The sequence below is a fragment of the Phocoena sinus genome, chromosome 3 (assembly GCF_008692025.1).
Source record: "Phocoena sinus isolate mPhoSin1 chromosome 3, mPhoSin1.pri, whole genome shotgun sequence".
In the NCBI taxonomy this organism is placed as follows: domain Eukaryota; kingdom Metazoa; phylum Chordata; class Mammalia; order Artiodactyla; family Phocoenidae; genus Phocoena; species Phocoena sinus.
In genome coordinates this window covers 102,649,953-102,794,131 of record NC_045765.1, presented here as the reverse complement: position 1 = coordinate 102,794,131, position 144,179 = coordinate 102,649,953, and the positions used below count along the sequence as shown (strand labels likewise).

The following is a 144,179-nucleotide window of genomic DNA, read 5'->3' as shown; positions in this document are numbered from 1 at the left end:
GACACGCAGAAAGTGCAGAGAAATCCTGTGATCCAGTCAACTGGCTCTGCCCCGTCTATTAAGAAAGATGAAAACTCCTTTCTCTTCCATCTCCTTCATGGGAGACCACTTTTCATTTCAGACTATCACAGCAATAAATATTCCTCAAGGAATAAAAAAGGCACTTCGCCAAAAGATAAGAGAATATATATGAAACGGGTGGATTATAGAGACAGACAATTCATGTAGGCAGGGGAATAGGCACACGTATGTAAATATGCACATAATCACCCTCAGAACACAAAACATGGAGGGGGGCAGAGACATACAGGAGAGAACACACATCACTCACAAGGTGCTCACAGGTTGTACACACTCTCCCATACACCCACTGACCAGCACACCACACACACACACACACACACACACACACACACACAGACACGGACCTCAGAAAAGGCATCCAAGTGAATTCACATGCAGTGGAAAGACTGCCGACAAAATATGAGAATTTAAATGGCTCATCCCCTCCCCCTCCAAAAAATACTCAAGCGGAATGATTCCATTTGCATAATACTAATATACACAGGACGCAGACACAGGCAACAACAAAAAAAGGCTCCATTTGAGGCACACACCAGAGAATGCGTGTACACACGCGCGCGCGCACACGCACACGCCCGCGCAACTGTGGGCGGGACACACCCACAGCCTGTGTCCTCCGCCCACGGGCACAAGCAGAAGACAGATGCCATCAACAGCGCTCAGTACAGTTTTCCAGAAAACACTAACGCGAGAAAAACGTAAGAAACCCACCCTGCTCAGCCACAGAAGCACCATTAGTGAACCCAGGTTTTCTAAATACACACACACACATACACGCTTGTCAGACGAGAGTTGGGTTCAAAGAAATAGTGGATGCACAATAGATAACAGAGCTAGAGCATGTCATCAGGTTAAACAATACTTTGAAATTACTTCAGCCTGAGATGGCTTTCTGGGATGCTCCTGAAAAATCATACCTAAGAAAAATCAAACATTTTCATTTATTCTGCTTTTCCTTTATTCTCCTTTCCTTCTTATTTTTAAGACAGAATAGGAGAATCCCCTTTCCGCAAAGGAGGATAGCCCCTGTTTTTGTTTTGCGAGCTCCTGAGCTCTGCCGTTGATTTCCCTGGGAGGAGAGTGCTAGGGAGCTGTCCTCTCCGCAGCCTCCCAGCCAGACAGCACCACAAAAGGCATTATTACACATTCCAAATAACAAGAGCTGTCTATATATTTACAAATCTGTTCAAATATTTAACCTCTTAACTTGCTAAATATCCCCTCTTCTCCCTTTCTCTCTTGCGCTCTCCCCTCTCTCTCTCTTCCTTTTCCTTTCTCTTTCTAAACAGGCTGGAGACGGGGAAGTGCCCTTCTGGGGTCCAAAATGTGGCCAGGGGTGCTGGGCTTTACCTGACCCTCTATGAATGCCAATTTTGTTTCCAGGAAATTGCTCCTTTGCCTGCCAAAATATCGGGTTCGAACCACCAGAGCTACCCTTTCTAAAGGACAAGTTTTGATGTTGCCTCTCAGTTTTTAAACTGCCGCCAAAAGACAACTCCTAAATAGGAGGGATTTTCCTGACCCTTTAGAGTTGCCAGTGCCTCCAATCTGGGAAGTTTTCCTCTACACTGTACCTCAAACCCATCGAGGAACTGGTTAGTAGAGGGGCAACTTGTATAATCCAGAACCTTCTAAAGACAGCCAGGGAATTTCAACAGTGTTTGGTGACCCAACCAAGGCCAGGGTTTAGGCACATGCCTCTTGCAGGAACCAAACGGGAATGCCACCGTTGAGAATTTCTTACTGCCCAAATCTTTCTTCATGGGGCTGATAAACTCACTCTGAGGGCCAATGTAGAATGTAAAGTTGTATAGTAGTGGGCCTTTAATGCAGCATAAACCTTAGATTAAACCAAAATCCAGGTGTTCTCACTTTGATGCATAAAGGGAAAAGAAAAGTTGTGTGTGAGCTCAGCGGGAAAGGAGCAGGCAACCCGCTGGGGCAGGGACGCTGCTCACGCCCTACCCTCCAGGCAGGTGACCTGGGTAGACTTGCCTTTGAAGGACCCACAAGTACCCTTACTCTGGAGTGTTCCGGCTTCATCCAGGACCCTGCTGTGACACAATTTAAAGTGCCCTAAGGGAGCTTCTCCGCGCCATTCTGGGGTTTTCTTTTCGTAAAAACAAAGAATTGCAAGGAAAATCCGGTGCCTTTAAAGTTGACAGCGAAAGGACTACTTCCTCTGGGCACATTTCCTCTGGCCTCAAATAACTTTTTTATGTATTTTGTTTGTTTGTATGGGGGTAATGCAAAAAGTGAAAGTGCAGCTTGGCGAGATAATGAGATGTATGTCTCCATGTCAGATTTGTCCGGTTGACCATATTTCAACTTCACCATCTCCAGACGTCTGTTCACCTCTGAGGCGCCCTACCCACCAGTGGCCAGAGAGCACCTTAGACAAACCAGGCTTCACCTCAGACCCTAAGCCCTCAGCGGACTCAAGTTGGGGATACACCTCTGAGTGGTCCAAGAATTCCTTGCCCTGGGTATCTGCCAGTCGCTGACTCTCCCAAAAAGCTGAAAGCGCCCGCCTGCGCAGTAATGACCTTTGCTCGCTGCTGTCGCGGCTGGCACGCCGAGCCAGGGGCACTCAGGGCCGCCCAGGGCTTTGGCAAGGGGAAGGCGGAGGGAGGGAGAAACTAAGGTGTACTTTTGTTTTAAAGAAGTTTGCTGAAAATTTTTACAAATGCTAAATAAGAGGAGAAGGTTGAGTTTTGTTCTTTTTATTTTGTTTTGTTTTGTTTCTGAAAAGTATGCTTACTCTTTGTGCCACGCCAAACCCGGAGGAAAACGTTGGCACTGCATTATTATGCTGTGTATTCTGTAAAATGCCATCTATTTGCATGATCATGAGACGGTCAGGACATTTCTCCCCTATTGCACAAACCCCTTAGGAAAACTGTGGGCAGTTTAAGATTTTTCTAGTTTTATCCTGATTGGAAAAGATATTCATCCAGAGACATTATCTAAATCTGCGAAAGAATGAGGGCTGCTTGTTATGCGTCCTTCGTCTCCAGTAACGTGTGCCACCCAATTAGAAGCAATTTAAGCAATCAAGGCCGTTATGAGAGAAAGGGGTGTTAAAAATAGGTTTTCTATAGCCTCAGCACTCTAATTCGTAAGAAAATCTAAAATTACATATGTATCATTTCTTTACATGAAATAAATATATAATTCCAGTGTCTCCTGTTCGCTCTTTTTTCCTCCATGGTCCCTCCCCCATCGCCTGCCTTCCTTTTGGAAATTCATAACAGAAGCGAAATGTAAAGCTCCGATGAAGAAAAGGGACTAGGGTTCCTAAAAAGTCTTTCTGAGACCAAAAGAGAGGATCTGCTTGGGTCTTGGCCCAGACTTTCCCCGGGCTCCTCGCTGTTGTAGCGCCCTTGGTAGTGGTTGCTCTCTGACTTCCAATCCGTGGTGAGCGGAAAAATCCCAGAAGTAATGCCCAGAGCGGAGGGACCCCACTCCTGGAATCGAGCTATATGACCCCAGGGCTCCCGGGGGTCAAGGGCTGGCCGACGGAGACGGTGCGCTCTGGTCACTCGAGGCAAATCAGGATAGATGCTGACACACGCGTACATCTTGGGCGTTAGGGGTGCAGAAAAAGGGCAAAGAGGGTGTGTTGGGATAAAGAAGGTAAATAAAACAGGTACATGTTTCCAAACAGAACGGGAAAAGTAGAAATCAAAAAAGTAAATCAAAACAATAGACCGCAAAGCAATGTCCTCTAGCAGACACAAGAATGCAGAACTAGGGTGTGCCACTTCCCACGCATTTCCCGCGTTCCCACCGGGCCTGCGCGGGAGGAGGGGGTCCCGGATCAGGGGCAGGTGCGGGAGTGGCTGACTCTCGCGCTTCTTCCCCACCCCCGCCGAACCTGGCCCTCCCAGAACTTCGATTTGAGAGGCAGTTTTATCCTCCCCAGCTCTCCCCAGAGAGCTTTAGAGAGCCAGAGAGAGCGGGTCAGGAAACGGACCGAAGCGAAGCTGTCAGAACTTCCAGGAAGCGAAGGGCCAGTCCCCGTGCTTCCTGCAGGCAACGGGTCCGGAGTTTTTTATACCTTTGGCCACGCGGGCCCTAGTTCTCTGCAGCGAGTTGTGCTCAAAGCCAAACGTCTAGGACCTGAACCCTGAAAGCCCTGGCAGGGTGTGGGGGGCGGAGAGGAGTAGCACCCTGAGCCTAACTCTGGGCCCAGAGTGGCAGGAGGTCGCCCCTGCACTCACGAGCCTACAACAGCTGTCTCCAGAGGGCTGAAGGCCTCCAGAGTGGGAATTAATCACGTGGTAGTAACACCCTTCAGAACCCAGTCTTCTGGAAGGAGCTTAAGGTCAAAACAACATTCCCTTTCCAAAACTTCTAAGGGTAGAACATGAGTGAAATGCGGACGGTTCTTGTCTTAGAGGTGCCACTGTTTTCCAAAACAATAGAAGTTCCAGAGGAGGCAGCGATGCCTCAACAGGACAAGCTGAGGATCAATGTCTGGGTTTGTCAGAGTGTGAGCCACAGACCAACTTACCACAAAAGCAGAGGCAGACGCCAGGGCCCCTCTCCACCCGCGGGCGATTCTTCACAGAAGGTTCTCATACACAGCTATGAAACTACTGCAATATTAAAATCCTTCATAATAGCACCTAATTTATTTCCTATTTGTTCTGCTTGTTGGTATCTGTTTCATGAACTGAAACCATTTGATTTTTAGCAAATTGATCAATTTAATAATTCAGAAATTATTTCTATTTTCAAATAATCTTCTCTGGAAAGTAATGATGAAATTTTTTTCTTGAATTTAAAGCTTCATGAAAATTTCTTTGAAAAAATAAATATACTCTATTTCTACATAATTGAATTAGAAATAGGTGACATTTTAAAATATACAGATATTAAGAATATTTATGCTAATGAGGTTTTCTGATTTGATAAATATAGTTACAAGCATTTCTTCATTTAATTCTTCCTTTTGCTACCTAATGCCCTAATATGTTAGGGTAGAAATCAGAATAGATATTATTGACAAGTAATGGTACCCTTTAAAAAGTTAAATTTGTCCTTTAAATCTACTCTTTTCATATACCACTTTGAAAGTTTAGTACACACATACACTTATATGCATAAAATATAATATAGCATTTTCTCTGCTATAAACTAGCTGGGTGAACTTAATGAAGTCTTTTGTCCTTACTGGGTCTTGGCTTTGTTAATTTTGGGAGATTGAACTAAATAATCTACAGTTCAAAAACTGTAGAGTTTATGAAATATTTTACTTCAATATATTTTGCAGTTATATAAAATTATAGGACAATATTAATATCAAAATAAATATTTTCCTATTTTATACAAATAGTCTATATTTAAACTGCTACTCTATGTAACACTCTATGTTTTAACTGTCTAAGAGAACTTTTAACCTGATCCATCACCCCTAACAGTCTAAGGGTCCATGAATGTACAGGAAGGATCATAAAGAATTTTGTATCTTTATGCATATATCTACACTTCTGTAAATGAGGTATAACTTTCACTAAATTCCCAAAGTGATTCATGATTCTAAAAAGTTTAAGAACAAGTGATCTACACTGGAAGCATTTATGAACAAAAACACAACAACCACCCCAGCAATCCTTGCATATGCCTTCCTTTGCATGTACGAAAGGGTTGGTTCTTAAAGTAATTTAAGGGCACCAAATGTTATGTGAACTTCTACAATAGCACCTGATCTAGTTGTGGAAATGAAGAAGTCAGGAATGGTGTTATCTATAAGAACTGTATGCCCCTAAAAAGAGCTTAAATTTTTCCTCCAGCTATTGAAGTTAGTGAATTAATACCTTTGATAATTTTACAACTTTCTCTGGAAGACAGCTAGTTTATTTCAGCAATTATGAGAATCAGAAACTATGCAGAGAAACTATGCAGACAGTCTCTGAGACTGTCCTTGAAATTTCTTTTTGTCCAACAATAAAGAATTTTTTCTCAGCTCTTTTCCTCCTCTCCCCCCATCCCTCCTCTATTCCCAATATCCAGTCCACATTTAGGACCATTTTTCCAGACTGACATGAGCTTATTTAGTCTGAGCAACATTTTCAGGGCTCATCAGCAGCAAATTACACCAACAAATTTTTTTTTTTTTCAGTTTGGCCCCAAGTCTATGAAATTAATTTCTATGTCAACCATTACAACACTTCCCTTGGAAATATCAGTGACTGCACAAGCCACAGACAGATCAAGTGTAGGTGCTCCATCATCTGAATGGGGTTGGGTTATGTTTTCAATTGGAACAAGGTATTAAGTGATTAAACTGTGCCAGCAGACATAGCACTTTTATCAAGCCCTTTTCTTTCCAAGCAGGCACAGGGATAGTCAATCTCTGGCCCTGAAAGTCTCCAAGGAAAACTTGGAATGCTTCAGGAAATCATGTTTGCAATTAAAGCACGGGCATTTTTCTCCTCATCACAGAATAAAAGCTGAATACCATTTTTGAAACTTTACCTTTTTTTTTTTTTTTTTTTTAAATTTCAATAAGCTGCTTAAGATCCTCCTATTCATTGACAGGATTTTTGGCACCATTCTGCTGCACTAGTTCACAACCATTTAATTGCTAAATGTTAACAGATTACAAGTGACTTAACAGAGGCACATTCAGAATTCCAGACATCATTATCTTAATTCCTACCACAGCCATATTCACACAAGACAGAAGATTAAATACCAATTGGGCACCATATTTTGCTTGCCCTTTTGTTGACAGAGGTAGAACGCTGGTATGTCTTCACCTTATTTCCATCAGCATACCTGGCACAAGGCTCAGAGAATAAGTGAATCAGTAAATGAATGAATGAATATGCAGGCTACGGACTTCCCTGGTGGCACAGTGGTTAAGAATCTGCCTGCCATTGCAGGGGACATGGGTTTCAGCCCTGGTCAGGGAAAATCCCTCATGCTGCAGAGCAACTAAGCCCATGTGCCACAACTACTGAGCCCATGTGCCACAACTACTGAAGCCAGCAAGCCCAGAGCCCATGCTCTGCAACAAGAGAAGCCACCGCAATGAGAAGCCCACGCACCACAACAGAGAGTAGCCCCCGCTGGCTGCAACTAGAGAAAGCCCGTGTGCAGCAACAAAGACCCAACGCAGCCAAAAAAAAAAAAAAAATACAGGATACCTAATATCTATTTGACTACTTGGAACCATAGGAGAAGTGGCAGTTTTTTAGTGATTCCTATAATGGGTCCTTTATTATAAGTGCTCTTACATGAAAAATACAAAACAAACACAACAAGATACTAAATACGTATCATAAATCTGAAATAAAATTGTTAAGCTCTTCATTATCATAAAATTCTTTTTAAGTCTTCCAACTGATGGAAATGGGGTAAGTAAAATCTAAACTTCCTTGGGAAGATCAGGAGGTTATAGTGTCAGGCACTGTTCTTAGCGCTTTGTGTGGATTATCTCATTCCATCTCCCAGGAAAACCTCTGAGATATGGACTATTATGACCATTTTACAGGTGAGGAAATTGAAGCCCAGAGCGGGGAACTTACTGCTCAGCATCGTATGATGCTGACGACTGGTCTATGCTGGAGCCAAGATTCAAATAGAGGCAGTTTGATTACAGAGACAGAGCTCTTAACCATTAGATGGTACCTAACACAAAACAGTGTTAAATTGATGCTCATATAATTTGTTGAAAGAAATATACAAACAAGAGAACTAAATAAATACTCAGAAAAAGAGCAGGTACTTGCTTCCAAGAATCCAAAGATTACACTTATATTGCTAATGGCAAATAGGTAGATAGGTAGGTAGGTAGGTAGGTAGGTAGGTAGGTAGGTAGACAGGCAGCATAGCATGGACTGGAGAGTCAGGTGAGCTGGGTTCACATCCTATACCCCCCATCCTCCCCACAGCATGTGGGATCTTAGTTACCCCCAGTGACTGAACCCATGCCCCCTGCAGTGGAAGTTCAGAGTCCTAACCATTGGACCACCAGGGAATACCCTGGATTCACATCCTTAACTCTCCATTTTTTGACTGTGAGACCTTGGGCTCAGTTATCTCTGAGGCTCACTTCTTCAACTGTAAATTGGCATTAAAAATACTAAGCCCATGGAATTGTAATGAATAAACATAATGGATACAAAATACTTGATATGAGTATATAATAAATGTCAGTTATTATTATGTAGACATAAAGACTGAATTGTATCCTAATTGCAGCTCTATTTTGAAAATTGAAATGACAATATTCAGTTAGGTTAGGCTCCCCTAGCTACTTCTACAATATCCCATGTTTTTTAACATTCTGATATTTTCATAGAATGTTACACTTAATATCTTCTGTTACACTTAACATGAAACCAAACAGTTATGTTCTTTGTATGTCAGAGATAAATTTGCAAACAATCTCCCTGCCTCCTACTAAAAGTATTATCTTGGAAGTGTTAAGAATATCTCATCTGGAAGAGGCCTGAAATATAAGGAAGATTTGTGCAAGGGCATGAAGGAGCTTGAAAGGAAAGTAGACAGTCTTCTTAATCTGGTCATTAATTTTCCTGCAAGAAGAGCTCTCTCTGCGCCTTATTTATTTTTTTATTATATTTATTTAATTATACAATACTTACTTATTTTATTTTTTATTTATTTTTTTGCCATATGGCAGGGCTCGTGGGATCTTAGTTCCCTGACCAGGGATTGAACCCGGGCCCTTGGCAGTGAAAGTGCCGAGTCCTCACCACTGGACCACCAGGGAATTCCCATAATATTTTAAATTTTTAATCAAAGTAAAGCATATGCATGGTTTTAAAAAATAGTATAGAATGACTTAAAATGAAAAGCCACAGTCTCCTCCACTAACTTTCTCTACTTCCATTATAGCCCCTCATAAAGAATAACTTTAAATATTTTAAGCTCTTTCTGGTTGTTCTTTTGCCAGTGATTACCACCATATTGTTAAATGTTTATACATCTACCATTGGGAAATGCAAATATAGGTTACTATCCCACACCTTTTCCCAATATAGTTTCATCACTATTTTTTAGTTTCTACATTGCTTGCCTTTTAAATTCTAAATAATACATTTTCACCTGTATTTCTTGATACAACCTCAGACAATATCCTTTGATTTCACAATTTAGCTCTCCTCCCATCTTTCACCACCCAATTAGCATTCTTCGTATTTACCTTAACAAAATTGATGACATTACATTCTGCTTTTTTAATTCATAAAATTAAGTTTATGAACATTCTTTTTTTTTTTTTTTTTTTTGCGGTACGCGGGCCTCTCATTGTTGTGGCCTCTCCCATTGCGGAGCACAGGCTCCGGACGTGCAGGCCCAGCGGCCATGGCTCACGGGCCCAGCCGCTCCACGGCCTGTGGGATCTTCCCGGACCGGGGCACGAACCCGTGTCCCCTGCATCGGCAGGCGGACTCTCAACCGCTGCGCCACCAGGGAAGCCCTAATTGTCTTTTTCTGTTTCTGAAATTCCTATTTGTTGGGAGTTGGTTTTTGAGATTAATTCTTTCTCCCTCACATTTTCATTATTTTTTCCATTTATTTTTCTACTTGTTTTACTTTCTTTTAAATTAAATTTACTTAATTTTATTATTCAACCAATTGATTTTTTTTTAGTCTGATAATCACATTTTTAGAATTTTTAAAAATTTTTATTATTATTTATTTTATGTATTTATTTTTGGCTGCGTTGGGTCTTCGTTGCTGTGCGTGGGCTTTCTCTAGTTGCAGTGCACGGGCTTCTCATTGCAGTGGTTTCTCTTGTTGCAGAGCACGGGCTCTAGGCGCCGGGCTTCAGGAGTTGTGGCTCGCGGGCTCTGGAGCACAGGCTCAGTAGTTGTGGCTCACGGGCTTAGTTGCTCTGTGGCATGTGGGATCTTCCCTGACCAGGGCTTGAACCCGTGTCCCCTGCATTGGCAGGTGGATTCTTAACCACTGCGCCACCAGGGAAGCCTTGATAATCACATTTTTAAATAGCAAGAACACTAACTTGATCTATAATTTCTTTTTCATAGCATCCTATTCTTTTATGGATGCATTACGTTTTCTAATCTTTCCGTGGTATGAATTAGAATTTTTAAGGGTTTTTTTGTGGCTGTTCTTCCTGAATTATCTGTTTCCTTCAGAATGTTGCCATCTCCCTGCCTGTTTCTCTTTTTTTTTAATGACTGGTTTTCTTGGCCTTTGTCACTTATATTGCTGGCTTTTCTCAAATGATTAGATACTTGTTTCTGTTTATTACTAGGAAATAGTAAAATGGCTCACTGGTAGCTCTCTGAACACTGGTAGAATCCTTTTTACTAGCAGTTCAATAAATGAAATGTGACTGGGCAGCTGGCCATTTTATTGAAGAACACACTCTTGCCATAATTCAAAGGCCTTGTTCTGGGGTGTCACTGCCTGCACTCTGACAATTTCTCTTGTGGAGGCTCTTCATTGTATTTGCATGAGAAAGGTATAATTTCCTGTACTCTATACACTGGGGTGGGGGCTTTGATGGTATATATAATCAATTAAATGCCTGTTTTTAGTCACACATCTCACCTCCATCCCCCCTCACACCTGCAGTTTCTGAGTTCTGAGCCTTCCAGGGTTCCACAGGGCAGACTGGCCCCGTTTTTGCCTGATTCACTTCAGCATATATTCTAGCTAGTGGATGCTTCTTTCCTGGTACATCAGTTGCCACTCCTGCATCTGTTTTTCAGATTCTAGAACGTTTCAAAATCTCTCTTTTGCTATTAGACTCTTATGTCCTTTAGTTTATACTTTTAAAGATGATTTTCTATAATTTATTAATGTTTTAGGAGGGTCAAACTGCCATACTGAGTCAGAAGCTTATGTTTAAAAATTTAAAAGCTTTTTTATATTGCTTATACTTATTTCATACTACACCTGATTTATTGCTTTTTATTGGCAGTTTCTATTTAATCATGAACCCGAGTTTAATTTACAGTATAAATTGGAAAGAAAGTTAGTTCTAAGACACAATCTCTGATGATTTAAATGACCAAACATAACTCTTTCTTTTTCAAATTTATGCTTCATAATATAAAATGGATATGAAGTGTTTATTTCTAGGGGGTCCTATGTTAGTGTTAAGAGCCTAGAAAAGACAATGTTGGATTTATTGAAATTTAATTATACCACACATATTTCAAAAGCTACTTAAAGAAACTAGAAAATCCTACTTGTAGCAAAAGCATACACACCAACAGTTGGCATTCCATTACTAGACAGATGTAAGTTTGCTTATCAACAAACAGAGAATACTGGATCCTTCCTCAAAAGTAACTCCAGTACCATGACAATGGTCACAGCAGTTTACTTGATACTACAAATGACACACATTCTTTGACCCTCATTCACTTATTCACTTTACAGATCAGCTCCACAGGGATTGTGGTCACATCTATTTTTCACTTGTGCATCTCCAGTGCCTAGCATAGCTCTTGCACATTGTGGTCAACTGATAAACATGCATCAAGTAAACGCTGAATGAACTATGTGTCCAGATGAGATCCTAAAACTGACAATCCGTTTTGGGAAATTAGATGTATTACGATGTATTAGGAATAAGAGTCTGCAGTGTGTGATATATGTTATAGGGGTCACCTGAGCAAGTGCAATAATAGGCATTCAAAGAAGGGAAAGATTGCTTTAAGCCAGGATGATTGCAATATCAAGCAGAAAATGAGGGATAGGATTTTGATAGGTAGAAATAAGAAGGGAAGAGCTTTACATGGAATAAAGGGTTTAAGTCAAAATAATATCTAGCTTATAAAATGTTTGTAGTCATTCAATATATTTAACTTAAAAAACAAAAGCCTGACTTACAGAATTCAAAAGTAATAGTTTCATAAAGAAGCACTGAATACAGATCAGATTTTCTTTCTTAGATCAAAGTTACTGAATCGACATTTAGACATAATCATCTTGGTATATAAAACCACATTCTTGAGGCAAGGTTAAAGAGCTTCATATCACATCTGCTTGGCTTTGGGGCTGAATTAAAATATACTACTAATTCAATATGCAAATGTCCCTTATAGTTTTTTGTCTGCTTTTGAAAGAAGGACAAAATCTCTCATTCCTGATTATTTTACTAAGTTTTGGCAGTTTCAATTTGTAGCTCTTAAATTTTCTTAATGAAAACAGAATGCCTGGATATTTTAATATTTGTTTACAAATATCCAGGTGCTTGCACGTTAATCATATAAAACAGAGTGGATCAGGCAGAACTAAATGAATCTGGCTGAAATTCCTCAACCAAGCACTGCCCACAACAGACTATGACGTTCAGCTGGGTGGGTGCGCACACTTGCAACGGTATTTATTATCTGGGGCCCATCTGGAGCAGAGTTGGGAGTCACCATCAATTTTGATTTTCTGATAAGAGAAAGCACATCTCAAAAAAGCTATATTCTAACATGTTAAGTCCTCTCCTAAAAGGGGTACATTATGCTTTTAAATAAAATGAATGATCAACAGTGTGGTGGTAAAAAGCATACTGGTGAGATAAGTCTTGAAAATGTGGACTCTCACCTCAGCTCTGGCAAGAATCACCTATGTGAGGTAACCAAGATTTTTCAAGCACTCTTAATGTTACCGACTACTCACATACTAGAGAGCTACTAAAGGCCACCCTCCCCCCATCCCACTGCTGAACTGGTTATGCCTTGGAACTGACTTCTCTGCATTTAGTTTTGTCCCGATTTAAGATTACCTTCTCCTTAATGAACTAGCTGAGTTCTATCAATACAACTCTAGCTCTAAAGAAATTAAATGTTGTCCCATTTACAGCCATCACATGGAGAAGTCATGTACTTTTCAGGACATCTCAGCTGTGTAAATCCATTTTAAAAGGCAGAATTATACACGTGCTTTAGCGGAACCCCACATTACAAGTCAACATCTAAAGCACCTGGTCATTTTAAATTTCAAAGATTATGCCTATTTTTCCTACTTTACATAAGCAGGGCTTACTGTTGCTCTAAGCATGTAAATCAAAGTCCAGCAAAATAGTGTAAGCTAATGGCAAAGCAGAAAAGTATCATTAAAACCTGCTATTACAAAGTTACTCTCTCAAAAGTACCAACTATTTAAACATTAGTCTCCATGCGTCTCAAAGGGACTAAAAGGGTCATCTTCTCATCTTTCAGTGTCTCAGCCACCTTGCCCACTCTTATCTCACTTATTTTCCACTCCACATATACCTACACCCATTCAGACACTAGTATTCCAGTAGATTTTTAGACCAACAGTTTATAATTCTGGCAAAGCCATAAAACAACAGAAGGCTGCTCTGGAGTTTGCAGCACTGCCAAAATGACACCCATGTGTGAGCTCTTCTTTTGTGGCATGCAAGTCTCCAGAACAGAGGCTCTGCTACTGTTAGCAATGCAGTATCTCTGGGGGGAACACTCAGAGCCCCCAAGTGTAAAGGAGCTACACCTGGGAAGATTATGAGAGCATCTGGAGGCTGTGCATAGTACTAAAAGCTCTGCCGAATTGTTCCACTGCAGCTGCAGCCAGCAACAAATTGAAGCACTTTATAAAATTTGTAGCTCTTCAATAATTTTGAATCACTTTAAAGTGCTCATGCTCCAAACCATAAAGTCTTTCTTAACCATTGCAAGCTTATGAAAGGCACATCATCAAAATGACAGTAATCAACTCCTTCAATTTTAGGTGTGAAATTGTTCTATGTTTTTTCTCCTTGTTTTCGTTGTTCACCAAGTGCCAAAAGAAAAAAAAAATGGTCATAAGGACACAATGTAAAAAATCTCCATTTTTCAACAGCACCAAGTAATCAAAATTCTAAGAAGTTCTCAGATTAAGAAATATTCAATTTTAGGTAAGATCCCTAAGGGGGGAGAAAGAGAGACAGAGAGAGAATTATATCTGTCCAGGATCCTAAATGAACAGAAAGAGGCAATTCACAGGTACAAAGAAGACTGTTGATGCAAGTTTTGGGGAATGCCCTTGAAATAACATGCTCCATTTGTCAGGGAAAGTAAGAGGTGGGATGACAAAGGAAATGGATTACGCACTTTATAGTGTATGAGTTTCTTTTTGAGTTAAAATAAATTTCCTATGGCTTAAACCACCAACTGAAGAACACTAAAACTCACGTTGACGCAATTTTCTAGTTTGCTTTTGTCTTTAAATTATTGAATTGATCCCATTCAGATTACGTCCTTCTAGATAATGGATTATATCAGCCCTGGTTCAAACTTGTTCACTACCAAACCAAGTAAATCCACACATTACTTTCTAAGTGAAGGTGTTGCACCAGACTAGTGTAATGTCTTCCATTTCCTGGGACAGCTAGAAATTATCTTAGAAACATTCTATGTCCAGTTTCAGCACAACTCAAATTTAGTTCACTTGAAAGCATGCATTAAAATGAACATATCCTTACAAATATGAGGTTGTAGTGACACATCACTTCTGCTCACTACTCTAGCTCACCCTAGTTGGCAGAACTAGTCACATGGCCCTGCCTAACTGCCAGAGAGAGCTGGGAAGTATGGGAGAGCACTTACATATTTGAGAAGCAGTAAATATCTCTGCCACGGGTTCTACCCAAAACAGAGCAGATGTACCCAACTAATTTTTTAAATCATACCAAGTTTTTATACAGAGCTTACTCTCAAGTCTAAGATGACCTTTTTTTTTTTTTCCAAACATAACATTTGTTGAACCTTATTTTTCCTTCCTTTATTTATATAGTTGGTGGAACTAGGAGCAGATTTTTTCTCATCTAAACAAGAGCTCAAATTCATAAGGGCAAAACACAAGCAAGCTTTTATTCTTTTGAGTCCTGGTGTGCAATGGACTATGTTCTTCCCCAATTTTATGTAGAAATCCTAACTCCCAATGTGATAGGAGGTGGGGCTTTCGGGAGGTGGTGATTAGGTCCTGAGAGTGGAACCCTCATGAATGGGATTAGTGCTCTTATAAAAAAGATCCCAGAGATCTCTCTTGTCCCTTTCCTCCCAAGTGTGCGCTAGGACACAACTCAAAGACAGCTGTTTGCAACACAATGTGGGCATTCTGATCTCAGACTACCAGCCTCCAGAACCATGAGAAATAAATTTCTGTTGTTTATATATGGCCACCCAGTCTATGGCATTCTGTTATAGCAGCCCAAACTAAGACACACTGGGAAAGAAACAGATCTCTAGATGAAGGGTCTGGCTTCTTCCCACTGCAGGTCAGCTGGTGTTCACACCACTGGTAAGAAAGGGGGATGAACTTGTTCCACAGCCTGTGGAGCCTGAGAGAACATGACCCTTCCTTGTCTAATCAGGGAAAGAGTACTGCCTTCAGCACATCAGCAGGTATGACAGGCTTGGGCCACCAAGGAAAGAGGGCCCTCAAACCTTCTCTATTTACAAGCCTGCTGAGTATAGCTCTGGCTCTTAACTAGAAGTTGATTTGCCCAAACCCAAGTAATCTACCACTGCTATGAAAATATATAGCTAACAAGCCAATAACACATATTATATATACAGTATTGGGGCCTTAATTTAAACTAATAACCCAGTTGCTTCAGACAGCTTTGTATTTATGACTTGACATATTTCAATTAATTTAAGAGACATTTCAACAACAGAAGAAAACCTTTTCAAAGCAGCGTTTGGATTTGGGCCTCCGAACCCCCCAAAAAATCAACAGCCAACATTTACCAACCCAAAAGCATGTAATTTTTTTGGATCAAAAAATAACATTGATTTGACAAGGCTAACACACTTGAGTAGAACAGACTGATGTAGTAAAACTGTTCCATGTATAAGTGAGTTTTCATGTGAATTAGTGTGAACCTAAGAATGTAGTGGGAAACAGCTACTATACAAGTTGCAAAGAGCTCCAGGGGTTCTCAACTACGGGTAGGGTGCCTTCCTAGGAGGCAGCTAGAAACGTATAGGAGTTCTTTGTTTTTTGCTCTTCAGTTATCCCAAGTTTTTCTTTTTAGCAGGGGACCTTCAGTGGCAATAGTGAGTGGGGAGTCAGGGATACCAAATATCTTGCAGTGTGTGGACAATCCTACAATAAAGCATTTCCTGCCAAAGGTACTGAGCTAAACAAATGCAAAAACTTAGGATAAAAGAAATCAAGCATGGACTCTTATATTCTTCTTCCAATGAAGCAGAACTCTATCACATACCCAGAGAAATGCAGATTAGTCTCGAAAAAGATAAAATGCATCAAGAGATTGGAGAAATGTGAGAAAAAAGTTAATAACATCTTAAGTTAGTTTTTATTCAGACATTTAAAAAGTAATCTTTGATCCCCTCCTCTTCTCGAATGCGAAGCATTAGGTGGGCTGAGCAAGACAGACATCCATGCTGGGAAGAGGGGGCTCTGCCATTGTCAGTATATATCAAAAATAAATGAAAATAAATATAATTGCATTTGTGTATATGTACGTTTTCGTGTCTGTCTGTGTGCACGCACTCATACTCCTATATTCCATAGCTCTATCCATTGTCCACTGAGAGGGCTTGGGAATGACGACAATCCAAAAGCAATAAACACAACTAAATGCTCATCTCATGGTTTCTAAATACCATTCCCCACCAAAATAAACCAGGATTTCTTAGAGAAATGATTGATACCAGAGTAGGGAAAGTATGAGTCTGGTATATCTTGCTGTGCCAGAGTGTAAGGGAGCTCAAAGAATGATGGGGACGTGTCAAAGGTCAGAGAAGCCAGCTTGAAGAAACTTTCACTGGCAACATCTGGAACAATGAGTATCAAAATATGTAACAGAGGGCTTCCCTGGTGGCGCAGTGGTTGAGAGTCCGCCTGCCGATGCAGGGGACGCGGGTTTGTGCCCCGGTCCGGGAAGATCCCATATGCCATGGAGCGGCTGGGCCCGTGAGCCATGGCCGCTGAGCCTGCGCATCCGGAGCCTGTGCTCCACAACGGGAGAGGCCACAACAGTGAGAGGCCCGTGCACCGCAAAAAAAAAAAAAAAAGTAACAGATAATGAGTGGCTCACTTAATAAACATGAGTCCATATGATTTAAATAATTAACGAATTATAAGTTTGGTGAGGACCAGGATATTTACAATGTTTCAAGGTACCTCTCCACAAAATACTTATTAATTACAAAAGGATAAAAACATCTTTACAGTGGCAGATATCACCTTAAGGGATTACAGAGAAAGTCATCAGGAACTATGTGTCAGCTGATAGGCAAGGCTCCACTTTTCTCATAATCCTGCCAAAGTTGAATAACCTGAATTTACTCATAAGGAAACATCAGACAAATCCAAACTGAAGGTCCTTATATAACCTAACTGGCAAATGATCTTCAAAATGGTTAAGGCCATGAAAGCTCAGAAAAGATTAAGGAGCTATTTCAGACTAAAGGGCATGACAACTAAACTCAGTGGATGATTCTGCACTGGATTACATACAGGACATCATTGGGACAAGGGGCAAAACTGACTGTGGTCTAAAGTTTAGATAGAAGTCACATATCAATATCAAATTCCTGATTTTGATGGTTGTATTATTATACAGGAGAATGTCTTTGGCAAAGAAACACTGAAGTATTAGTGAGTGAGGGGGCATTTTATGAGCAATTTACTACGAAATAGTTCAGCAAATTAAAAACAAAACAAAACAAAACATGCCCTTTGTTCTGTACTCAAAACTGTGATGTAAATTTAAGAGTCTCAAAATAACTAACAGTAATAATAATCTTTCTTTTTTGAAGGGTTTGTTATAAATCAGGCTATTTGCTAAGTCCTAGGAATAATACAGGAGCAGGAAAAAAACCCTCAGTTCCCGCCACTTAGTGCTTATAGTCTGGCAGGGAAAGCAAGAGTTCAACAAGTAATTATAAGTGCAAGAGAGGAAGCTGTTCAACTGTAGAGACTGAAGGAAGGTCCCCCCTAAGAAGGTGATCTTTATGCTAAGAATATAATGATGTACAGGATTAGCTGGGTGATGGGTGAAATGTGTACTGTGGGGCATGAAAATTTTGGACTTTGGCAACAGGTATCACTGGTATGATATAGCTGTGTAAAAATCACCAGACATGCAGTGAAACTGATTATTTACAATGTTCACCATCAATACCAAAGGACTTTAAAGTGTAGAAACCAATAATTTAAGCTCTTCAATAAATGATTAAAATGAATTTGAGATATGATTATTGTTTAACAATAATAATGTGTAAAGAGTAGATTAAATTTTAAAAGAAAAATATGCTATAACATCTTGATTTTAAATAGCTCCTGCCCTCAAAGGAATTCAACATATTTTCACTTATTAGTCAAATTTTAAGCATTATTGTTAGGGAGTGGTTTATCTATACTATTTTATACTTGGGGAAACTGAGGCAAATGACTTTCTCAAATTCATATCATTTATCAGTTGTAGGGCCAGGACTATGTCCTTAATTTTTAAACTCCCACTCTAATGCTCTTTTAAATTACTTGCATTGAAAATATATCAGCCATGTTATCATGGCATGAAAAAGAAGAAAATATTTTATACTCTTTTCATCATAGAACCAAATATATTTACAAACTAAGAATAGTGCTGAGTACTCAGTACAAATATAGAATTACTTTAATCAATGTCAATTTGATTATTTTCTCCACTATAAGCCTCACTCTCTTCTGTCCCAGCTCTTTTCTTTTTGATGACTATTCTAGAGAATTTCAGACTTTTCCCTTTGCAACTCATTCTCAAACAGAAATGAGCTCCTTCTGTCAAATGAGAATTTGACAAAAGTTATGAACTACTTTCTCCTCAAAATGTTCACACACAGAAACATTTGCATGAAATTTTAAGGAGTTTGCTGAGCACTCTCCCTTCTCAAGGTCATTCATGTACCTCAGATCATGTGTCAGTCACTGATTATTTCAACTTTATTTTCGTGACAACCCTGCATGGAAGGTATTGTTATCTTCATAATACAGAAGAGGAAACTGGGCCATATGAAGCGGTATAGCTGGAACTGGAATCAATGTGTCTTTCCTTCCCTAGGTCCTTTCACCTACATATTCTTACCTACAAAATAGGCCTCAAAACTCACCCAACTAAATCTAAAGTCTTACATTCAGCCTTCACCCATCCAATGAGCTTCCTCCACATGCCAAATATTTTAACCATTCTGCCACTCATCTGAGAAAAATCAAGTCTAGGAAAGCTGCCAAACCTCTCAAGAGGCTTACCAGAATTATTATTTTAGTGGTTATCCTCATGCCACGTGGTCTCTGGAGGCTGCTTCCTAAAAACCAGTCTAACTTCTAGGGTCCCGGGAAGCTAGTTTTAAAAGCTGCCCAGTGAGGAAGGTTCCTTTGTCCACAGCTTCCATTTATAACTACCACGCTGACGATAACTAGGGATATGGCTTGGCTTGGCTTTCTAAGTACTCAGTCTCCTCCTTCTGACCTGTTAATCTCCTTGGTGACAAAGTGCCCTCATCTCTAGAACCATTCCTGCACCTCTCATCCTCTCTCAGTATTAAACAAAGAAGGAACTATATGGCAGTCAGGCAGCATTTTGGAATAATTGGCTACACATAACTGAAACTCAAGTAGGTAAAAACACTACTTCAACCAGGCAGTTACTTTTTAAAAATTTGTATGTGTAAATGTGAAATAAAAATGTTACCTTCTTGTACTTCTGTGCTTTAACAGGCAGAGAGACAAATTATTGTTGTTTGATTGATTGACTACTAGAACAGAAGAGTGAATGAGCTGAAGTCCCATAGATGAATTTAACATGGGTAGATTCAGGTTTTGTGGATCCTGAAGCATAAACAATTTGGGGGACTTTAAGAAAAATACATAATTATGTATAAAAAATTAGGTTAAAAAGTGAAGTTACTGGGAATGAAAAATCACATCAAATCACAATTATTACAACCTTGAAAATAACATAAATGTCAAAAAATCCAGAAAAATCACATAATAATTTTATTAGGTGACATACCTCTGGCCCATCTCATGACATGATGCTGGATGAGTCAGCATAGTGGGAGTTAGGCATATTCTAGAAGTCAGCCCTATACTTTGATGGCCAGCAATAATTATACATGGAAGTGACAGAAAGCCACATAAACATACCCCACTAAACCTGAAGGACACGTATCTGTAATTCAGCTCCCCCTTTAATGGATGTCCCAGACACTCCAACACCATCCAACCTCAGGAACAGTGTAACAAGGGGAAGTCTGAGTTTGAGCCAACCATCTTAAACAACTGCATATTTTGCAGAGAATGTTAACTTTGGAAGAAATACAGGAAAACAAGCTGCTACAACTTGCATTTTGTCTATTAGAAAATAATTGTCTTCATTTCAGACCATCACATGACCTTTGCCTTGGCAATGAATGTAGAAAGACACTCTGCTGTTAGATTGCTCCTCTCTCCTCTGCAGGACAGAAGTCATCCCTTTCCCTACTGTCCCTAATCTGAATCCCAAACCTAGGCTCCATTATCTTTGTCTCTGGACAAATGTGTGCCCTATACATTTAGTGTTTTCTGCTTTCTCATTAGCAACTACAAAGATAAAGAGATTTATTGACTTTTCTCATGGAAATAGAACCAAAAATCCTAAAATTTATATGGAACCACAGGACTCCTTTTCTTTCCCTTTTTTTTTTTTTTCTTTTTGGCTACATGGCACAGCATGCGGGGGAATCTTACTTCCCCGACCTGGGATGGAACCTGCGCCCCCTGCAGTGGAAGTGTGGAGTCTTAACCACTGGGACCACTAGGGAAGTCCCTGAAAGACCCCTTTTCTGAGAAAAAAAAAAAAAGAACAAAGCTGGAGGTATCATACTCCTTGATTTCAACAAAACAGCATGGTATTGGCAGAAAGATGGACACACAGATCAATGGAACAAAATCGAGAGCCCAGAAATAAACCCACATATATACAGTCCATTAATTTAGGGCAAAGGAGCAAAGAAGATACAATGGAGAAAGGAGAGTCTCTTCAATAAATGGTAATGGAAAAACTGGACAGCCACATAAAAAAGAATGAAACTAAACCACTATCTTACACAACACACTAAAATTAACTCAAAATGGTCTAAGACCTGAAACCATAAAAATACTAGACTAAAACGTAGGCAGTACGCTCTTTGATATCAGTCTCAGCAATATCTATTTGGATATGTCTCCTCAGACAAGGGAAACAAAAGCAAAAATAAACATATGGGACTACATCAAATTAAAAAGGTTCGGCACAGCAAAGGAAACCATGAACAAAGTGAAAAACAACCTACTGAATGACAAGATATTTGCAAATCATGTATCTGATAAGAGCTTAATATCCAAAATATATACAGAACTGATACAACTCAACAACAAGAAACAAACAACCCAATTAAAAAATGGCCAGAGGATCTGAAGAGACATTTTTCCAGAGAAGACATACAAATGGCCAAACACATACATGAAAAGATGTTCATCATCATCAGAGAAATGAAAATCAAAACCACAAGGAGATATACCACCTCACACCAGTTAGAATGACTATTATCAAAAAGGCAAGAAATAACAAGTGTTGGAGAGGATGTGGAGAAGAGGAAACCAACATACACTGTTGGTGGGAATGCAAATTGGTGCAGCTACTATGGAAAACAGTATGGAGATTCCTCAAGAAATTAAGACTATAACTACCGTATAATACAGCTATTCCACTTCTGGGTTTTTAACCAAAGAATACAAAAACACTAATTTGAAAGATATATACACCCCTATGATCATCACAGTGTTATTAACAACAGCCAAGATATGGACAAGCCTAAGTGCCCATTGATGGGTGAATAAAGAAGATGTGGTATATAAATATGGGGTACTACTCAACCATAAGAAAAGATGAAATCTTGCCATTCGTGACAACATGCCTGAAACTTGAGGGTATTGTGCTAAGTAAAACAAGTCAGACAGAGTAAGACAAACACTGTATTAATTCACTCATATGTGGACTAATAATAAAAAATAAACAAACCAAAAAAACCAAAAATAAACACAGATACAGAGAACAGAGTAGTGATTACCAGCAGGGAAAGGGTGTCAGGGGAGAGTGAAATGGTTAAAGGGGGTCCACTGTATGGTGGCAGATGGAAACTAAACTTTCAGTGATGAGCATGCTGTAGTATATACAGAAGTTGAAATAAAATGTTGTATAAATGAAACTTACATAATGTTATAAGCCAATGTTACCTCAATTTAAAAATAAAATAAATAAAATTGATAAATTAGGGGAAAAAAGGAGTTTTAGGAGAGGGATTCTGAGATAGACCATCTCTTCTTTCCTCTTCATTTATAAGCATTTCTGCTCAAAGCAAATTGATAATTCATATTCCCAGACTTCTAAAATAGTTTAAACAGTATTTCATATTGTTATCCCCATCTGTGATTCTAGAATATATCTTTTCCTTTCAATATTATGCCAACTGCTAAGTTTGAGGCTTCTGCCTTGATTGCTCTTAACATTAAGAGTATTGATAATTCTTAACATCTTGATTTTCTTAATATTTAGCAATTTAGCCACACAAACTCCAACTTTCAAAGCAGCTTTTGTCCTTCATGAAGTTTTCCCTAAAAACCAAACTTACATTAATCCTTAACAAAGCACTTACCATCCTATATGGCAATCATGTCTCTCAACTAGATTAGGAGCCACTTCAAGGCAAAGAGTGTCTTGTTCACATTTACCTGCACATCACACATTACAGTGGCAAACAGTAACCACTAAATGTTTGCTGGGTAAACTAATGCACATCTGACTGAAGGATACACATCACTAAAGCATACACTTAGTTTATAGAGGTATGACTATCAATGAGAACACCTGAAATCTTTCCTTGCTTTTTTAATTTGCTATTGCCACACAAGGTAATAGCAGTTGTAGTAGTTGATGGAGGTTTAAATTATTTTCAGATAACCTCAAAATATTAGTCAGTGGAACTTCCAACTCTTGTAATCTAAGAAGGAAAAAACCCCAGCTCACTCCTAAAACCCAGACTAAAAACCCATGATTAACATTTTTGGGGTTTCATTATGGAGAGTTTTCTACCACTCACCTTCTGAATCCATTGCCCCGAGATGCCACACTCTCTAGGGCCTTCATTTCCTACCTCACTGATGAGTTGATAAGAGCTCTTTTCTTGGATTCTGAACTTTGGAAGATCCTGGCATTTCCTTTCACCGCTGGATGCCAGATGAGGTTGCAGGAACTCTTTGCTTTTATTTGGTTCTTCTGCTTTTATTTCCTTTGCTCAAGAGCACCAGAAAGTATCAGAAACCTATATAGACTCTTAAAAATATGTAGGGGTAGATGTAAGATAAACACCGTAAAGCAATAGTATTTTGGCTGCTCTACTCAGGAGGAGGAGCAAACTTCTGTAAGAGTTTTCAGGAACTGAACTGGTAAAGTCTATGGCTCTCAGACTCTTACTTCAGGGACTAATAAACTTTTTATTGTGGTAGTATAATAGTAGACCAAATCTGCTATCAGTATCATTTCAAAGCAAAAGATATTTTAACATCTCAAACTCTAGAAACAATCTTAAGATAAATAATAGTCCTTTAAATTGTATCAACTTAGCTTCATGAAAAACAGATTACATCGTCCATTACATTCAGAAACCCAACTACGAGCTCTGTGCTTACCCACTTGGCATTACTGGAGTCTAATATTTACGTATTTTAAAACATTTAAATTTTAGAGCAATTTTAGATTTACAGAAACATTTCAAAGATAGTACAGAGAGCTCTACATACCTTATAACCAGTTGCTCCTATTATTAACAACTTACATTAGTATGGTACATTTCTCACAATTAATGAATCAGTACCATACAGTGTTATTACCTAAAGTCTAGACTTTGTTCAGATTTTCTTAGTTTTTACCTAACGTCCTTTTTCTTTTCCAGGATACCAACTAGGATACCACATTTCATTTATTCGTTATGTCTCTTTAGTCTTCTCTTGGCTCTAACAGTTTCTCAAAATTTCCTTGGTTTTGATATTCTTGAAAGTTCTGAGACATAATGGTTAGGTATTTTGCAGAAGAATCCTCATTTGGGATTTTTGTGATGGTCTTCTCATGATTAGACTAATGTTAGGGATTTTAGGAAGAAATGCCAAGAGGTATACATGCCATTCTCATCACATTAAGGATACATACTACTAACTTATTGTTGATGCTAACCTTGATCACTAGGCTAAGGTGATGTTTATCTGGTTTCTCCACTGACAAGTTAGCTTTTTTCCCCTTTCCATACAGTAGTCTTTGTAAGGAAATCACTTTGCATGTATTACTACTCATTACTCTGCTGAGTAGTATTGCATTTTACAAATATACCAATGTGTTTATCTATTCTACTATTGATGGATACCTGGGCTGTTTCTAGTTGGGGCTATTATGATTAAAGCTGCTATGAATTTTCTTATCAAGTTTTTTTGTGAGTGTGTTTTTATTTCTCTTGGGTAAACACTTAAGTGTAGAATTGCTGGGCTGCTGGGTAGCTGTGTTTTTAGTTTTATAAAACGCTGCCAGAACTTTTTATAAAGTGGTTGTATCATTTCCAATGTGGCTGCACCACAAAGTATCAAAATGAAAGTTCCAGTTGCTTCATATTCTTGTGACCATTTAGTGGTGTCAGAGTTTTAAATTTTAATCATTTCAGTGGATACATTCTGGTATCTCGTGGTTTTTTAATTAGCATTTCCCTAATGACAAGTGATGTTAAGTGACACATCTTTTAAAATAATATATGAATGGAAGGCTGTCTCTGAACAGACTTTTGGTGGGGTAGAAAAAGTCCCCAGTAAAAGACTAAAACTTAGAAGCTGGGGCTTTTCACTTCCAGCCAAGGTGAAGTTAATAGAGAGCAGATGCACTTTTTAATTTTACAGAACTAAAAAACTGAACAAAATACATGAAACAACAGTTTTCAGATACTGAACAGGGAGCACAGGACAGTGATTCCTGAGGGAAAAAAAAATTATGAGGTGAATTCTGCTCCAGCTTACTGACTGAAGCGTTCAAGCCACAGCTCTGGGGGGCAAAAACCCCCAAAAAACCCCCAAAAAACAAAACCTTAAACTGAGCCCAGTTGTCTCCCTGAGTTGTGAGAACCCGGTGAGGCAACTAGAAATCATAGAAGAGTATCAGAAAGGAGAGCTGTAAAGAGAGTGAGCTCTAGAGATTGGCAGAGTTCCTTTACATCTTCAGCTGCGTTCTGATCAATAGATGCATTTGAGGAAATCACGCAATGTTGGGGGAAGAATCACCAGAAAGGAACAGGCACAAAAATCCTTAGGACTCAAAGAGGGGTAGGGATAGTTCCTGTTCCCACCAGCCAAAGTGAGAAAACTTTGCAACACACGGGGCATTGGTGGAATACTCAGAAGAGTATTTCCTCAGTAACGGGTAAAAATTAACACTAAATTAAAAGCTGCTCTCATTTTAAAAGCAAGCCTCAAAGAGTCAAAACTGTCTCCTAGGTTTCCAAGTAACTTAGCCACATACCAGAACAAAGCTCAGAAATATTTAAAGAAATACAAAAATATCCAGTACCCAACAAGGCAAATTTCAGTGTCTGGCTTCTAGTCCAAGATTTTCAGGAATGCAAACAAGCAAGAAAATATGAACCACAATGAGAAGAAAAATCAATCAACAGGCACAAGTTCCAAAGTGATACAGAAGATGACATTAGTAGACACAGACACTGAGTTAACTGTTATAAATATATTCTATATGTTCAAGAAAGTACAGTATAAACATGTTAAGGAGAGACATGGAGAAAATAAAAATGACCCAAATTGAACCTCTAGAGATAAAAAATACACTGGATGAGTTAAATACCATATTAGACACTGAAAAAAAAAAAGAAAAAAAAAAGTAGTGAACTTCAAGACATAGCAATAAAAACTATCCAAAATGAAACAGAGGGGGGGAAAAAGAACTAGAAAAAAACGAACAGGGTATCAATGAGTTGTGGGACAAATTCAACTTTTTTTAAATAACAGACAAAAAAATTTTTATTGTTCTGCAAGCCAGTTAAGTAAGTACAAACACCATACTTCCAAATTCTCAAGTAAAGTGACAAGACCAGAGAGTGGTCTTCCATTAAAATGCTAAAACTGAAATCTACTACTTCTGCCAAGAACTTTAATATTCTCAAGCAGGATCAATACTTTAAAAGGCAAAGAAAACTATTATCAAATTTACTGCATATGTCTGATCATATAATTGAAAAGCCTTTTGTGGCTGACCCAGGTAGTACTATTAATATTTTATGTAACCATCCAAACTTTTAAAGATCTAACACTCTTTTCTTTCAACACTTTCTTCTGCAGAAAAAGCTATCAAAAAAATTATTGTAAAATCCAACAGTGCATCGCAACTGTGTTTCTACTTCTTTCCTCAGGATGGAAAACTTAGTCAGTCTTTAACTTGACCTGAGATAAAAACCTAGTGATCTAAGAACCTCAATGAACTCAGTGCAAACTGTAATAAGGACTATCATATTAAAATTGCTAGAGATTAAGCACTTTCCATGTGCTTTTTTGTTAACTGTGAAGTATCTATATTTCTTGCCCATCCTTTGTTTTGTTTTTTTTAGTCGTTCTTCATTTACCTTGAACATTAGTCCATTGTCTCACATTTTGCAAATATTTTATCAAACTATGACATGTTTATTTTCTTAACAGGTTTTCTGATGAGCAGAAACTTTTAATTTCTTTGAAATTTTATTTGGGCTGGCCAAAAATTTGTTTCGGTTTTTCCATTAACATCTTACAGAAAACCCGAACAAACTTTTTGGCCAGCCCCAACAGCATTAAAATAAACTTTCTGGTTAAAACTGTTTGTGTCCTAAGAAACTTTTGCCTACCCCTAGAATTATCAAACTATTCTCTTATGACTTCCTCTAAAAACTTCCTTATAAAACTTCATAGTTTTAGCTTTTACAATGAAAAATATGGTCCCTCTTGAATTAATTTTTGTGTGTAGTATGAGATAGGGATTGAGGTTCATTTTTCTAAATGTGGATACCCAATTACTCTAGTGCCAATAGTTGAAATGACTGTTTTCCCCACTGTTGCAATGTTGCTCTTTTAAGATTTTACTATTAAATTTTAAAAATTGTTATTAAAATTTTTTAAATAAAATTTTTTTTCTATAATTCAATTCTTTCTCTGATGTAGCTATTCCGTTTCAACAGACAATTAAGTTGACAGACTATCAAGTTGACAGACTATCAACTTTAGACATCAGCCACTTATCCAAAACAGGTACACAGACCATCGACTATAATGATGGAAATTTAAATACGTGGAAAAAAATTACATTTCACGCTCTAAGGAATTGTTAAAAATAGAAAAGACAGAATGAGCTTACACATATAGGGTAAACAAAACACTATTACAATAATTTCTATATCTTATCATTGCTACTTATTCAAAGTAGCCCTACTAACATAGTTTCAGTTGTTTATTAGTCTTTTGGAATTTCCTATTCATAAGTACAAATTGTTTCACTGTAGAATTACAGAAAGAAAATACATTCCAAACAAACTAAATAGATTTTAAAGCTAATTTTTGTATAGAGCACTATTTTAGAAATATATATCTCCCTCATATTTAATACTTCAGCAATGGGTACTTAATATATTCAAACTGTGCACTATATATATTTAAATTTTTGATAAGATGTTATTAATCCAAATTCATCCTCAGCTATGCTACTCTTTGCATAATTACATTTGTGTAACAGATTATCTGACAGATAAAGAACTATGGGTAAAATCTGTCCGCCATATACATATCATATTGTCTGCCAAATGGACATATCTTCAACTCTTTTGCAACCCTTTGAGTCTTTAAAAGTTCTACTGAAATAAAATGTAAAAATGTCCAAATTAAGTTAAAAAGCACTCGACAGAAAAACTATAAAAAGGAGACGCAAGAGATTATACTTATTGCATATTTTAGTTCATTAGTAAACAAGCAGCATTTAATTCAATGGCTATAATCCTTCCTATACAATGCACCAACTGAAAAGGGGAATATACAATATTGTCCATTTCTTAAAACATTTCTTTAGTGACCTCACACTTAGCAAAGTCCAAGTAATCAGGGTGTTTTGCTGACCAACGAACCACAGTGATATAAGAAGAAACCCTATGATGGTACTCATTTTCTTCAAAACATTATTCAGAAATCATCTTCTCAGTGAGGCTTTCCCTCAATGCTCCATTTAAAATTTTATCCCTACCCTCCAACTTCATTTTCCCCCTTCCCTGATGCCCCCCCATCCCCTGCCTATTAGATCTTATCACTATCTAACCTATCCCACATGTGATTCATATTCATCATTGTTTAGTGCCTGCATTTGCCCACTAGACCCTAAGCTCCTGGAGAGCAGGGATTTTGATATGTTGTTTACTGCTGTATGTAGGGCAGTTTCTGGAATATTATAGGCACTCAATACATATTTATTAAACAAATAATTGAGTACAAACCAAAATACTCCCGGAGGAAATGTTCTTTGTAAAGTCATTCTCAACTAACAATAAATAAATGTCCTCTAACTAACATGATCTGTAACCATTCCAGAAGCCAAAAACAGCTATTCATTTTTCTCATGCTAACATAAACAGAAATAAATATCAGATTTGGAAATGTATAGCCGTACATTTAATGTAAACTATTTATTTTATTTTACATGTGATAAACCTGAGGTCAATAGTGATGGTAATTCAGTTTTGTTTAATTAGTATCAGTTAACGCCTAGTAAGTGCAAAAAAACAGCTAATTGCAGGAAGAAATGGGATGAGAAGAAATGCTTCCTGATTCTTAGATCAACGTTCTTGCCAGAAACTTGTGCTGCTATTTCATTTATAAAATGGGTAGCCTTTTGCCAAATGGGAAAAAGGAGGGGAGTAGCTACGTACAGGGAGTTATAAGGAAAAGGAAAAAAGAAAAAAACAAAGAAAACAACAATAGGATAGAAAAATACAAACTCTCTGAATCATTAAAGATAGGCCCTTCCAATGTAATCTTCTGTAGCTAAAAAGGAGTTCAATGGTAACAAAATAGGATCATATGAACAGGCTATATCTGGTTTTCCTTTTTCTTAGGTACAAAATAAGTAAAGTGTTTACCACTTTAAAGAAGGGAAAGGTTACTAACACAACATTGTAAATCAACTATACTCCAATGAAAATTTTAAAAAAGAAGGGAAAGGTTGACATTAGCTCTTTGATCATCCTTAATGCCCATGTCAGAGTTTTCAGGGCGTATAACCAGCTCATCTATAAACTCAGGGTATAGACATAACGCGACAAATGGGAATTAAAAGATGAGATTGTATGACTATTTGAGACACTGAGTTCAAGCTCTAGGATCATAATCTGATTCTTTAAGCCACCTAAAGCTCTGTGAAGACAAAGGATGATCCACATTCAAAAATCACTTAGTTTTATTTTGCTGAATAGAGCCATATACCACGACAGACCATTTTCAATTATGTGATGGCTCAGAAAGTGTGTATGAATTCAGAGAATGTTGAGACCCCATGCTTTACAATACTGAGAAGTTAATCTTCCATTTGAAAGAATAAATCTATCCAGTGAAGTTCCAATTACAGATTTCATAATGAATTCTACTTATTGCTTCCTGGACCTATCAATTCCATTAATAGATGAATATCTCTTCTGAATCAAAACTCAAGAAGAAATGTCACTATTTTACCAATGATATTTATATTAGAAACAGTAAGACAATGAGCCCACACTGCATGGATGCACTGGTCATTTATGCATAACAACTGAAATTCTGGGGAAAATACCAAAGATCATCAAAATGCATGTGGTATTAAGATAAAATTATATGCTTTTCATTTCAGACAAATCAATGGGAGTAGGAAGGAGAATAAGCTCTAATTTTTATAGTGCAATGGGCGGGGGTGGGGAGGGCTGGAACCAACAAGCTGTCAAGCAATATTCTACAGATCATAGTAAAAGCAAGATTCTACAGGTTCCTAGTTGACTTGGCAAAAATATAAAGTAAAAATAACTGACTTCTGAAGCATTTATACTGACTAAAGCCCAATATAAAAAACAAAAGATTTCTACTGGCCTAATTTGGGGTATTCAAAAATATTATTTGCAATCATTTTGCAACATATACATGTATCAAAAATCATTATGTTGTACACCTAAAACTAATACAACATTATATATCAATTATATCTCAGTTTAAAAAATATTACTTGGTTTACATAAAGTACAAACCCTTTTGCACTTAACACAATTCTTGGTACAAACATAACATGCTTAAATAAACCAGTTAGTAGTTGTAACTATCATTCTCTCAAAATTTGCTTTAAAAGGCTAAAAAAACCTAAACCAACTCATCACTTCAGTTAACAAGCAGTTTGTGTACGTTCATAATATACTTAGGGAGAATTCAAGTTTAAAGAGTCAATCAACAGTATTTCAAAAATACGTTATTCCATCCAATAATGAATTCTATTCCTTTCCCTCCATATTACTCCACTATACAATCACTGAAAATCAAAATAATAACTTTAATTATAACTTTCACAGTATAGCTTTTTAATAAGAATGGTAATAAATACCAGGTGAGATTTTTTGCAACTCCAACATGTAAGAACTTTCATAAACAAAATAAATGTCATACTTCACTGTAATCTTGTTATAAGATACTTATTTTAGTGATGCTGATATCTCAAGATACATTTGGAATGCTGCTTTTGGAAATACACATGGACTATCATTCTATATTATATTCACAATTCATTTCAACCAAAGAGTTTTATCCAACTTAAGCATTTACTTTATCACTCAGTCTTATTTAAAATATCATCTATTTTCAAAATATTTAACCTACACCAAAAGACAGGAACTTGCTGTACTGAGATTATTCAAATGAATATGAACCACAAGTCTTCAAAGTAATTCCAAAAGAAGAGTTTCAAAATTGCTTTCAATAGTGACAATAGCACTGAAACATAATACATAGCCTCTCAAGACAGTTATATGAAAGAATATTTACCAGTAAATTCTATTCATTTGGAAAAAAAACCCAACAAAACAAAACTGTTTATCTCTTATATTCATTCCCTATGGAAAAAAGCATCCCCAAAATTTACTTTTTTCCCCCATTTCATTTGAATTTTTCATTCGAATTACTTTAATTTCTGCCCTATAAAGTAAAAACACTACAAATAAAATAAATAAAAAATAAAATACAAACACTACAAATTAAAACAAGTCCTATTTAACATAGGTTTAAATAATACTGGTAAATCTGTCAAAAGGTTCTAATTATTTTTAAATGACAGAAAAAGAATTTTAATTTGGCAGCAACCACCTAAGTATTTATAAAATCGGAAGTATTCTCACACATAGGCAATACAAATAAATCACTTGCTCAGATGAATTTTCAAAATGTATTTTAATCTCGTTCCAGAAAGAAAATTTCTAGATACAAATACATCTCATTCAATCACATTTTAAAATACATTCAGCAACTTAAAATATTATAAGAACCCAACATTTTCATCTTTTATAATCTCAATATATTATATATTTAATATATAATATATATGTACAATACATACAGGTAGTCAGCAGGATTACAAAGTAATTTTTTAAAAGTTTGATCAATATTGATAAATATCTTTAGACTATTAAAAAGAACTATATTTAGGATCATAGAATAAAATAAAATATGGGCAGTCCAAACCTAATAGCAAGACTGCAAATGTTCATGTAGCCAATTATTTTAAAAGATCCCTCAAGTTGGCTAGAATGCATTTTAAAACAATATTCTTGCTACTCTCAAGCAGCAGTACTTGTAGATATTAAGCATGTACAACTCCATTAAATTTAAAATTACTATGCAGCTTTCTTTACTGTAATATACAGTAGCTATTCTTTTCTGTTGGATTTTGCTGTTGTTGCTGTTTGAAGAGTGACTCACATAGTACCAACAGAAGTGACTTTAGCTCCTTTCCCTCCTCTAAAGCATGGCTCAGTTTGAAGATTGTTCTATAGGCAGCCATTATGAATATTAACAGTACCTTAATACCATTACGAGCAACCAATCAATAACTGGAGTCATATGAGAAGTTTCAAAGACTGATGGAGGTTTCTGTAAACCAAGGTCATCAGAAGTATTACACTTGTAGATAGCTCTCTCACATCCATTAATACAAGGAGTTAAAGTTCCAACGCCACAGTATAGCAGTTAACAATCTATTCTATAATTTTAAATATTAATACCATTAATCCACCCTGAGAATACAGAGGAAGTATTTGAAACAAGATATTCTGATATGGTTTTCCTTCCTTTGTATTTGCTTTCTTCTGGTTTTTGTCAGACCTTCAAGGTACGAGTATCTGAATTCAGAGTGACTTCGATATCCTTTTTTGTTAACTGAGATTCACGCCACAGTGAGATACTGGTGATAGAAAAGCCCAAAAAGGCTTGTAGAAAAGAGACAAGCAGCAATCCACCAGGTCAGAAAAGACAGAAGTCCTCGAAAAAGCAGAGGAGTGAAAATGTTTTTTAAGCTGCTCAGTGCCACTGTTATTTGTGTAACAGTTACCTTCATCTTCCCATCAGCAGATGGTAATTCAGAGTAAACAGAATTGGAGGGTGGACTATTATCCACTGGCAAGGTAGTGATAGATTCTGGATAAATCCCCCAGGAATGATTACCTAGAAAATTCAAGACGCAAATAAAATGTGAAAAGTAATTCCAAAGCTCCTTATTTAGAAAAAATAAATAAATTATTTAACTTATATTTGAAATTAAGAACAAAAAGTTTAGTGGCACAACAAATTATTCAATGTTGAAAATAAAGTAAAATAATAATCTTTCTACACACCTTGGGAAAATTCACTTAACTTGACCAGATTATAATCTAACCTTATCAGTAAAGGTGCACATAAAAGCTAAAATCTAATTTACTTTTAATTAACTGCACTAAAATCTGGTAAAATAACAAAAACAGTTTTTTTTCTTGTATAATCCATGAATCAACTACCTCTAATGGAGTGACAGGGACAGACTCTGTAACTTCTGAGAATCTTTTCTACCTCTAGAATATCAGAATAAATTCTTTCTCAGAAACTCTCTCTGATGTCAATGTGAGAGATTATTAATAGCTTCCAGAAATATTTTTATCATATACTTTCCTATTTTGGATAGAATATGAGTCACATAATTTACAACTGAGCTACTCTTTTATGTTCCATAGATTCCTGAAGGACATTTACATCTATCACAGTTCTACTAAAGCATCTATAAGCCCACCCAATAATGCTTTTAGTTCCTTTGGCTTCTAAAACCCCAACACTGGCAGACTGCCTGACCTAAGCAAAGAAATGATCAATCAACAATAGATTCTTGAGTAACACCACAGATGGGCTGGATTGCTTAGTGAACAGACTTACAGAAGAACTTTGTTCTGCCACTGAGAAATCTTTTACTCTATCATCGTAAGTTATCTGAAGCAGAACTCACCAAAGCATTCTGTAATTCATAAATTTACAAGCACCTTGTAATAATTTAAATGTTATGCACTAACAAAATCTTAAATCACTCTCTTACAACATAAAATATTAAGATGAAAAGTGCTCACTCCAGTTACTCAGAATTAACCTTTAGCAAACAATTCTTTTAACATTATAAGACGATATGGGCCTGAATTTTCAAAATCAAGATGATCAATCAATGAATCAAATTCCACAGATTAAAATTTCGTATGTTTCCTCTTAAAATTTTTAAAGAGAAGAACAATTTTAAGAGGATTATTTCTTTGTAGGTAACAAAAAGCATTATTAACTATAGGTAGAAAGTAAAGCAACAAGTTTCCCAGTTGTCAGGGTATGCCTACCTAGAGTTTTCAAAAGCAGGGTTGTGTGAAGCAGCATGACCAGAGGAGCCACATACTGCAGTGCAATGACACAAAGGTAATAAAAGACTCGAGCGACCTGCAACCAACAACATTCTTAAGTTTCTAACACGGTTGACATGTTATGAATGAATTAAACTTTCATGTAATTGTCAAACTGAATTGCTTAAGAGATGAATAATCCTTTCATGGGAAGAAAGCTAAATGGTAATAAATTTGTACTTCATTATAAATGCCACCAGACTGACTTCAGAAAGGCTCAGTTCGAAGGTTCTTTAAAATGTGAAAATATTAAAATAAATTCCTTAAAAATATTTCTTAAGTGATTAATACAAACTGGAGAAACAAAACCACTAAAATTCAAATTGCTTATATTCACTTACTATTTCACATACAAAACAAAATGCTAAAATCTCTAAAGACAGACACCTAAAATATCAAACTAAATAACAATAACAGTCATATATGAGCATAAATAAAAACATTAATCCCCATTTATATTCGACTGAGGTAAAACTACAAAGTATGAAAATACATGAAAGGTAAGACATAAAAAAAGTTGTTTGAATCTTGATAGACACTTCTTACAATGAAATTTCGAGATTAAAAAACAGAGGACCCAACACCACATTTCTTCAAAAAGACACCATCAGGGCTTCCCTGGTGGCGCAGTGGTTGAGAGTCCGCCTGCCGATGCAGGGGACACGGGTTCGTGCCCCGGCCGGGAAGATCCCACGTGCCGCGGAGCGGCTGGGCCCGTGAGCCATGGCCGCTGAGCCTGCGCGTCCGAAGCACAGGCTCCGTAACGGGAGAGGCCACAACAGTGAGAGGCCCGTGTACCATAAAAAAAAAAAAAAAAAAAAAAAAAAAAAAAAGACACCATCAGGTTATAGGTCCAGTCCATTATAATGGTGGATGGATTCCTAGCACCTTCCTTCTCTGGAATCCCCAATAAGTTAAATTTTATGCTTCAGGTTCAAGTACTTGGAATAATGTTAAAAGGAATACATTTAGTCACTAAAACCAATATTTCCTACTCTTTAAGTCATAAAGGCTATACAATATACTGTGATGTCTTTCAAATCAATTAGGGGAGTCCCATTTACCAAAAGTAGATATACCACAGCTTTGCAACCCAAACTGTATGATACTTAATGTATTTAAGGCAAGAAGGGGAATTGAGATCCTTTCTTCACCTAGCACCAAAATCAGATCAAAGTCTCTGACATGTCAGTTTAAGATTATCCCATCTATTTATAGTCATTTACAACTCAGTATTTGCTATTTTTCATTTTGACTGCAGTATAAAACTTACCATTTTCTGAAGCTCAACCGTGCTTATTCGCCCTGCTTCTTTCTTCATCTGATCCACACATTTCTGGGCTAAGTTTAAGTAAGCTTGCAGGTGACTACGCATCATGGCCAACCGCAAAGCACACAGCAGGATTATTAACCAGAGTCGCAGAGTATCGAATGTAGCTTCTGTCATTCTACAGATCAAAAAGTTGATATGGTGCTCTCAAAGACCAAAATATGCTAGCATGCTAGTTATATGTGTTAATGTTCATCATTTAAGATATAGGGAAATCTAGACTTAGCTACAGATGGAGATATAAAAAGTATCCCACTCTACCACAGACTTACCTGCATGATACTTTCACTTGCTTAACAGATAAATGTATCATGAAATAAAACAGTACGAATTAATCTAGCAGAAAAAAGTAGAGCAACACTTGGGATTCTTTTCTCTAACTACGCTCCTCCATGGGGGGAAAAACGGCTATAAAACGAAAAGGGAAGTTGGGTGCTCTTAAACTGGAGACTATGAGAAAGAAGGAAGGAAACCAGAGGAGCTTGCCTGTGGAACTATCAAGTTATCAACCCATCTATTTCTGGCTAGAGTTTTGTTTGGTTATATAAATACCTGAGTAGGATCTTTCACTCTGCTGAATTCCTGATTGGGATCAAGAATTCTGATATACTGACAAAATCAGATGTTCCCTAAAGGACTTTAGAAAGAAGAGGTAAATTCTGATGTCCTTTTGGGGTCCACAGTTTCTGCTTTGATAAAAGATAATACTGTAATTTGAAAATAATGCCTACCCCATGCCTGACTCTATTCAAAGCTCTAGCACACATCAGGCGCTTAATATGTGACTGTTGAAATGTGTGGAGTGATCTGCCAGACAGGATCTGGAATTTATAGGCGTCTCCCCCAAATTCTTAAGACCATGAGGGTAGTATGGATGGCTATAAAGAAGACCAAGTGGAAAAAGATAAAAAACCTTACAACACTTTGCTCCAAAATAGGCTCCATTATCACCCCTTCCTTCTGTCCAGTGTAAGCACCTAGGAAAGGGACTAAAACTACAATATAGAAGTTGCCTGTGGAAATAAAGTTGAAGAACAGTACAGGAAACAGAAAAGGCAGAGAAGATGTGAAAGTGTATAGTTTGGTTTGAACTATTTATGAAGTGGAGGGAAAATAGGGATGGAACAAAGGCTTTATTATGTATGTTCTCCTTTGGTTTCCTTTTTACAAGGTCATGAGTGAACATGGACATAAAGCTCCAATAGAGATGTACTGTTGGTTAGGAAGCATAAAGGCATAACTTTTTTTTTTTTTTTTTTTTTTTTTGCGGTACGCGGGCCTCTCACTGTTGTGGCCTCTCCTGTTGCGGAGCACAGGCTCCGGACGCGCAGGCTCAGTGGCCATGCTCACGGGCCCAGCCGCTCCGTGGCATGTGGGATCTTCCCAGACCGGGGCACGAACCCGTGTCCCCTGCATCGGCAGGTGGACTCTCAACCACTGCGCCACCAGGGAAGCCCAAGGCATAACTTTTTATCAATACATTTACACTGTAATGAACAATGAGGTTAAGATATCAGTCATGTGAGACTGACAGTACACAAAAGTCAAGACCATTCACAGCCTTGAACCTTTCCAGGGGCTTACAGACAATACTGTGCTCCCTGGTGTGGTACAACCAGGAGGCTTGACTGGCAGTATTCTGAAGACAGCTATTACGCATGCTTTGAGGGAGACAGATAACAGAAATGAAGCAAATGGTATAAGGCAGTGAATCAAAACATATCTGCTCTGTTTATGAGGAGTTCAGGATTTAGATAACAGTCCCTAATTAAATAGTACTGCTAACTCAGATTATTTAACCAACTTCATAAGGATTTGGTAAGTTGAAATGATGGGGTATCTCAAGAAAGAGTCTGAGCTGGGACAAAATATACAGGTAAAGAACAGGCAGAAGAATTTCTCCAAATTCCTGAAGCCATTCTAGGGTTCACCATATATGTTCTCTTCTGGTTTTCTTCTCACAAGGTTACACACATATGGACTCTGCTTGCTCACATTTTATTTTTTTGATGCCCAAGCAGGGTGGATGAGTTTAAATATATTTCCAGATTGAAACTGCATTCTATCCATTTTTGCTTCTGACTACAAATAAAGGCCTTTGACAAACCATTTAATCCACATGACAGACGAAGAACCTGGGATGACGGGCAGCCATTTTTTCTCAATCTAACATGGACTTTGGAGTTTAAACAAAAATTAAAAATCACCTGTCTAATCACTTAATGTAATGATCTGACAAATAAAAAAAGAATAAAATGGAGCAGAGATATGACTGTAATTCTGTTTCATTTATGAAGGTCAGGAAAGGGAATGGGACAAAGGAAATAAAGCTATAGGAAGAGGACTCTAGGTCTTCATGTGCAACAAAATTTTTCCTGTAATTTAACATACCAAGGGGAAAATTCCTTCTTCCTACTTCCTTTAAGCATAGTATTCACTACTAATCTGTACATAGTTTTGTAGGCTACAAGTGGGGAAATGAATATTGGTATAACTACTAAATGCTTTACATACACCAGATCTGGCTGAATAACCTTAGCCAAATTGTTTAACCTCTGAGTCTGTTATTTCATCTATAAAATGGAATGAGAACAGAGATCATAAATAGAGAATTACTATAAGAATGAATGAGATAAAATATGTAAAATATCAATACCCAGCATAATAACTGGTGTATGTCACAAATGCTAGTTTCCTTGTTTTCGTAATTAAACTAAGGCAAATATAAAATCAGAAACCATAATTACAGAAGTATAAAATCCAACTTCTATGATCAAACTTCAAGGAAGGACTAGGAATGCTTTCAGCATCAAAGATGTGGGTTAAAAGTTTATCTAAGATTTGGTCTGGAACCCTACAATCCTTTGGATTACTTTTAAATACTCAGTGAACCTGTCAAGTTAAAATTACCATTAAAGCTTACTTGTGTGGGGGAAAAAATGTTATGACTTCAATGTATACTTTCTTAGTTCAATAAGATTAGGTGTTAAAAAAAAAAAATCATGGTCATCACCGATTCTACACTTCAAGACAAATTTGTACCAGGATCTAAAAGAAATACATAATATAAAATGCATACTGTGGAATCATTGACTAGTCAAGATTTTCTATTTTAATTCTGATGAGGCAAAGCAGTGGAAGGAACATTTATTAACCACTTACTTCCAGCTGGTTGCATTACATGTGTTCTTTCATTTAATTCCAATGATAACCTTGTGAGGTGGATACTATTATCTTCATTTTCCAGACGGGGAAACAGAGGTTCAGTGAAGTAAAATAATCTCCCTCAAGTGACAGTTTTAGTGAGGATCAGAACTGGGGTTTGAACCAGCTCTGCCTGAATCTTTTTATTACTCTAACATAGTTCCATAAGGCTAATGAGTTAACATATCAAGTATAGTTATTAATGCCTTTTAATAAATTGTTTCTATGTTACCTTCTTCTGTTAAAATACAGTTGTCTAATTGGGGAAATACGACCTAATATTTGATAACAATGTTAAGGTTTTATTTTTAATTTTAATAGCTATGATGATAATACTGTCATGTAGAAAAATATCCTTATTTTTTAGAGATGCATACTAAAGTTCTTAGGGGTAAAAATGTTATGCCTCTAATTTACTTGAAAAACTACTTCATCCAAAAACAAAGCAAAAAACAGTGAAGCAAATATGGAAAATGTTAACAACTCTTAAGGGGCTAAATATATGAATTTCCATTTATACTACTCATTTTTTCCTCCATAATTTTCACAATTAAGAAAAAAGTAAGAGAAATGTAGTGTCTTAAAAAAAGCAGAAAAACTTACAACTGTACAAGATAATATTAGTGCAGAGTAACAATCATCCAAAACCATTAATGAAGATCACAAAAGGTAAAATGATGACCTATAGTTTCTATTTTATAATATATTTAAACATTTCTATTAATGTTTTAAAAATAGTGTCCTAATGTTATCATTAAAAAATGTGAACACAGTAAATAACATTTTAGAAAAGTTTTGATTATATAATGAAATAAAAATTAGCCCCCAAATACCCATACTTACAAAGGGACACTTTCTTTACCCAATGGTGGGTTCATAATGTAGTCTTTGGTGATTGGTTTTACCCAGAGCAGAACCATAAATAAAGGTGCCAAGAAGTTGATATGAAGTAATGTTCTGAAAGTATGTAAGAAATAAACATAAAAATCCAGAAACAAAATACACTAATAAACTACAGAACCTTGGGACTTAAAAAATGAAGGTAGGAACTTATTTTCAGTATTCTATATTAAGGTACTATTGTCACCATTATTTTATATTTATCACTACTACTTAACACTGATTTGAGCCCTTGTAAAAATACCTCATTATTTTAATTGTTCAGAAGAGAACATTCAGATTGAGGAAAGTTAAATGACTTGCTCATGGCAATATTACAGGTTAGAAGGAGATCTAGCACTAAAATCTAAATCTGTTCACTCCTATTCTAGTGTTCTTTAACAATCTCCTACTGTATCCCTGATTTAATACACTGGTACTTAAATGATTCTCTAACTTTGCACAATCAATGAATCCAATGGATTTTCAGCATAGGAGTCATCTTTTGATACTTTTCAGTCCAGCTAAAACAAAGTGCATTCTCATTATTTACAAGTAAGAGACAGTGATTAGCAAGGTCCATAATACTAGAAGGCATATGGAAGATGGAAGCTACTGCAGCAACTTACTTATAAATGAGGAAACTTTCAATATGTAATGAACATGTAAAAGGTCTTAATTACATTGTTAAAATCATAAATGACTCACATTTTTATTTCTTCCTGAAGCATTATGAACATACCTGAAATTAATTTCCCTATCCTATAAAAACCAAGGAAATTTATATTTCTCCTACAAGGCAAAATACCCAATACAGCAAAAGGTTTCAGGTGTGAGATGTAATGTCATTGTTAATTGTTGTCCCAAGTTTGTATCCTACAGAGATAGATGACTGGTAAAGACTGTCCTTATTTCAGAAAGACAAAATTCTTCAGACTATTTTATTACCATATACTGCTTTTATTACCAACCATGCTGGGGGAGCTAAACTGGAGGGTTTAAAATACACACACACACACATACACACACACACTTTAAAATACCACTACAGTGCAAGTGATAGTGATTTCTGTGAGCAAATGGCCAGATCAGGAAACCATGAACACCTGACAGGGAGAGGTGGCACTCTGGTTCTAAGCTCTGGCACTAAAACAAGTACCACTGCCTGGCCATGAGGGTAAAGAGAATGCTGCTCTTTGTGCCAGTCATGCTGCTCTCACAACAAAACTAGCTTCCCACACCCTGTATCCGGGCAGGTGTGTGTGTGTGTGTGTGTGTGTGTGTGTGTGTGTGTGTGTGTGTGTGTGTGGTGGGGGGGCGTGGGGTTGGGGAGTTTGCAATACACTGCATCCGGGCACGTGTGTGTGTGTGTGTGTGTGTGTGTGTGTGTGTGTGTGTGGCGGGGCGTGGGGTTGGGGAGTTTGCAATACACTGAAAATAAAACTCCAAATTCCCAAAGGGAAAAATCTTAAGAAGCCACATTTTACTGAGAAGGAAACTAAAATGTGCCCCCATCCCCAACCCCAAACCACCACTAAATGCTTTAAATGTTTTTATAAAGTGATTCTTTCATCCCACAGCCTGGGTAAACCATCGGGTGCAGGGGAAGAAAGCAGCAGTATTAGGTATGCAGTGTTGCTAGGGAACACTCTAGTATCAAGGAGCAGCCCACAGCGGTTTCAGTAGCTGGTGAAGGGCTCCCCTCCACCCACTCTTTCAGCTTATTTAAATCATAACACTGGGGTTAGTGGACTGAAGTGTGTGTGGAGAGAGGAGGGGGAGAATCAGGTTTTGTTTTAAAAGGAGCCATTAGAGAGACGGATGGTGGGAGAAAGGCAGGATGTAGCCAACAGCATGCTGAGTAAAAGGAGTGGAAAAAAGGGATGAAGGAGTGTGTACTGGGAGGTGAGAATAAATAAATACACACACAAAGCAAATAAAGAAAAATGGAGGTAAGGAAAAACACAAAAAAACTTTCAAAATTAAAATAAAGGAAAATGACATAGGTAAGACATAAGAATGTGAAAAGACTAGAGAATCAGCATCATTAAATATCGGCTTTTAAAGAGCAGAAATGTTAGGAAATATGATTACTCAGAGAAACTTAATGACTATAAATACATATATCGAAATGGAGTATTCTCAACTTAGGCTTCTACTGCAAAACAAAAAGAGGACTTGGAAATTTGGATCTGGATATGAAATGAAGATAAAAATCTGTCACTCTGCCAAGGTGTCCACACCAACAACAACAAAAAATCTGTGACAACCACAAATAAGATAGTAAATGGGCTCTGAACAATATGCAGAGATTAGAATACGATTTCTCCATTTGAAAGCTAAAATAGTAATCTATGATATTTAACACTGTACGGTATTAGCCATCCCGAACTAAAATAATCTTGCAAACAGATCAATAATATAAGGAAAACAAACATTCCTTATGTATACAGATTTACTTTCAAAACATTTTTAAATAAAATACTTTAAATAAAAATATTAAATTATTTAAATAAAATTATTTATATGAAATTTAAATAAGTATTTTTAACTTAAAAATTCTGATTTAAAGAAATTTCCATAGATCCTTAGATCAGTGGCAGAGATTACAATATCATAAACATTCATCTCTGAGTTCAAAAGAACTAACATAAATACTGATATTTCCATTTTAACAGATAAAAGAGAAATTTAATAATTTAGTGGGGTTTTTTTACATAGGACTTAAAATTTAGAAGTGAATGAAAGAAGCTTGCTTATAGTAGAAAGAGGAAGAAGTGTGACATCAAATGATTATTAATTTTCAATACAATAATTTATGATTTCATTACAATAATATACCTTCATTAAGATGAAAAACATATATTTATCTGCATGTGCTTATGTACATTTTCCGCTTACTGTGTAATTTTTTCTGTTGCCAAATTCAGGGCATCCAGATGCATTTGAGCCAGCCGTAATCCAGGAAATGTCAAAAAAGCCCCAATGAGCGAACAGAAAATAGCCAGGAAAAATTTGAAAGTAAGTTTTGAAACAGGACCCCTAAAAATAAAATTTTTAAAAAAGCTGATAAACTTTTGAAGTTAACTTTCTAGAAATTTCCATTCTTCTAATCAATTACTTTACAAACCACAATAATAACAGTAATACAAACAAAGTAAACTCCTACAAAAAGACTGCTCTTATTCAATCATCCATAAAGGATTTTGATGAAGTATAAAGTAAATCAGACATCTCTTAAGGCAGTTTTAACAATCTAACCTACATGTTCAACGTAGAAAATAACATGTGATTCATAAATTTCATTTAATCTCTAGTAGAAGAGGAATTAAGTTAAATAAGAGCAAATTCAAATTCTATAAAAGATACTTTATACAAATGTAAAAAACATGAGTAAGAATATTGCTTAAAAAGAGACAGTCCTACTTAAAAAAGAACTCCTTTCACTGATTAAAAACAAAGAACCACTTATAGTAAATGCTATTTTACCAAAAATGGAAAAAATTAAATCCAAATAATAATTAAAAACTTACTGAGATTCTAAACCTTGCTTTTCGAGAAACTGCATCGCACTGTCTGAAAAATTTGTAAACCCTGTAGGGGGAAATAATTTACTCTTATCATAGGGGTAAAACACAGAATCTTTGGAAATAAAATGCTAGAAAACAGAACATCTTAAATTTTGAAATGAGCATAGCTCTTTCATGTGCTAATTAGTATGTCATAATGCAATAAAACTTAGTTATTAGGAGAAATAGTCTTTGAAAACATCCCTTTGATATTTGTACATTCCATGAGTATGCATAAAATTTGCATTAAAATTTGCATTTTTATCTGTGTGCATCTTTATCTAACATTAGTATTGGTGAAACTTATTTAACTTTAAGGAAAAAATGGGGAGGGAACAGCACTTTTGGAAAAAGGTAGCAAAAGCTTAGCTAAAAAAAAAAACAAAAAAAAGATCTTAAGAATAATAAAGGTTAATTATTTAGAACATTACAGAACATACGCCTCAAACCTAATTTTAAAAACTTAACAGATATGAAATTCTTACCTGTTTCAAGTCCAAATTCCAGATAGTTTTCTGTTACAATCAAGACTGCCATTGCTTTCACAAAGAAAAAAAATCCAAAGGTAACACAGACTGATCTTTCACCACCATCTTCTACTTTAAAATAGTGTGTAGTTAATGAAAATAGAACTTTGCTGCAGAAGGAAAAGTTCAGGAAAAACCACAAATAACTTCGTGGAACTTAAACACAACCATCTTTACAGGGCCTGAACTCCAATAAAATTTGACTACAATATTCATTTTGATGCTATAACATGCTTAACTACAAAGTGCCGTTTGGAAGTAAGTGAAAAACTAATGAAAATCTGAATAGTCTTCCAGAAAATAAGACATAAAAACAAAGCAAATCTAAGTGAAGTTTATAACATTTTTAAATTAATAAAAAGTGTACATACACATACTAAGCTGTAATTAGGGAAAGAATGTATTTCTACTTTATCTAACTCAAATTTACTTGGAGGTTATTACAATAATTTTATGAAATAGGTTCTCAGTGAAACTATTATGAAATAGTTCTCAGAAAAGCCAAGGTACCAGTTATCTTAGGGAACTACCTTTTATTGTGTATATCTGTCAAGTAGCTTTATATTTAGAATTAAACACACATCATAGGAATCATCTGTAAATCATCCACTAATTCAAAATTTGAGAATTACTAATAGCCAATGTGTAAGCTGTGGCACAAAAACTAAATAAGCATCTGGGATCAGCATTTCACAGTATGATAAAACAAAATACTTTAAACAAGTTCCTGCTGAGTACTCAAAAACAACCAAAGGCTCAACATGCTCACCTATTTTTAAATATTTAAATTTTATATGAAAGTACTAAAGAGACTATTTTATCTGAGCCTTTCCCCCCTTAGTAATTAATCAAATCAAGAGCAAATCAGTGGATGATCCATAGCTATAATCCAGATTTCCATTATACCAAATTGTTCTCCTTGAAAGCATAAACCCACCAAACAAAATAAGGTGCTTGGCCAAAAAAATCTAGAAAAGCAACTTATACATTGATTATATATCAAGCATAGGAAATAATAGCAGCTGTCATTTAGTACTTGCCAAGTGCTAAGCATTACCAATTAACTCATTTCATCCTTACATTAGCCAACTATTATCATTACTCTGCCAGATTTAAAAAAACTATGGCACAGATAGGTTAAATAGCTTGCTCAAGATCACACAGCTAGATCAGAGGCAGTTGGGATTTAAATCTAGGCAGTCTGGATCCAGAGTATGTTCAGCTAACAACTTAGTATACTGCCTCTAAGATACTGTATACAGCACCTAAGCTATGTGGTAGTTAGCAGCAACACATGAAATCATTTTCAAAATAGAGCTGCCTTGACAGAAGTAAATCGTTCATTCAAACATCCTCACAATCAGAAGTATTCTTTTCTTTTTGCGGTACGCGGGCCTCTCACTGTTGTGGCCTCTCCCGTTGCGGAGCAACAGGCTCCGGACGCGCAGGCTCAGCGGCCATGGCTCACGGGTGCAGCCGCTCCGCGGCATGTGGGATCTTCCCGGACCGGGGCACGAACCCGTGTCCCCTGCATCGGCAGGTGGACTCTCAACCACTGCGCCACCAGGGAAGCCCAGAAGTATTCTTATTAAGGAATGGATGGGCAAGGATAAGGACGCTCGTCCTTGCTCTTTAAAAGGAAGATGTCCTTTGCTGCCTATTTAAAATATGCTAATACAGTTATTACCCAGTCTCTATTAAGATCCCACCTAGGATACTGGATATTAATGTAGAGTCCCAGCTGCTCTAAAGCTTACGGGCACCTACCCTAAGTAAGCCAACATGAAGGTAATACAGACAGATGACTTTCTTGCATCTTTCAAATGCAACTTGAAATAAATCTCTACTAGAATGTAAACTCCGTATCAAGGATTCTTGTCTCTTGCGCACTGCTTAGAGCACCAAAAGAAGTGCCTGGCACATAGTAGGTACTCAAACAATCAGTGAACAAATTTTGCCATAGAAATAATGTTTTACATGGTAGTTTAGGTAACCTGAAACTATTAATTCTATGCTTTAACAGTAAATAGACCTTTTGAAGAATGAGATAAAAACAATTCTTTCTCTGGGATAAGATACTCAAAGTAAAAAACTAATATAGAAAAAGTTTTAATCTAAGATCTGTTTTTATCAGTGGTAATAACAAAAATACAAATTATTTACCACTCAGGGTTATAAATTTAAAGAGTGTTCTAAGTTTTATAACGGCTTAGGCTTTGTTTTCTTAAGGCTTATTTAGAAGATAGTTCCCTCTTTTAAATGTCAAAAAATAAAATGAAGTATAAGAATAGCTCATTTTTATCCACCTATTCCTGGGGCAACAAGGCCCTCAGAAGTGTGTGATGGGAAGTGTCTTTATTAACCTCCTTTAGTCAAGCACCTCATTTTTCAATGAGTATCATCCCCCTTCCTGACTTTCACTGTTCTCACCTCAATTAATCCCACTCTAGCTAATCTCCCTTTCATACAAACCTCTCTGCTCTTTCTCAAATTCCATGATTCAAGATAAATACTTGCTAAAATTTATTTTCCTAATTACTTACTAGCAATAGAATTATTTTCTTTGGAAAAAATGTGGTCTTGTGTGCTAATTATAGATCAAATGAACTTTCATGGGCTAATCCGAAAGGAGATGCCATTTATAGCATTATTTCTCTAAAAAGATTATTTTATTTCCAAGCATTTCAGAATACAATCTACATGCAAGGTGAAGGTACAATCTAAAAATTGCTGTATTAGGAATTTATTTCAACTTCTTAATATATTTCTTTACAGACTACTATAATATTACTTATAATGCTACATTCTATAAATTAAGTACCTGATTTCCTTTTAAGACAAACAAAACCAGATCATGAAAAGCTAGATGATACCCTATTAACTTTTTGATTAAAAAGACCTCTGCATAAAAAAAAAAAAAAAAGACCTCTGCATGTTTTCATATTTGCTATAACAAATACATGCTTTAGGATCCATATAACCAGAAATACTATAGAACTTAGGCATACACCTGAAGACATTTACCAGGCATGTTACTTTCATTCTAAACGTCTTCTTAAATCAACTATACTCCAATGAAAATTTTTTAAAAATCAATACCTTTGTTATTACATTTAGAGAGAACTATCTTTTTTAAGAGATTTGGAAATTAAAAATCCATATAGTTGGGGCTTCCCTGGTGACACAGTGGTTAAGAATCCACCTGCCAATGCAGGGGACACGGGTTCGAGCCCTGGCCCGGGAAGATCCCACATGCCATGGAGCAACTAAGCCCATGCGCCACAACTACTGAGCCTGTGCTCTAGAGCCCACAAGCCACAACTACTGAGCCCACGAGCCTAGAGCCCATCCTCCTCAACAAGAGAAGCCACCACGATGAGAAGCCTGCGCACCACAACGAAGAGTAGCCCCCGCTCGCTGCAACCAGAGAAAGCCCGCGCACAGCAACGAAGACCCAACACAGCCAAAAATAAATTAAATTAAAAAAAAATCCATATAGTTGAAAAAAATAAAAATGAATGTCTTCTTATATTCACCATAACTCAGGTTACATAGTCAAGTATTTGAACAAATTACTTCTTTTTTAATTAAGTTTTTTATTGGAGTATAGTTGATTTACAATGTGTGACTTTCAGGTGTACAGCAAAGTGAGTTATACATATACATATATCCACTCTTTTTTAGATTCTATTCCCATATAGGTCATTACAGAGTACTGAATAGAGTTCCCTGTGCTATGCAGTAGGTTCTTATTAACAAATTACTGCTCTAATGTAAAAATTAAAACTAATAAACATGGAAATGCCACTGGTTTACATTATCTCCTCCACCAAATATTCAGCACCCTGACACAAGGTTATCTTGCTCAATTTAACTCTGCAGCACTCTGGTTATAGAGTACTGCAATACACAGATATCTGAAACTCTACTGAAGTAAAAGAGCTAATCCACATAATAATAGATGTCAGTTTTTCTATGATATTGAACATCAGGGGAAAAGGGAAGCTAAATTATTTTACAACAAGGGAAATAAATCCTCAATTCTTATATATCTGTAAAACCAACAATCTTTGCAAATTATAGTAAGAATCTAAAGAGTGATATTTACACTCCAGTTCTTACTTTGTAATGAAGAATTTTGTGGTATTTCCATGTCTTATTCCTTCGAAATTCTTTCTAAAATCACCTAACATTATTGTTCAAGTTTTCCCTAAACATAGTTGTCAATCCTCTTCCTATTTTGGCTAACAACTACTAAATCATTTATAAGCAATAAGACTATACTACATCACTGCAGAAGTTGGCATGATTTTGTTATATTAAGCTTAAGTAGGGCTGTCAAATTGATAGGATGTCAATTTCAATTAAAATGATTGATGGGGGTTTAACAAAGCACATTTAGTTTCCATGTCATTTTAAGATGTGATGTGAATTTTTTAAACTTTTCTATAACTTAATCATTGCATATATCCTACCACTATTTTCTCCTCCTTCTCTGTAAGAATATCATTTATTTCAGACTTTTTGCATTTATGCTCTCACATCAAAGACACTGGTAGTCTACAGTTGATTAAAGTAAAAAGACTTTACAGGGAAAAAAAACTGGGAAGACTATGTATCCAGGTCAGAACTCTGACAGTAATCAACAGGCTCCAGCTAGGGGAGATAAAGGCAGGACCTGCCCCACCATCAGCGCACACCCATCCCATTAACCTGGGTGAAGATATATTGTTTGTAATGAAAGATGCCTCTGAGAGGAGTCAGCTGTGTGTGCAGGTAGAAAAAAAAAAAAAAAAAAAGGTTACAAAGCATAACTCTAAACCATCTTGCATAAACTAAGCTCTTGGAAGAGTTTTCTAATTAACCAAAGTAATAAACACATTGGAGTTTAAATTTACATTACGAATGATTTTTTTAGTAGTTCAATTAATAAAGAAAAACTACAAAGTTAAGACTTCCCTGGTTAATCTTCTGAACTCCTTATAGGAGAGAACAGAATTATAAGAGTCTATAATACAATTATTTTTAAAATTATGTAATTTTAAAAGCATAACCTAATTATATTTATGATTAATAAGTGATATTAATCACTTCAGTAAGAGTTAAGCCAGGTTAAGTGTAAACAATACAAAAGCAAATAACAAAGAAAAAAATCTGATTTTTAAATAAAGAGGACTACTGGAGCTTTTCCCCATGCAAATAGTAGCTTTTCTTATAATGAAGTAGAGTACCAAGTTTTCTAAGACAGCAAGTTAAGAACAATTTTACAAGTCTTAAAAGAAACTTCATCTAACTTTCAACACTCAAGATGCAGTTTTATGAAACACAAAACACTGTTTTAAGAGTGGTGATGAGATTCTAGAATACAGATGCTCAAACTTTTCTCTCCAGGATATTCTGAATCCCATGCTCCTTACTCATCTCTCTCTTCTCTGAAACTTAAAAATAAAAGAAACAAAGCTAGTGGTTCATTTTACTACTATCAAACACTACAGGTCCATCTCTTTCTTGGCATTCTAACGAAGAGCTTACATATTAGGAGATAACAAGGAAAAAGGAAAAAGATTTAAAAACAAAACATAAAAACTCCAAAACCACAAATGAAATGCTTTTGAGATTTAGCTATGATCTCTCTCATTGCCTGAGGGCCCCAAGCCCAGGTTGGAAAAACACTGCTTCATTTTTACTGAAAATGGATACTAGCGTCTATAAAGATACAATTTCCAACTCCTTCACTTACACTAAAAAGCAAAATAACACCTTTAGCCAAAAGTGATATCAAATGACCAAAATGAAATTTCTCAAAGATTATACCTACTGCCAAATTTTGTTACCACAGATTTATTAAATAAATTACAAAATATGTCAATACTAAAGGAAAAAAAAAACCAAAATTAGATGCAACCAAACCCAGGTTATAATGCCTACATCTTGAATTCATACTGAAGAGTAGATAAATCTTAAAACCAACTACTTATTGAGCTCTATGTTAGAACAAAACCTTCCCATAACCCACAGTGTAAACACACAAACAATATTCTGATATGTAATACTATGATCTAGCTACGCTCATATGTTCAAGCTTTCATTCAATAGTCCCCAAACCTCCACTTAAATCAGAACAGTGTATTTACCGTTGCCTAAATGTAACAGTTATACTGTCTTGGATTATAACTATTACCTGAACTACCCTCTTCCCTTCCCTCTAGCTAATCAAAGGCTCAGCTCAAGCTCCACATCCTTCACGAAGCTTACCATTTACCTCTTCTGCCCAGACCATTCCCTTCCTCTTTTGAACTCGCAGCACTTACTACTATAACTCACTTGCCAAGTATACAAGCTACCTTGAACTATAGAGTGACACAGATATAAGAAAGCAGAAAGAGTGATGAAATGATCAATCCAGGAGGCACAGTATCCGACTAACAAAAGTGAGAGGGAGAAACAGAACAGGGGATGGCAGGATTACAGAAGGGAAAAAACTATCAGAGACATAGTACAAGATAATTTCCAAACTTGAAGTTTCCAAATTAAAAGAGCCTACCAAAAGCCCAGCACAAAGAATGAAAAAAGATTCTCAAAAAGGCACATGATCATAAACCTTCAAAAACCAGACAAATAAAGACTGTAAAATCCTTCTGAAAAGAAAAATAAAAGCAAAACAAGTCATATGCAAAAGATTAAACATCATGACACTGTACTTCTTAACAGCAACTTTTGACACTGAGGACAATGGAGCAATGTCTGCAAAATTACGAAGAAAAATACTGACAACCCAGAATTCACTATTCAACCAAAATATCAATTAAATAAATGAGAGTAGAGAATTAAGACACTTTCAAAACTGCAAAGTCTAAAACTGGTTACCTCACATGCGCAAAAAGCTCCACCAAAACATTTGAACAAACCAAGGAAGAGAAAAACCCTGATTCCTAGAAATGGCAAATTAAACTTGGGAGAAAGGCAAAGGGAATTCCTAGGATGACAACAAAAATAAGTCCCAGGATGACAGTTGTGTAGCAAGCCAAAAGTTCAACCAGTTCAGATAAAAGCCAGAGAACAGAGGTCTTTAGGAAGGGTTTCTCTATGGGGGTGGGGGGTGGGACAGAAGAGGAACTAATACAAATTATAAGTGACGTTGTGAAATAACTATATTGAAAAGCTAGTGGAATAATAAACACACAGAAAAGTAAGTAAATTTAAAAAATTATTAATTAATGAAAAACACTGCAAAAGAAGATATAATACTTTATAATGCTCACATATGAACAATATTTATATAGGTATAATAATCAGAAGGCTTCCCTGGTGGCGCAGTGGTTAAGAATCCGCCTGCCAATGCAGGGGACATGGGTTCGAGCCCTGGCCCGGAAAGATCCCACATGGCGCGGAGCAACTAAGCCCGTGCGCCACAACTACTGAGCCTGTGCTCTAGAGCCTGCGCTCTAGAGCCTGTGCGCCACAATTACTGAAGCCCGAGCACCTAGAGCCCGTGCTCCGCGATAAGAGAAGCCACTGCAATGAGAAGCCCGTGCACCGCAACAGAGTAGCCCCCACTCGCCGCAACTAGAGAAAGAAACAGCAACGAAGACCCAATGCAGCCAAGATAAATAAATAAAATAAATACATTTTTAAAAATCACTGATTTCAGCAAAAATTGTAAAGTAACTATATTAAGAACATAAAAAAGAGAAAACACAGAGGATGACAGTTTAAGAAAAATCCTCAACTATTACAAGTGATGAATTAAGTGTCAGTAGTATAAGCATTATACTTAGAAATATGAAAAAAAAATTAAAGCCTGAATAAACAGCTAAAACAGGACCAGAAGAAGTGGCAAGAAGGTAAGGGACTCTTGGTTTTTTTTGTTGTTGTTGTTGGTACGCGGGCCTCTCACTGCTGTGGCCTCTCCCGTTGCGGAGCACAGGCTCCGGACGTGCAGTCACGGCTCACGGGCCTAGCCGCTCTGCGGCATGTGGGATCTTCCCGGACCGGGGCACGAACCCGTGTCCCCTGCCATCGGCAGGAGGACTCTCAACCACTGCGCCACCAGGGAAGCCCTGGACTCTTGGTTTTTAATACAACACTTTTAGAACTTTTTGTCTATATAAACAATGTATATATAGTATTTAATAAAAGTTAACATTTTAGAAGATTCAATCTAGATTTTAATAAAATCTTGATCTACAATGTACCCCCACTCTGGAAGAAAGTACATTATGTCCTAGAGTTTAACAGAACCTAAACTACACACAAATTCACAGTGTAAAACACATATGCACTGAGATTATTTCCATGTCCTATGAATTAAAATAGTAAAATGTTAATGATGATTAACATTAACCAACTGTTAGAAAAGCTTCCCATGCTTGTTAAACACTATGATCATAAAAACCTTAAGATTTCAATACAGTCTAAGTCTTTCACTGGCAAAGATGTGACATACATACACCCAGGACAGAACACAACAAGTATTTGATCTGTTTTATAGAGAAGTAAATAGGCAGCTTTTCTAACAGCTATACATTCCCTACAAAATAAGAAAAAAATCTGAGTATTTTCCAGCAACAACCCTTAACAGTTCATTCCTGGTCAAGAAGAAACTGGCCAAGAGTTACACAAAGATTTGCTGAACCAACTGAAGTCTATTCTCGGATTTTATTTTGTAGATGTTTCATTATGTTTCAATTCAAAACTCAACTGCTTATCCTACCAAATTTTTAGAGCAATGTGTATTTTATTCAATTAATATATAACAGACCCAAACAGTAGTACATGGTAGTAGACTAAACAAAAATCTCCTAAAAAGAAGACAGACTTTTGTTAGCATTAGACATATCAGAATATAAATCTGGCTTTTTTTTTTAAAGAGACAGGAGAAATAACTACATTATGGTGCCACATTTAGTTCCTCACTAACAACTGTGGTAACTTTCTTTTGAGATCACTTATAGAGACTTTCTGTACTAGCTAAGAGACTAACAAAGTTTCTGGTTGAGATACTTATCAAATTTCTCGAATACTTATATAACAGATTGTTTCTAAATAAGGAAGAAACATCCTTTTATTCTCTAATCCCAGGAGTATGCTTATTAACAATAAGTTATTCATACAGAAAAATAAATAATAAACTACACATGAAATACTATAGAAATGGCTTTCAAAATAAAATTTCTCTAAGAGCTATTTCCTTTGATCTGATCTTTCTTCACTAATTGTCCACAATTTCCAAGCAAATTAGATATAGTTATTTTTAACCCTTTTGTACACAAATACAACTCAATAATGTAAATAACATTATAATACCAAAATTAGGCTTCTATCAGTACATGTATAACAAAAAACACGTACTAGGTAAAAATATAACATTTATTTACTTATGACAATGGAAATAATGGCCAAGTACCTTCACTTGAGTAAATGCTTCTCCTTACCTTTATCTTGCTATTATTACTTTCATAGATCATCCTGTACATTAGACTTTCATAAAGAATATATTAGTAAATATTCAAAACTATAAATGCAAAACCATTGATGCAAATAGTCATTTTCTTTTCCTTTAATAATTTTCCCCCTTGTTAATTAACCCCTCAGTCCTAGCTAAACGGGCCACCTGCTTTGGTGCTAGCTTATTTTGCTTTATATTATAAAATCTCAACCCCTGAAATAAAGAGAATGTTAGGGAGGGAATATATTTTTTTCTGCCATGTGGCTGATATTTTTAATGTTCTAATTTAATGTCAATGTATTTCACAACTGGAATTAGCCCAAAATTTATAGATACAAAAATTACAACAGAAAATAAAAATCAAGGACAGGTAGGAAGATTTACACGGTAGGAAGTATTTTAAATATATTTATCTTTGAGCTGGAGATAAGAGCTTTGAAATAGTGAGCAGGCTTAATTTTTAGTTCTAAAAATGGCAAATTTCCCTCAACTAGGATAACAACTTTAATAACATATACGTGTCAAAGCACTACGATGTTTTAACATAATTTATACTTACATTGCTTTAAAGACCCAATTCTCATATTAAGAAAATGTCTTCTACACTGTAACATCTTGAAATTCAAAGATATTTTATAAATACTCTTTTGAGAAGGAAATACAAAGAAATCGTATTCTGATAAGAAATGTTGCCAAATTTTTTGCCAATATACATATCTAGTGTATAGTAACCTAAGGAATAAACACAGAGGTTTCACAGACGTTTTTCAAAAATTTTTCACAAAATGTACAATTACCTTTTTAAAATAGATCACGTTTCCACTCAACTAAGCAATTTCCATGTAAACTGCAAGTTTTCTAATATGTGAAAAATTATATTGTTTTTGTGACCACTAACAAAAAAAATAAAACCCTAACTTTTTTCCTATTCAAATGATTAAACCTAACACATCTAGTTTTCCATAAGAAAAGGCAAATGAAATACTCAAAACATTAAACTTGGCATTCTTAAACTTTGCTGAAGAGAAACCTAGAAACTATACCAAGAATCTGCTACAGAATGGACATTAAAAACAATAAAGTAATTCTTATGAGTTACCAAATAAAATCCTTGTCAAAATAATCTGATCTGTCGTCAAATGTTAAAAAAACAAAACAAAATTTGGGTAATTTTTAACTAAAACATTTTTTCATGTTTTCTTGGAGGTGAAGGTTCGATTACTTTTAGTTAAAATCCTCCCAGATATAAGCCAAAAACTACTATGCAACTTTAAAATCCATCCCACACAACAGCTTACAGCCAGCCTCAACCTAACCAGATTATGGAAAGAAATGATGGCCAAAGATTTTTGAAAGCATAAAAACAAAGGCTTTATTAAAAAATAAAAGCAAACAAACAAAAAACTATTAATTAATCTTCTGATTAAAATAGAGCAAAACAATCAAACTTACACTTACATTTTTAGATTCAGAAGGAAAATTATCATTTCCTAGCTAAAAGAAAAAAAAAGTCATACTTAACTATATATTAATAAACAGAAAAAGTCCTATCTCCCATGTAAGTTCTCTATGTAACGCTAGGTTTCTGACCTGAAAGGTGAATAATCTGACAGCACTAATGTCACAGAAGATCTCCAAAAGTTTGTTAAAGAATCAAGTTTTGACACAACACGCTATGTACAAATTTTCAAGACAAAAAAAGTACCTTTGCTCAAATTCAATAGCTTTGACTCTGTTCCTTTCTCACTAGGAAACATGATATCTTATGCAGTTCACTTCAGGGTTTAGTGTTTCGTTTTTCTTATTAATCTAAAGCAGAACATTTTTGTAAAGAATACAGTAATTTAGAATCGTTTAAGGAATTCAGAAGAGGTGACTAAGTTGCACTACTTTGCTGTAGTTGTCTATTTCTTAGAGCAAACAAATACAGCATTTAATTTGTAGACCTTTAATTTACAAATCTACATATAGAACTGAATATTTAACACAGAAAACCTTAGAATTTATTTCAATTTAAACCATTCACAACTTTTTGCTTTGTATAAAATTTGCATGTCTGGCAACCAAGACAAATTAAAATTTTAAAACATAGCCTTAAAAACATACATAATAGGGTTTTGTACCTTAAACCATCCACATTGTAAAATACAAGCACTGTGGAAATGTGACTAATGATCCAGTCCTTTAACCAAATATAATAGGACTACTGAGAAGCTTTATCACTCTTTGTAGAATAGCTTTCTTCTCACTCAAATTCACGTAATTGACTCAATATTACTCTACGATACAGCTTATTCATAAGAAAAGGTTCTTTTTTAAAAGAAATCCATCAATTGTAGAATATTTTAATTTTTAAAAGTTTTACTTCCACCAAAGGATCGCTGGATTTTTTGCAAGCACCATTTTTACCTTTTTACTTTTCTTTATTCATAAATGAAAATTACATGCTTCACATTAGGAAATCAGTAGACATTTCTCCAATGACTCTAAGACGTTATGGGCCATCATACAGGAAAGACAATTACTACAACCTCTCCATCCTCATTATAAGGCTTTCTTTACCCCTTACCTTCTACATACCATGTAACTTGGCATAAGTGGAACCGGAACACACAGACTTAGACAAATAGGTGGTTAGAATTACAAATGGGCAAGAGAGTAGAGCTGAGAATTTGTATGGGTTTAGGAGTAAGACTGGAAGCAGGAATCATAGCTTAGATGCATGTACAACTCAGTTGAAGCAGAAAGCAGAGCTGATGACAAGGGATGATGGGTCAGTTTTAGGTTCCAGGGTTCAAGATTTTAGTGTCACGTTTTAAAAAATCATTCTTGTGCTTTTAAAACTTTCAAGATTATGTAAAAATTATAACTGTTGTCCGACACAAGAATGTCAAATAAAACTGATGGGGGGAAAAAATGACCACAAAAATAAAACCATTTTCTTCCTCACTTTGAAGTGAACCAATTATTTACGTTATATGTGTCTAATTTGGGGACCACTTTAACAAAGGACATTTCATCAGTAACAACTGCAGAGAATTTCTGAGTCAACTGATGTATGTGTGACTCTGGAATTAAGTGGAGCCATTGTCCTATGTAATCAATGGAGACATGTGTTTGACTAATAAGTAGGCACATACAATAAGAAAATAAAGAGAAGCCAGACAGAGGTCACTGCACCTAGACTGTTCATAGGGTGTGAAAGGCATACCAGATATGTTATAACTAAGATAAAAGATAGGCTATTAACAGACTCTTCCTTGGTGTTCATCTGGATATCTGGCATTTAATTCTGGTTTCCTGCACGCCATTGAAGGCAGCAGGTCATTTTCTCACATGCTACAAGTTCGAAAGAAAATCATACACACAATTCTACTTTCCTTCTTCTTCTCTACCCCCTTTGTGGAGGGTCAAAGTTGGCAGAAAATAGCTTGGATTATAAAGCCCTTCACCAGTTTCTGTCTTCTCTGGGATGGAGAGACAGCCAGCTACTAGATTCCCGCAGGGATGCTATTGTTTGGTGCCTTTCACGAGTGTGCTACTTAAAACTAAGCAGAGCCAGTTCAGTGCTGAAGACTGTTTGGGACCTCTGCTCTCATATTATTAGGCATTACTGAGTGAAATGAAAGATAAAAATTTATTCACATAAACAATAATTTGAGTAGTTATTAAGAAGTACGTTTTTCTAATTTCTCTGGTAAGTAGGTATTAAGGGCTGTATCACATTAAATAAAACTGGGTATCAAGATACACGTTTCTACACAAATACATCATAGCTACAAACCATGAAGAGAATGAAGCAAAAACGAGAATATTCCATAATAAACAATATTTCAGAGAACATAAATACTCAAAGTATGAAAAAAGTAGCAAGACATACATTCAGCTAGTGCTAATTATCAAGTTAAAATATTTTTAGTGTGTTTCATATGACGATGTCTAGGGATGGTCTTTATTCTGACTGATATTTTCATATATTTAATACTATAGAACTAAATAGTAATATTTTAAATACTTGAATTTAATCTGCTCTTTAATCTGCTCTTGAATAAGTACAACACTGAATATCTGGGGATATTTCTCAACTGACACGCATGATCAGTATTTCTACCCAGTACAATATAAACCTTGTGAAGACATCAACTCTTAAGGCTTTGTTCTGGCTCTTCTACTCTAAATTATACCTAAATCAATCCAAAAGTCAGTAGAGAGATAGCACAGTGGTGTCGAATGTCAAATCATATCATGTATTTTAAATGGTATCCACTAACAGCTTTTTTTTTTTTTTTTTTTTTTTGCGGTATGCGGGCCTCTCACTGTTGTGGCCTCTCCTGTTGCGGAGCACAGGCTCCGGACGCGCAGGCTCAGCGGCCATGGCTCACGGGCCCAGCCGCTCCGCGGCATGTGGGATCTTCCCGGACCGGGGCACGAACCCGTGTCCCCTGCATCGGCAGGTGGACTCTCAACCACTGCGCCACCAGGGAAGCCCCACTAACAGCTTTAAAAGACTGTTCAGCAGTCTCTGGTTGAAAATAAAAGATATAAGATATGTATTAATTCTGCTTACTCCCAAAATCTGACTAAATAAACTACACAGGAAGGAAAGTAAAACTCCTCCAAACAAAGAATAGGAAAAGAGATGACAGTAGAAAAAAATTTTCAACAAATTTTGGAAGACATGAAATAGATGGACAAGCAGTAACTGATTTAGGTTTCAGTTTTCTCTACTATGCTGGATCTACAGGGTGAGGAACCCAGTGAGAAGAAAGCCAATTAATTCATAACACATGATACAAACAAAAGTCAGGAATTGGGAGACAGCAGGTACCTCTGAAGGTAGGGTTGCAAAATGTATGAAAACAAGATGATTGGCTGAATGTCTGTATTAGTGTGATTAGACTTCCCAGATCTTCTGTCTTGCCTAATTATAGAGATTTGATGATGACTTTTCCCCAATTCTGGCAAAACCCAGAAGAATTAATTTTTAAAGATATTAAACCAGAGAAGATTGGGCTTGGGGGTATTATGTAAAACTCAGGGTGACAATGAAGAGCTGAAAACAAATGGTAGGGGGAGGACTCAGACATGCAGTTAAATTAACGCCTGCACAATGAATGTTGAGTCTCAGAGCCTTCTTCCCCAATCAGCTCTCTTAACACTGGTTGTCAGACTTAGATCCCACAGATGGGAGAATGGACAATTCTTCTCTGGAGAAAACGATAGGCCCAACAACCAGCAGACACTGATATTTAGAGGTTCCCGAAGAATACTTCCAGGTCTCTATTCAATCATCCACTAAAAAGTCTACCAATCAACAAGCTCCAGCCACGTGCACAAAACTTCCAGTTTTTAACCCCTCCTTCTTGAATATAAACAGGTACTCAAAGACCACAAGACATTCAAGAACAATCTTTAACACAGTAGAGATTGAAACAAAAAAGGGGGAGGGGCTTCCCTGGTGGTGCAGTGGTTGAGAGTCAGTGACCAAACCAAAGAAACTAAATCAACTCAGAGCAAAAAGATACTTGGTGGAAGGAAAACTTTTACAAAATCTATCAATATCTCAAATATACATGAGAAGATAATGTAATCTTAAAACAAGTATGGGACTTCCCTGATGGTGCAGTGGTTAAGAATCCGCCTGCCAATGCAGGGGACACGGGTTAAAGCCCTGGTCCAGGAACATTCCACATGCCGCGGAGCAACGAAGCCCATGTGCCACAACTACTGAGCCTGAACTCTAGAGCCCGTGAGCCAGAACTACTGAGCCCACATGCCACAACTACTGAAGCCCGCATGCCTAGAGCCTGTGCTCTGCAACAAGAGAAGCCACTGCAATGAGAAGTCCGTGCACCACAACGAAGAGTAGCCCCTGTTCGCTGCAACTAGAGAAAGCCCGCACGCAGCAATGAAGACCCAACACAACCAAAAATAAATAAGTAAATATATATATATATATTTTTTAAAAAGTATGACCCCGTGAGGGGTGGGGGATAGAAACAGAAGAAAAAGAAGACTTGAAAATTAAAAATTATAGCAGAAATTAAAAACAAAAATTTAATTAAAGGGTTGGAAAAAACTCCTAGAAAATTAAAATATAAAAATATAAACATTTTTTGAGAGACAGAAGATAAGCACCTTAGAGAACCAGTCTAGGAAATCTAATATCTGAACAATAAGCATTCAGAAACACAGAAAATGAAGAAAAGGAAATCACAAATAAAATAATTCAAGAAAAATTTCTAGAAGTCAAGAATATGAGTTTCCAGATTGGTGAAGTCCCAGCACAATGGATGAAAACAGATCCTCAACAGAAGGCATATCTTCATAAAATTTCAACATACCAGGTAGCCAAAGAAAAAACAGTAAAGATTCCATAGAGGGGGAAAATATTGGACATATGAAAAATCAGAAATCAGAAAGGCAACTGGAATCCTTGAAGAGCAAGAATGGAACTTCAAAGACAGAAAAATAATGCCTTCAAAACTATAAAGAGAATGATGTAAAACCTGGAATTGCATTCTCAATCAAAGGATCGATTAATTTTCAGGCAGGGTAAAAATATTTGCAGGTGCGTGAAGTCACAAAAAATGCATTTCCCACACAACCTTTCTGAAGATAATACTGAAGGATACGCTCCACCAAAATGAGAAAGTAAACCAAGTAAGAGGCAGACATGGAATATAAGAAAAAGAGTCCCAGTCTGAGACATGTAAAGAGAATCCCTAAGAAGATAATAACTGGTGCTTCCAGGGGAATAGCTGTGCATCAGTTGGGAAACTTAACCAATCCAGAACAGGGCCTATCTGAGGGCTCCCAAAGAACTCTCTCCAGGAAGATGAAACTGACATACCACCTGATGCTTCTGAACATACTGAGCTTGCAGTTGAATTAACAATATGTACAAAGAAAACAATGCAAATGAAAAGGCAAGTATTTATCTGTGAATAGCATTTACATGATCATAACATAAATAATGAATATTTCCTTAAAATATGACATTACTATAGTCAGAAGATAAGATGAATGGGAAATGATCAATGGTAGGTGACAACCCAGGCAGATGTGCTAAGTCCTCCTTTCCAGAGTGAAATGACAATATTTAAAGCCTAAAATTAAAATCAGGCAGTGGCCTTGTATGCATATGGAAATATGGATATAAACATCAAACAGAAAGGAGCTAGAAAAAGTTGCCTCCGGACAGGTGGAAATTTAAGAGAGAATATTTAATTTCAATAAAAAATTTTTTAAAATATAACAAAAATATTGCCCAGTATTAAAGGAAATGAGTTTCCAGCTGAAAAAGCTAAACCTAGAACTTAACACAATTAATGATGAAGTTTCAGAATACCGTAAGGATTCCGGTGAAAGAGAAAAAGCTTCTGGAGAGTGAATGTGAGTGGGGGGAGGGGAGGCATATGCCAAGAGCAAGACGGCATCCAATTGCTCAAGAGCCTTCAAAACTCTGAGGGAAAACTATTTCTTTCTTAGAATTTGTACTGAGCCAAAATATAAACTGAATATGGGGGAAAAAAAATAAAGATAACTCAGGCATGCAAGATTTCCAAAAATAAAAAATATACCACACTTTCTAAAGACACTATAGGAGAATGCACTCTGCCAAAACAAGAGAGTAAACCAAAGAAGAGGAGATGATGTTATCCAAAAAGGGGCACAGGGAATTCTTGGGAAGACAGTGAAGGAAATCCCAGGATAACAGATACACAGGAAGCTGAGAGAACTGAGGGCTCTAGGATATTTCCAAGGAAAAACAGAATAGAAATGATGCTATCTGGCAGCCACTATGGAAAACAGTATGGAGGTTCCTCAAAAAACTAGAGCTACCATATGAACCAGTAATTCCACTCCTGGATATACATCCAGAAAAAACAAAGACACTAATTCAAAAAGATAAGTACATCCCACTGTTCATAGCAGCACTATCTACAGTAGCCGAGATATGGAAGCAATCCAAATGCCTATCAACAGACAAATGGATAAAGAAGATGTAGTATACATATATACATACATATACATATACACACACACAAAATGGAGCATTACTTGGTCAAAAAAAGAATGAAACTCTGACATTTGCAGCACTGTGGACGGACCTAAAGAATATTATGCTTAGTGAAATGAGTTAGACAGAGAAAGACAAATACTGTATGACATCACGTATATGTGGAATCTAAAAAATAATACAAAAAGGGAATTCCCTGGCGGTCCAGTGGTTAGGACTCCGAGTTTCCACTGCAGGGGGCGTGGGTTCGATCCCTTGTCGGGGAACTAAGATCCTGCATGTCGAGCAGCATGACCAAAAAAAAACAAAAACAAAAACAAAAACCAATGAATGTATTATGTAAAACAGAAACAGACTCACACATATAGAAAACTAGTGGTTACCAAAGGGGAGAAGGAAGGGAGGAGGAGCAAATTACAGGTATGGGATTAAGAAATACAAACTACTATGTATAAAATAGATAAGCAATAAGGATACACTGTATAGCACAGGAATGGAGTATAACCTGTAAAAAATGCTGTACATCTGAAACTAATAGAATACTGTAGATCTACTATACCTCAATTTAAAAAAAAAAGAAATGATGTATCTGAACTACTGAGGTTTAGAATTCTGTAGGAGAGTTTAGCTTCGATACAAGAAGAATAGAAAATTGTTCAAGGAGGGTAATGATACTACAGTGCTTAACTATCAATAATATTTTCATAGGTATAACTAAAACCAACTACTGATTTAAGTAAAAAGCTGTCTCCTTAGTATTTGGAAAGAAAAGAAGGAAAGGAAGGGGGAGAAAGATGCAATAATACCTAAAATTAAAGAAATACCATTATCACGTAAGATTTAAACATATGGAAGGAAATCTCAAAAGAAATACCTAAAAGAGGTAAAAGTGGCTCCTCTGTGACATGAGTCAGACAGGAAAGGGAAGGCAAAGAACTGGTATCTTTCCTTGTATTTCACTTTTGAAACTATTTACCTCTATTTTGAACATTTTCTTCAACTAAATAAAGAGGATTTCAACAAAGAAAAATTCTCTAATGATCTAAAATCCTTTTTAAGTCACAGACGAGATCTAATGGTGTTAGCTGTAAAAGGAAAACAAATTCATAAATTAATATTAATGATGTTTTGAAGGATACATTGCAAAAGACAAAACAAGCAGGCACCAGACTAAGCTGATATTCATTTCCTGTGTGGGCTTCATAAAATTGTAGTAGACTTCAGTTACTAGATACACAACTGTAGCAGCCACTGTGAAATCCACCAGCCACTGATATTCTGGAAAGTAATGCAATGCTGAAAAATAAAGGTGTAAGAAAGAAAGCTTTACTTAACCTTTCATAAACAGCTTAGGAGGATTTATCTATAATTAACTTCAAACATGTTAGATTTTATTCTGTTTGATGATTTGCAATGTAAGGTTTGCAAATATGAGAATCTAAAAATGCAGGAAATAGATCAAGAATGTTGGCAACCAAAACTAAATTTTAATACCTCATAAGTTAAATAATTAAAATAAACCTGAAATGATTACCAAAAATTATTTAAATTAAAATAAATGATTGAAAAATGAGTTGGTATTTTTTAACTACTCAGCTTCTACAGAAATTATAAATCACGATTTTTAAAAATAAATGATTGAAAAATGAGTTGGTATTTTTTAACTACTCAGCTTCTACAGAAATTATAAATCACGATTTTTTTAAAAGAATCTGAGCTATAATATTTTAGCTTTAGAATACAACTTGATGTAGAATACTACAGGTTTATTTATATTCATTTCTGTGAAGCAAGAGAGTTGAACATTATGTCACATTTATTAACCATACTAACGGAGGATTAGTAATTTTGTGAGTTACTGCAGATTAAAATAATAAATTAAATAAATGTACTTTTTATTCTCTCTTCTACTCCTACAAGAAAAGCTGATGAAATGCCTGTCAATTTTCCATATAGCCATACTACTTCAACAAACTATTCACTGACATTAAAATTAACATTGTCTGAAAGTAAGTATAATTCCATCCCCTTTTCTTCTCAAATATGCTGGTTTACTTCTGCCAGGGGGCAGTCTAAAATATCAACATCATTTTGTAGAAGGCCTCCTAAAACTGTGGAAATATATCACATACTAAAATAGCATTTCCTACATTCTCACTGGCACATAATAAAATGATCTACATTGCTTTGGAAAAATTTTAGTTGTAAAATGTAACACCTGAGGATATTTTGAAATCAGAATTTACAGAAAAAATGTTTTAAAAATAAAATACCACTCAAAATAAGACTTATTTAAAATATCAAAACAAACTAACCAAACTTACATTTCTATGAGGTGACAGCAAAAATTCCAAATCCTTTTATAATTGGGTAAATTATTTGTTTGCTTCAACTTAATTTAACAACACTTAATTTGCCTTCAAGTTATTTTAACTGCTTTAGCTTTTTTGCTGTATTACACCTAATAGCTTCTGAACATCACTCTGAAAGATACACCCTACAGTGGTTGCAAATTCCTACTCTGTAGATCTCCCTCCTCCCCTCTAAAGTCACTCAGTGGAGCTTTTTAAATAACTTTCTGGAAGGATAGCAGAGAAATGGATGGAACAGACAGACAAATATCTGTTTAACTAAAAGTTTTCAGTTTTTATTAACAAAAGTTAAAGTAAATGTTCCAATTCTCCATGCCTGCCCGCACTCACACAGGCTTCCCTCAGGGAACTCATTCACAGCAAACAGCCAAGTGACATTCAAATGTTCTTACATTCTTTAAGAGGTTCTTGCAATAGAGAGCTAATACAAATTGAGAGACTATAAGATAGTTATTGGGATATCAATAATATATACATTCAACAAAAGAACAAATTATATATTCTTGGCTATACATTTAACTCAAGTATTATATTCTTCTTTCTGTATTCAATAATGTAATTATATACATGCTTCTCATAGAATATTGGAATACAAAAAAACTGAGAGTTCATCAATCCCAGTGGTTTGCACTAACCTTCTGAGAGTCCCTAAAGTTCAGGCAGAAAACCTTCTACTTTTACCTAAACACAGACACAGAGCATGCAATCATGGATGATTACATAAATATAAATAAAAATCTCTCTGTTATTCTGATTAACTACAATGATCTTAATGTTATGTGACCAGTTGTTTAACTAGTACCATTTGCAGTTAGTTCTCAAAACTGTAAAAGTAAAACAAAATACTGAATAAGCTGAAACCACATTACCCCTAACTTCAATTTTTTAAGTTTATTTAAATAGCCTAATTCTCACTAAATGGCTCTACCACATTCAGTGTGTAACCCTGGTCAAGTTATTTAACTCCTCTATCTAATGAGCTAAAAAAAAAAAAGTCAATAACAGTTACATACCTCATAGAACTGTGAGGGCAAGTTTATACAAATAAAGTACTTATAACAATGTCTGATAAGTACTCAATTTAAACTATTATTAAGGTTAATTAGCTGATAACTATTCAATAAACATTAATTAGTAAAAATAACAAAAAATTGTCTTAGAAATCAGGAAACGTGTATAAGTATTCTTGTACAAGTAAGCACACATATAGGATTAATAAAACAAATGGGACAACTAATCAGAAAGTTCAAGTGCTTTTACATGTTTTAAATTTTGCATGAAAAATATTTAAAAAGAAAAAAGAGGATGACATAACCAGTCTCAACAGTCTGAATGACACCAGACAACTGATTATATTGTTCCTCACTGACATTTTCTAGGACACCCTTTCCATATATATACATACAATCTTTGTAAATGTAGAATCGATTTTCAAATGTATTGAAGCCACCTTGTATCACAAAATAATTCTTTATGAGATGCTTAAATGAATCTATTAAGGTTTTTCTGAGGTGGTATCATTTAACCCAAGAAGGACCAAATTACATAATGATACATTACACAACATTACCAAAATTACTTTTTTAAATGTGTTATTTTAATTCCTCACTTATCATGTAAACCATTAGTTCTCAAACCTAGTCAAAAAAAATCAGAACCACGTGGAACATTTTAAAAAATACAAATTCCCAGAAGCCAGTCTAGATTTACTGAATCTCCAAGGGTAGGTATGGGGGTATCTTTATTTTTAAAGAACTGCTTAGGTGATTCTGACATTCAGCCAGGTTTGAAAACTAGTGTTCTAAACAATATCACCTTAGATGCCTTTCTCTTCTAGGATCTGGATAATTTCATATAAATTTCATTTTAAATTTAAAGTCATTATAGTTATTATACAATTATAAACGCTGATATACAGGGAAAAAATTGAATGACTTATTCAGAGATATCCAATGGGTAAAAATAAATCTTGAATAAAGTTTTCTATTCCTAATTCCTAATCTAGTTCATCATACTAAAACCACTTTCCTTTCCACTAAGTGCAGCATAAAGTTGAACTGTTGTAAATACAGGTAGTTTAATACAAACATACAAATGCATTTCTGCAAGCAACACTATAAAACAAGTAAACTGGTATAGATGACAATTTAGAATAAAATTTGAGATACTGAAAACTGACTGTAATCTCAACATAAACAAAAACTGTGTAACAAACTTGTGTAAGACAGCCTCTTCTAAAAAATGGGAAAAATAAGGCTTACTACAAGTTAGGTGGATAGAAAGACAAATTCAATTCAGATGAAGTCATTCTGAGCTTCTAAAGCTCTGAGAAAGATTTCAATCTATATAATGGACTTAATGATTAGGAAAACAAACAAAAAAATCTAACAACAGTAGATAAAGTACTTTCACTAGCATAATATAAAACTGAGATTTACAGAACACTTTACCCAGATTTCCCTTACCTAAAGTATCCACTTCTGTAACTGACTTTGTTTCTAGATGGAGATCAATATCCTTTGGAATGGTTAGTGGCTTACTTTCAATGTGACCATTATATTTCCTATAAAAATCAGACAAGTGACACAGAAAACAAGTTACCCTCACTGTTATTCAAGTGTTTGTATCAAACTAACTACAAATGAGGTTATAAACTTCACAGCGAAAAAGAAGAACTTCTAATATTTCATCAAAAAGGACGTAAGGCACTCAAAAGTAGTTTTTAAAAGGGGAACTACAAAATATGGATGTAAATTATTATGAGAATATACAGATTACCAATGAAAGAGTTACCTAAACTAGTGACAGAAGCAAAACCTTGACTGCTAGCTTAGCACTGCACCCCATTTTTTCTGCTCTCTCTTCTGTAGCTTTAAAGACAGCCCTAACATCTCTTTCCTTAGGCACAAGAGTAAAAGGAAATGAAGACAAAATGCATTTCACTTTGAAATTATACACGTACACACACACATACACATAAACAGACCTGTAGATATAAACAAGTCAGAGCTGAAAAAATATATTAAGACTTATGTGCATGAGAAATCCTGAAATGTGAAAGGCTAGCTCAGAGTTGCTTTTACTAAGAATCATGGATGGAGGAAAACAACAGAATTCTTCAGGTGCATGTGTATTATTTCCAAATTTAATTTTTAAACACAATCAAACATAAATCAAAAGCAATAGACTTTCAGTAACAATAATTATAGTAACAAGAAACAATTTCGCATTTGTTCTTGATTAAATATAAACTGGGAAAACCTCAGTAAAAATTTTAATTCATGTCAATAAATCAAATAATAATTATTGCTACTAAAACAGAATAGTGTTGTTAGTGCATCTTTCTGTAAACATAAAGCATTTTCAACATATAAAAATTATTGTAAAAATAACAAAATTATTGACAAGGCATATAATAAGAATTTAAGTGTTTATAGAATAAATACTGTACTACATAACTAAGTTTTACAAATGTTGACTATGGTAGCTGTGAAAAGGCAAATGTGGAATAGTTAAAAAGAAACACAGAAACTAAAAACTGACCTGGATTAAAATCCTGATTCCTAATAGTTAAGTGAACTTGAACAACTCATTTAACTTCTTTGATCAACAGCTTCCTCATTAGTAAAACATAAATTAAATTACAGTGACTATTTAGGGTTACTGTGTGGATTAAATAAGACTGTGTAAAAGTGTTTTGAAAATTATAATATTAGGCAGAAATATTTTATTAAAAAACATAACCACTGGAATACAGAGAAGGAGGATTTGCACTTAATATTCCAATGAGCTTCAAGGTATATTTGTAATGATAAGTGAAAAAGAAAATGGTAGCAAGATCAGAAAAGACAGTCTTTTCAAACTTCCAATTTCATGTCAAATGATCATTAATCTTCAAAGCATTTTTTTTAGCATCCATAAATCCATTAGCCCACATTAATAGAATTTTTATGATATACATGAGGAATTTGGTGACAACATGTTGTCACTGACATTTTATAATATATTAGGATCACAGAATCAGAACCTAAGAAGTCCTCCCCAGCTAAGGAAACTAAGGCCCATTTAGAGAGGCTAACTAACATGCACTTTCCTTGAAAATTCAATATAAATAGGGATACAAAATTTTAAAGCTGGAAGAATCTTTCACAGCTGCTATGTTTGGTCCTTCTACTTCACAGATTAGGCTGCTGTGGTCTATTCAGTGAGGTTTGTTAGCAGGCAGTTTTCTTCAGAAACTTTAAGTATAATATTCAAGAGCCTAATGGGACCTAAGAAGTTAATACTGTCCACCCCTTTTATTTAAAAAATGAGAAAACAGAGGTAAAAAGCAAATGAATTTGCCCAGTATCTGAGTGGTAACAAAATCTGGAAAAGAACCCAGACCAACTGGTATCTTTAAATGAGTTGTAAAGACATGGGTTACAGGTCTCCCCTATTCAATCCCCCACTAACAATTCTTAAGTAAAATAGTCACTTTTGTGCTTATATATTAGATTAATACACACTGGGTGCTCTTAAAGGGTGATTCAATATTATTTTAGATCATGAATTTTGATCTCAGATTTACCAACTGTTTATAGCATAATCTGTAAATGTTCCTTTAACCAAAGTATCAAAATATATTTACATAAATTCTATTAAATATTTGACACCTTACAAGCTTGACAGTATAACTTACCTATCTTTTCTGCTTTTCCCTTTTTGCTGCTTTCCTGCAAGAATTCTTAATTCTTCTTCTGTAGGATGTTGATACCATCGCAAACTAAGAAAAAAGTAATTCTTTTAAATAAAGAATTAGGATCACCAGAATTATTCACTTATTCTACAAATATTTGAGTTTCCTAATTGTGAAGACACTGCAGGGAAATATCAGGTGAAAAACTCTAATCTGAATCAGATACTACTGCTTAAGTCTTAAAAGGTTTAATTCAAATCCAGCAACCACTTACCAGCACTTACTAGATGCCAGACCCTGCAATGTTGTTTGTAGGTATTTTTCTTACAACTGACAGTGTATTAATATATATTAAGATCAAATTGGCTTACTTTAACAAACCCTGCAGGCAAGCTGACAGAAGCACATTAGAATTCTCCACCCATTACACAGAAGGAATTGTTACTTGTCTTAAAAAGAGAGTCCTTTGAATGACCTCAGAACTACAAAGTAGTCTTTGCTTTCCTTTTCTTTCTTTCCTCCCTTTAATTTAGTTGGAGAATTCGCGAACTTTATGTGTATAAGGATTCAAGTGAATTGCTGTATTTACAAAGCCCTTTACTCTTGGCTATAGCTAATCCTCTTCAGTTAGGGCTCCAAAAACAACTGACTGTATTTATTACCCCCACCAGCCAGTCAAAACAGCCAAACAAGTCATTGTTATTCCTTCCCAAGCCCCCACCTGGTCATTCTCAATTTCCTGTCTCACGTGAACTTTCTGCCGGCCACCTAAATTTGATATTTGGGTTTTACCTTCAATATGCCCTTTCCACATATTATCATTAATTTGGTTCTTTAACTCTTAAAATTCTAAACTTGCCTACTTCCCTGAAAGGACCTTAGTTCAGCGTATCTTCCTCTCTAGCTCTGACTATGGCAAACCTCCCCTTCCTTTCCCCTGGACTAAAGGCATTCTGATCCCACCTTTATTTTTTCGTAATGCAAATCCTATCAAGGTATATATGCCTGTGTAAATCCTTTCCAAGACTCCTCAGAGTAAAGCAGTGAGTAAGGCAGTTAGGCAAGGATTCTGACCAAGGTCCTGCTGTTATTAAAAAGAAACAAGACACCTAGTATTGATAGATCTTTCAAGTTTTCAACCACAAAAATCTAGATTTTTTAAGTGAAATACCCCAATTTTTAAAAAGTGCTACCGCTGATTTGCTGTTTTAAAAATACTGCTGAACTGGCAATTTGAGTAATAACTCGATATTTAATGATGTAAAGAAATTATTGTTAAAAATTTTTTGTTGTAATAATGGGATTATAGTAATTTTTTAAAAGCTCATATATTTTAGAGATACACACTGAAATATCTACAAATGAAATAATAATAATATTTGCTACAAAGTAATGTTGGGGGGAAGCAGAGATGAAGGGGAGCATAGATGAAACAAACTGGCTACCAGCTATTGTGATGAATACACAGGAGCTTATTTGTTATATATTCATGATATTATTCTGTCTATATTCGTTGTATACGTTTAAATGTTTGCATTAAAGCTAAAACACACATTACAAGGCCAAATATAGAGTTTGTGACCTCCTATTTTCACAGCCTTTTACAATCTGACTACTGTCTGCTTCGCCAGACTCACCTTCAAGAATTCTCCTTTTGTACATGACATTCTACCTAGACTAAATGACCTTTATTCCACAAATTCTTTCATCCCTTGGCATTTCTGCATATATTCTTCTCTCTGCTTGTGAACACCTATGCTACTACTGGGAAACTCCTAATTTACCTTTGATGGTTTATAAGGCAGTCTCTCTGTGGTATAATAAAGAATATACCTGGTCATTGTCCCCATTTCTTGGCACAGTTTAAAAAGCCCTTGAAATTTTCTGAGTGATAAAGGAGTCTTTGTTATGCTAATGTGGTGACTCAGGGGGGACCTCTAGATAGCTTCTGGAAGGGAGGCAGGTCACCAGAAATACCAACCACATGATTAGAGTTGGAACTCTCATCCAGCTGACCTCCAAGGAGAGGAAGGGGGTTGAAGATTAAGTTCAATCACGTGGCCATTGATTAAAAATCATGCCTATGTAATGAAACTCCATAAAATCTCTGGACACCGAAGCTCAGAGGAGCTTCCTAGCTGTTAAACACACTAAAGTGCCTGAAGGGTGACATGCCCTGATTCCACAGGGACAGGACATGGAAACTGCTCCTTCCCAAACGCCATCCGATGTGTAATCTTTATAATAAAACTGTAATCACTGCACTTTCCTGAGTTCTAGTTGTTATACAGAATTATTGAACCTGAGGGGGTCATGGGAACGCCCTAATTGGTAGCCAGTAGCTGGTTGTCAGAGTATGGCCCAGGGATCCAAAGAACTTGCAGCTGGCATCTGAAGCCTGGGCACTCTTATGGAGGACTTTGCCTTTAACCTGTGGGATCTGTGCTAACTCCAGGTAGTTAGTGTCAAAATTGATTTGCAATTGGTATCAGACCAGTTAGGTTAAAATGGAATATTCCCCTAGCTGACAGATTCTTGGAGTGAACATTTTATGACTTACTTGTTTTTGTATACTTCAAAACTAGTACAGTGACTGGCATATAGTAAGTGCTCAAAAAGGATCAATGAATGAATTCAGTTTTCCTCTTAGTTTAAGGGTTTTAAAATAAAAAATATATATCCCAACCCAACATTCCCTAAACTATACTTAACACGGGTAAGGAGGCACTTCCTGAAATTTCGATTGAAGTCCAGAATTTTAACTTACAGTCGATTCTTGTTATTCGCGGTAGTTATGTTCTATAAAGTCGCCGCGAACACTGAACCATTGTTCCTAGGGGAAATACAGGGTTAGGTTCCCACGAGCCTCTGGTCACAACATCTTCATCAATCAATCAATACCCACCCTTGTTTTATGTGTGTTTCTGTTTAAAGTACCTTATTTAATATATACTGTTGATTCACTAATATTAAATTCATGGCCAACAGTAATAAAACTCATGCGTGAGCAAAGCTTTTCTAATAACTGTAATCATAAGTATAGTATTTTCCTGATTTCTGTGAATATTTCTAGTGAATTCTCTCTATAAGGCACATCACAGCCTTCTTGTGCTTAGGAACACTAGATATCAAGCACTTCAGCACTACATGTGGGGGCCATTTTAAACAGCGAAGTCACCAACAAAAAGCAAAAAGATGAAAAACATGGCACTAAATAGACCACAAAAAGGATATGTGTTTACAATATGAGAGGTACAACAAGAAGGCCTCAGCTAGGAACCTGGGCCTCAGCTGGGAACAGGCCACTCAAATTTTTTACCACTCTGCATATGTCTATAAATGACCTTGAAAGCACCACAAGTATGGGTTTTGGGGTTACAAATAAATTTTAGCAAGTAGGCAAATCACAAGTAGAGCATCTACAAATAATGAGGATTGACTGTATAACATTTAGGAGAACACATAAGCAATAACTCATTTATAAAGACTAAAATTAGTTGTTTATTTCTTTGAGAAATAATTATCAGTGAAAGACTCTTAGTACTATAGGAAAACTTAAGTTACATTTAGAGTCCTGTAATAATAAAATATTATAAGACCCTTACATTTTCTAGGACCAACTTTCTTTTAAAATATTCTCAAACTTGTTTAATCTTATTTTGTGAATCCATTTTTCTAAAATGAACTGCATTTATTATGTTCAGGTCATCTTCATTAGTAACAATTACTGTTCAAAGCTAGAATCTAAAAGTACTGAGTGATCTCAGGGACACTTCCAGTCTGTTACTCATCTATCTATCCATCTACCCATTCATCCGTCCACCCATTGATCTATCAGACATTTATGTAGCCCACTACGGTCAAGTACTCTGCCAGGCAACGGAGATATAATCACCCATAACAAAGCCAAAGTCCCTGATTTCTTGATGTTTATATTTCAGTTGGGGCAGAATTTAACCAATGTTTAAAAAGACAAACATCATATACTGGATACTACACAAAAGAATAAAATACTTAGTGAGAATGAGAGACAAGCCAAGGTATTAGGTTACAAAACCTCTCTGAGATGACATTTGCCCAGCAAACTAAAGAATAAGAATGGAGTATGAGAGCATTCCAGGCAGAGAAGAGTATGTCCAAAAGCACAAAAGCATGAAACAACTCAGAACAATGCAGTAAACCAAAAGGGCAAGGAGGCAGTAGCACCATGTACAAGGAGAAACACATGAGGGAGGCTGAAGAGATAACAGGGAACAGGTCATGCAAAGCCTCTTGGGTCCATACGGAGTGTAGATTTTATGCTAAAATAATGGTTTCAAAGCAAGAGAAATAACTTGATTTACATTTTAAGATTTCTTTTACTGCTCTGTGAATTAGAACAAGGCAAGAATAGCACGGAAATATATTTCAGAATCAACAGTTCTTGTAAGGTAAGGAATGGAAAGAAAGGATGGAATGAAGGATAATATTTACACTTCTGATTTGAGGAAGATGGTGGCACATTTTCTGACATGGAGTAGAGCAGGAAGAAATCAAGAATTTAAACATGCTGAGTTTTTAAGTACCTATGAGACATGAAGTGAAAATATCAAGAGGGCTACTGTATATTAGAATCAAGAGCTCACAGATAACCTGGGGCTATTACATAATTGTGGTATTTAAATCCACAGGCATGAATAAGGTCACCTAATGGGGAAATAACTATTTAGAAGGCTAAATAGTTAATAAGGAAGTGGGAAAATCGAGTTCATGACAAGTATGTAACAAATTCAGCGTTGATGGAAAACAGGGAAATAGGCCCAAAACTAAGGAATAGATATGGGAGGGGCTTTGTTTTTTAAGAAGGAAGGGAGGCAGAATTGTGACTCTTATTTGTTGTTGCTATTATTTTTAATGGGAGACCTTAAAAAAAAAAAGTGTGCTAACAGGAATAATCCAACAGAAAGGAAGCAATTAATGGCAAAGAAGAGAGGAAAGGGCCAAAGAAAAAAAGTCAGGGTGAAGGTTAGAGGGAATGGGATATAGATCACAAATGCTGGAGTTAGGTCTTGATAGCAGGATATCTCCTCCATAGGCCAAAATTAAAATATATAAACATTAAAAAAAACAACAAAGAGAGGCTGCACGTGTAACTAGGGTTGTGGGTTTGATGGCATGAAGATGAGAGCGACAGGCTCCAGTTTCAAGAGCTTAGAGTGAGGCTGAGGCAGGCATGTATAAATGAAGAGAGGATTTGGGTTGAAAAAGCTGTCTGAGAAGTGGAACACACAAAGACTGACAGGTAGCATGTAGTAGCCATCTAAGGACATGGATTCAAAGTAAAACCTAAAGGTACAGTTGCACAATTTTCTTCAACAGTCAATGCTTCATACACAGTTTGATTTCATATCATATGATTCCCATCTACTATACTTTAAGTTCTGGTCTCAATTTTTGGTCTTTTCCTTAGCAAAATGACTTGCAATCTGCTTGCCCCTGATGCACTAGGCCTTTCAAATATGGGCTTAGAAGACAGATATAAAAGTTTATCAGCCTTAGATTCGATGCTAAATAATGGTTACAAAACCACAATTAGAGAAAAATGCTTTATGTTAAGCAAAAGAAGCATGATGTAAAATTACACATGAAATAATCACATCCATGAGGGGAAAATATGAATAGAAAAAATTAGATGGAAATACAACAAAATTTACACAGAGATTGTCTTTAGCTGAGAGTAATATAGTTTGCTACCTCTTATTTTTCCTTTTTATCAATTTACCATCTTTTTCTACATCATAGGCATGTATTGTGTTAGTAATAGAAAAAAATTTAAAAACAGTAAGTATTAATAGAATCTCACTACGAAACTGAACCTCTTACATTTAAGTTAAATTGTGTTTTATGACATATGCTTTGGCTATTTTCACTTATATTCAGACTGTCAGCAATGTCTCAGATAACAAAGCCAACTTGGTGTTATACTCCACTAAATCACTGAAATAATTTTTCAATAATTTTCTTGCATAAACCTCTTACATAAAGTAATATCAGGCTACAACCTTTCTTACTAAGGCAGTTCAAGAGCACTGAAAAAACATATACCAGAAAATACAGAATGTACTGACCTAGATTCTTTAAAAAAAATTTAAGCAGCGATGTCATTTCAAGCAAACTACTTAAAAATTTTTCAGAAGTAACAATTTCAGAAATTTAAAATGAAAATCTGAACATGAACAAATATGGAAAAGCTTAGTATTGAGAGAAAGCTAAAAAAAACTTTAACACATAAATAATCATACAAAACTCTTTCACAACATAGGCCACAACATAGTTTTAGTCTCCATTCTAAATCTCTAAATAATAATTTAGAAGTGAGAAAAAAAAAAAAACTAAGGGAAAACAAACACCACTTAAAACCTAGAAAACCTTTCAGTACAAGTAACTAAAACATCATTTATTATACATATACATTCTCTTGTTATTTATTGGAAACTTTACTAGAATATCATGACATTCTGGAGCTGGAAGTTAAGACAGCTAAGGGAGGAAAGCAAGGACTCAGGCATTCCTTAAGGGCAGTAGCTTAAGGTTTAAACCTTTCCCTTAGGTCATAGGTCCCACCTACTGTGCATTTGAATAGTAGGTTTCTCTCACCAAAGGGAATTTGCAAATTCTTGGATCAGGCAACAGGCAAAAAGAGTTAAGAGCAATTGAATAGGGTGTTTTCACACCTTCTTTACCCAATATAGGATGAGACAAAATCAGAATAAATCCAACCGTAATATATTTTGAGTCAGGGACATATGAAGGGAAGTAGCTGACCAAAGTGAGAGCCTAGGGGAATAAAGGGGTAGAGAAAAATGCATAAGGTTTGAGCTGAACAATCAGGAAAATGGAAAGCAGGTTCAGCAAGGAAGGTATAAGGGAGAAAAAGCAAAATCCTACTCCTCATGCAAAACCCACTATTCAAATGTACAAAGAATGTAACCTATCACTTACCTCTCCATGAAAAAAGGGGCCAAGCAAACTTCAAAACAAAAATGAACTTTAATTACATTAGAAAGTAGAGAATACTTTGGCTACAAATCAGTGGTATGCTGGACATGATAAAGAACTAACGTCTTTGGGCAACCTGAGCAATGGTTAGAACGAATGCTCCTTGCGTTAGGGAAAGCAATTCACAGTAAAGGTAAAGAGAAACCAATTTTCCACAATTTTTCTTTCCTTTGGGGAGGAAGGAGAGAGTAGAGCAACCTAAGAGCACTAGACTCTTCGCACCTGAGTTTTTCAAGGTCAGTAATACTTGCTCACGGGTTATGGCAAGAAAAATTTTGCTACTTAAATTCTCGTTAAAGCAGGAATGCCTCAACAGTCTGATAGTTATATAAAAAGGCATGTAAAACAAGGAGAACTAATAACATTTTCTAGAAGAAAAACATTTGTCTATTAAAAAAACTGGAAGAATGCAATACAAAATAATTATAATTTAGTAATGTGGAATAAATTTAATCTCAAATGGTGAGGAGAGGTATAATTTTAACATGATATTTCTTAAACTCTTCTTCACACTTAGCATGATTTTGGTAATCAGAAAAATGCTGATGTGCCTTTTAACTTAGAATAAATGGTGACTGTAATCCTAGAGAAGCCAGAAGAATAAGTAAAGAGTAAGTAAGTAAAGAGAAACCATATACTCCTTATAACCTGAGGATATCTTCTAGAAGGCTAAGCACAGCTAGGGAAAAAAGGTAGAAAAAAGAAAACCTTCAATAAATTACTCTATAAACTGCCAGCAGAAGTCACAGTGGTTGTAGAAAAGTTCAACTCCACCAAATTCAAACCTTGGTTCAAGTATGTCTGTTCCAGGACAAGGGTCTGGAATTTGATGAGCAGCCATAAATCAAATAATTACTAGACTATGAATCAGACTTCCAGGGTAAAAGGCCTGGATCTGTTTCATTTTTCAGTATGTAAACAGGAGTAAAGCTAAAATTTTCTCATCTGTAAAAATGGAGACATGGGCTTCCCTGGTGGCACAGTGGTTGAGAGTCCGCCTGCCGATGCAGGGGACACGGGTTTGTTCCCCGGTCCAGGAAGATCCCACATGCCGTGGAGCGGCTGGGCCCGTGAGCCATGGCCGCTGAGCCTGCGCGTCTGGAGCCTGTACTCTGCAACGGGAGAGGCCACAACAGTGAGAGGCCCGCGTACCGCAAAAAAAAAAAAAAAAAAAAAGTGGAGACAATATCACCTACAGCACAGAAGGACTAGGCACTTACCAATCCTGCTTTTACTTCCTAGGTACAATGAAAAGTGTATTTCCCAACCTGTTGTGCACTTTGGCCTGAACCAGTAATAGGGCTCCAGACTATGTCATGTGGGCAAAAATGATATATCTACTTCTAAGCTTGGCCCCTAGAATCTCCTGAAAAATCCATAGCCCACTCTCTCTCTACTTGCCAACCAGCATAGCATCTAATAGAAGGACTCCAAGCAGCAGAAGGAACAGAGGAGCCACAAGACAGAAGAAGCCTAGAATCCCTAAGTAACCACCTGAAGGATAGCTGAATCCTTGAATCATCATTTTGTGAAGGATCTACACAGAGAGCTGCCTGACTGACCCCTCTCAGGTACCCCCATTTGACCCTGATTCCTGTCTGAGGAACTGAGTGAGAAACTTTTATTAAGTTCAGACACCAAGATTTCTGAGGTCATAACATATCCTAATACATCTCCTTCTTCCAAGTTCAGAGTGTAGAGATCCAAATGAGATAACAGAAATAAAAATTTTATCAGTACAAAGTTCTATAACACTGTAAAGGTAATATTAATGGAATTAAACCAGGCTAAAGATTATGCATTATTTTTTTGAAAACTAGGTATCTACAATACTAATTACAATATATAAATGCTATTTAACAAGAGCTAGAAAACTAGTCAATTTTTAACATAAAAAATCAGCAGGTTAACTTATAAGCAAAAACTGCTAATTCCTTCAAGGTACTGACTTCTTCAGGAAATTGGCAAGCTTACTCATTAAGTCAACATAAGTCAAACAGGTGCCACTTCACACCTTCCATTCTAAAAGAGACAGAGGTTGATGAGAGATATGGACAGAAACTAATTTACATGATAAAAAGAGAAGCCATAACTTTTAAGGAAAATATGAATACTTACAATTTGAAGATATACTAGTGGAATAAATATTAAGTCGACAGATACTGAAACTAAAAAGAAGTTTCTTCTGTCATACCCATGATTAACCTATCGTGGTATCTACACATCTATTCACTTGAATAGTTCTATTAAATAGCTATTCAATATAGTCACTCCCAAACCATCCTACACTATTCATAATTTTAAAAGTCCTCATAAGCCTCTCCCTTTAAATTTCTTCAAGTATTTTAGAGCCGATAAATCTCAGAAGGCCCTCAGTTCTTTCTCCTTCAACTCAGCCACATCATATGGTTTAAAATGCAAACTGTCGTTTCTGATCAATAATATTTTTACATAAGCAATTTAGCAGAGATTTTAGATTTTCTTAGTATTAAAACAGTATCATTTCATATCACAAAAGGTTGGCAAAACAATAATTATCCCAAAATGATAAAATCAATATTGTTATTCAACAGAGTTAGGCAACAACATTGAGTAATATAGCTTCATGACCTAAAAATTTCAGAATTAATATTAAAGAAAAATAGATGATCTTAAGAACACAGAGCAAAACAAACAAAAACAGAAAGGAAATGAAACTAACTACAGCAGAAGAGTAACTATTACTAGAAAATCCTGATTGGTATCCTTGGAACCTGATTTGGAATTAGAGACAGCATTAATTACCACTAAAGTTAATCTATTTATAAAAGCAAATCAAGATCACGAAAAACATCAACTTCACGTTTATTTTTGAAGGTTGAGCACCTCTTCAAATTAGCAATATAAAAAAAAAAAATTAGCAATATATATACTTATGACACATACTTGTCAAATGAGTAAAGATTTTAAATATATTGTTCCAATATTAACAAAGAGAATCAGTTTTCAAGCTCTGAAGTTTTAGTTTTATAGAAACAAATGCGATGCAGATTATGTGAGAAAGTAGAAGTTGCCTATAGACTAAAAAGGCACATGACTGCAAAGATCTTTAAAGCCGAAAGAGACCTGGAAGTCTCCCTGGAGACTCATCATAAACAAAATCTAGAAATGTGCAATTCTTAGTAGAAAACAAGCTACCTTAATATGTATTTTACTTAGTTTATTAATTCAGACTCCTTTTATTTAGAATTAATGGTATTTGCCCAGCAGATGTTCACCCTTTCATGATCTACGAAAAAGGGTTTTTGCTAAGCAAAAAAAGGAAGCAAGATTGCACAGGACATAAACGTACATAGTTAAAAACTAGTCACAGATGATTTACTTTTTTCACTTATAAATAGCTTTGATGAAGCTTTTATTTAACTTTACTAAAACTTTAGTCATTATTTACTTTGCTAATAAAATACACATTTTTAAACTGCTGTTCTCTCACACATTCCACACACGTGTGCCTATCAGTATTCAAAAAAACTTTTTAAGCAGTCTAAATAATATTTTCCTATTTAAACACTGATATGGAAAAAGTATAAAGCATTAGAGAAGAAGAATATACTTGAAACTAGAAAATAAATTTAAGCTTTATGGATAGAATTGCTTATTATTGGTCTTGCAATATATGAAATCATTACGAGGATAATAGCTATCCATTGCTTTCTAACTTCAAACGGTCTAATAAACAAAAGAAAACTAATATACAAATCAATAATAGAATTTGGTTATTTATTAGAGACAAATAATTGGAGTAAAACTATAGTCATGGTACCAAATCTATAATTTACCTTTCATAATTATACAAGATTGTGGCATGTATTTCTGTATGCAGAGTTTTACTGCTTTTGCCTCACTACACCTCCTATATTTAACTTCCTTACTTTTGATTTTATTCTTTTATTGTACAAATTTCAGCAAGGTAACTTACCTCCTCTGCAGAAGGAGGGGACAGTAGTAAGCTTAAAGTGCAGTAAACAAAATTAAAATCCTACAAAACAACTTCAGCGCCTCCTTACTAAATTAAAGTTTAAAATTATTTTCAGTAAAAAAAGGGCCCCTAATTCTCATAATAAACTCTCAAGTAAGTCACCAATAATAGGATATGTGCTTTGAATCACTTTTTCCAACAATGGTAAAAATATTTAAGCACTTCGATTTATAGTCTCTTCCTCTTGTTGACCAACTTTTATTAAAGGTAACTAGAAAAGTCATGTGATAGTTCCAGTGGCCATGGACAGAAAGGGATAGAGAAGGAAGGGACTAAATTCTTGACCATGACCCAATTACCTTGATACTAAACAGATAAACTACTAATATCTCAAGTAAGAGAAATAAGGAAGCTAGATTTTCCTCATTATTTTCTTTTTTCATGTTTTTAGAAAATTGGAATTAGCACTGAACTTCTAGGAAGTTAATCAGCCTGGTAAACTAAACAAAGATTTGAAAGTGCCAGTCAGAATCAGCCTATCCTTGCCTTACCTGCCATTACAGAGTAGCCATCGAGCAAGAGAATAGTGAGGTATAATCTTCTGCATGACACTGGCCATCACCATGGTAACAACCAGCTGTATACCTATCACACCCTGTGTAAAGAAACAAACAAACAAGTTTAACAATGAACGAATTTAGATTTGAGGACATTGCTGAAAAGCTTTCTATACATTTTGAAAATTACACTTTAAGAAAGATGGATTTACTACCAAAATACATATTATTCTGCCATTTAGGTATTCAAGACCACATATGTTTAAATTTAAAATACATGATCCCCTCTCATAATCCTCTACAAGTTAAAGTAGCCTACACATTCAAAATCTATTCCTAAGAAACGTTCTCTATTACTTAAGTGTACCAAAATGAAGTGAAAAATGGTGATTTTGTTTTTTTCATCCTTCTCCAAAGTTACTCTATTCAACACACTTAAAACACTACCTTGGCTAGGTCTAAAAGCAGTGTGCATTTTTTTAAATTCTAGGGTGGTAGTGAATGACTAAAGAGCATTAACTATAGTAAGTGTGATGGAAGAACTGGCCTGAAAGTCACTAGAAAAAAAATTTTAATTAATACTGTCATCACCAACTTCCAGTGGGTGGACCTTCAACAAGGTCCAAAAATGCCCGTAGTTTGCTCTCATCAATCCCTCTCTTGTTCTCCGTAATACCTAATTCAAACCTTCTCCCATCTCCTCACACCTCCAACTTCCCTCAAACTTTTTTTAAAAATTCTTTTTATTGAAGTATAGTTGATTTACAATCACAGCAAAGTGATTCAGTTATACATACATACATATATATACACACGTATATTCTTTTTCATATTCTTTTCCATTATAGGTTATTTCAAGATATTGAATATAGTTCCCTGTGCTATACAATAGGACCTTGTTATTTACCTATTTTATATATAGTAACTTGTATCTGCTAATCCCTAACTCCTAATTTATCCCCCCCACCAAACTTCTAACTCTCTACTCAGTAGAGAACATCTTCCAGTTCACAGAGAGGAAAACAACAGCATCAAATGAGAACTCTCACTTGCCATGGACAAGCTCACAATCACTTGCATCTGCACCCTTCTTCCACACCCTCTAGACAAAACAGAGCATCTTCAGTATAAAGCAAATCCCTCTAAATATGCTTCAGAGCAAATCCTCTCATTGATTTTCAGGAAACTTAATCAATGAATAGCTCCCCTCCTGTATCTTCCTTAATCTCTTCTCTATTTAAATCCTTCCTATCAGCATTTTAACACCTTTCACCTTTCTAAAAAAATACCAATAATTTTCTCTTATTCTACAGCCCTCCCCTTCTTCAAATACGTAGCCACTTTGCAAAAGACTTGTTTTCACTGTTTCTATGTTCTCATATGCCCACACAGTTCCCATCTGACTTCTGCTTCGGCCCATTCCATTAAAACACCTACAATCACAATCACTTCACCTTGCCAAACTATCCTTCCTTATCTTAAATCTCAGCATAATCCCAACAAGGTCTACCAAATCCCTTGCTTTACTCCCACCTAGATGACCATTTCTTTATACTCCTCTTTGTTGGCTCTTCCTCTATCTAAGCAGTCCAAAAATAAAGTTGAATTCCTTCCTCAATGCCAAACAAGTGCATTTTAAAAAATGTTAAAATGTTTTTTAAAAAGTAGTATAGTTTATCTGGTTTAAGAGCATGGACTCTGGACCCAAACTGCCTGGGACAGAATCTGCCATCTACTGGCTGCATGCCTTCTGGACAGGTTATTCAAACATTCTGTACCTCTATTTCCTCTTCTATAAAATGAAGCTAATAATTCAACCTACCTACTAATCAAGCTGTGGTTAGTAATTGTGCCTGTTACAGAGTAAGCAGTCAATATGAATTAGTACTATTGTCATTATTATCACTACTATTATGGGATAATTTTTTTTAATTTCAAAAATACAAGAGACTTTGCAAAAAATAACCAATGTTACTTCTATAAAAAATAAATTTAAAAAACAAAATAAATGGAATCATACCATAAAAAATGACGTCTCCTAAGTGATAAAAGAACACAAAAAAAATTTTGCAAACATCAGGTTTCATCAACTGTTCAATAGGTTGTACACCACTGTAACAAATGCACTATCATGATGTGGGATGTTGATAGTGGGGGAGGTTGCGCACATGCCAGGACAGGGGATACGGAACCCTCTATACCTTCTGATCAGTTCTGCTACAAACCTAAAACTGCTCCAACAATATGAGATTTTAAGAAAAATCAAATCAAATTTATTCACAGAGAAACAATATAAACAATGTCAAAAGACTAACTGGGAAAAGGTATATGTAAATCATATCACAAAGGGATAATCCACTTGTTAGATATTATATAGAGTTCATACAAATCAATTAGTAAAAGAACAAATGCCTAATTTAAAAAGAGAACAAAAATGTACTTACTGTTCTTTTAAAAAGTAAAATGGCTCTTAAACAGGACTGTTTAAACCTGTTAAGCCTGCCTCAACTGTTTAAAATTGTTAAACCTGCCTCAACTCTGGTTTCACTGTGGATATTTTAATGCCTTAAATTCTATCAATTGGGTTAAGATTCAGACCACTTTTACATTCACCTAACATCAAAGGTTACATTTTTACCTTTTTTCTTTCACATTTCCTATCACTTGAATTTACTATCCTATTTTCTATGTAGATTGTGATAGAAGTTCTGCAATCTCCATACAATGAATGCCGCTACAAAGAACTCTTTCAGGCAGAACAAGGCCAAGAAATACATTAGCAAGTAGGTCAGAAGGTTAGTCTATTTGAGATTATAGACTTAAAAGCAAAAGATAATTTTTTAGCCAGGGAAAGTTTTGTGGACAAAGTGAACCTCAATCTAGCCTTGAAAGAAATGTGATAGTATCACAGTATCTTCAAGGTCATCTAGTACAATCTCTCATAAACATATACAACAATTTATTAAAGTGTAAACTCCTTAATAGCAGAAATCGTATCTTAGTCACACCTAATAAATGTTACAGGTATTAAATGGCATTTCAGAAAGACTGATCTGGAAGATATATATATATGATGGACTGTGATGAACTGGGAAAAAGAGGCATCTTGCCAAACTCTCTCCTCTTACTCCAAATCACTAAGCATAAACTGCTGATAAACCCACTACTGAAGAATGTAAACCATGTGAAGGCAAAAACAAACAAAAATCAGCAAATTGGACTGACTAGAATTAAGAATAGCAACTAGGCTTCTGCAATGATCCAGACCAGAAATGATGACGCTTTAAATTACTGTGTTTATCTCTGGTACTCAGAAGAAAAATGCATTCTAAGGATATTGTTGAAGTATTCAGAGACTGATGGTATATTGAGGCAAAGGAGGAACTAAAGAGATCAACCCCAAGAAAGGCAAACTCATTCTCAATGTTGTAGTTAATGTTTGACTAAAAAACATTCAATGGAAAAGTGTAACTTCACTCCATTCATTTACCTTACTATGCCATTTCCATCTTTTTAAATGAAAATACTTTCTCAAAACCTCATCTATATACTGGGTTAAATATATTGTATAATAGAAGTATTTTTCCAACTTTCTAATAGAAGTCAATAAATCTTTCTAAGAATGAATCAGCTGTTAGGTGACTATATATGTGGTACTGAAAGAAAATATGTTGCTTTTTTCCCAATACAAGAATCTACCTAATTTTTTGGAGAAGTAATTTTTAAATTATATGGAATATATGTCCCCAAAGTTATTCCTTTTCATACATATTTAGAAAAGAGTCCTTGGAATATATTTTCAAAATGGCAACCATTTTATAGAATTATATGTTATCAATTTAATATATTATTAATACTAAACTTAGATCAACTTTTGAGACATTACTATACAATTGACAATTACAGTGTTCATGCTAGGGATTAACATATTAAAAACTCAATTCATTAACTAAGAGACACAATCATTTGAAATTTAAAAACAAGCCATTTAAATAACCTGCCTTCACTGACCAATTTAAATGTCTATGTATGTCTAAGTTTATACAAAACAGAATTTTTGAAATGTTTAAAAACCAAATTTCCTGAATATTTTTCATTATTTTTAATTAAAAGATAATGCTTAGGGGCTTCCCTCGTGGCGCAGTGGTTGAGTGTCCGCCTGCCGATGCAGGGGACACAGGTTCGTGCCCTGGTCCGGGAAGATCCCACATGCCGCGGAGCGGCTGGGCCCGTGAGCCATGGCTGCTGAGTCTGCACGTCCGGAGCCTGTGCTCCGCAACGGGAGGGGCCACAACAGTGAGAGGCCCGTGTACCGCAAGAAAAAAAAAAAGATAATGCTTAAGTAAATTTAAGCATAAACAAACAAATTTCATAAGAAAAAACTATTAAACTGGGTAGATATGCGCTGAAACGATAAAGTTCATCATGGCTGAACTCTCAAACACACAACCATATGGGTCATTGACCCAAGTGGCCTTAATGGTTTTATTAGGGCCTCAAAACAATAACTTGACCAAAGAGATGGTTTCTGTCTGGATTTATTGCCCCTAGGCCCCAATTCTCTTGATAACTGGAACTGGGGAAAGTCAATTATGAAATAGCTCATAAGCACCCAAGAAGGGTGAAACACTGGGGCAACTTAGGTTTCAACCTTTCCACATCTATTAACCTGAGGCCATAAAGAGCAAGAAAAAGTTGTTTGCCTTTAGTCTACAGAAGAATGATCATTTCAATTTTTGTTAGTAATCGTTTCTGGGTAGGTTAAAAAAATTCTTACCAAGGAAAATTAAACAATTCTCCAAGAAATAAAATATATCAAACAGCAGTATTTTACCTTGCTTGACAATAAAACTCCCCAAACTTAAAAACAAACATCTTGCAATTTTTTTTTAAGATTTTTTTTTGATGTGGACCATTTTTAAAGTCTTTATTGAATTTGTTACAATATTGCTTCTGTTTTATGTTTTGGTTTTTTGGCCGCAAGACGTGGGATCTTAGCTCCCCGACCAGGGATCAGCAATTTTAAAATTCAAACTTGGAACAATATTATGTCAACCTCAGCGGAGTTGACATTTTGTTTTGTTTCATTAAACTAGCTCTGCTGCTAACAACAGACTGAAACAAAGTATACATTGTTTAGCATCAGAAGGCAAATCAGCATACATACTTGGGACTCACACCACCCAAAGGGTTTTAATTATCACCCCCCTTGAATAAGTAAGAAGGGAAAAAAAAGAAAGAGGCTGTTACCCAATGACGTTGCTATTTTCGGTTTCTTAACTTTTTACATATTTTAGTGATAGCTAGACATGTTGAAACAGACTTCTTAGAGATGCTCAAATGATTTATACTATAAAGAAGGGGCGAACTTTGTTATTTCAATCTAGATTCACATAAAACCTAGAATTCACACACTGAGCAGTTAAGCAAACCATCTCTGTACAATTTACAAATGAAGAAGTCAGGGTCCAAACAGCGAAGACCACAGGACTACTCAGTCACAGACTTATCCAGAACTCAGATCCCTAATTTCCAATCGAATGCACTAAGTCATTTCAGTGCATTCAGTGAACATTTATCAAGTAACACACTTCAGGCACTGAACCACCTGCACACAATAGGGAGAAACAGTACAGTCCCTGACATAAATGAGCAACCAGTCCACTAACAGAGTAAATGGACCCTTACAATACAAAGTTATGAGACAACAGGTAGAGGATTCTATGAGAATACAGCAAGAGAGAAGAGAGAGAGAGAGTACTGAGGGCAAAAAGCTGTGAAAGGGGATTGTGGAAAGTATAGCATGAGTCAAGACTCAGTGGAATCAGCTTGATGAACCATCAGTGATATCTGCTTCCCATAGGATGACAGTAGTCCAAAACCAGATACTAAAGCGCAAAACTTACAGGTTTAGAATTTAGCCTGGAAACAATAAGGAAACCCATGAAAAGTAATATGACCAGATCAGTATTTAAGAAAAGTTGCTCTGGATAGCATGTAAAGACTGGATGAGGGATAACCCAAGCAGCACTAAGACAACTGCCCAGGTATGAAAGGAGGAACTGCACTAAAGGTAGCAGCAGTACTACAGGAGGGAGAGGTGCAGCCTCTCTTACATTGGTGATAAGAACTATATAGAATCACTATATATTATAGTGACAAATGAGTTAGGGTCTTGGCCAAACAATGTTAAAAAATCTATAAGTTCAAATTATGTCACTACAGAAATTATTTATTTATATCTATAAATGAGAAAAGCAAACAAAAATTTAATTAACAAATATAGGCTGTCTGCCTAACATACATCCAATATCTTACTGGCTATTATTAGAAACTTGGCAAAGGACTTCTGTGTTTCACTGACTATTATAACCCAAATACTCAGAGCAATGACATTTAGAATAATTCAACGTACATAGTAGGGTTGAAAGAATGAATGACACTACTACAAAACAATCTGTCTTAACAGAACTTAAAATCCAAGATTATCATATTAGGTAACAACAAATATTATTAAGACAATGTTGGAGCACAAAACTGCATAGCACTATGAACAACAGTTACAAAAATTCAAAAAATTGAATACAGAAGTTTCATAGAGTGGATGAGTAAACTGAAATCAAGGAAGGGACTTCCAGGCTAAATGACAAATGTGAACAGAGTAACCATGGGACAGCAAAAAGCTTAACTTAACCAAAGCAGACTTTAATATATGACAAAGAATTGTGAGAAATCAGATGAAGACAGAATTTCAGATTGTTAAGAGTCTTTAAAACCAAGAGGAGGCATCGAGCTGAGGCATCTATAAAGATCACCTTGGAAGGCTTTTTAAACAGTCAGGGGTAGGAGAATAAAATAATCCAAGTAACATATAATGAAAATTAGACACAGCAATATATTGAGCAATTAAAGAGAAAACCTAAGACTAAGGTAGAAACAGTTGAAACTAGGAAGGAAAGAACAAAACTAAAACTTGGTCAGTAGAAAACCAATCAGACTTTTGAGTGTGACTGACCACAAAGGAAAACAACTATAGAATAAAACAGGAATGTCTCAAAGGTTATTTCAGGATGTTTTAGTTTCAGTGACTGGCAGAATCCTAAAGCCACTGACAGAAAAGTTGTAGGCTGAAGGGAACTCAAGGAAGTGGACTAACAACCCTACCACAGGCCTCCCACCTTGGCTGTATCCTCAGCCATTCAGAACACACACAGAACATGTTTCTCTGGTACAACCAATTCTACATCAGGCAGACTGTCAATAATCAGATTTGTAAGAGTTCTAACAACTAATATACAGTGAAACATAAGCTATCAAGTGAATCAGATGCTCAAGTTCACTAAGTACTCCACACCATTACTGTCTTAATGATACACTGGAAGTCAAATTATAAACAGGCTGCTTGGAACGTAGTGATTCAGAGCAAAAGGCATCATTGAGGGATATTTCATTCACGTAGCAAAGAAGTCTGAAGAAATACACAAAACAGCCCTCTAGAGTATAAAATACTCCAACACTAAATAGTTCTGGATAAGTATGTCCAATTCTGGCTATTCAAACTGCTTTTCTAGACTTTCAAACGACAAAACTACTTTCCAATCCTATTTCTTTAGGCGAAAACCTATCTAAAATTTTCTCTATCTTTTGACATGCAAATACCATTGATTTGGCTACAATCTAGTCTACCTTAGGTCTTGCAAACAATCCACATCTAAGATCAAGGTGAGAGGACAACTTATTTCTTCCATCACGTGTTGATTTTATCAAACTCTTAAAATGTTAACCACCCCTCATGCCACCTACAAATAACATGTGATAAGTGGTATGGTAGAGGTCAGTGCCCAGTGTCATGGGAGCATTCCAAGAAAGGGAGTGATTAAATCTACATTAGAGAACTGGGAAAGACTTGTTCACAGAGGTGACATCTAAACCAATGTCACAAGGTTAAAGTAGTATCCCAATGTCAGACAGGAAAAGAATACAAGTTTAGACAGATACACCTATTTGTACCAAGAATGTAAGTGGCATGAGCTGAAATAATGAGCAGTTCCACACAGCTAGATTTTGGTATGGGTTGCCCAAAATGGACTCTTCTGCAGGTACTCAGAAATAAGTCAAGGATCCTAAGCCTGGAAGTAACTAAACCAAATATATTTTGGAAGGATAACTCTGCCACTACAGTGGAAAAATCAAGTGGAGGGAGGGTAAAAGTAATTGGAAGCAAAGAGCTAGATTAGATATCTGCTGAAATAGTCCAACCAACACCATAAAAGCCTAAACTAAAACAGCTTCAAAAACAAGAGCAAAATTAAGAACATTTTTTTAGAGGAAAAAAAAGGAATTAGGCATGAGGTTAATAATTATCTCTGCAAGAAAAGTATCAATAGGTAAAGATTAAACTTAAGTGATTATGTAAAGATAAAATGAGAATAATGGCCATAATTATTCCTTGGAAAAATTAAGCAGTAAGAGGAAAATATGACAGTTACTAAAAAGGTTCACATATAAAAATATACATTTGTAAGGGGGAAAATATACATACTTAAGGCAAAAGGGAAGGAACCAATATAAGGGGGCTGCTAAATACTCTAAAAAGGAGTTAACTGTGGGTATTGCTTATGAATCAGAAATAGATGAGACTGAAGGCCTAAGTTGAAAGTAAAACTTTACGAGACCTTGTTCTACTGAACAGAAGCACAAAAGGTATAGAGACGTATTAAATTGAAAAACTGAGGTCTTCAAAGGTTACATAACTTGGCTGGGGTGGGATAAGGAAAAACGACGTCAAGACTTTTGATGCCCTGCTTTCCACTGGATATAGTCATTTTGGAAAACTCATTACATATCATTTCAAAGTCCTCAGATCATTCCCTAAAAACCATGATGGGGTGGGGAGTTGATCTGTAAACCAAAAGAGGGGAGGGGCAGCAAGTCGTGAGAATTTTGACATAAAAGTTAACGGAAGAATTGAATGAATAATTGCCAAGCAACTACAAGTCTGCATGACTCAGTAGCTCAGGTACAACATCAGAGAAATGAAAGATGTGGAGTTAAAGGTTAAATCTGCAGGATAATTAAGTAGCTGGTCAAGAGAGCCAAAGAAATGACCAAAGTGGACAAAGTTTGAGAGATCTTGAAAAATAACCACATCCAGGTCAAGATCTTGGCAATGTGACTGAGAGGATGTCCAGAAACTTAAGAAAGGTCTGATGAACTTATTATACATGTAGATGACTGACAAACCCAAGCTGCATTTTTAAAAACAATTACTTCCAGTAAGTTCTTTAATAGAATTGAGGGCTATCTAAATTTCACCCAGAAGAGAAATTCTTCCACATAATGCCAAAGCAGATAAAAGCATACAACAATCATGAATAGGCAGGGAGAATTCCTCCCCACAGACCATCCCTAGAATCCCACGGTTCATTATACAGGCTATCAATGGCCTTTATCTGGTTTTATATCATAGCTCCAGCCCTTACAGACACAGTAAACAGACCTGAAAATAAGGAGGCCTTTGCTAAACAAATGAAATGAAAATAAAAGGTTTTGGTAGGAAAGCAGTTAAAGAATATGAATAAAGTCTATTGATATTTAACAGACATATTGATTGAACCATATGAAATCAGATATTTGTTTTGACCTACAAAACAGCAATTTCATATGGTTCAAATTGTTACTACAAATAGAATTATATACACATAATATATAGAAGGTAAATTGACAGAAAGGGAATTGGAAAACACAATTACCAACAACTATGATTTGAACTCAAATGACATGGTTTTCAAATTTAAATGTTTACAGAATTAGTCTGGTTTGCCAACATCGATGTTTTGCACCACAAAATTTAATTTCTTTAGAGTAAAAAGTACAAGCAGAAATTTTTATTGTTTCCAAATTCAGAATAAGAAATTTAATGTACTTTAAAACTAAGGCCCAAAACCACAAACCTTCAATAAAATGCCTTGGTTCACCCTAAATATCTTAATTAGACCTACAACTTAGTAGAATGCATGAATTTGACATAACTATATTCAGTAATAGCAGCTCCACATTTTCTGCTGAAGATGATGATAGAAAGCCGTTTTTCAGAATTTGATTAACCTCTGAAAAAAACGTTAGATATTTTTCTTATGATATAAATTGATAAGGCAAAGTGGGAGACCAACAAGAAATAGAGTGCAAAGGGGCTTCCCTGGTGGCGCAGTGGTTGAGAGTCCGCCTGCCGATGCGGGGGACACGGGTTCATGCCCCAGTCCGGGAAGATCCCACATGCCGCGGAGCGGCTGGGTCCGTGAGCCATGGCTGCTGGGCCTGCGCGTCCGGGGCCTGTGCTCCGCAACGGGAGAGGCCGCAGCGGTGAGAGGCCCGCGTACCGCAAAAAAAAAAAAAAAAAAAAAAAAGAAAAAAAAGAAAAATGGCCATAGCCTTAGCAGTGCCTTATTTGTGACATTAACTGATGGCAGTCTACTATCATATATTTATAATATGGAGCTTGTTGAAGTTCCTACTTCCTAAGTAATTTCTACTGTTGGAGAAAAGTCTCCCTTTCTCTAACCAATGTCCCTTAGTATTTCCATCTCATCTCTTCTTCACAATCCAAACCTACTTCCAAGAATTTATTGCAAAGATTCATCATTATCATCTAGCACTTCTATTTTTTTCCCTAAAGGATCTTTATAATAAATATCTAGCTAGATAGATAGATAATTAGTTCACGGTCTCTCAGAAGTTACATGGGGAGATAACTTTTACAAATTCTTCTAGCAGTAAAAACTTTTGAGTGTGCTGAATGTCTGGGAGGGAAGGCAAAATACCCTACAAGACCACATTCTTCTTTGCAACTCAGGGAGGGAACAAAGTTCTAGTTGCAAGCAATAGGTAATCCAAGTGAAAAGAAAAGGAGCAAGCCAATCCTGAGAGCCCTCAGGAAAAGAAATGGGCTGTGAGACAGGCTTGGAACAAATGTGACACACTACATGCTTAAGCTGATAAGAAATTCCAATTCACCACAGGTCCTCATCCCCAGTTCTCTAATTGCTCCACACTTCATCAGTGTTACTAGTTCAACCCCAGGCCTAAGGGAAATTAATGCTTTGGCGTGAAGGAGTGCCAGTTAAGGTAAAAGGAATATGACAGAATCCTTATTGTGACTTACTGCAGCAGTGTCAGATGTATTTAGCATCTGAGTTAGAAATGCCAATCATTAGCGCTACACATGACAGTAATAATTAATTTCTCTAATACCATGAGATGTGATACTAGGTAGTAACTAAGTTGGGAAGGATTTTCTAGAAATATAATCACTAATTATAATATTACTTCTATAGGAAAATGTTTTTGAAATTCAATCCTTTCATAAGTTAAAACTTATCAAAGATAAACAATAAGATTGGCACAACAGTACAGTGGCCAAACAGCCTGATTTAGAAGTCAAATTCCACCACCAATAGATGTGATTTTGGATGAATTACTCTAATGTCGCTGTGCCTCCATTTCTACATCTGTAAAACAGAGGTTAAAAAAAAAAAGGAGGTAAAATACGGAGATTAAAAAACAAAATAGTAGGAAGTTAAAAAAAAAAACCCAAGACTGAATAACTTTATAAGTATTTAGTTAAGTTTATATAAGTAGAGTAGTAAATATTAACTTTAAATAAATGCAGCTATTCTTGCTATTGAGGAAAAGTAACACTCAATTTCTTATCTACCTGACATATTTCCACTTACCCTTAAAGACCCAGTCCTTTGTGAAATCCTTCTTAAACTCCATACAAATTGAATATTCCCTCCTTTGTTCCCTCAATGTACATTTAACTAAAAGTACATCAATAATATTCACAAAATCACACATCCAGAATCACAGAACCCTGAAACAAACTATGGAGGTCATCTAGTTCTGGTTCAAGCAGACTTTCAATACCATATATATATTGTATTCTTCCCAAAGTCATTTTTAAAGATACGCATGTTTGAGCAGTCAGTTTTTGTAACATCTTACAATTTTTTAAAAATAAATAAAACACTATAGTCAGATATTAAAATCCTGAGCTTCAACATCAAAGTATCAAAGGTGAAATTATTTCAGGTTTTCCTAAATCTTTGTTTATGGTCAAAACACAAAAGATATTTAATTTACTTTAACAAAAGAATTACTAAGTCTGTTTAATGTAAGTAAAGATACAATGTAAAATCAGAATACTTTGAGTGAATAAGTTATATTCTCCCAAGATCTGTAATAACTTAAAAGACTAAAAATATGTGGCATAAAAAATGTAATCTATTCAGTAAAATATAATATCATCTACTAATATACGATTTTAAAACACACATTTCTATTATTTTTCTGTTCACTGCAAAGAAAGATGATAATACATGGCTTTATTGAAAGATTCCCACTATAGTTAAAGAAACTATGAGCTTTGTGCCTGACACTATAACACTTTTTTAGGGTGCAGTTCATAAACACATATTCAAAGATACCAGGTATACAGGCTGAATACATATATGAACTCAAATCTATTTCAATGTCACCTCCTCATTGTGGCTTTCCCTGAATGCCCTATCTAAAATAACCACCCCAATCATTTCCTTAACTCTGTTCTACCTTTCCTTATTGTATTTACCGTGACTAAAAAATATTATGTCTCATTTGATTATTGTCAGACTCTCTCAATAAAACATAAGGTCCATAAAGACAAGAATGTCTCTGTTTCATAAACAGTTATATTTCTGTTGCCAAGAACAGTACACGACATACAGATACTGCTTAACAGACAATGAATGAATGATTGAACAAATACTTTTGAAGTAAGAGCATGATTTTTAAGTGTTTGGTGAAACAAAAGACATAATCATTTCAGTTAAAAACAAGAGAATGTTCATCTCACCAGGACTTTAAAAAAATTTTTTTTTTTCTGTAACTCAAGGGTAGGTGGTACAGAAAGAGTAGGAGGGCAGTGTACAAAACGGGTTTATTTCTTCAAAGTTCCTTTGGGGCAAGTTGGTGTTCATTCTTGACTTAGTAACATGGGAAAACCATGGCACAATAGTAAGAAAATAATAAATTCTCTCTTAAAAAATGAACACTTTAGAATATGTTCTGATTTTCTAAAATCAACTGTATTTGCTTTAAGCTTCTATCCCAGAGCAAACAAACGAATTAATTATCTAAAAAGTGGACACAGCCCAAAGTATAAACCAGTCTTAAGAATCAACCTTGGGGCTTCCCTGGTGGCACAGTAGTTGAGAGTCTGCCTGCTGATGCAGAGGACGCGGGTTCGTGCCCTGGTCCGGGAAGATCCCGTATGCCACGGAGCGGCTGGGCCCGTGAACCATGGCCGCTGAGCCTGCGCGTCCGGAGCCTGTGCTCCGCAACGGGAGAGGCCACAACAGTGAGAGGCCTGCGTACCACAAAAAAAAAAAAAAAGAATCAACCTTGAATCAACCAAATGCTAACCAAGAGAACAGTCTCTACGATTATTTGAACTAAGCCTCTTTTGGAAAGAATTAGTAAAGAAGTGGAAGAAAAAAGTCAGAGAACTGAGAAGAGGCCCAAATCTCCACCACTATGTGGCAAACTGATGAAACCTGACCAGAATCCATCCTTCAAACTGCACATTCTGGGCCATAAAACATTTAACAAATTAAAAGGATAGAAAACATACATTGTCTGCCCTCAGATCACAATGGGATTAAACTAGAAATCAGTAACAGAAAATAATTGGAATATCCCAAAATACATGGAGACTAAATAACACAGGGGTCAGAGAGGAAATCTCAAGAGAAATTAAAAACATTAATTTCTATGAACTAAATGAAAATGAAAACACAACTAATCAAATTTTATGGGATACAGCAAAAGCAGTGATTAGAGGGAAATTTACAGCATTGAATGCATATATTAGAAGAGATCTTAAATCAATCACCTAAGGCTCCACCTTACAAAACAAGAAAAAGAGCAAACTAAATCCAAAGTAAGCAAAAGCAAAGAAATAATGTGAATTATTTTTAATGAAATTGAAAAGAGGAAACCAACAGAGAAAAATCAATAAAACCAAAAGCTGGTTCTTTGAAAAGATCAATAAAATCAATAAGCCTCTAGACAAGCCAAGTAAGAAAAAAAGAGAGGACACAAATTACTAATATCAGAAATGACAGAGGAGATAACACTACAGATCCATGGACATTAAAAGGATAATAAAGAAGCACTATGAACAAGTTTATGCCCACAGATTTTATAACCTGGATGAAATTAACCAATTTCTGAAAAATACAATTTGCCAAAACTGACACAAGAAATAGACAATCTGAACAGGCCTATGTCTACTAAAGAAATTGAGCCAATAATTAATAACCTTCCAAAACAAAAAGCACCAGGCCCAGTAGGGTGGACTGGTGAATTCTACCAAACATTTAAGGAAGAAATTATACCAAGTCTCTACAATCTCTTTCAGAGGACAGAGCAGAGGGAATACTTCCTAACTCATTCTATGAGGACAGCATTACCCTACTACCAAAACCAGGCAAAGGCATTACAAGAAAAACAAAAACTACAAGAAAAACAAAAACTACAGACAAGAAAAACAAAAACTATGTCATGAACATAGATGCAAAAAGCCTAAACAAAATACCAGCAAATCAAATTCAATAGTGTATAAGAATTATACACCACAACAAACTGGAATTTATTCCAGGTATTTGAGGCTAGTTCAACACTCAAAAATCAATTAAAGTAATCCACCACATCAACAAACCACACATCTGATTATCACTCAGCACAAAAACCTTAATATCTCCATCAAAGTTTCTAATGTCTGCATTAGAGTTTAAGGACCACGAGTTTCAGTCTTAACTGTAAAACTCATTAAAAATTAAATTCTCAGACTCCACCCCCCCAATAATGGAGACCAGATAAGCATTTTTATCAAGGATCACAGGTGAATCCTATGTGAACTTAAGTTGAGAACTAGTGTCCTAATACACTTTTCAAAACTCAGTTGAAGTCACCTATTACATGATTCCCCCCCATTAGAATTAATTTCTTTTCTCTGTACTACTCTTTGAACACATTACATGTATTTCTCTTGTAACTTATACCACATTATCTCTTCCCAACAGCCCTCCCCATTCCCCAAAAAGAAAACTTTCTCATTAACTCTGATTAAGGCAGAGGTTCACAACCTTTTTTTCACAACTAACACACCACAGCACAATCCCACAGTAAAAGTTACTAGAGGATGTTACATAGATAAAATAAGCCATGCGATTCCTACAATTCCAGGACTTAGCTCTAATCTACTTTTCTCCCACAAATCAGCCTAAATGGTGTAAAGATCTATTTGATTAAAGTTGGTCTATAACTTTCAAAAAGATAATAGCTTTATTCCTTTAGTAAATTTTCTATGGACTATCCATTCTCACAACATGAAAGCAAAAAAATTAAGAGTGAATACTCAGTATTCTTGGTCTGGATCATGAGTTTATATCGACTAAAACAAAAATAAAATCAAGGTGTAAAATAAAAAAGACTTTGCTTTCCATTCCATAATTGTATTTAAAACAGTAGTAAATTACTTGACCAAACATATTGACAAAGATTCCAAGTATTACCAACCTGATATATTAAAAAATGAAAAGGTGAATGATTTAAAAAAAAGAAAATCAAACTTGAGGATGGGGGGACAGGACAGTGGAAATCAGACTAAATTTTACTTAATCAGAAACGTTCTGAAAATTCTGAAAAAAAGTCCTGGGTGAAGTCACAAAATCATAAATATTAGAGTTAAAAGGTGTTTTAATTCCTATCAAGTTCCACTTCTCTTATCTAGAAGGAAATTGGAATTCTTATCTATGTTGAGTGATTTTGCCCAATTCATATAATAATGGGCAGAATCTGGGTTTCCTGACTTCTGTGCCCTTTTCATTATATCATTAGGACCAAGCAGTGCACAAGACCTCAATTCAACTAAGCTGAATCCTAAACAAATTCAACCCTTGTTCACTTCATATAATAGCTAAACCCTTTCCTTTGAAGGATTCCAGGCAATGACCACACTTGCATATACAGACATTATGCAAGTTCATAGTTGGGGAAGGTAAAGCTGCAAGCTTAGTAATTAACTCAGAACTATAAGCAATAACAAAATGGAGAGTAAACTATCTGGCTCCTGGTGACATTCTCCAGGTGACATTCTCTTAAGTGGCATTTTGATAAACATCATGAGTTTACCTTAGCTTAAAACAAAACTACCTTTTTTTGAGCTGGCAGGGGGAGAGAGGTTCTACTTCTATTACTACAGAATACTGACAAGTTCACATTCAGCTTCTTTGTGACAATTGTAAATTTAAAGTTTTTAATTACACCCTATCTTCAACTTTTCAGACCAAGATATCAAATACTAAGCTGAAATTTAAGAACTGGAGATTTGGGTTATAGTCCAGACTGTGCCAAACTATCACTGCTTTAGGTAAATCACTGCCTATTTCTAGACGTCAGATCTTTCCCTCTATTAAATTGGGGTGGGGGGAGGGGGGAAGGTGGTTACCGTAGTTATTATCTTTGGTGCCTTCCAGTTCTACTGTTCCTTATCTTTGTCTAATTTCATTGATACAAAAGGAGGAAAAAAAAACTGTTAATTATTACAAATTGTACCATTCACTGAGGTTTAAAGACACACACACACACACACACACACACACACACACACACCGGTGCCCAAAAGAGTCTGATTTTACTTAATCAGAAACTTGCTGAAAATTCTGAAAAACACACACACACACACACACACACACACACACACACACACACACACACACACACACACCGGTGCCCGAAAGAGTCAGAGGTTAGCTGGTAGAGAGCACCAGGAACCACATTATTTTGAAATTCTTTTGTTTCACAGTCAGTTAAGTTTCTATAAATCATTCAAAAGTCAATCACCATACACAGCAGCTGAACAATGTCAACATTTGATCCTGAAAAAATATGGCAAACTCCAAATTCCAAGACAGAATGTCTTCAGATGAGGATTTGAAATCTTTTATATAGTCAAGTAACTGACAATTTTGAACATTACCAAACCCCTGTGATATTGGGAAACAGCAAAGGTTAAGAAATCCTCCCATTGCCACCCTTCTGTGATCTGGAAATGGCTTACTGCAAAGAACTAACAGTCCCCATAGGACTTAGGTGAGCAAGACTCAGGAATTACCCACCCACCTTGTTTACCTATAACAAGGGCAGACATAGCACCTGCAAATTCCCATTCTTTGCTTCAAAACTGACTAGTTGAACTGCTTGTCCCCATAGAGCAACCGGAACAAAATATTACCCAAATTCCAAGATCTCTTCCCCTAGGTTCCTGAACTTTGGCCCACACTCAGTCTGAAACAGGATATAACCCCCCAACAGTTTTTCCTCAGAACAGGTTTGCGTGGGGGTAAAACTTTCTCTGATTTACAGTCCAATCGTACTACCCTTTCATCTCCCTTCCCCACACCTAGTTCTTTCTAGCCTTGTTTCCTCCTGCCCATAAAAGAGAAGCTCTTTTTCCTAATCTTTGAGACTCTAGCAGATCTTATGGTCAGGGCACTCTCCCTACTCCAATAGTTCCCTCGTCCACGCCCTTGCTATTCCTTTCGAATACAGACCCTGCTAATTAAGTCCAGATTTTTTATTTGACACCTTTTCCAACTCCACAAGGGCTGAGTTTGAAAGACAAACTGACTTTGCCGTTTCTTTACTTTGCCCTTTCTCTAAGTGACAGGTGCTAATCCTTTACAAGAAGGGAATGTACTGTGTCCACCTGGAAAGGCTATAGGCATTTATAAGATATGAACTTCTTTGCCACTGCCCTACAGCTGAGAGTAAAGGGAGGAGATCATCAACCAGGCAAGGTCAACTCTGGGACCACCTGGCCCACGGCCATACGCAGTAAATGGGCCATGAACATTCTGACTACCTATTCCGTACTCCTGAACAGATCTCGCGGTTGGGCAGGACAGATGCCGCTTCCTCTAGGGCCCCGGCGCCCCGAGGCAGGTGGTAGGTCCTGTCCTACCGCTCACCCCATTGCTCCCGCCCGCTCCATCCTCAGCTGGGCACCCGACCGGCTCCCTTCACAGGACTGACCTCCCGGCCCCTTCCTCCCGACTGTTGTTATTCCAGCCCTCACAGGAAGACTCACCATGGCGCCAAGGACAGGTCGTGGACCAGACGCCCAGGAGTCGCCGGGGCCGTCCAGGACCTACCCTCACCACTCTACAGCCGGGATCCACTCGACACCGCCAGAGAGAAGATCTTCCGGCTCTGCCGGAAGTTCAGCCTGAGCGGGACAGGAAGTCCCTCCCCTCTGCTGAACGTCGGCGACCCCACGCCACACAGAGGTGAGGCTACGCAGGACGTCCTTCATTGCCACTTCCGTGAGCGCTAGGTTAGAGGCTGGGGGAGGTGCTGACCTTGAGAGCGCACGCGGGAGGCGCAGGCGCAGCACAGGTAGGAAGGTGGGCGGGAGGCGCGCCACTGTCGCGCCTGTGAGGATCCAGAGGTGGGTTGGGTTGTGTTGTGTTGGCAAGAGCGCACCCTCTCTCTACAAGGTGATAGAGATAAAGGTTGGTGAATGAGGTGGGAGCCGACTCAAGATCCAGCGGATTTCTTACGGGAGAAAACCACAGTTAAGCCCCGCTCTTGCTGAGACAACACTGAAATTGCCTCAGCTCAGCCACGCCCTTTCTCTTTTTACCTTCTCGTTTTTCTAGCTGCCTTTTCTTGGAGACTTTCCTTACAGACGTGTCCCTCTGTCGTCTCTGCTCCCTGCTTTAGTGGCTCTTCCAGCTCTATCCTTCCTCAGGGCAGTGGAATTTGTTCGTGAGAAGTTTCTTCATTACAGGTACCAGCTAAAGCCAGAAGGACATCTACCAAGAGCAGAGAAACCGGCAAGAGAATTCTGCCTATTTAATACATTCCAGTATGGACGGTTTCCATTTAGATTAAAAAGTATATGTCATCAGATGGAAAAAAGTCAAACTCCCGTATACCTTCTAATGTGCTGTTTTGTTTTTTTTTTCCCAAAAGACAACTCCCATATACCCTCAAAATGTTGTGTTGTTTTCTGTACCTATAAACTCTCTCTTTTATTTGGTTATACATAGTACTAATGGCAGGCTTGAAGTGCATATACAGAGTACCTTTAACCCAGAAATTCATCTCACAATTTAGGGATCCTTGCTTAAGTCTCAACTGTATCTGCAATTTCATCTGTGGGATCTCTTTTTGCCATAGGGTCTAGTTTTGTCGTAAAGCTGGAATTGGAATGGGAAACTAGGAAGCTTCAGAAGAACTTAAGAAAATTGGGTTGGCAGGGGTGGTTAGAGATGTTAAGTTTCACCTTCCTTACCAAAGTACCTGAAGAGCACAGATACCCAAGCTATAAATGGTCGAAAGATCCTGAGAATCAGAGTTCCCAGCCATCTAAAAGAAGCATGCGTAGGGCAGTTACTCTATATTAGTTTTCACTTTAAATTTTATTGGGAGATGCATAGTGTGACAGTTAAAAAAAGATGTAAGAATCATAAGTACTAACATTGGAAACAGCTGGAGGTGGAGTGGGGCTGGGAAATATTTTGTGAAACAGATCCTGCTGAGGTTGAATCCAGAACTTCGCTGAGGGTTCGTTCCACTTCTGCTGTATGGAACAAGGTTGGAAATTGACAAGCCCCAGGGCACTGCAGATGGTAACTGGGAGAGAGGAATTGGAGTCTGTCGGCAGGTGTGTCTGTGGAAAGCAGCTGCGATCCTTGAGGAAGAAAAAGTGGAGAAGGAAAGTGGCTATAAGTCTGTCAGTGACAACACATCCTGCTAAGTCTTACTCTCCTTTCTGACACTGTGGTTCTTACATCTGCCCTAGACCTGGCAGCCTCATTGAGGTTCACAAAGCATCTCCTATGTGGCAGTAAGACTGAAATTATTAGGTTGGAATCCATTCCTGCCAGAGTAAACGAAAGGAAATCACAGTGTTTATTATCTGCTGATCATTTTAAATAGATCATGGGGTTCTATGTTCCTTATTTGGTATATGGCAAGTTGATAAATAACTCTTGGTTAATATCCTTTAATGTTTCTGTTACAGTGTGAAAAATCTGTTATAAGTAATTTTTTTAAGATTAAAATAAATGCATGTTTTAAAGCTGCAACCTCCCAGTCTTTTTTTTAATCCCACAGAGTAATTATAATGTTGTGTAAGGTTACATGCCTTGAAGTAGAGGAATTTACCTATTTCCATTACTTAAAGTAGATGAGAGTCTTAGACAAAGGTACAAAAAAAGGGGAAACTAATGAAAGGGGGGGAAAGACGTGGATGATGGAGATTAAGAAGAAATTTGGTTGTTTTTGTCAGGGGAGTTAGGAGTCGAATCTTTGATTTAAAAAAATCTTGGTTGCTCACTATTCAGGCTTTGTGATGAGTTGTCCTGAGTGAGAACTGTTCCCTAGTACTTAAGAACACTAACAAATAGTTACCTCATCCTTCAGGACCTCCACCTATCTGGAACGTTTTCAACCATTAAGACCTATCACTTTTTTTTTTTTTTAACCTATCACTTTTTTGAAGTCTAGCTCCATATTCTTTGCAAAATGTTTTCCAGATTAGCTCCCCTAATAAATTTCCACTGCTTTTTCTTACTTTAGTAAATATAATAACTTACACTTTCTTGTGCAGTGCCATTGTAATCCCCCCACCTCTGCGCAATATATATTGTTCTCCTAATTAGACATAAATGCCTGGGACCTTCTTGTGTTGCCCACCCTCTTCCCCTTGAGAAATACCATTTAAAGGAATGTTGTGGATAAAAATCACTTCAGTTAAACTGCCCTTAAAATAATTTATGGACAAAAATGTTAGCCGTAGGAATACTTATCATCATAAAAAATTAGGAAAAATCTTTAACAATTAGAGATTGGTCAAATTCTATCATATATACTTAGTGGAATATTATCTAGCTATTTTTTAAAAGCCATTAAACTGGTCTTTCTAATGGAAAATGTGACCAGTATGATTGCTTTGACGTGAAAAAACTAAGTATAGAACAAAGAGTAAAAAAGGAAGTAACAAAAATATATCAGGGCTTCCCTGGTGGCGCAGTGGTTGAGAGTCCGCCTGCCGATGCAGGGGACACGGGTTCGTGCCCCGGTCCGGGAGGATCCCACATGCCACGGAGCGGCTGGGCCCGTGAGCCGTGGCCGCTGGGCCTGCGCCTCCGGAGCCTGTGCTCCGCGGCGGGAGAGGCCACAGCAGTGAGAGGCCCGCGTACCGCAAAAAAAAAAAAAAAAAAAAAAAAAAAAAAAAAAAATATATCAATCATCATTACTGGAATTACCACTCTAAAACAACCTTTCTGTAAGGGGGTAATTTTTTATTTTATTTTTTTTTACTTAGGAGTAGATGAAAGGAGCTTTTTTTCCCCCAAAAAAATTATGCTTTGTAACATCCACCTATATTACTCTCACCTTTCTAATTTGGGAAAAACACAAACACTCATGTTCTTCAGAAGTGTATTGTAACTTTTTGATAGTTCAGTAGCCTCCCTCTGAAACTTTTCTCTATTGTTATTATAGTTATATCTAGGACTGTACTACATATCTGACTGGTGGAAAAACTCCTGCAAATTTTACACAAATTATACAGTGCACATTTTCAAGGATTACTAACATACATAAATGAGATCTTGATATCATTTGATACCTTTTGGTATCAGGAAGGTCTTTAAACAGCCACCACCGAGAGCAATAAAACCGTTAGAAAAGTTTAAAACCTAAGTTAGCTTTATTCATTCTTTAAGTATTTGAGTATCTACTCTGTCCTAGTCACTGTTCTATACTTGGGGAAACTGTGATAAATAGAGCAGGCATGGTCCCTACTACATTTTAGTGATAACAGACCATAAATAAATAAACAAGAAAAATATGTTAGTAATAGTGCTAGGCAGAGAATTAACGTAGATGAATATTTTAGATTAGGTCACTAAGGAAAACTTCTAAAAGAGTGTTTTTATTTAAACTGCTATTTGACAGGAGAATCCAGCTTTGCAGAAATTGGGGAAACCGTTGCTTGCAGAGGGGACAAAAATGCAAAACCCTGAGGCATGAACTATCTTGGAATATTTTGGGAACGAAAACAAGGCCTGCCTTGTTGGAGCATAGTGACTACAAGAAGAGTAAGTTTGGGGGTAGGAAAGAGTTAAATTATGGTTGCATTGAAAGCCAGGAAAGGGTTTAGATTTTATTCTAAGTGTCGTGGAAAAAGCATTTTAACCTGAGGAGTTATATGCAAGAATATATTTTTTAAATCTACTTTAATGATATTTTTGTAATTGAAATGTTTAGTTGACTCACATGTAACACAATTACTAATATACATGGACATAAATCTATCATATTACAGTAAGTCCCCTACATACAAACCTTCAAGTTGTGAACTTTCAAAGATGCGACCATGCATTCACATGTCCAGTCACATGTTAGTTCACGTGTCTGGCTTACATTGTCATGTGTGTGCATCCTCTACAAGTGGTTGTGCTTTTGTGTACTTTACTGTACAGTACTATATAGCTACCCAGACATCGCTGGATTGTTTTTTCAAGAGAAAAAACGATAGAATTGAATCTAGCAATGAACCAGAACTGTGCCATCAACGTCAGGCATGAGTGAAATTGCAACTTGCCCTCTGTCTCCTATTGCCAATGATCCTTTAGCTCTACCATCTCCCACCTCTTCTCCTTCCTCCAGTCAGTAACTCTTCTTGCCTGTTCACTCGATACCAGACCCTGTATGCCAGCTGCTGCCCTGTACTACTGTACTTTTCAAGGTACTGTACTGTAAGATTAAAAATGTTTTCTTTATTTTTTGTGTTTGTTTTTTATGTATTATTTGTGTGAAAAGTATTATAAATCTATTACAGTACAGTAATGTATAGACAATTGTGTTCATTGGGCACCCAGGCTAACTTTATTGGATTTAATGAATAAATTGGACTTAGGAATGTGCTCTCGGAACGGAACTCGTTCATATGTAGGGGACTTACTGTATTTGCTGTTTGTCCCATCTCTCCTATGTTCAGTTTCTCCTTTTTTGCCTTCTTTTAGATTGATTATTTTTAATCCATTTCTTCTACCCCATAAGCTTGACAGTTATGTATTATTTAGAAATTTATATTATACTCTTCCTGGACAATGTAAGGACCTGAGAACACATCAACTTAATTTACTGCCCCACTGCATGTTATATATATTGTGTTTACTCAATATATACTTCCTAATTCCTTAAGACATTATTATTTTTATACAATTAATGTGTGTTTATATTTACTCAAACATTTACTTTGTCTGTTGTACTTTATGATTCCTTGAGTTTCTAAGCTTCTATCTGGGATCTTATTTCTTCTTCCTGAAGAACATCCTCCAGTATTTCCTTTGTAGATGGCTGCTGGTAACAAATTCAGTTTTTATATCCTGAAACTACTTATTTTACCTTCATTTTCAAAGAACATTTTTGCTAAATTAGCAGCTATTGTATTTTATCATTCTGAAGATACATTCCATTGCTTTTGGCTTCCAATTTTTTTTTGAGAAAAAATGTTGGTTTTATTTTTGCCCCCTTAATCTGTTTTTTCCTTTGGCTGTTTATAAGATGTCCATAGTAAAATTGAAGCAGTTTTATTATGATGTAACTAAACGTTGTTTTCTTTGGTTTTTTTTTAATTTGTTTTCTTTTTGAGGTTTGTAATGCTTCTTGCATCTGGGATCTCATGTCTTACTCTGTTTTGGAAAGTTCTCAGCTCTTATCAGTTATTGTTTCTGCCCCACTCTCTGCCCTCTCCTCTCCTGGTACACCACTTAAATGAATATTCAGTCATTTCAATTTATCCCTTATGTTCCATTTATTTGTCTCTGTATGGTTCATTCTGGATAATTCTTACCTTTCAGTTCACTCTCTTCTCTTTAATAGTCTCTAATCTCCTGTGAAACTTATCTGTTGAAGCATTTATTTCAGTTATGTTTTTGGTTGTTATCAGTTCAAGCATTTCTGTTTGGTTCTGTTTACAGTTTCCAGTTAGCTATCCAGTTATCTGTCTCATCCTGATCTTTTATCTTTTCAAACATATTAAGCATAACTACTTTAAAACTCGTGTCTAGGGGCTTCCCTGGTGGCGCAGTGGTTGAGAGTCCACCTGCCGATGCAGGGGATGCGGGTTCGTGCCCCGGTCCGGGAAGATCCCACATGCCGTGGAGTGGCTGGGCCCGTGAGCCATGGCCGCTGAGCCTGCGCGTCCGGAGCCTGTGCTCCGCATCGGGAGAGGCCACAACAGTGAGAGGCCCGCGTACCGCAAAAGAAAAAAAAAAGTGTCTAGTAGCTGTGGGGTCTGCTGTTGTCTGAAGCGTCCTTGTTTCTTTGTTGTGTTTGTTGTTTATCATATTATCTTACTTTTATGAATTTTTTGTTTATATTATATTATTTTTATTTATAAAATTTTTGTTAATTTATGTTATGTTATTTTTGATTGAATGCCAGAACTGGTATATGAAATTATACTTTGAGGTCTAAAATGATGATAGAAAGGATTTATGTCTCCTGGCAGGGGCTCTGGGCACTAGTAATCCAAAATCACCTTAATCTGGTCAGTGGCTGAGATAACTGGAAGTTCTACTTCTAGTTCAAACTTTTTCCTAAGGTATAGACCTTTGAGATCTCAACTTGAAGCCTGTAGAGTTAACAAAGGCAGGCTCTGAACTCCAGTTTTTGTCTTTTTGACTCACTGAGTAAGTCAGATGGTCTGTTCAGCTTCTCAGCTATCTTCTTCTCAGGAATCAGCAGGTAACCCCAGAAAAAAGCTATAGTAAATGCTGGGTTCAACAACTCTGGGTTTTTCTTCTTCTGGATTTTCTACTGCCTCATTGGCTCTCTCTGATGCCTTCAGATGTTTGTTTTATATTTTGTCTAGCTTTTCTAGTTCTCAGAATAAGGAGCACAGGCATACCTTGGAGGTATTGTGGGTTCAGTTCCAGACCACTGCAAGAAAGCAAATATCACAATGAGTCACATAAATTTTTTTGTTTCCCAGTGATTTAAAAGTTATGTTTACACTGTACTGTATTCTATTAAGTGTGAAATAGCATTGTCTAAAAAAAAGTACACTTCTTAATTTAAAAATAATCTATTGCTAAAAAATGCTAACCTTCATCTGAGCCTTCAGTGAGTTGTAATCTTTTATCTGGTGGAGGGTTTGAAATACTTTGAGAATTACCAAATGTGACACAGAGACATGAAGTGAGCAAATGCTTTTGGAAAAATGGTGCCAATAGACTTGCTCAATGCCGCATTGCCACAAACTTTCAATTTGTAAAAAACACAATATCTGTGAAGCACAATAAAGTGAAGCACAATAAAATGAAGTATGTCTGTACTGAAATACAGATTTAGAAATGGATTCACTCTTATAAGGGATATTGATTTAAGACAGATGACGTTGTAGGCCAATGGGAAAAGCAAGAGCATTTCAATAAATGGTACTGGATATCCATATGGAAGAAAATTAAATTGGACCTCCCTAGTTAACACCATACAGAAAAGTCAGTTCCAGGTGAATTAAAGATTTAAATGTGAAAGGAAAACCTATTAAAACTTCAGAAGACAAGATAGTGAGATATCTTTATGCTCTTATAGTAGGTAAAACCTATAAAAAGAAAGAATTACATTCAAATACATTTTTTAAATCTCTGTTCAAAAGATATCATAAGCCCTTGGAGTAATAGTTGATTTCATTTAGGTACAGGAAATGTACACAATGAGCCTGGAACATTTTGTTGTGCAGTTTAGCAAGGAAGCTGTCATAGGCTACTAGGATCATGTCAAATGGAGTCAGGAGCCAACTGAAAAGCGTTCCTCTGGCCAAAGATGGAACACTTTGAATATCAATAAGGACACACAGGTTCACAGAAATTCTGAAATCCCCTTGAGCACAAACTGGGACATACCAAATGCAATGGATTGGAACATCTGAAATTATCAAATGTCCTTATATTCATGAGTTCTTAATAAAACTAACAAAAAGCATCTAATTGATCAACACTGAAGGATGTTCTGGAATCATTATTTTGAAAACCAGTTTTTAAAAAGGTAATTATTTGTCCTGTCTTTCCTATATGAACTGTACCAGAGGTAAGTAAATGAGGGGAAGTTTTTTATATAAATGTATTAATAAATGAATGAATGATAAAATTAGAAAATTTTAAGATTCCTAATGAATAAATAGGTTTATTCATTGTATATCAACAGCTGCTAACATGACAAATAAGGAAACTTTATATGCCTCTTAATGGATAAACACACCATCACCTATTAAAAACTTGTGCCAAAAAAACTGAACCTGATATTAGGAAATACAGAGAATGTGTTAAACACAGTGGCTGTGCAATCAGAAATTTTTCATCTATGGGAATCATGGGACAAATTAACTTCAACAAATATGTTGCAGGAGGGAGAGAAAATGGAAACAAATGTAGATTAAAAAGAGACTCACCTAAAAGACACATGAAGTAATGTGTGAACTTGTATTAGTTATTTATTGCTGTATAAGAAATTGCCCCAAGACTTAATTTAACAGCTTAAAACTAAAAATACTTACCTCTTACAGTTCCTGAGGGTCAGAATCCAGGTGTGGTTCAGCTAGGTCTCATGGCCCAGGGTCTCATGAGTTTGCAGTCAAGCTATTGGCTGGACTGCAGTCTTCTGAACACTTGACCTGGTCAGAGAGGATTCACCTCCAAGAGGTTCATTCACAGGGCTACCTGCATGTCCTCACAACATGGCACCTGGCCTTCCCCAGAGAAATTGATCCAAGAAAGAGACAAGCTAAAATTACACAAAGTGATGTATTACTTGTCCTGTATTCTCTTAATCCCACAGATCATCCCTGATAAGAGTGTGGGAGGAAATTATGCAAAAGCATGAATATCAGGAACCTGGCTACCACAATTTGACCTCCAAAGAGTCACATTCTTCCAGTATGCCAAATATACTCATCCTCCACCTGAGCACCCCCAAACTTTCATGCCATTACAGCATTAACTCAAAGTCTAGAAATGTAAATCAATTCTAGGTGTAGATGAGGACTTGTGTGTGTACTTCCTTAAGAACAGGTCTTTAAATAGAGTTCCTCTTGATCTGAAGAGCTGTATACTGAAGACACACAGTATCTGCCTCCACACACTTAATTTAAAATAGGGCAACCACTATGGATGTGTGTTTAAAAGGAGGGAAATGAGGTACACAGGTTCACAGAAATTCTGAAATCCACCTAGGAACAGGTTGGCAGTTTCTTCATTAAGATTCAAGGCCTGAGAGTAAATCTCCAGGTCTAACTCTACTTTAGTCACTTGGATCCACCCACTGAGCCATCCTTCATTTTCCACATTTACAGCTAGGTACTTGTCTCTGCCTATAGAAGCTTAGATATCCAAAAGCCTCTTTTGATTTGGTGCTCTGTCCCTTTCAGTTCTGGCGGGCAAACAACAAACTAATATAATCCTCTTTTAAAAGTCTCTTTTAAAACATTATATTCTGCTCATATAATTCTTTTATAAACTTTGTGGATCTCCTCTGAATTTTATTTGAGTTCACGCCATTAGACAAAGCAATACCCATAAATATCTTCCATATAAACCCTTCTCTACATTGGCTTTTGATGCAGCACACCCTTAAAATTCTTAGAACCTATCACTTGAGAAGTTTCATCAGGTACATCCTTTATGTCTGAATAAAAATACTCTGAAGCACCATGCTAGAGCTTTCTGAGGTCTTAAAGGGCTTTAAAACTACATCCTCAACTTCATATTTTCCTGTTAGTGCTTTGCATTTGTTCTTTCTTTTTAAAATAAATTTATTTATTTTTGGCTGCATTGTGTCTGTTGCTACGCATGAGCTTTCTCTAGTTGCGGTGAGCGGGGGCTACTCTTTGTTGTGGTGCACGGGCTTCTCATTTCAGTGGCTTCTCTTGTTGCAGAGCACGGGCTCTAGGTGTGCGGCCTTCAGTAGTTGTGGCTCGTGGGCTCTAGAGCACAGGCTCAGTAGTTATGGCGCATGGGCTTACTTGCTCCGCGGCATGTGGGATCTTCCCAGACCAGGGCTCAAACCTCTGTCCCCTGCATTGGCAGGCAGATTCTTAACCACTGCGCCACCAGTGAAGTCCCTGTATTTGTTCTTGTTCTGAGCCATTTACTAATTTTAACATCATCTGTCACCTAGAGAGACTGGGAATCTTCAAATCCCAAAAGTTCTGTTTCCTTTTTGTTTAACAGTTCTTGCTTTAACATCTCTTCCCTCTCACATTTTACTATAAGCAACAATGAGAAACCAGGTGACATCTTTAACATTATTCTGGCTGGACATTGCCTTAACTAGATCACCCAGTTAGTTCATTAGGCATATTCTCTACTTTGCACATAACTGCAGGTGACAAATTTGCTAAACTATTGCCACTTTCCTCTAATTTCCAATAAGACTTTAAATCTGTAAGACCTCATCTGCAGCCTCCTCAAAGTTATCATGCATCTACAAACACTCTCCTCCAAGTCCTTCCAGCTTCTGCCCACTGCACTTTTTTTTTTTTTTTTTTTTTTGGTGGCACTGTGCAGCATGCAGGATCTTTGCTCCCCCAACCAGGGATTGAACCCACACCCCTTACAGTAGAAACGCCGAGTCTTAACTGCTGGACCACCAGGGAAGTCCCAGTCGCTCTTAAGTTTTAGGTTTTTGTTATGTCAGCACCCCACTTCCAGGTGCCAAAATCTTTATTAGTTTTATATTGCTTTATAACTATCCCCAAAACATATTTTTTAAAATAACAAACATTTCTAACTCATGCAGTATCTGAGGGTCAGAAATCGAGGAGTAGATTAGCTGAGTAGTTCTGGCTCACGGTCTCCTGTGAAGTAACAGTCAAAGCTGTCAGCTGGGGCAACAATAATTTAATGACATAACTAGTGCTAGAGGATCCACTTCCAAGATGGCTTATACACATTGGCAGGATGCCTCAGTTCTTCATTAGCTATCTGGCACAATACCTCAGTTTCTCACCATATGCCTCTCCAGAGAGCTGCCTGCCTCCCCCTTAAGCAAGTAATCCAAGAGAAAGAGACAGAAGCTACCACGCCTTTTATGTCTTTTTTGATCTCCCCTCAAAAGTGGCATACATTACACAGATATGTGACCCACAGGTTGATCACAGGTATATCCGGAGAAAAGCATGGTCCGAGAGGACACATACACCCCAGTGTTCATTGCAGCACTGTTTACAATAGCCAAGACATGGAAGCAACCTAAATGTCCATTGACAGAGGAATGGATAAAGAAGATGTGGTATATATATATACAATGGGATATTACTCAGCCATACAAAAGAATGAAATAATGCCATTTTCACCAACATGGATGGACCTAGAGATTGTCATACTGAGTGAATTAAGTCAGATAGATAAAGAGAAATATCATGTGATATCGCTTCTGTGCAGAATCTGAAAAGAAATACAAATGAACTTATTTACAAAACAGAAACAGACTCACAGACTTAGAGAATGGATTTTTGGTTACCTGGGTATGAAGGGTAGAGAGAAGTAATAGTTAGGAAGTTTGGGATTGACATGTACACACTGCTATATTTAAAAAGGATAACCAGAGATAGCCCCATCCACCACAGGGCAGACAGCAGAAGCAAGAAGAACTACAATCCTGCAGCCTGTGGAACAAAAACCACATTCACAGAAAGATAGACAAGATGAAAGGGAGAGGGCTATATACCAGATGAAGGAACAAGATAAAACCCCAGAAAAACAACTAAATGAAGGGGAGATAGGCAAGCTTCCAGAAAAAGAATTCAGAATAATGACAGTGAAGATGATCCAGGACCTCAGAAAAAGAATGGAGGAAAAGATGGGGAAGATGCAAGAAATATTTAACAAAGACCTAGAAGAATTAAAGAAAAAACAAGCAGAGATGAACAATAAAATAACTGAAATGAAAAATACACTAGAGGGAATCAATAGCAGAATAACTGAGGCAGAAGAACGGATAAGTGACCCAGAAGACAGAATGGTGGAATTCACTGCTGTGGAACAGAAGAAATAAAAAAGAATGAAAAGAATTGAAGACAGCCTAAGAGGCCTCTGGGACAACGTTAAACGCAACAACATTCGCATTATAGGGGTCCCAGAAGGAGGAGAGAGAGAAAGGACGAGAGAAAATATTTGAAGAGATTATAGTTGAAAATTTCCCTAACATGGGAAACGAAATAGCCACCCAAGTCCAGGAAGAGCAAAGAGTCCCATACAGGATACACCCAAGGAGAAACACGCCAAGACATATAGTAATCAAATTGGGAAAAATTAAAGATAAAGAAAAAATTATTGAAAGCAGCAAGGGAAAAATGACAAATAACATACAAGGGAACTCCCATAAAGTTAACAGCTGATGTCTCAGCAGAAACACTACAAGCCAGAAAGGAGTGGCATGACATATTTAAAGTGATGAAAGGGAAGAAGCTACAACCAAGATTATGCTACCCGGCAAGGATCTCATTCAGATTTGATGGTGAAATCAAAAGCTTTACAGACAAGCAAAAGCTAAGAGAATTCAGCACCACCAAACCAGTGCTACAACAGATGCTAAAGGAACTTCTCTAAGTGGGAAACACAAGAGAAGAAAAGGACCTACAAAAACATACCCAAAACAATTAAGAAAATGGTAATAAGAACATATATATCAATAATTACCTTAAATGTGAATGGATTAAATGCTCCAACCAAAAGACACAGGCTCACTGAATGGACACAGAAACAAGACCCATATATATGCTGCTACAAGAGACCCACTTCAGACCTAGGGACACATACACACTGCAAGTGAGGGGATGGAAAAAGATATACCATGAAAATGGAAATCAAAAGAAAGCTTGAGTAGCAATACTCAAATCAGATAAAATAGACTTTGAAATAAAGAATGTTACAAGAGACAAGGAAGGACACTACATAATGATAAAGAGATCAATCCAAGAAGAATATATAACAATTATAAATATATATGCACCCAACATAGGAGCACCTCAATACATAAGGCAAATGCTAACAGCTCTAAAAGAGGAAATCGAGAGTAACACAATAATAGAGGGGGACTTTAACACCTCACTTACATGAATGGACAGATCATCCAAACAGAAAATTAATAAGGAAAGACAAGCTTTAAATGACACAATAGACCAGATAGATTTAATTGATATTTATAGGACATTCCATGCAAAAACAGCAGATTACACTTTCTTCTCAAGTGTGCAGGGAACATTCTCCAGGATAGATCACATCTTGGGTCACAAATCAAGCCTCAGTAAATTTAAGAAAATTGAAATCATATCAAGCATCTTTTCTGACCACAATGCTATGAGATTAGAAATCAATTACAGGGAAAAAAATGTAAAAAACACAAACACATGGAGGCTAAACAATACATTACTAAATAACGAAGAGATCACTGAAGAAATCAAAGAGGAAATAAAAAAATACCTAGAGAGAAATGATAATGAAAACACGACGATCCAAAATCTATGGGATGCAGCAAAAGCAGTTCTAAGAGGGAAGTTTATAGCAGTACAATCCTACCTCAAGAAACAAGAAAAATCTCAAATAAACAATCTAAACTTACACCTAAAGGAACCAGAGAAAGAAGAAAACACAAAACCCAAAGTTAGTAGAATGAAAGAAATCATAAAGATCAGAGCAGATGTAAATGAAATAGAAACAAAGAAAACAGTTGCAAAGATCAATAAAACTAAAAGCTGGTTCTATGAGACGATAAGCAATATTGATAAAACATTAGCCAGACTCATCAAGAAAAAGAGGGAGAGGACTCAAATCAATAAAATTAGAAGTGAAAAAGGAGTAGTTACAACAGACACCACAGAAATACAAAGCATCCTAAGAGACTACTAGAAGCAACTCTATGCCAATAAAATGGACAACCTGGAAGAAATGGACAAATTCTTACCAAGACTGAACCAGGAAGAAATAGAAAATAAGAACAGACCAATCACAAGTAATGAAATTGAAACTGTGATGTTAAATCTTCCAACAAACAAAAGTCCAGGACCAGATGGCTTCACAGGTGAATTCTATCAAACATTTAGAGAAGAGTTAACACCCATCCTTCTCAAACTCTTCCAAAAAATTGCAGAGGAAGGAACACTCCCAAACTCATTTTATGAGGCCACCGTCACCCTGATACTAAAACCAGACAAAGATATCACAAAAAAAGAAAATTACAGACCAATATCACTCATGAATATAGTTGCAAATATCCTCAACAAGGGCTTCCCTGGTGGCACAGTGGTTGAGAGCCCGCCTGCCGATGCAGGGGACACGGGTTCGCGCCCCGGTCCAGGAAGATCCCACATGCCACGGAGCTGCTAGGCCCATGAGCCATGGCCGCTGAGCCTGCGTGTCCAGAGCCTGTGCTCCGCAATGGGAGAGGCCACAACAGTGAGAGGCCTGTGTACCAAAAAAAAAAAAAAAAAAAAAAATTCCTCAACAAAATACTAGCAAACAGAATCCAACAACACATTAAAGGGATCATACACCATGATCAAGTGGGATTTATCCCAGGGATGCAAGGATTCTTCAGTATATGCATATCAATCAATGTGATACACCATATTAACAAATTGAAGAATAAAAACCATATGATAATCTCAATAGAGGCAGAAAAAGCTTTTGACAAAATTCAACACCGATTTATGATAAAAACTCTCCAGAAAGTGGGCATAGAGGGAAACTACCTAAAGGCCATATATGACAAACCCACAGCAAACATCATTCTCAATGGTGAAAAACTGAAAGCATTTCCTCTAAGATCAGGAACAAGACAAGAATGTCCACTCTCACCACTATTATTCAACATAGTTTTCAAAGTCCTGGCCACGGCAATCCAAGAAGAAAAAGAAATAAAAGGAATACAAATTGGAAAAGAAGTAAAACTGTCACTGTTTGCAGATGACATGATACTATACATAGAGAATCCTAAAGATACCACCAGAAAACTACTAGAGCTAATCAATGAATGGGGTAAAGTTGCAGGATACAAAATTAATGCACAGAAATCTCTTCCATTCCTATACACTAATGATGAAAAATCTGAAAGAGAAATTAAGAAAACGCTCCCATTTACCATTGCAACAAAAGGAATAAAATACCTAGGGATAACCCTACCTAGGGAGACAAAAGACCTGTATGCAGAAAACTCTAAAACACTGATGAAAGAAATTAAAGATGATACAAACAGATGAAAAAATATACTATGTTCTTGGATTGGAAGAATCAATATTGTGAAAATGACTATACTACCCAAAGCAATCTACAGATTCAATGCAATCCCTATCAAATTACCAATGGCATTTTTTACAGAACTAGAACAAAAACTCTTAAAATTTCTATGGAGACACAAAAGACCCCGAATAGCCAAAGCAGTCTTGAGGGAAAAAAACGGAGATGGAGGAATCAGGTTCCTGGACTTCAGACTATACTACAAAGCCATAGTAATCAAGACAATATTGTACTGGCACACAAACAGAAATATAGATCAATGGAACAGGATAGAAAGCCCAGAGATAAACCCACACACATATGGTCAACTAATCTATGACAAAGGAGGCAAGGATATACAATGGAGAAAAGACAGTCTCTTCAATAAGTGGTGCTGGGAAAACTGGACAGCTACATGTAAAAGAATGAAAGTAGAACACTCCCTAACGCCATACACAAAAATAAACTCAAAATGGATTAGAGACCTAAATGTAAGACCAGACACTATCAAACTCTTAGAGGTTAACACAGGAAGAACACTGTTTGACATAAATCACAGCAAGATCTTTTTTGATCCACCTCCTAGAGAAATGGAAATAAAAACAAAAATAAACAAATGAGACCTAATGAAACTTAAAAGCTTTTGCACAGCAAAGGAAACTACAAACAAGACGAAAAGACAACCCTCAGAATGGAAGAAAATATTTGCAAACGAATCAATGGACAAAGGATTAATCTCCAAAATATGTAAACAGTTCATGCAGCTCAAAACTAAAAAAAAAAAAACAACCCAATCCAAAAATGGGCAGAAGACCTAATAGACATTTCTCCAAAGAAGATATACAGATGGGCAAGAAGCACATGAGAAGCTGCTCAACATAACTAATTATTAGAGAGATGCAAATCAGAACTACAATGAGGTATCACCTCACACCAGTTAGAATGGGTATCATCAGAAAGTCTACAAACAACAAATGCTGGAGAGGGTGTGGAGTAAAGGGAACCCTCTTGCACTGTTGATGGGAATGTAAATTGATATAGCCACTATGGAGAACAGTATGGAGGTTCCTTAAAAAGCTAAAAGTAGAATTACCATATGACCCAGCAATCCCACTACTGGGCATATACCCAGAGAAAACCATAATTCAAAAAAACACATGCACCCCAATGTTCATTGCAGCACTATTTACAATAGCCAGGACATGGAAGCAACCTTAATGCCCATCAACAGACGAACGGATAAAGAAGATGTGGTACATATATACAATGGAATATTACTCAGCCATAAAAAGGAATGAAATTGGGTCATTTGTAGAGACGTGGATGGATCTAGAGACTGTCATACAGAGTAAAGTAAGTCGGAAAGAGATAAACAAATAGCATATATTAACACATATATGTGGAACCTAGAAAAATGGTACAGATGAACCAGTTTGCAGGGCAGAAATAGAGACACAGATGTAGAGAACAAATGTATGGACACAAAGGGGGGAAAGTGGCAGGGGTGGTGGTAGTGGTGGGATGAATTGGGAGATTGGGATTGACATGTATACACTAATATGTATAAAATGGAAAACTAATAAGAACCTGCTGTATAAAAAAATAAATAAAATTCAACAATTCAAAAAATATATAAAGAAAAAAAAATAAAAAGGATAACCAGCAAGGATCTACTGTATAGCACAGGGAACTCTGCTCAATGTTATGTGGCAGCCTGGATGGGAGGGGAGTCTGGGGGAGAATGGGTGCATGTATATATAGGGTTGAGTCACTTTGCTGTGCACCTGAAACTATCACAACATTGTTAATCAGCTATACTCCAATATGAAATTAAAAGTTTAAAAAAATGCTTGATATGATTTGTTATCAACAATGTGAATATCAAAAAAAAACATTAAAAAAAAAGGTGACATACCATTACACAGATGTGTGACCCACAGGTTGATCACACATAGGAGATTACACAAGCGTGTAAATACCAGGGAGTAGGAATCATTGGGTACCATTTTGGAGGCCTGCTACCACAAGACTTTATCTGGATCATGATTCAAACTTTAAAACACACACACACGCTTAAGATGATTGGAAATTTGGATGCTTATTGAATATTTGATGATATTGGGGAAGTATTGTAAATTTTTTTGTGTGTTTATATAGTAATTTTTAAAGATCCCTATTTTTTAGAGATGCATATTGAAATATTTAGAGAGGTAATGATATAATGTCTGGGATATACTTTAAAATACTAAGAGATGGAGAAAGTGAGTGGTAGTATAAATGAAGCTGAATTGGTTATGTGTTGATAATCCTGAAGCTGGGTGATAGGTAAATCAGAGCTCATTATTCTATTCTCATATTTTTATACTTTAATGTATGTTTAAAATTTTCCATAATAAAAAGTAAAAAAAAGAAAAAAGACATCATAAGGAGAGTAGAAGACAAGATACAAACTGGGAGATCTTTACAACCCATATTATTGGCAAAGGGATTAATACTTGTAATAATAATTGTGTAAAGAATTACTACAATTTAAATATTTTTAAAAATAGATAATGCTCTTAACTACCACACTATAAATAGGTAATTCATAATTACCTATTACCTATAAATAGGTAATTCATAGGTAATTCATAATTCATAAAGGAGGAAACCCGAAGAGATGTTCAACCACATGCTGAATATCATTTCACACCAACCACATAAGCAAAAATTTTTAAGTCTGACAATATCACCAGAACACTTACATGTTACTGGTTGGAGTATAAACTGATATATCCATTTGGAAAACAATTTGGCATTATCTAGTAAACTTGAAGTTGCATGTCTCTTATGGCCCAGGAGAAATGTGTATCAGGATATATGAGAAAGAAAATTCCTAATAGTATTATTCATAACAGTAAAAATTGGAAACAACCCAACTGTCTATCAACAGTAGAGTGGTTAAATATATTACGTATACTCATACAGTAGAATACAACAGTGGGAAAAATGAATCACAAATCCATGGACATGGATGAGTCTCTAACAACACTGAGCAGAAAAGCAATTCACAAAAGAACAGTACAGTAGGATTTCACTTCTATAAATTAAAGAACCAGTAAAAGTAAACAATATTTTGTTTAAGAGACCAAACATAAGAAGCAAATCTATAAAGCAACAGGATGATAACCACAAAATCAAGATAGTGATCTTCTCTAGCTGCAGAAAGAAGGGAATGGACTAAGGCAGGGGAATACAAGAAACATAAAAGTAATGTGATTATATGTGTTAATTTAGTCAGAACAGTCCTGGTTTGCCTATATCCCTGGTGTAATAACTAATAGCACTCTCTTTCACTCTCAAAAGTGTCCTAGTTTGGATAGTAAATTATATGTTCATCCTTTTTAAAATATCTTTTTTCCCTTTAACAGGATGGAAGGCCTATGGATCTTCACTGTATAATTCTTCCTTACATCACACATGTATTTTACAAATATCCATTTGCAAATAGCCAATATTTTATAATGTAATTTTAAATTTTAGACAGTGACAACGTGGTTAAAAAAAAGAAAATCTGTATGTAGAATAAATGTAAATAGGATTTGAATGAAACCCTTATCATCTGGGTATATGTAGAGATAAATAACATACTGTATGCCTGGCATTGTGTTAAGCCATTTACAGATATTACTTCATCTTCATAGCAAGATTTTTGGGTAGGTATTATAATATTATCTCCATTTTACACATGAAGAATCTGAGGCACAAAATGTATGTGTAACGTAGCCAAAGTCATACCATGACAGAGCAGAATTTGAACCTAAGCAATGTGACACCAGACTACATGCTCTTAACGCAATGCCAGATCCATAATAGATATTCTTAATCATTTTTTGTGCTACGGATCCCTTTGGCAGTCTGGTGAAGCCTATAAAGCCCTTTTTAGAATCATGTTTTTAAATGCATAAAATATGCATAGGATCATGAATGAAACCAATTATACTAAAATACAGTAATCAAGTTATTCAACAAAAGTGTGCTGTACATGTGCTTCTTTATTAATGCGTTGAGAAACAAAATCTAGCAGAGGGTCGAATAATATCTATAATTTTAAAGTAGTGAACACTAATTATATCTTGAGATTTCTACAACTATAGTAATGTGATGGGAAAATATTTGTGATTTTTATTGGTAAAAAAGTCAGCGGTACTTCAGTAACGCTGGTTTGTTGCCTATGTTCACAATTGAAAGAAATGCTAAATTTCACTTAGAGGTTAGCAAAAATTAGGTTATAATATTTTTTTCATAGAAATTCACAGCCCTCTGTTTTGTGACCTTAATTCATAGACTTCCTAACATATGTTTTACTTCAGAGAGGTCATATTCCCCAGCCTATCTTCCACGTTCTGGTTTGGGATTATGCTCAAAATGAGATACACAAACTAGTTTACTAGAAATAAAAAATATTTCTCCATGTGATAGACTTGAGTGGGGAATGAGAAACAGGAATGTGTTAGAATGACTAGGTGTACACACAGACAATGGGAAGCTTGGAACTGCTTTAGAGTGTTTTATTTAAGAGGTTTAAAACTGGTTCCAAACATGTACTGTCACATGCAATTATTCATAAAAGAATTCATTATTGATACCACAATACCCTACAGTATACTATTTGTCAATACATGTAGCAATGCAACAATCAAAAAAGAAAATTCAAATAGCTGGACACCTCCTAAAAGTTTCATTGGGCTAAAAGCAAAACATCTGACAAGTTTTTGATTTGCCTTTCTCATGATTTGATGTCCCAGCAGAGCAACTAGGGAACCTAATTCTGACCAACAAGGAGGAATTGCTTGGCTAATTGGAAGTGACAGAAACCTTGAGAGAAAACAACCACATACCAAGGATAATTATAAGAAGGTAACATGGGCCTTAAAGCATAGTCAAGAAATCTGAAGCTCCCAAATGAGGTGAGACTTGTAAAAAATGCTGAGAGGACAAAGAACGGGCTTTTTAAAATTCTCTTCAAAGGCAGATGATGAAGGAAGGGAAAAGCCCACTTACAGCTGCTGGTATAAGGTTAGATCTGAGAGAGAAAACAGAGTCCCTAAATATTATTTTCTTCATTCTCTACAAAGGAAACTTGAGAAGCAGCTTGACATAGTAGAAAGAACTATGTGTATTTGTGGGGTCAGGCAAACTTGGATTTAATTCTCTGTTTCAACACTTAATAGTTATATTACCCTGGGTCTCCTTTTCCCCATCTGTAAAATGGAGATAAGTATATCTTTCTCATAGGATTGTTCTGAGTAGTGGAAGTAACACATTCAAAACGCTGAGCCAGGCTCATAGTAGTGACTCAGTAAATAGGAACTTATTAATATTACTCAAAAGAGTAGTATAAATAGTGACAAGAAACAATACTCTTCCCAAATAGAAGAAGGAATTCTAAGAAGTACCTAACAGTTCCAATTTAGAATCCATCATCTGATGTGAATGGCTTATATCACAGGCTTTTGGCGGTGGAGGGGCAGGGAGTACAAATGAAACCTGAGAATAGCTGTTCCCATCTTTGAGGAATTATGGGAAACAGAATAGGTGCTAGAACACTAAACATGGGCAAATGTCTGCCTTCAAGGTGAAAAGTGGAAATATAAAACCTGGAATTATTTGGGATGTTTCCTCCCACTGGTGTAATATTCATTTGCCCAGGGAAGGGGAAATTCCAGAAAAAAAAAAAGCAACTGAAACAAAGGAGTAGATTGAATTTTCCAAAGTATTCAATGTGAAGATGCAGTCTTGAAAGCTAAGGTGATGAAGAAAGAAGAGGTATCTTGAATTTCCCCAAAGCTTCAAGAGGTAAAGCTTAAAAGAAGAAGGAAAAAATGGTATCCTTAAGCAAAATGTAGTGGGTTGAATAGTAGCACCCAAAAAGATATGTCTGTGTCTCAATCCCTGGAATGTGTGAATGTTACCTTATTTGGAAAAAGGGTCTTTGCAGATGTAATTAAGTTAAGGATCTGGAGGTGAAGAGATCAACCACCCTGGATTGTCTGCTCGGCCATAAATCCAATGACAAGTATCTTTATGTGACGGACTGAAGAGAAGACAGAGAAGAGGAGGTAGTGTGACAACGAGGCTAAGATTGGAGTAATACAGCCACAAGTGAAGGAATACTGACCAGCTCTACCAGACGCTGGGGGAAACAAAAATCAGATTCTCCCCTAGGTCCTCCAAAACTGCGGCCCTGCTAACGCCTTAATTTCAGACTTCTGGCCTCAGAACTGTAAGAGAATACATTTCTGTTGTTTTAAGCCACCAGTTTGTGGTAATTTGTTACAGCAGCCCTATGAAGTTAATACACAGATTTTAAAGAGAATTTCAAGATTAGACTTCCCTGGGTTGGAGGGAATGGGGGATTGTGAAATGGATGGTGGAGGGTGAAGAAGGTCTGAGGGACTCCTTGGAGGAAATACGTGAACCAGGGTGGAGTTAGCAAATTACAGACCCCACAGTCTTTGCTTTGACAGAGATTGTTAGAGTTTAGAAGACACCTGACAGGGTTACCATGCACTGCCAGAACCAGAAAGCCATGTGGCAGCCAATCTAATATTCAGAGTTCCCTCAAAGAGTATTTCATATCATCAAAAACAGTTTCTGTTTCACTGACAAATGCTTTTCACTCCCCGCTCCCTTGATCTGTAGCAGGAGTAACAGCTGTCTGTATGCCAATAGCTTTTGCAATCCTATCCAAACTACCCATAGGAAAAGGTACTTTTTCATTAGTCCCTGGCAGTCTCAAACACTCAGAAACAGAGAAAAGATCATGGACAACTAAAGGGGTTCCAGTGATATAGAATGGAAATCCATATCATTTGGAAACCCTCCCTTCAATCTTTACTTGATTGGGACTTTAATCATTCAATTGAGAGTCCCTTACACCTCTAACCCTCCACCAAGACTACTTTGATCTTAGGCAAGAATCTAAAAGGAATTATTAAAAGGATGCTCTGGGAGCATCTATAAGAGAAAGCAGTAATCAATCAAATACAGTATGGGTTTACCAACCAGAATCTGTCTAATTTTATTTTCTTCCTGACAGGGATACTAGACCAGTATGCCAATAAAATGCAGTAGACAATATTTATCTGTGCCCAACAGGCATTATTGACACTTTTCATCATTTACTTACAAGTAAATTGGGGAGGAAAAAAGGCTAGATGATAGTACCTTCAGGCAATGACTTAATACCCAACGGGTACTGACTTCTGGAGGGCAGTCAGCCTCTCCAGTGGTTTTTAGGGTAGAATAACGGTCCCTATATGGGTCAACACTGTATTTCACTGACTTGAGAAAACCCATATTTATCAAATTTTTACCTGATTCGAAGTTGGAAAGGGTAGTGGGTTTAGCAAACCTTAGAACAGCTTAATGTTGACTCTGGGCTAAATCCTAGATAGCCATAATTAGAATTCAAAAAATTTGGGGAATCTGTAACCATACAAGCAGAATCCAACAAACTAATAGGGATTTTTAAGTTTATTCACGCATTTATATATCATAAATTTAGGGAACATCTATTCTCTGTAAATGTCTATGTTAAGCTTTAGAAAGATGATTAAGGTATCGTCCTTGAATTGCACTAGTTTAAAATATGGTAGGTGAAACAGACTTGTAAAGAGATAAGATATATTACAATATAAATGTTCATTGTAAGGCCTTATATTTAGCAAAAAAAATTTTAAATTAACTACATTTAATTGTTTGGGATGGACTGGCATTAGCATATGTAAAACACCTTTAAGAGTTTGATAAGCTGAACAAAATAATATTTGTTAAGAATATTGAGAGTGGGCCGATATTCTAGCTCATACAAATCGATCTTCTAAAAATTAACAAGGACTAAACACCCTAAGGAGGAAATACAAATAACCAATAGAGATATAAAAACGTATTTTAAAATTCATTCTCAATTATAAGCAAATCAGGAGAACAAATTTGAAAAAAAAATCAATAAATAGTAGTATTCCACGCTTGCAGAGGTGTGGTGAAATGGACGCATAAACTGCCGGTGTATATTAATAAACATTTTATGTGTATTAAATGGTAACTGTGGAATGTTATAGTAAGATAAGTCATACTATGCAATGCAGCTATTTTCTTCTAGGAGTCTACTTTAAGAAATAATCTAAAATATACATAAGGCAGTCCATAACAGCAGTTTTAATAATACTAATAAAAAATTAAGATGAATAATTTTTTTAAATGTACAACCATATGATGGAATGTATAATCAGAATTATGTGCTTAAAAAGAGGGTATCTGTAATATTATATTACATTGCATTATATATATTATATTTATTATATTATATTATTATTCAACTAGAAGTCTAGGGATCACGACTTTTCACTGTTAACCTTCTTAAATGGTTTGAGTTTTGGGCCATTTGCATTGCAATACATCCAAAAAAGAAACGCAATTTAAAAATAAAAGTATTCAGCATAAAATTTTAAAAATACACTTACAAATATTGTCTAACGATGTAAGGAAATACACTAAGGGAAAAGAAAATTTTATTATTTCCTGTAGAGAATTCATATAACTGGAGAATGTATATAATTCTGGTTGTGTTACAAAAAATATTTTGTTCGGTATTTTTCACCATAAGAAACCTAGGACCGGTTTACATACAAGCAAGAAGGATGGTAAACAAGCTCATCTAAGAATGATTGGAGGAAAATGTGAATGTTTGGCCTGGAGTATATGTGTGAGAGCATGATGGCTGTCTTCAAGTATCTGAAGTACTGTCGTATGGAAAAGGGTCCATATCTCCTCAGGAAAGTCTCAGAGGATGAAACTAGACCCACTGGCAAGAGCTATAGTAAGCCATTTCAGTTCAATGTCAAAACATTTACAGACTTGTTTATTTGTTTATAGGCCATTTCAGCTCAATGTCAGGAAACACTTTCTAATGGAATGGGGCAAGGAATGAGTGAATTTCCAGTCACTTGAAGAATTCAAGCATAAATTGTCACCTACTTGACTGGACATAGAAGAGATTCAAGCATCAGAAGTATGACTTTTGGTATGATTCCAGCTGTGTGAGAAGTCATTTAACCTTTCTGGGACACAGTTCTCTAAAATGGGGAAGTTTGACTAAATTACCTCCATGTTCCTTTTGAGTTTTAAATTGTTTTGATTCTGCATTGGTGTAATTACGTTTGGCTGATTTTTCCAGATTTACTTGATATCAGACTCTTATCACTTGAAATACATCACACTATACTTGTGAGAATTAATTTAGATGTTTAAAAAAGTATTTGTAAAAATGCAAAACTTTATGTAAGATTTTGTTATAGTTCAACATCATTGGCCATTAGGAAAATGCAAATTAACACCACAATGAAATACCACTACACACCTATTAGAATGGCTAAAATAAAAAAATACTGATAATACCAAGTGCTGACAAGATACGGAGCAATGGTATCTCTCATACTTTGCTGAGGAAAATGTAAAATGGGACAGCCACTCTAGAAAACAGTTGGTAGTTTTTTATAAAGTTAAATATATACTTATCGTAAAACCCAGATATCCATCTACTGGATATTTACTCTAGAGAAATGAAAACTTACATTCACTCAAAAATCTGTACATAAATGTTCAAATCAGCTTTATCTGTGATAGCCAAAAATGAAACAACCCAGTACCCTCCAATGGATGAATGAATAAACTGTAGTACATCCATAACATGAAATACTACTCAGCAATAAAAAGGAACGAATTTGATACATGCAACAATTTGCATGGGTCTCAAGGCCACTGTGTTGATGAGAAACTAATCTCAAAAAGTTACATATGGTATGATTCCATTTACATAACATTCTCAAAATGGCAAAATTATAGTGATAGAGAAAAAATAAGTGGTGCAAGGAGTTAGGGTTGGGGGGAGGGTATGACTATAAAAGGGTAACATGAGGAAGTTACTTTGGGGTAGTGGAATAATTAATAATTTCATATCCTAATTGTGGTGATCACTACATTAATCTATTACATGCGGTAAAATTTTATAGAACTATACACCAAAAAAAAATTACATTTATCTTCAAGGTTCTGGAAAGCAAGAAAATTTTCATTATTCACTTTTTTGTTTACATTGACTTTTTATGTTTAGCTTTGGACTGTCTTATAATCAATAATATGGAAGGTTTTTCATATGAAACTTTTTTATTGAAGAGTGCTGTAGAAATAGGGTGTGAGGTGTATTTACTTAACAGTAATTTTATTCTTTTTCTTTAAAGGAATAAATGGTCAAATGTGAAAGTAAATTCAGGTAAAGCTCACTTTTATTGATATTTTATTCTTATTTTTAAATTTTACTATCCCATTTTTAAGGAAGCCTCTGGAAAATATTTTTATATAAATTTTCACAGCTCACTCAAATGTGATCTATATTTTATGTATCATATGACTTAAGAGATTGTCCACACCTTGCCAGGTTCTACTTTAGCTGCTGATTCTATTTATACTGAACTAAATTTACGTCCAATCAAATAGCATAATAAACACAGAAGCTTAAAATTAATTCCTATCCTAGGATAAGATCTACACAGAGTTTGTCCCAAAAGTGAATTTCTCTTATAAGTTGATCCTTACAAATACTAAAATATTAGTGTCTCTCAGACAGTATAATACTGTTCTTGTGGCTAACATTACCAATGCTCAATATTTTCAATTCTCTTTTTTTCTCTGGATATGCAAAAGCTTACATTTCTTAGCTCTACAAGTTAAGCAGCACTGTGTAACTAGTTCTACTAATGAACAGTGACCCGAGGTGATGTGCTACTTCCAGACCAAAGCATTTACAAGTCTGTGCATGATTCACCATGCTGTCTTTCCTGGCACAAAGAACCCTGAGGTATCATTCAGATGGAGTTACCAGAAGAAGGAAGCAATCTGGAATGTTGAGCCACTACATGAAGGGCTGCCCTGGAGAAACTCCTGGACCTTAGCAGATCTGCCTGAGTAAGAAACTTTTATGTGATAAGCCTCTGAAATTTTGGCATAGTTTATTACTGCAGCATTCCCTAGCCTAACCTGACAAATAGAATCTGTATACTAACTTTGCCTATGTTAAAGGTTTTTGTGGCCTTTTGTGTTTTCCATAGTCAGATGATAGTTATATGGTACACCTTTTCCAATAATATTTACTATAATTAGCATTTTAATTAATAACCTATTCTATTAGTCTCTACCACCAACTTAAGATCTCAAATTTTGAATCTAAATGAACAATATTTTAAATTATATATACCTATATCTCAAACTTACACCCTGTCAATCATTACCAACCAGTAAAGAAGGATACATTTGTTTATGCAGTATTTTAATTCATTAAATAACCATAGATGTTTCTAGTCATGTTCCCTGGGAAGCAGACCCTGAGATAGAGATTTGCATGCAGGAAAACTTATTAGGGGGTTGTCTTGGAATTAATACTTGTGGTGAAATGCAGGATTGGATAGAGGAGAAGCTGGGCTGTGAAATAGTTATAACAAAGCCTAAACCAACCCTACCCTAAGGGTGGCTCTGAAGCTAGGGTGGCCCTTCAGAAGTGTTCCAAGTTGAGACAAGGGTACTGGGCCCTTGTATACCCCTCAATGATCAGTCATTGGATAAAGACTGCTCCCAGGAAGCAGGTGTGACCTTGGGTAAGGCAATTTCTGAATGGAGCTGACATCTTGACAGCTGTGAGCCACAGCATTCCCAGCAGCTGGACAAACAAGTCCTGAAGAGGAATGTGGTGTCAGTGGAATCTACCCCAGTGTCCAGTACACCTGATAATCATGATGAGGCATTATCTGTCTGTTGGATGATCACCACCACCATCATCACTATCATATTTACAGACAATTTTACTATGTGCCAGGCACGTCTTAAGTGCTCTGAAACTGTTAACTCATGTAATTCCCAAAATAACCCTATAATATAATCTTAAATGCTCTGCCTTCAAAAATGAAAATCAGGGCTTCTCTGGTGGCGCAGTGGTTGAGAGTCCGCCTGCCGATGCAGGGGACACGGGTTCGTGCCCCAGTCCGGGAAGATCCCACATGCCACGGAGCGGCTGGGCCCATGAGCCATGGCCGCTGAGCCTGCGTGTCCGGAGCCTGTGCTCCGCAACGGGAGAGGCCACGGCAGTGAGAGGCCCGCGTACCGCAAAAAAAAAATGAAAATCAATATAGGTGTTTTCTGCAACATGCCCCAATCCCAGAAATGCTTTGCTAATGACCATTCAGTAATTTCCATTGTAAGTTACTCTATCTAATATGAGCAGTCCCATTCAGTAACTGTCATTGGCCAAGATAGTTACTCTTTTCATGGGCTGCATCTTCTAAATCATGATGGCATTATGATGTCTCTAATTTACTTTAAAAAAAAATTGAGCGTGGATATTGTGATATTATATGGGAATATATATGTGTGTTAATTTAGGCTACATCATGAGTGCTGTTACTTGCCCTAATTAGGAGCTCACACTCCCAGGTATGGTCAGCTGATATTTAGCCGTAAGGCCACAGTCCAGAGGAAGCTACGACAAGTGCTTTAGACATCCTTATCTTGACCAACACCAGAATTTTGCTAATTAGCATAATAAATATTAGCAATCAGTTTTCATTGGTGAAATTAGTGTTCAAGTTATATGGATTGGCTAATATATTTTAGACATTCCACTTTTGCTGAATAGGGTATAAAAATCTAGCAAGCACCGTAATCTGTATCTTTAGGAAAGGTACCAATATTTGATCCCTAAAATGTCCTGTACCCAGCTATTGTTTCATTGGACTCTGGTTGCCTGAATCCTGTCTCTAAACATTACTGCATCTACCTTAAGTGAACCTTTCATGCATGTTGTAGTCATAGATGGTAGCCAGTCTTCAAACTGATCCTTAATGCCGTTAATACCAATGATTCTTAGTATTTATCCCTTTCTGTAGTTCCCCCACACTGAACAGAGATGACTTGTGTGAATAAGATATTCTGGAAATGAAGGCAGGGCCATCCAAGGATAAGTCTTAAAAGATATTGCAGACCCTGCATTTTCTCTCTTGGATTATCTATTCTGGAGGAAGTCAGCCACCATGCTGTGAAGCTGTTACGGAGAGATCCATGTGGGGCGGAACTCGGGTCTCCTGCTGGTAGTCAACTAACTTGCCAGCTTTGTGAGCGACTCGTCTTAGAAGTAGATTCTCCAGGCCTAGTCAAGCCTTGGGTAACAACAGCCCCAGCCAACATCTTGACTCATGAGAGACCCCGAACAAAAACTACCCAGCCAATTTGATTTATCCCTAATCTACAGAAACTATGAGGTAATAAATATTTATTGTTACTTTAAGTCACTAGGTTTTGAGGTAATTTGTTATGTAGCAATAGATAGCTAATACATCATAGTACATAAAAGGACAGAGAGCTGGAACTTAATTGAACTTATAGAAGAGATTGTATGAACTGTTGCGTGTAAGCCTCCTTGTTAATTACTTTTTAAAATGTCTGTTTATATGACGGAATTTGGTCTAATACTTGCTTGCACTGTGACTTAGTAAAAAAGCTATGTCAGAGGAACCACCCCCTTCACTTATGTCAAAAATTGGCGGCTACTTTTATCTGTCAAAAAGAACAAAATAGTTGTGTGTGACCAAATTGACTTAGCTAATTTTGCAAGACAGGCCTATTGATTTTTCTGCCTACTACAGCTTGGCTCTATCCATTTCTCTTTATCACCACCATCAGTCCAGTCCAGACTACCTTCATGTCTCACCCTGGACCACTATAACAATCTTCTCACTCATCTAGTCATACCCATTGATCCTCTTCCATCCCACCGTCAATATTAAAGTTAAAGTGATCCTTTTAAAACACAAATCTATTCAAGTAATTCCACCACCATCCCTGCCCTTATTTAAAACCTTTTAGGACTCAGAGAAGATCATAAGGCAAAGACATAACCTAACATAGCTTACCAAACTCCTGCCCGATCTGGTCCTGCCAACCCTTTGAGTGTTGTCTTGAACTCTTCTCACTCTTGCTCTCTTTGATTGCCTGTCACTGGCCTTCCTTCAATTACTAGTACTTTTCCTGTTCCTACTCACAACAGAGAATTTGTATGTGGTGTTTCCTCTGCCTTGAAATCTCTTCCTTTTCCTCTTTGTCTAGTTCAAGTCTGCCTATCCTTCATATCTAGTGCATATGTCAGTTCTTCAGCAAAACTTCCCCCAATCTCCGATTGACTCTCATACATTCCCATCATACATTCCCTCCTTTGTGTACCTGTCACATTGCAATTTTACATTTGTTTGTGTAATTATTTGATTAATGTTTGTGTTTACTGCTATACATTCTCTAAGAGCAGGTACCATATATAGTTTAACTCATTTATGTATGCCCTGGAGCCCAAGAACATACTGCATATTTGATAAATATTTGTTTAAAGACTTAATAACTGATTAACTAATTGAATGAACTCAGGTGGGTATAAATGTTGCTTCAGAGCCAGAGTGCCTACGTTCAAATTCTGGCAGTTCCTAACTATGTAATGTTAAAAAGATTTTACCTCACTGATCTTTAGATTTGTCCTCTGTAAATTGGGAATAATAATTACCTTATAGTGTATTGCAGGGAATAAATGAGTTAATATACATTGAGGGCTTAAAGCCATTCCCAACACATTAAGTGCTATGTATGGCAAGTGCAATTATTATTATTATTGTTATTAACATGCTTAGTCATTTTGTCATGCTAGTTCCTTAGGCCATGGCTACCAGTTCCCTGGATAAGTTCATTCTTTTCTTACAGATAACAAATTCCAAGTGTCTATGTAAAAACAAGAAGCTATGTAAAAGACACAAACTGAGGGCAGAGCTTATAAATCTTTTTGAGCTGTCCAGTTTTGGCTTAGGTATAAGGATACTAATATTAACCCCCTTATCACTGGTGTTTCTTTGGTAATTTCCTATTTATACAAAAAGACAAAGCAGTGCTTAAATGAGAATTTCAAAGAGTTCTATAGCTGTCTTTTACTAGGGCACAGTTCACGCACCAAAAAGAATTGAGCCCACCATCTCTCTGAGTTTTTTGCATTGGTTACCTACTTGTAGTTCAAATAATGGCAAGATATTAACACAATATGTAATACTATTGATCTCTTTGGATTATAGACCTTCTATACTTTGAGGTTTAAATGTTAAAGCTACAGGTTTGTAACTTTTGAACACCATATGTTATAGACTGTTGAAATGATGTCTCCCTACTTGACAGTGGAATCATGCTTAGTGCAAAGGCAGCAATGGTTGGATCTTGTTTAGCTGCTAATGCTTCTTATAGAAGTTGTGAATGCTTGCACTTTATTATATTCAGGGTCCCCACCTACAGATAGGTCTCTTATAAGCTGCCATTAATTTGGACAATAGGTCATAAACTGAAGGGTTGTTTTAGGTAAGTATTGCAAATGATGTGTTCTGTTCTTTGTTTACTACCAACCATGAAAAACAACACTGTACTTTCCAGAGAAACTGAGATCACCCAGTCCTTGCAACTTAGGTCATTTTCGTTTGGGAGGGAAAAAAAAAAGAATTCTTTTCAACTCCTTGCCAGTTCCTCCTCGCTTTTTGAGAAGGCGATACCTCTGAAAGAAAATAGATCAAAGATACATGGGGCTAAGGGCAGATCAGATAGCTATACTTTGTAGTCTGTTGAAAACAGAGCTAGCTTTACTGGAAAAGAGATTATGTGTTATAGTTATAAGGAACAGAGGAAAGGTTAGAGGGGTTACTAACCTAAAAAACCAACCCCCAGTCCTCTACCACCTTGTCAGAACTTAAAATTCCACCATTAGAAATTCATTTGTTTGCATTTTAAACAGTAATTCCTTAAAGCAGTTACCTGTGGAAAAAAGTGAATTCTCTATCAATTATTTTTCCTGAAAGTGAATTTTGAGAGCACTGAGACCAAGAGGTAACACTAACTCCTGAAAACTCTGATTTGACTGTAGGACTGCTATGGAGAGAAAAGGTTGGAAGAGTACAGGTTACGTTTGAAGAGAAGCTAGAGGGAAATCTGTGGCCATAGAAAACAGTGATTATAATGTGTGATGACTGTGAGGAGAAAGAGAAAAAAGAAGTGGATTTCTTTTTTGATTTGTTGCTCTGGGCATCTACAATAGAAGAAAGAAAATATATTACTATATGATGAGATACAATGAAAATGATACAGACAAAACAGGAGAGTCATGCCTAGAATGTGAGAGCAACTCAACTTCCTTAAATATCCTGGTCATTTGCTTTTTTATGACCATAATCATGCTAAATTCATTCCCTACTTGTAGAGTAATTAGTATATATTGAGCATCTTGAGAGTAAGACAAAATTTTTAAGTTTTCTGTTTCTGAGAAGCTCTCCATATGTCCTCTCTCCAGTAATTCACTCATCAATGCATAAACTGTTTACCTATTAAACTGAATGTGAGAGATTGAGACCCCATCCACTAAAAAGTGAGGAAACACAGGTCCCTTTGTCTTGCAACAAGGAACCAAGTTACATACAAAAAGTAAAGGTAAGATGAATAGATAAGGAAGGAGGCTGGTACAGATTTATACAATTAACTATTATTATGTGCTTAATATTTGCCAGTTGAGCTGGAAAGGAAAAACTATGTATGAGAAAAATCTATCACCTTGTGATGAGCAAAGAAGTTTTTGGCAGGATGACAATTTGCTGGTGGGTATAGGGAAGATGGAAACAGTAGGAGCAAAGGAGTTGTCCCAATTTACACTCCACCAGCAATGTACAAGAGTAGTAGTATCTGATTCTGAAAATTTTAGTATGTAGTGGTACCTGATTATGGTTTTAATTTACATTTCCCTCATAAATAATGATACTGAATCTTTTTTCATATGCTTGTTGATCATTTAGATATCTAGATTTATGAAATACATATTCAAATCTTTTGCCCGTTTTTCACAAAATTGAGTTCTTTGTCTTATTGATTTATAATGGTGCCTTATATATCTTGGATGTAAGTTTTTTGTCAATAGTCGTTTTATATTTTTCTTTTCCTACTCTGTGTATCGTTATCTCATTCTCTTAAAAATGTCTTTTGATAAGTGAAAGTTCTTAATTTAATGAAGTCTATTTTATCAGTCTCTTTTTTCATGGTTTGTGCTTTTGTATTTAAGAAAACATTGCCTATCTTAAGGTCATGAAGGTATTTCCCTATGTTTTCTTCTAGAAGTTTCATTGTTTTACCCTTTACATTAGATCTTTGATCTATTTTGAGTTAATATTATGTATAATGTGAGGAAGGGGTCAGGTTAAAATTTTTCCATATAAATATTCAATTGATCCAGAACAGTTTATTCAAAAGATTATCCTTTCCTCCACTGACTTGCACCTTTGTCATAAATCATATAATTCTTAATGTGTGATGATTTCCCCTAACTATTCTATTAAATGTATTATTTGAGTGAACAATACATTCAATTGGTAAGAAAATCAAAACAAATTAATGAAGAAACTAAATTTAAAAAGGTACAAAAATGCAAATGGTGAAGAGCAGAAATAAATGTACCTTCTATTCTGTTCGTCTGTACTCTATTTCTTTCTCCAGAAGCAATGACAAGTGTCAGTGCCCAGATATGCCAACTACTCTGCTTAACTTTCTAGGGTCCTGAATAGAGAAAGCCCTTTATCCCAAAGTCCACCCCCTGATTCTAATATAATGACTTCTCTAGGTGATTCTGATATTAAGTTTCTAGGTGGTTCTGATACGAGTTTGTTCCAACATAATTTAAAAGTCTATTTTCCTTTACTCTTTTAAAAAGCATATGACTGGATTTTTTTTTAAAGCCCAATTAGATTAAGACTTTATTTTATTAGGGGGATTCAAGTTACTTATATTTATTGTGACTGTATTTATTCCTGCCATTTTATTTATATTATTTACTACTTTTTTTTTCTTTTCTGCCTTTTGTGGAACTAATCAAGCTTGATTTTTTTCTTATTTTAGTAGTTTAGAAAGTATACGTCTTATTTTGTATTCTGCTCCTATATATTTAAATTTTAACCTCCATTTTATATATATTTGCTCTTAAAGTGTAGAATTAAGTAGCATCTGTATCCTGCCCTGATCCTGCCCTTCTCCCCCACTTTCTCCTACAACTCAAATAGGGGAAGATCCAATTTTTGTACAGTCCAAAGCTTATACAATTTGGGGGATCCTCTTTAAAATAATTTGAAATTCTAAACTTAAAAATTGGGTAAGAAAGTGAATGTTTATTTAGAATGAGAAAAGAAATCAGAACAAAATATAATTTTTTAAATTTTACAAATCTTTAAAAAATGATAGTTCCACAAACATAACAGAATCCAGAAAATAACAATATTTTTATTAACTGCCTGGGATACTTCTATAATACTTTTTTCCCTACATTTTCTCTTATAATTTTGCATTTCCGATTATTGGAAGCTAATAGAAGCAAATTGTATTCTAGCTGTGTATCTTTCATGCTTGGTCCCTCTGTCCCCCTCACTGTCTACATAACTTCCAGTGCTGGGTACCATGGGACACACTTACATCATGATACATCCCTAGGCTCTGTAGCTTTGCCAAGTGAGTCAGCAAAGTTGGAAGCAGGATTCCTAAGATCTTTCCTACATTGGGGGCACTATGGAAGAAAAGTTAACGGTTCACAAATTGACAGTGAACCACCTAAATATATTCCCCTAAATCCAAATTAAATGATTTTCTCAACTCAACCTCCCCCTGTCCAAATCCCCCAAATATCCATAGCTATGCAATACCATCTGTCTTTAAAAGTATAACAGAGAGGAACTGAGAGAAGAAACAAGAAGTGATCAAATGATTATTTTAGCAAATAAAATACTTAAATATTTTCAAGTATTTTATATTTTAAGGATTTTAAAAGGATAGGCATATAAATCATATGATCATTTTAATAGATGCAGAAAAAACTTTTGACAAAGTCCAACATCGATTAAGGATAAAAACTCTCAACAAAGTGGGTATAGAGGGAGCATACATCCACATAATAAAGGTCATATATGATAAGCCCACAACTAACATCATACTCAACAGTGAAAAGCTGAAAGTATTTTCTCTAAGATAAGGAACAAACAAGGATGCCCACTCTCATCATATTATTCAATATAGTATTGGAAGTCATAGTCACAGCAATCAGACAAGATAAAGAAATAAAAGGAATCCAAATTGGAAAAGAGGAAGTAAAACTGTCGTTGTTTGCAGATGACATGATGTGATGCTATATATGGAAAATCCTAAAGATACCACCAAAAAACTATTAGAACTAATAAATGAATTCAATAAAGTTGCAAGATACAAAATTAATATACAGAAATCTGTTGCATTTCTATACACTAACAATGAATTATCAGAAAGAGAGATTAAGAAAACAATCCAATTTACAACTGCATCAAAAAGAATAAAATACCTAGGCTAAATCTAAGCAAGGACCTAAAAGACTTGTACTTGGAAACTAAAAGACATTGATGAAGGAAACTGAAGATGACACAAACAAATGGAAAGACGTGTCATACTCATAGATTGGAAGAATTAATATTGTTAAAATGACCATACTCCCCAGCAATCTACAGATTCAATACAATCCCTATCAAAATACCAATGGCATTTTTCACAGAACTAGAACAAAAAATTCTAAAATTTGTATGGAAACACAAAAGACCTGACTAGCCAAAACAATCTTGAGAAAGAAGAAAACTGGAGATATTATGCTTCCTGATTTCAAGCTATACTACAAAGCTACAGTAACCAAAGCAGTATGGTACTAGCATAAAAACAGGCCCATCGATCAATGGAACAGAATAGAGAGCCTTGAAATAAACCCACACTTTTATTATCAGTTAATCTTTGACAAAGGAGGCACAAATACACAATGGGAAAAGACAGCCTCTTCAATAAATGGTGTCGGGAAAACAGGACAGCTACATGCAATAGAATCAAACAGGACTACTTTCTCACACCATATACAAAAATAAACTCAAATAGATTAAAGGCTTAAATATAAGACCTGAAACCATAAAACTTCTAGAAGAAAACATTGGCAGAGTTCTCTTTGACATCAGGCATAGCAAAATGTTTTTTTAATCTGTCTTCTCAGGCAAGAGAAATTAAAGCAAAAAACAAATGGGACTACATCAAACTAAAAAGCATTTGCACAGAGAAGGAAACTATCAACAAAACAAAAAGGCAGCCTACTGAATGGGAGAAGATATTTGCAAATAGTACATCTGATAAGGGGTTAATATCCAAAATGTACAAAGAATTCATGCAACTCAACATCGAAAAAGCAAGCAACCCAATTCAAAAATGGGCAGAGGACCTGAGTAGACATTTTTCCAAAGAAGACATGCAGATGGACAACAGACACATGAAAAGATGCTCAACATCACTAACCATCAGGGAAATGCAAATCAAAACCACAATGAATTATCACATCACACATGTGAGAATGGCTATTATCAAAAAGACAACAAATAACAAACGTTGGCAAGGATGTGGAGAAAAGGGAACCCTCATGCACTATTGGCGGGAATATATTGGTATGACCACTATGGAAAACACTATGGCAATTCCTCAAAAAATTAAAAATGGAACTACCATACGATCTAGTGATTCCACTTCTGGGTATTTTTCTGAAGAAAACAAAAACACTAATTAGAAAAGATTCATGCACCCCAATGTTCTTTGGAGCATTATTTACAATAGCCAAGATATTGTAGCAACCTAAGTGCCCATCAATAGATGAATGGATAAAGAAGATGTAGTATATTTGTACAATGGAATACTACTCAACCATATAAAAAATGAAATCTTGTCATTTACAACAATATGGATGGACCAAGAGCATAAAGCATTAAGCCATGCAGCTAACTCTCCTTATACCTTTTCCTGCTGTTTACCTGTAAACTGAAAAAGTTACTGCTATGGTTTGAATATTCGGGTCCCCCCGAAATCCGTATGTTGAAATTCTAACGCCGAGAGATGATGGTATTAGGAGATGGGGTTTTGGGGAGGTTGCTTAGGTCATGAGTGTGGAATCCTCATGAATGGGATTAGTGTTTTTATAAAAGAGACCCCATGCAGCTGCTTACCCTCTTCTGTGAGGACACAGAGAGAAGTCACCAGCTATGAGCCAAAAAAGGCCTTCATCAGAATGTGACCATCCTGGCACCTTGATTTTGGATTTCCCAGCCCCCAGAACTGTGAGAAATAAATTTGTGTTGTTTATAGCTCTCCAGTTTGTGATATTTTGTTGTAGCAGCTCAAATGGACTAAGATGGATATTTTCTTTCTTTGTTTTAGGCTCAAATGTTTAATGCTTTCTCAGTTTAGAATTATATTGCTCTACTTTAAAAATGGCTACCATTTATTTTACTTTTTTAGGAAGTGTTCCCTCCTGGTACATTTCCTAAAAGAGTTTGTACCTGACAAGGGTTATTTGTTTAAGCGTTTGATAGCATTCACCAATAAAATCATCTGGGCCTAGAGCTTTCTCTGCCAGAAGGTTTTTCAGTGAAAAATTCAATTTCTTCAAGTAAAGTGCTATTCAGATTTTCTGTTTCATTGTTTGTCAGTCGAGTAAGTTATATTTTTCAGAGAATTGGTCTATGTCATATAAATTGTTGAATTCATTGGCATAAAGATATTCATCATATTTCCTTATTATCCATTTAATTCTTTAAGATCTGTACTGATACACCCTCTTTTATTCTTCACACTGATAACTTGTGTTCTCTTTTTTTTTGTCTTCATCAGTCTAGCTAGGAATTTATCACTTTTATTAATCTTTTCAAAGAGCTGTTTTTTGGGCTTTGTTAATTTTTTCTGTAGTTTCCTGTTTCATTACTTCCTGTTCCTATTTTTATTATTTCTCTTTTCCCATTTATTTTGAGTTTACTTTGCTTTTCTTTGTCTAACTTTTTAACTTGGAAACTTAAGTTACCACTTTTATAATTTCTTTTCTAACATATGCAGTTAGAACTGTAACTTTCTCCCAGCACTGTTTTAGCTGCATCTCATAAATTTTGATATGTTATATTTTCAGTATCATTCAGTTTGAAATATTTTCTAATTTCCATTGCGATTTCCATTTTTAACCCACTGGTCTAGTTAAACATGTAATGTGAATTTCAAATATTTGCATTTGGGGAAATATATCTTATTATTATTGATTTTTAATTTAATTTCATTGTGATTACAGAAGATACTTTTCAAGACTTCAGTCTTTTAAAATTTATTAAGACTTGTTTTATCATATGCTCAGCATATGATCTATTTCAGTGAGCATACCATGTGCACATGAAAAGAATGGATATTCTATCAGTCGTTGTATATAGTATTCTATAAGTGTCAGTTAGGTCAAGGAAATTGGTAGTATTCAGATCTACATCTTTACTGATTTTTTTCTGGCTGTTCTGTGAATTGCTGGGAGAGGGGTGTTAAATATTCCATGATTAGATTTGTCTATTTCTTCACTTAATTGTCAATTTTTACTTCATGTGCTTTAAAGGTCTTTTATTATGTCTTCTTAGTGAATTGATCCTTTTGTTATTATGAATTATCCCTATCTTTGTTAATTTCCTTTGCCTTGAAGTCTGTTTCATCTGATATTAACATAGCCACTTCAGCCTTCTTTGATTGTTTGCATGGTTTATATAATGTTCCATCTTTTTCCTTTCAACCTAGCCATGTATTTAAAGTAAATTATTTTTTTTACAGAACATGTAGTTGAGTCTTGCTTTTTTATTATCCATTCTGAAATTTTCTACCTTTTAGCTGGAGTTTTTAACTAATGTATATCTAATGTAACTATTATTCTGTCTCTATTCTTACCACTTTACTGTTTGCTTTCTGTTTGTCCCATTAGCTTTTTGCTCTTCTTTGTCTATTTATCCACAATTTTTAGGCAAACTGAACATTAGTTCTTTAGGCCTATAAGATTGCAAGTTTTTATCTGGTTTTTAGTCACCCAGCATGGCACCAGATGGCCAAAACCCCCATAAAAACAGGAAGTTCACTTAGTGTCATTCACTTTATCAATTAATTTTTCTGATTCACTCCTGTTTTTTATTACTTTTGGTCATATTCCCATGCCTTTAGATAGTTGTTTTTGAGATACTGTCCATATTTTATCACTGTTACCTGTGGAACAGTTTGCTCAATAGTAGATACTCTCCTTTTGCCAGAGATGGAGGCAAATTTTTAAAGCTTATAACAACTGTTACAATGCCCCCCACTTATACAGTGTCTGATGAATCTAGGTGTTTAAGTGACATCCACCAGTTTGTAGCTATGGCTTCCTGAAATAATTAACTAGTAGAGGCATATGAATGGATCACTGCTAGCTCTGAAATCTACTGTTGGTGGAATCATAAAGAAAAGCTTGCTAGGTGATTTTTGTGTTTGTGAAGTATTTAGAATGTTGGTAAGAAAATGAATAAGCAATATTTTAAGTGTTCACCTTTCGATAGTGGAATTATAAGATGATTTGTTTTCTCCTTCACGTTTTTTTAGAATTTTCCAAATCTCTGTAATTGAACTGCTTTATAACTGAAATGAAGATATTAGTTCTTTTTTACTAAAGGGAATGAAAGAGCACTAACATCTGCTGAGTACCTACCATGAGCTGGGTAGTGCACTAGGCACTGTCCCATTTAAAACTTTTTAGATATTTTTTAAACCAGAGGAAAATATTTTTTTAGTTAACTGTTAAAGTGTGGTTTAAAAGTATATTTATTTTTCATCATAATGATGTCTCTTGGTTGTTTGTTTCTTTTTCAGTAGGAGCCTTTCTGTGTCCTGCCCAGGTTAACATTAGTCAGCAAGCTCTAGATACACATCAATATCTGATATGCAGTATGGGTGAGAAAAACCAATGCTCCTTCAATATCCCCAGGCATTAAATTTAACCTCTGGTAATCTTGGAAAGGGACAACATCCCTGTGTCTTCCTGATATTCTTGAGTTACCTAAACTGTGTGGGATCTTGTCTTTTCTTCTAAGGAGCAATAAAATGTTTCATTTAATTCAGGAGCAATAACACCTTTCATCCAGCCTCATTCAATTTACCAGTTTAATTTTTTCTTCTCATTCTTTCAGAATGCTTAAGCAATGAGAGTATAGTCATAATAGAGCAAGGCTGAACAATATATTGCACATTGTACATGTACTACACATGTAGTACATGTACTACACATGTAGTACATGTAGCAATGTACTACATGGGCAGAATCAGAGACCAAGCAAACTTCAGCCCTCATTTCCTGAGGACCAAAAGCAGCTCCTATGTTCGTGCCCTAGGACTTACCCTCAGTGCTTTCTAGGTAAAACTGCCTTGGATTCCCTCTCCTAATCAGGAGAAGGTGATTGGATTAAGTCATGTTTCACATGAAGTATTTTGGCCCCTTATTTGAACCAGTCACTACACTTGAGGCAGTTGTAACCAGGACTGCTGTAATGATCTGACAAAAGACCTATTCCTTCAACATTACCAGTCATTAACTCTCCAAGACAAGACGTGACATGCCACAGCCCTCAGAGAGTTCATCCAGTAGGAGCCTCTTCTTGACAAATACAATCCCTTTTCACCTTTGTTCATGACAATTTTATTTCTTTCACAGTGTCAAACTACCAATTCTTCCAAATCAGCACTTCCTAGTTGGACCAAGGGAATTATTTTCACTTCAAAGAGAGATGCTACTATCTTTTCTTTTGATTGTATTTTACTTTAATTGGTCTTTCTCAGAATAGTAATTTTAAGTAGATACATATTTAAAATAGCAAAGCTTGATACTAATGCCTGTCATTGTTTTCTCTATCATTATTTTGGCTGCAAATTTTACAGTTTGAAGTATAAAACGCCTGTTTTAAGCATATGCCCTACTTCATGTTCAGTGTATGCAATACTTATTGCACAGATGTGATGCCAAAATGAATCCAGCAACTGGGATATTTGCCTTAAAGTAAAAGAGAAGAAGGATGTGTCTAGTCTTCAATTCTTAACTTTATTTAAGTAACTTTGCCTACTTAGGAAATTATAAAATAAATTCTCTTGTAAAAATGGATTACTGGTTCAAAATATCTCTTTTTCCTCCAGTGGTTAACCCTATACAAAACTATAAAACTGATACCAAAATTAAGAAGCACTTTCCTTTAAAGGTGTGATTCCCCCTGGAGCATCTCTCATTAGCTAGAATCCAGGTTCAACAATCTGAAAACCAATGCAGGGTTATGAAGAGAAGTAAAGCGGAATATGGTTCTGTTTCAGTTGATTTAAAATGTAACCAGGCAAACACAGGAAAACTAAACTGAGAGACTCAGGGGAAAAATAGATCACAGAGAATATAATGGCCTAAGAGCAGTCTGAGGTGAGAACCTGCAGATGGTCAGTGAAAAGGCATTCCAAGTCAAGTTCAGGAACTGGATGAATGGAAATAAGGAAAGTGGACTATGCAGTTGCCAGATGATATCCAAAGGCATAAGAGTATGGACTCTTGTACTGAGCATAGATTTTCTCTCCAGATAAGCCTTCTCTGGAGTGTAGAATAGCAAAGGTCTATGAGATAGAGTTTACCAGGGGTCAGCTTAAGATAAAAAGAATGAGAAAGAAGAAAAAAACTAAGGAAGGAGTAGTAACTTCAACTCTTGTTCTCTCTTGAAGACTGTCACATTGAATCTAATAGAGGATCATCTGCTTAGTAATTAGAGTTGAATGGATGGGATCTCTAATGAACTGAAGGAGAATGAGTGCTAATCTGAATGATGGGCGGTACCTAAAGCAGTGAGACTAGGAGGAGAAAGGCAATTCCCTGGGGAGACAGAGAATAAGGTTCAGTGGATATAGGAGAGCAAACTCATGGTAGCATTTAAAATTAATTATTGGGACTTCCCTGGTGGTCCAGTGGTTAAGAAGCCGCCTTCCAATGCAGGGGACGCAGGTTCAATCCCTGGTCAGGGAACTAAAATCCCACATGCCATGCGGCAACTAAGCCGGCATGCCGCAATTACTGAGCCTGTGCGCTCTGGAGCCCGCACACCACAACTAGAGAGAAGCCCACGCACTGCAAAGAAGAGCCCGCGCACCACAACAAAAGACCCCGCATGACACAACAAAGATCCTGTGTGCTGCAACTAAGACCCAATGCAGCCAAATAAATAAATAAAATACAAATTTAAAATAAATTGTTAATTAATTGACATCAAGGTAACTTTCAGCTATTCAGTTACAGAGGAAACCCACATTTAGAGGTTACAGTTACTTTTCTTCTCTTAAGATATAGTTAGATGTGCTCTACTTCCCCAGTGTACATAATTTTTTAAAATAATAGTCCAGATTATGAACTAGAAAAGCGAGTTATTACCATGTAACAGTCTTGTGCTATGGAGTATAATTGTTTACTAACTTGTTCCAAATGCTCTCATTTTTTGTTTCTTTCTCTCTTAATTAGATTTTTCAGTACTTCCAGGGCTGGATAAATATTATGCATTGCTTAAAAGCCTGACCTCTGAAGGTTGATATAGCAGGTGTGATTCCTAGCTTCTCTTATTCATGTGGCCTTCAGCAAATTATTAACCTCTGTAAGCTTCAGTTTCTTCATATGTAAAATGGGAATAACAAGAATACCTTCCTCGTAGGGTTGTACTGAGGAATAAGTAAAGTAAATAAAATGATGTAACATAGGGCTTCCCTGGTGGCTCAGTGGTTGAGAATCTTTCTGCCAATGCAGGGGACACAGGTTCGAGCCCTGGTCTGGGAAGATCCCACATGCCGCGGAGCAACTAGGCCCGTGACCCACAACTACTGAGCCTGCGCGTCTGAAGCCTGTGCTCCGCAACAAGAGAGGCCACGGCAATGAGAGGCCCGCGCACCGTGTTGAAGAGTAGCCCCCGCTCACCACAACTAGAGAAAGCCCTTGCACAGAAACGAAGACCCAACACAGCCATAAATAAATAAATAAATAAATAAATAAATAAATAAAAATGATGTAACATAAATAAAACATTTCCATTTTGTGACAAATAGCACAGCATTTAAGAACTGATTTTCGTGACTTCCCTGGAGGCACAGTGGTCAAGAATCTGCCTGCCAATGCAGGGGACACAGGTTTGAGCCCTGGTCCGGGAAGATCCCACATGGCGTGGAGCAACTAAGCCCATGTGCCACTACTACTGAGCTTGCATTCTACAGCCTGCGAGCCACAACTACTGAGCCCGCGTGCCACAACTACTGAGCCCACGTGCCACAACTACTGAAACCCGTGTGCCTAGAGCCTGTGCTCCACAACATGAGAAGCCCGCACACCACAACAAAGAGTAGCCCCTGCAACTGCAGAAAGCACGTGTGCAGCAACGAAGACCCAATGCAGCCAAAAATAAATAAATTTATTTAAAAAAAAAAAAAAAGAACTGATTTTCACCAGATTTGAGATTATGTTTGGGATGATTTGAGTGAAACTAAAGATTCGAAAATGTGATAATCCCTCAGGGCAGCTGAAACTGAAGCACAATAAGGGGCCCATGTGACTATTCAATGGGAGAGACAAGCCACAGGCAACAGGATGCAAATGGAAGGGAGTAAATAAGCAATGGTTTCTAAGAGACAGTGATTCCAAGCAGTGGATGATTTGCAATTGGCTGCTTCCCACATGGGCAACTCTAGGTATGGTACTCCAGAGAAAGCAGCAATAGCAAATTATTTCTTTTTATATATTTCTTTTTATGATAATACATTCATAGGAGGACATGAACATGGGAAAAAGAAGTTACTATGTTAAACAAAAGACAATATTTACTAACCTCCAATAATTGCAAATTCAAAGCCTAAGAGAACTGGATTGGATTATGGTTTCTAAAGAAACTATTGGACCCAGCCACTGAGGTTCCTCACCATTCTGTATGCTTCCAGAACCTGCAACCTCCCTCCCTTCTGCCACTTCCCCCATACACACAAGCAATGTGAAAGCAATGCTAGTTTTTAGCTGTGATTAGTAGCTGATTCATACAATAAACTGAAAAGAGCCATTCAAGGAAAAAGAAAAAAATATATTATAATAGAAGACATATAACATTCACTCATTCTATAATATAGTTTCTAAAATATATATGTACTTATATATGATATATATAAAGATATATTATGCATAAATACAGTCACTAGGCAATCACCACACACCACATAAATTGTATATATTATCAAAATCTGGTATACATCATATTTGTATTTAATGCATCTGAATGCTCTAATGATTACTAAATAGAAGCAAGCTGATAAACTGCAAGCTATGTCTAGAAAATTGGTCACTAAGACTGTATTAGAAGTATTCTAGGAATAGAAGTAAACAGAAAACAGGTAAGTCTAATTGTTTGCATAATTGTAGTTAATATTAAATTAAAATGTACCACATGGTTTTTAAACTTTTGATTTAAAATTTCCTGGTTGTAAATGTGAACAATGCCTCCTCTAAATTATTCCTAAAATAAAACTTAACAGCATAAATACTTAATAGCTTAAATAACTATGATAGAGTTCTGTGTTTTATTCCTTTATTTTATTTATCTGGGTCATAAATGAAGGATTTCAATCCTTCATTTGGCATCTTTCAGAAGTACTACATTTATACACATAAAAAAGGAATTATATTTTTATTTCCTTATGTGATTTCAGAAAGTAAACAAACTGGTGATTTTATTAAGCATTTATTAACCTTATAATGATGCATCAGACTTAATGTTAAATATATTGCTTGTATATCCTTAAAAATTTTTTTAAATGGGGAGGAAATAGGCTATTTCTTCAAAGACAGAAGAAATACAGAACTAAGAAATAGGTTAGTCATAAACTTAAGAAGCATTTTTTTTTTGAGGGAGAAGAAAAATAAAACATTTTTCTTCTCCCTCAATTAGAGTTTTTTTAAAAAGATTAGTTACTTGGGGCTAATAATGGGAAGCATTAACAGAGACAATAACAGAGATATGGTTGCTTGATATTATTGCTATGAGATTTCATTCAACCCTGCATGCGTGAGACCTTGCCCTGGCCCTTTAACTCTGCTGCACTCCAAGGTGTGTGGTGGTGTGCAGTGGTAGATAGCTCAGGTGCCATGTGATTGAGGACTTTAAATGTCAGAATACAGAGATTGTCCATAATTTGTCAAGCAGTGAAGAACAACTGAAGATTAAGAGGCAAATAGGGAGAGGGTTATAATTAAAAAATAAATTCTTAGGAAAGGAACTCAATAATTTACCTAGTGTAAAGAACTGGTAACTAAAAGAATTCAGAATGAAGAATTTGAAAGACAGTATCTAACTCAGGCATGTACTAATAATAATCATAAAATCTATAATTGGACTTCAGAATGGGATACTAACTGATACGTCAGAGAGTCTTTAAGTTCAAGTGAAATCTTAGAGGCGAGTCGGGGTGGTGGTGATAAGTAGTTTTCAAGTATTTTTAGTAGTGAGCATTTAAATTTAAAAATAAAAAAGAAGCAACCATGTACAACGTTTCACTAAGGCCAATGAAAGCAGAACTGCTTTGGTTGACATGGGGATGGGGCACCCAACATGTCTCAGTATGGCCCCCAAGCTTCCCTGAACAATTTTAGGGCATTACTCCATATTCCCTCATCAATGATAAAGCACCCTGGCCTTTATAAAGGTGTGTCCTTAGATTGTTGCAAATCTCCAAATTAACCAATACCACCGAAATATGTAATTATTCCCACTAACTCCCTGTTAGGCTGCACTCCAAGTAGGCCTGCAAGCCCTGTACTTGCCCAGCTTCAAGACTGAAGAAAGAGCCTGGAATCAGCAACAAAGACATCAGTGGTTTAATGGATGGCGGGGGGGATCTTACATGTCTGAAGCAAGGTCCTGAGCGACACCCCACTGTGTGTGGCACAAGGGCCACAGTCTTTGCAGGAGGGGGAGGTTACCAGTAGTAGGGGGAAATGACGTCAGTTTGGCTCATCTGTTACCAGGGAAACCAGCAGAAGGGCACTCCCCTCACCCGCCCCTTTGATAAGCTCTCAAGGTGAGGATGTTCTGATCTAAAGATTAGAACAATCACCAGCTGGGGCCTGGGGCAAGTATGTAGGAAGGTCAGTCTTGTGAGGAGGGTGTAGGTGAAGCAGGTACTGGTCGAACAGGGCATGTACGGAGGAGGAGGGCAAGAGAACAGCCATCTTGGGTGGCCTGATCATACACTCCCTCTCACCCAGCATAGCATAATTTTATCAGAGTTACTGCACATAAAATAAGCAGAAAACTACAGAAACATCCTGAAATGACAATGCTGGATAATTCCCTAGGCTCATTGTTACCTATGTAACTTGTTCCGTCACATCAACTTAGCATAATATAACTGTTCAGGAAGAGTTTTTTGCATAATTTTTTATATAATCCCAGTTTTGACTTAATGTTGGATTTAGTATTTCATTTCAAAGTGTGCATAAGCATAACAGAAACTAAATACAACCCACAATTTCATTTTCAGCATTACAAATTATGGAAACATAGTGAATGATTTTGTGAAGTTCATGTTCCAATTCTATGTACTTTTAAGGTATGATGAAATTTTTGTATTAGTGAAATATCAAAATTGAAAACTTAAGGATGTCCATGATAAAAATACACATACACTCAGATGCAAAAAATAAACCCAAAAAACTAACATAAAGACTTTCTCTAAGGAATTCAAAATGCTTCACAGATGATTCTTTATCATTCATGTTAATGAAGGGCAGATGATCTTCATTTTAGTTAATAGCTGTAATTTTCCACCCTACCAAATTTTTAACTGACCCCACTGCTAAATAATTTAAGCTTAATATGCCATTTCTCCCTTTGCATCATCCTTTGAGGGGAGAGCTAGTGAATAATAAAAACACAAAATTGGATGACAGATCTAAAAAGGGCAAAAAAATTCTGAATGGTTCATAACTTGTATAATCAATAGGTGACTACCCTATTTAATCTCATAATTCTCTTGTGAGCTAGAATGGGAAGATGCAATTTGCTAATAAAGAAACAGGCA

At 36.1% G+C, this 144,179-nt stretch overlaps 1 protein-coding gene across 3 annotated transcripts; it reads right to left on the bottom strand.

The window, feature by feature from the left end:
• Positions 1 to 31,550: 31,550 nt before the first annotated feature.
• TMEM161B (transmembrane protein 161B) lies at positions 31,551 to 98,008 on the bottom strand. 3 transcript variants are annotated; one of them, XM_032627520.1, is made up of 13 exons: positions 97,853 to 97,981; positions 79,657 to 79,760; positions 70,877 to 70,942; positions 68,113 to 68,196; positions 65,897 to 65,994; positions 62,199 to 62,355; positions 43,547 to 43,698; positions 43,026 to 43,086; positions 42,394 to 42,534; positions 39,457 to 39,570; positions 35,353 to 35,527; positions 34,020 to 34,116; positions 32,561 to 32,838 (listed from the first exon to the last, which is right to left on the bottom strand). In XM_032627520.1, exons 6-13 carry the CDS (start codon positions 62,261 to 62,263, stop codon positions 32,561 to 32,563), a joined length of 1,083 nt encoding a protein of 360 aa, XP_032483411.1. In that variant the 5' UTR covers positions 62,264 to 62,355; positions 65,897 to 65,994; positions 68,113 to 68,196; positions 70,877 to 70,942; positions 79,657 to 79,760; positions 97,853 to 97,981. The 3 variants fall into 3 exon arrangements, with proteins under 3 accessions (XP_032483410.1, XP_032483411.1, XP_032483413.1); XM_032627519.1 differs by lacking the exon at positions 70,877 to 70,942 and having other exon boundaries at positions 31,551 to 32,838; positions 97,853 to 98,008; XM_032627522.1 differs by lacking the exon at positions 65,897 to 65,994.
• Positions 98,009 to 144,179: the final 46,171 nt, after the last annotated feature.

What these genes read in the sequence shown, in the direction of transcription:
- TMEM161B (XM_032627519.1), bottom strand. An exon ending in GGGAAAAGCAGAAAAGATAG is followed by an intron (nt 65,995 to 68,112) that starts GTAAGTTATACT and finishes TGATTTTTATAG; the next exon opens with GAAATATAATGGTCACATTG. An exon ending in TACAGAAGTGGATACTTTAG is followed by an intron (nt 62,356 to 65,896) that starts GTAAGGGAAATC and finishes TTTATTTTTCAG; the next exon opens with CATTGCATTACTTTCCAGAA.